This window comes from Sus scrofa, chromosome 9, assembly GCF_054392235.1.
Source record: "Sus scrofa isolate SSC_HxYL_T2T_F1_AM1 chromosome 9, Sscrofa_HxYL_maternal_Yorkshire_Landrace_v2.0, whole genome shotgun sequence".
NCBI lineage: Eukaryota > Metazoa > Chordata > Mammalia > Artiodactyla > Suidae > Sus > Sus scrofa.
The window spans coordinates 70,723,138-70,839,230 of NC_139391.1; the positions used below are offsets into that span (position 1 = coordinate 70,723,138).

General features: G+C 50.0%; 2 protein-coding genes and 1 non-coding gene across 8 annotated transcripts; all 3 read right to left on the reverse strand.

Annotated features, from left to right (window-relative positions):
• Window positions 1–730: 730 nt before the first annotated feature.
• LEMD1 (LEM domain containing 1) lies at window positions 731–31,107 on the reverse strand. The gene is made up of 6 exons (XM_003357393.4): window positions 31,066–31,107; window positions 29,550–29,669; window positions 28,414–28,536; window positions 24,266–24,336; window positions 2,286–2,362; window positions 731–1,175 (listed from the first exon to the last, which is right to left on the reverse strand). Exons 1-6 carry the CDS (start codon window positions 31,067–31,069, stop codon window positions 977–979), a joined length of 594 nt encoding a protein of 197 aa, XP_003357441.2. The 5' UTR covers window positions 31,070–31,107; the 3' UTR covers window positions 731–976.
• A 15,022-nt stretch (window positions 31,108–46,129) lies between these two features.
• BLACAT1 (BLACAT1 overlapping LEMD1 locus) lies at window positions 46,130–69,138 on the reverse strand. 6 transcript variants are annotated; one of them, XR_014815647.1, is made up of 4 exons: window positions 62,349–62,432; window positions 61,649–61,782; window positions 51,187–52,886; window positions 46,130–48,830 (listed from the first exon to the last, which is right to left on the reverse strand). XR_014815647.1 is itself a non-coding variant. In XM_084976852.1 (2 exons), the coding sequence occupies exon 2, from the start codon at window positions 52,845–52,847 to the stop codon at window positions 52,746–52,748; it is 102 nt and encodes a 33-aa protein (XP_084832978.1). In that variant the 5' UTR covers window positions 52,848–52,886; window positions 68,965–69,138; the 3' UTR covers window positions 52,611–52,745. The 6 variants fall into 6 exon arrangements, 2 of the variants coding, with proteins under 2 accessions (XP_084832978.1, XP_084832977.1); XR_014815645.1 differs by lacking the exons at window positions 61,649–61,782; window positions 62,349–62,432 and adding an exon at window positions 68,965–69,138 and having other exon boundaries at window positions 46,130–48,838; window positions 49,433–52,886; XR_014815646.1 differs by lacking the exon at window positions 61,649–61,782.
• A 14,489-nt stretch (window positions 69,139–83,627) lies between these two features.
• LOC146399967 (U6 spliceosomal RNA) lies at window positions 83,628–83,732 on the reverse strand. The gene has a single exon (XR_014817007.1). It is a non-coding gene; the product is annotated as a U6 spliceosomal RNA (small nuclear RNA).
• Between the last annotated feature and the right edge of the window lie 32,361 nt (window positions 83,733–116,093).

Genomic DNA, 116,093 nt, shown 5'->3' on the forward strand with positions numbered 1-116,093 from the left:
AGCAACACCATATCCAAGCCAAGTCTGCAACCTACACACAGCTCACAGTAATGCCGGATCCTTAACCCACTGAGAAAGGCCAAGGATCGAATCCGCAACCTCATGGATCCTCGTTGGATTCGTTTCTGCTGCACTATGATGGGAACTCCCCTTTTTCATTTTTGTTGTTTGTTTTTTTAGTAATTTTTTTATTAATGATTTTTTTTCCATTATAGTTGGTTTACAATGTTCTGTCAATTTCTACTGTACAGCCAAGTGACCCAGTCACACATATATGTACATTCTTTTTCTCACATTATCCTCTATCACAAGTGACTCCTTTTTTGTTAGTTACCTCTTGTGGCCTTTCCCTTGGCTGACTACATAATTTGAAGAGTGAATAAAATGTGGAAGTTCCCGTTGTGGTGCAGTGGTTAATGAATCCAACTAGGAACCATGAGGTTGCAGGTTCCGTCCCTGGCCTCGCTCAGTGGATTAAGGATCTAGCGTTGCCGTGGGCTGCGGTGTAGGTTGAAGACTCGGCTTGGATCCCATGTTGCTGTGGCTGTGGCGTAGGCTGGCGGCTACAGCTCCAATTCAACCCCTAGCCTGGGAACCTCCAAATGCCGCATGTGTGGCCTTAGAAAAGGCAAAAAGACCGAAAAAAAAAAAAAAAAAAAAAAAAGGGGACTCATGGCTTATCACCACAGTTAAAAAGAAAAACACCAGGCCAGTTTCCTTTTTTAGAGGACTGCACAAACGTGAAATTACCTTTAATGCTGGCCACTCAGGGAATTTTCTACTCTCAAGCTCTTTGACCCAAGTGCTGGGTTCTCTCCCTCAGTCCTTCCACCCGGCTGAGCCCAGATCCTTTCGAGCAGCACAGCACAAGGGCGGAGGCCGGGCCAAGCGGCTGGGCCTCCCCCTTAGGCGCCGCCTCTTTTCTGTCCTGAAGCAGGAGAGCAGGGAGCAGCACTCATCGCTGCTTCCAAGGCACTTAACCAAAGAGCGGCTTCCTTTCCACAGTTATGTAGACGAATATCACAATGATGAAGATGCCAAACACAGCCAGTTTCAGGCCCACTGGAAATGTTTCCAGGTTCTTGCTCCCAGCTCTCCTGTTGATCATGCAGAGGGCTCTCTCTCTGATGTTGCTGCATGCTTTGAGTCTGATGCTTGATGGTCTTGCAGCATACCTGTGAAAACAGCAGTGGCTCTTAGGGTTGTGTGTAACTGCTATCTGAGCACTCCCTTAAAATGTGTGGGACTTTGGGGCCAAGGGAGCTATCACAGTGGGGCTTTAGGGAGCGGGCCTCTACTCATTTAAAACCTAAGCTAATTTTGTCGAGTAATATTAACAAGGTACCACCAGGGAGTTCCTGTCATGGCCCAGCGGAAATGAATCTGACTAGGAACGATGAGATTGAGGGTTCGATCCCTGGCCTCACTCAGTGGGTTAAGGATCCGGCATTGCTGTGGCTGTGGTGTAGGTCGCAGACATGGCTAGGATATGATGTTGCTGTGGCTGTGATGTAGGCCAGTGGCCATAGCTCTGATTGGACCTCTAGCCTGGGCCACAGGTGCGGCCCTAAAAAGCCAAAAAAAAAAAAAAAAAAAAAAAAAGTACCACCAGGATGTGTGATTGCTAAAGTCCCACAGAGTATTTATTCATGACCTACTTGTGTAACATCTTTCAGTGTTGGTTCAAGGCCACTTCAGGGACTTACAGACCCTCAGGTCTCCACTGGGGATGCATATAAGTCGATAGGGGCATCAGTACATGAACTTTCTCCTTTCTCTCTTCACAAATAAAAGCACTGCCTTTCAGGGTGGAGATGGGAACTACTTTTTTTTTTTTTTTTGTCTTTTTAGGGCTGCACTAGCTGCATATGGAGGTTCCCAGGCTAGGGACCAATCAGAGATACAGCTGCCAGTCTACACCTCGGCCACAGCAACACCAGATCCGAGCCGCATCTGCAACCTACACCACAGCTCACGGCAATGCCAGATCCTTAAACTGCTGAGTGAAGCCAGGGATCGAACCCCCAACCTCATGGCTCCTAGGCGGATTCATTTCCACTGCGCCACAATGAGAACTCCCCTGTTTCCTTATCTCTAAACAGGAGCAGTGAAATAGAGCATATAAAGCCCCTCCGGCTTTGAAATTGTGAGCCACGCCAATCTTTCTTCTTTCTCAACACATTCTTTTCAGACTCAAATCCTTCACGGAAATCTGAATAATAAATGTTTTTTTCCCCAGGAATTATCTAAAACAATATCTCCTCATATGCTAAGAAAGGCCTTACCTTCTTCCCTCGGGACGTTTACAATCCAGGCAGGAGATATCTAGGGCTTTTGGTTTACCGGTGGAAGCCTCGGGTCTCTAATGAAGAGAAAAAAATATATCAAGAATTTACTCTTTCTAATGTTTTGTACAAAGAAACCCCGCCCCCTTTTCTTGGCTGTGCCCACAGCATACAAGAGTTCCCGAGCCAGGGATCCAGCCCAAGCCACAGCAGCAACCTGAGCCACAGCAGTGGCAGCACTGGATCCTTCACCACTAGGCCACCAAGGAACTTCAGAACCTTATTATTATTATTATTATTATTGTATTTTTAGGGCCGCACCTGCAGCATACGGAGCTCCCACGCTAGGGGTCAAATTGGCGCTGCAGCCGCCGGCTTACACCGCAGCCACGGCAACACTGGATTCGAGCTGCGTCTGCAATCTACACTGCTGCTCATGGCAATGCCAGATCTTTAACCCACTGAGCGAGGCCAGGGATCGAACCTGCATCCTCATGGATACTAGAAGAGATTCATTTCCGCTGAGCCGCGGTGGGAACTCCCAGAACCTTATTTTTCACTCTAGAAAGTGTCATAAGACCTGAGGACTGGTACATTTTGGTAAATCAAGTAGATTAGTACTTCATAACACAAACTTTAAGTTTGACTTTATAATTAGCAAAAACATCCAAGTTCAGAGGAGGACTATGTACGTCAGTGACTCACACACACACACAATAGACACACCAGTAACAAGGGTCCCATGAGGCCAGCAGCATTCTGTTCTTAAGTATCAACTCTTTCTTGCACTCTCATATTTGCACTTTTTTTTTTTTTTTTTTTTTTTTTTTGGTTGGAAGCTTTTTTTTTATGAGTCCGTGTCATCTTTAGACAAAGAATAAAGTTAGTTTAAAAAGCAAGTGGGCGATGAACAACGACTGGAAAATAATTTAGGAAAATGAAAAGGTCCTGAAAGACGGATAGAAGGAGAGACAATTGCAGGGCTTTTCTCTCTTTTTTTCTTTCCCCCAAATTTCTTTCACGCTGGTATTTTTTTTTCAATAAAGTGAAAAGGCATGTCTCTTTAGGCCTTTGTTGCCTCCCTGTGAAATAGAATTGTAAAGATTAAGTGATTTAATACATGCAAAGTGATGACATTTCCTGGCACATGGTAAGCATTCAATAAACATTAGACATAATCGTTGTGATAACAATACTTTTCTTTTAATTTTTAAATTTTGGCTGCACCTGTGCATGAAGAATTTCCCAGGCTGGGGGGGGAACCTGTACCACAGCAGTGACCAGAGCCACAGAGGTGACAATGCCAGATCCTTAACCTGCTAAGCCACCAGGGAGTGCCACGGTAATTATTAATTTCATGTTGCTGTTTCTCTTCATGTGTCTGGTACTCCTCATACGTCTGGTTCTCCATGATTATCTATTCATATTTAAGATTCAGGCCTTAAGGAGTTCCCGTTGTGGCGCAATGGTTAACGAATCTAACTAGGAACCATGAGGTTGCGGGTTTGATCCCTGGCCTTGCTCAGTGGGTTAAGGATCTGGAGTTGCCGTGAGCTGTGGTGTGGGTCACAGACGCGGCTCGGATCCTGCGTTGCTGTGGCTCTGGTGTAGGCCAGAGGCTACAGCTCCGATTAGACCCTTGCTTGGCCTGGGAACCTCCACATGCCGTGGGAAGCGGCCCTAGAAAAAGGCAAAAAGACAAAAAAAAAAAAGATTCAGGCCTTAATATCCTCAAATATCTGCAAAGTCCAGGCGGGGGACCTAGGAACGTGAAATGTGAAAATATGGAGTCAGATGATAGTGCCAACTGCCATTTATCAAGTTCCTGGTCCCATTTCCCATGGACTCACGGAGGCCTCCTAGACCTCCTTGCCTTCATCTAGTAGGCACTATCTTTGTTTCATTTTGGAGATAAGTTTGAGGCACAGAAAGGTTAGGTAACTAATCTAAGGTCACACAGTATTATCAATGGAACTCCATGCTGGAACCACTGACACTAGACTCCTCTCTACCCTTCAATTTCTTTCTTCCTTCTTTTCTTCCTTCCTTCCTCTCTCTCTCTTTCTTTTTCTTAGGCAATCAAATACTCCCTCCCTTCTCATTTCTCCTGCTGGCCTATACCACAGCCACAGCAGTGCGGGATCTGAGCCGTGTCTGCAACCTACACCACAGCTCACAGCAACGCAGGATCCTTAACCCACTGATCGAGGCCAGGGATCGAACCTGCATCCTCATGGATGCTAGTCAGATTCGTTTCCGCTGAGCCACAATGGGAACTCCCCTCCCTCCCTTCCTTTCTTCCTTCCTTCCTCCCCCTCCCTCTTCCTTCCTTTCTGTGGAGTTCCCAGGTCACAAATCAGATCCAAGCTGCCCTTGTGACCTGGAGCCAGGAATTGAACCTGTGTCCTAGTGCTCCAGAGATGCTGCAGATCTCACTGCACCACAGCAGGAACTCCTCTGCACCTCCCCCCCACCACCTTCTTAAAGAAGATGTTCTTTTTTTTTTTTTTTTTTTTTTTTTTTTTGTCTTTTGTCTTTTTTGTTGTTGTTGTTGCTATTTCTTGGGCCGCTCCCGCGGCATATGGAGGTTCCCAGGCTAGGGGTTGAATCGGAGCTGTAGCCACCGGCCTACGCCAGAGCCACAGCAACGCGGGATCCGAGCCGCGTCTGCAACCTACACCACAGCTCACGGCAACGCCGGATTGTTAACCCACTGAGCAAGGGCAGGGATCGAACCCGCAACCTCATGGTTCCTAGTCGGATTCGTTAACCACTGCGCCACGACGGGAACTCCTAAAGAGGATGTTCTCAACAGTGATTTAGTGATACCTGGGCAGGGTCTCTGTAGACAGCAGATGGTGGGAGCACCGTTTCTAATGTGGACGCTGCGGTATATATACTACATCACTGTCCTGGGAGAAGGATGCAAAGGCTCCTGAGAAAGAGGGACTTTGAAAATTCTCTCCAGGGGGCCCCCCCCGTGCTTGGCCCTGGGGGGTCTGTTCACCAAGAGACACTTCAAACTATTTCCAAGGGTGTTAGGAACCTCTTTTATAAGCACATTCTTTTCCTTAAAACTTTTTAATTACGGAAAGTTTCAAACATACACAAAAGTAGACAATAGTATAAAGAACCTCCATGTACCCATCACATGCAACTTCTTTTTAATTCTCCTTAAATTTAAAAATAGATACGTTAAGTAAAGCACTGGGGTGGAAATCTGTTGCCAAATCAAATTATAGGATTTCACAGCTCGTAGGCAATCAAATCCTCCCTCCCTTCTCATTCCTCCTGCCACGAGGAGGTTTAGGGATTTGATTTTCTTTTCATCTATAACTTATTGCCTTCACTAGCATTTGCAGAGTTCTCCTACCGTATATAAAGGTGGACATTTTGATTTTCAAAAAAGGAGTAATTACGGCCTATCGATCTGCCTATCAGCCATCAGTAAAAATAATAATCACCAAGGCTGTATAATAGGGAAAAGGGCCATCGGTTAACACAGTAAACAGTATAAAAGTGTGCGTACACGGTGATTGCAACTATAAACGCAGGCTGCATTTGCACATAAACAAAACCTTGAAGGAAATTGAAAAATTGAAATCCGTTTTGGCGTCAGGTGGCATGTTCGTATTTGATTTACTTCTCATCTTTAAAAAATCCCTTTAATGCTGCGGTAATATGATTTTCACTATAAACACCAGTTACAATGGAACTGAAAAATATTGCTGTTCATTAAAGCAATGGTTTAGTGAGGGGAAACGGCACCCATGGGGAAATGGAATTTCTCTGCTCCTTTCTCCCTATGCCCAGGGCTAGAATCTGCCAAGACAGCTGTTTTTGCAAAGCATTCACCACTGAGAACCAGGGAATGCGTGGCCTCCTCCACTGCTCTGCTCTCCTGGCATTCAAATCAGAAAATCACACCCATCCACATATTACTGATCAGTTGTAGTTCTAAATGCAACGGTTCTGAGGTATAGCAACACGTAATGAGGGTTTCATCGTAACACTAGCTAACTTACATAGCATTTCCTGTATGTTAGGCCCTGCTCTAAGCACTTTCCATAAATTCATTGAGTCCTACAACCTGATAAGAAAGATGCTTTTATTTTTTATTTTTTGTCTTTTTGTCCTTTTTAGGGCCGCACCTGCAGCATATGGAGGTTCCCAGGCTAGGGGTCGAATCAGAGCTGTAGCCGCCGGCCTACGCCAGAGCCACAGCAACTCGGGATCCGAGCCACATCTGCAACCTACACCACAGCTCACAGCAACGCTGGGTCCTTTACCCACTGAGCGAGGCCAGGGATCGAACCCTCAACCTCATGGTACTTAGTCGGATTCGTTAACCACTGAGCCACGACGGGAACTCCGCTTTTATTTTTTAATTTTTAATTTTTATTTATCTGTTTACTTTGCTTTTTAGAGCTGCACCCGTGGCATATGGAGGTTTCCAGGCTGGGGGTCCAATCGGAGCTGAACCTGCTGGCCTACACCAGAGCCTCAGCAAGGCCGGATCCGAGCCGTGTCTGTGACCAACACCACAGCTCATGGCAATGCCAGATCCTTAACCCACTGAGCGAGGAAGATGCTTTTATAATCCCCATTCTGCCGATGAGAAAATTGAGGCCTGGAGAGTTTAAGCAGCATGCCCATGGTCACAGAGCTGGGGAGACAGTGGAGCCAGGAATCAGCCCAGGCAGGAGTCTTAGAGTCACTCCTCCTTACCATGCTGTACCGCTTAAAGATGCTGCTGCTGGAGTTCCCGTCGTGGCGCAGTGGTTAACGAATCCGACTAGGAACCATGAGGTTGCGGGTTCGGTCCCTGCCCTTGCTCAGTGGGTTAAGGATTCGGTGTTGCCGTGAGCTGTGGTGTAGGTTGCAGACGTGGCTCGGATCCTGCGTTGCTGTGGCTCTGGCGTAGGCCGGCGGCTACAGCTCCAATTCGACCCCTAGCCTGGGAACCTCCATATGCCTCGGGAGCGGCCCAAAGAAATAGCAAAAAAAAAAAAGAAGACCAAGATGCTGCTGCTTTACTAGAAGGGAATTAGAAATACCATGTCTGAATGTTTAATTTCTTGGGCATTGAACTTGCCTCTATGCATTTAATCTTCTAATGACTCTGAGATAAACATGGTCACTACTTTATGGATGAGGAAATAGAGATTTATGGAGCTAAATTATTTGCCTCAGATTACACAATTAGTGAAAGGAATACCTGTAATTTAAATCCAGACCTTCTGGCTTCAATGTCTATGTGTTTTGGGTTTTGTTTTGGAAATTTTCTCTTGGAGAAACTCACCATTACAAATATATCAAAACAGGAGTTCCTGCTGTGGCACAATGGGATCAGTGGCATCTCTGCAGCGCCAGGATTCCGGTTTGATCCCCAGTTAGACACAGTGGATTAAGGATCTGGAACTGCAGCTCAGATCTGATCCCTAGCCCAGAAACTCCATATGTCTTGTGGCCCCCCACCCCCCAAAAAAACACCACAAATATATCAAAACATATCTTTAGGAGTACCCTCTGTGGTACAGTGGGTTACTGATCTGGCTTGTCTCTGTGGCATGGCTTGTCTCTGTGGCATGGCTTGTCCCTGGCCCCGCAGTGGTGGGTTGTGGGATCTGGCGTTACCACAGGTGGGCCTCAGATTCCATCCTTGGTCTGGGAACTTCCATATGCCACAGGTGTGGCAGAAAAAGAAACAAAACAAAACAAAACCAGAAAACACATTTCTGAAAACTGTTTCCATTATTTGATAAATTATCCAATTATCAATTAATTTCCTGTGGAAGTAACACCTGTAGCCATCAAGTCTCTTCTTAAATATTTCAGATGAGTTGGCTTTTGAATAAGATTCTTCCAGGTGTACTATTTTGTGCTGATTCCGGCCTACTTATGCATATCATATTGAATCTGAAAGTGGATTATGTATGAGCTATTATGTCTTACTGTATTATGGTTAACTACAAAACACTAGGCTAACATCCAGAGCCGGAAAGGATGATAATCATTTTGTATTCTCATTAACTCATTACTCATCCAGGGAGTTCCCGTCGGGGCTCAGTGGTTAATGAATCTGACTAGGAACCATGAGGTTGCGGGTTTGGTCCCTGGCCTTGCTCAGTGGGTTAAGGATCCGGCGTTGCCCTGAGCTGTGGTGTAGGTGGCAGATGCAGCTCGGATCCCACGTGGCTGTGGCTCTGGTGTAGGCTGGCGGCTACAGCTCTGATTCGACCCCTAGCCTGGAAACCTCTATATGCATGCCGCAGGAGCGCCTAAGAAATGGCAAAAAGGGAGTTCCCGTCGTGGCGCAGTGGTTAACGAATCCGACTAGGAACCATGAGGTTGCGGGTTCAATCCCTGCCCTTGCTCAGTGGGTTAACCGATCCAGCGTTGCTGTGAGCTGTGGTGTAGGTTGCAGACGAGGCTCGGATCCCGCGTTGCTGTGGCTCTGGCGTCGGCCAGGGGCTACAGCTCCGATTCGACCCCTCGCCTGGGAACCTCCATATGCCGTGGGAGCGGCCCAAAGAAATAGCAAAAAAAAAAAAAAAAAGAAAAAAAAAAAAGAAAGAAATGGCAAAAAGACAAAAAAACAAAAAACATTACTCCTCCAAAAGTGCATTTGGTTTTTGAAAAATGATCTACCTTGACTAAAGCCATTCATATTTACCTATAAAAAAATACAAGTTTGTTTGCATTTCCACAAGAAGCATATTTTGCAGTGTAGCCCCAAACCTAGCAAGAAAAGTCATAGGCTGATACCTACAATTACAGGCAAAGAAGGGGTGCTGCATGCTGTGTTTCTCACCCTTCTTTTTTTCTTATTCTTCCATGATTTCTCCCCCCCAGTGGCTGTACCCATGGCATATGGAATTTCCCAGGCTAGGGGTTGAATCAGAGCTTCAGCTGCCAGCCTACGCCACAGCCACAGCCACAACAACATAGGATCTGAGCCACCTCTGTGACCTACACCATAGGTCATGGCAATGCTGGATCCTTAATGCACTGAACAGGGCCAGGGATCGAACTGGCATCCTCACAGAGACAATGTCAGGTCTTTAACCTGCTGAGCCACAAAGGGAACACCCCTTCCATGACCTCTTACTGTTGGACTCAGGAGAGTCGGGAGTCAGTGAAGCTCCTGGAGGTGGGGATGAAATTCTCTCCCAACTAAAATGTGCTAAATTTTCCAATCACTCTAATTCATGAAAGCAATTTTTTGGGAAAGGTCTATATGTAGAACCAGACATTTTTACCAACGACTTGGCAAACTGGCCATTGCAACCCTGCTTACAGGAAGAAAAAACCTTTTGATTTAGAGCTATTTAAAATTGAATTAGCCCAAATCCTTTTATTGACTAAAATGATCAAGTTAATAAAAGATTTTACAATAATTTCAGACTCTTACTTCATCGTTTTTAATCTCAACTCTGATTTAATAAAGCTTTTGTCTAAAACATTGTGTTCTTTTAACCTAAGTAATGATTTTGAATTAATTTAAAGCCTTTAAAAATAATCTGCATCGCATTAACAAAATAAAGGTTAGGGAGTTCCCTGGTGGCCTAGTGGGTTAAGAATCCAGCATTGTCGCTGCTGTGACTTGGGTTCGACCCCTATCTGGGAACGTCCACATTGCCCAGTCAAGGCCAAAAAAAGTAAGGTTAAAAACCTTGTGATCATCTCCATTCCTATTTTTTTTTAAAAATTCTCTAGCAAACCAGGAATAGAATGAGAACTTCCTTAATTTGATGAAAGATGTCTTCTACCACCTACACCAAAAATATACTCATAGGGAAAATGTTAAAAGCATTTTCTTTAGAATCAGAACCAAGGAAAGAATTCCTACGATTGTCTCTCTGATTAATACTGTAATAAAGAGGTTCTTAGCCATAAAATAAAAAATTAAAGGTAGTCAAACTGGACTAAAAAGAATATAATAAAAATTATGATCATTGCAAAGAATTTACTGTTAGAAAATCCATATGCAAAAGTCAACTGCGTTTCTATCTACCAACAACAAACCATTTAGAATATAATTTTAAAAAGATACTATTCCCAATAGCAACCTACCTAATGAAGCTACCGAATAAAGCTCACAAAAGACAAGTCTGACCCTCACTGAGAAAATAATAAAATTTCACTGAGGGACATTAAGGAAAATTTTAATACATGTAAAGAATATGAACAGGACGACTCAACAGAGTGAAGATCTAGTTCTTTCCAAATTAAGTTATAAAGTCCATAACATTTCAATCAAAATTCCAATCTGAGTTTTTCGTGGAACTTGACAAATTTACTCTAAAGTTTATATGGAAAAACAAAGGGACAAGTAAAATAAAGACACCATTTAAAAACAAAAACCAGGTGGGGGAAGGGCTTGCCATGGGAATTAAGACATCCTGTTCTAGGCTCAGGCTAGACAAATTGATCAGGATAGAGGCCCCATTGTATTATTTTCTGATAAAACAAAAGATTTAAATAAGATCTGGAGTCTTGTAAATCAAGTGAGAAAAAATAGTAACAGATGCTAACACTGAGCGAACACAAATATTGAAATTATCTGATGAGATTTTAGAGCAGCCATCACAAAATGTTTCAAGGAACAATATGAGACATGTTTGAAACAAGTGAAAAAATATTCTCTGCAGATAGCACACTATATCAAGAAAAAAAAAGGGTAAATTTTAGAATTGAAGAAATTCAACAACCAAAATAAAAAACTGATGTAGGGAGTTCCCGTCGTGGCGCAGTGGTTAACGAATCCGACTAGGAACCACGAGGTTGCGGGTTCGGTCCATGCCCTTGCTCAGTGGGTTAAGGATCCGGCGTTGCCTTGAGCTGTGGTGTAGGTTGCAGACTCAGCTCGGATCCCATGTTGCTGTGGCTCTGGTGTAGGCCGGCAGCTACAGCTCCGATTAGACCCCTAGCCTGGGAACCTCCATATGCCGCGGGGGCGGCCCAAGAAAAGGCAAAAAGACAAAAAACAAACAAACAAACAAACAAAAACTGATGTAGATGGGCTTGATAGCAGAATGGAGAAGATGGAGAAAACAATCAATGTACTTGGAGATAGAAGTATATAAATCATCCAACACAAATAATAGAGAGAAAATAGACCAACCAACCAACAAACAACCAGAGTCTCAAGGCCTTATTGGATTAGGATATAGAGGATATAACATGTGTTGATAACATTTGTTGTCATCAGAATCCCTAAAGCAGCAGAGGATGAGGTCAAGCTAAAAAAGTTATTTGAAGAAATAATGTCTGAAAATATCCCAAATTTGGCAAAAGGCACAAATCTACATATTCAAGAAACTGAATGAATTCCAAACAGGGTAAACCCAAAGAAATCTATGCCAAGACACATCATAATCAAATTTCTGAAAACTTTTGTGTATCAAAGGACATCATCAAGAAAGTGAAAAGGCAGCCCACAGAATGGGAAAAATACTGGCAAGTCATATACTTGATAAGAGTCTAGTATTCAGAATATATAGAGAACTTTTACAACTCAACAACAAAAAGACAAAATACCTGGTTAAAATAAAGGCAAATGTCTTGAATAGACATTTCTCCAAAGAAGATGTACAAATGGGCAATAAGCACATGAAAAGATGCTCAAATCATTGGTCATTAAGGAAAAGCAAATCAAACCCACAATGAGATAGATACTACTTTACACCCACCAAGATGGTTATTATAAAAAAGTTGGGGTGGGATGAGAAGGGTTGGCAAGGATATAGAGAAGTTGGAACCCTCACAAATAGGTAATAGGAATGTAAAATGCTGCAGCCACTGTGGAAAATGCTAGCCATTACTTAAAAAGTTAAATACAGAATTGCTGTATGACTCAGCAATTCCACTCCTAGGTACATATCCTAAAGAACTGAACACAGGTACTCAAATGCTTATACATGAATATTCATTCTCAATATCGAAGAGGTTGGAAGAATCCAATTGTGCATCAATGCATGAATGAATAAACAAATTGTGGTATATCCATATAGTGGAATACTATTCAGTTATAAAAAAAGATACAATACATCTTGGATGAACCTTGAAAACTTTATGCTAAGTGAAAGAAGCCAATCACAAAACAGCATATACTGAATGATTCCACTTATATCTAGAAGTAAATTCATTGACACAGAAAGCAGATTCGTATTTGCCAGGAGGGGGTTTGAGGAATAGCTGCTTGATGGGCACTGAGTTCATTTTGGGGAGATGAAAATGTTTGGAAACTAAATAGAGGGAATGGTTTCAAAACATTATGAATGTCCTAAATGCCACTGAATTGTTCATTTTAAAAGAGTAAATTTTACGTTATGTGAATTAACCTCAATTTAAAAGAAAAGTCTGATTCCTATCATTGTACTGTGAATGTCCTTATGTTTTTAGTCTAAGGAAATACACACTGAAGTTTTGGGGAGGGAGTGATGGAGGATGTCTATAATTTAGTTTGAGAAAAAAAATAGATAAAATTATAAGACAATTGTGATAAAACATGAAGACTTGGTAAATCTAGGTGAAGGCCACGGAAAAATTCTTTGTTGGAAACTTTTTGTAAGTTTGAAATTCTTTTTTAAAATTACATTTTAGGAGTTCCCATCATGGCTTGGGGGAATGAACCTCACTAGTATCCGTGAGGAAGCAGGTTCAATCCCTGGCCTCACTCAGTGGGTTAAGGGTCTGGTGTTGCTGTGAGCAGTGGTGTAGATTGAAAACGAAGCTCAGATCTGGCATGGTATAGGCTGGCAGCTACAGCATTCAGCTCCTAGCCTGGAAACTTCCAAGTGCTGTGGGTGTGGCCCTAAAGAGACCAAAAAAAAAAAAAAAAAAAAAAGTACACTTTAAAAAAGACACCTAGAAAAGAGTGAAAAAGACAAGCCTGCTGGTGGAGAATGTTAGTAATGAGAGAGGCTATCATATGTGGAAGCAAGGGTTATGCAGGAAATCTCTGAACCCCCCTCTTAATTTCTCTGTGAACCTTAAACTATTGCAAAAAAAAAAATTGTCTCAAAAAAAAGATAATTCCAAACTACTGGAAGATATGTTCTACACTTATGACTGACAAAGGATTAGTATCCAAAATATATAAAGAGCTCTTATACATTAACAAGAGAAAAAGTAAACAATCTAACAGAAAAATGGGCAAGAGACATGAACAGGCATTTCACATATGAGAAAACACAAATGACTAACAAACATGGGGAAAGATGCTCAACTTATTAGTAATAAGAAAAATACAATCACAGTGAAATAACACCATAGTGAAATACCATCTTTTCCCTACTACATTGACAAAAATTAAATCTGGTAATACTAAATTTTGAAGATGATTTAGAACAATGGTGCTCTTAATATATTGCTGGAAGGGACAGAAAATGGTACAGCTACTTTGTAGAGCCATTTAACATGCTCTCCCTGGTTGAAGAGAGACCCACCCTTTGATTCTGCTACTAGCGGAGCAGATCTATTCCTAGGTATATTCATCCAATCAGAAAAATAATTCTTGTACATGAACACAATGTTTGTGGCAGCATTGCCTGTATTAGAAAAACTTGGAAACAATCCAAATGTCCAATAAAGAAATGGATATATTTTTGTAATAACTACATAACAGTAAAAACGAATGAATTAAAGCTACAAATATTGGATGAAGCTCACAACATAATACTGAATGACAAAGGGAAGTAACAGAAGAATACTTATATTATATAATTCAAATAAAACCCATAATCATGAGAAACGAAACCAAAGTTTGTGGATACTGTAAAGAAAAGGAAAACAATGAAAAGTAGAAAATTCAGGAGTTCACGCTGTGACACACAGGGTTAAGGACCTGGTGGCAGTGGTTGCAGCTGTGGCTTGGATTCAGACCCTGGCCAGGGAACTTCCATATGCTGCAGGTACAGTGAACATTCAGGTTGGTGGTTACCTTGGGGGAAAGGAAAGAAGAGAATATAATCAGGGAGGGAGGCAATGGGGTCTTCAACTGAATTAGCAATGATATTTTAAATCTCTGGAGGGGGAATCTAATTGCTCATTATGTGGTTTTTTTATACCTTTTATGATGCATAAGTTATAATAAAATCTCAAAAAAAATTTTTTTTAGGTTTGAAATTTTCTTTTGCCCACTTGGGAAAATTCCAGGTACCCTTATGCTATATATGCCAGCCCATTCTAACCCATTCTAACTCTGCTGATTTCTGCAGCATAGGAAATCAGCAGGTTTAATGTGTGAATGAAAAGGTCACCAACAAGTGCCTACCAGGGATCCTCATTACAAAGCAGTCATCGGAAGTCTTTGCTTCCGGAGTTCCCGTTGTGGCTCAGTGGTTAACGAAATGACTGGGAACCATGAGGTTGCGGGTTCGATCCCTGGCCTTGCTCAGTGGGTTGAGGATCCGGCATTGCCGTGAGCTGTGGTGTAGGTTGCAGACGCGGCTCGGATCCTGCGTTGCTGTGGCTCTGGCGTAGGCCGGTGGCTACAGCTCCAATTCAACCCCTTGCCTGGGAACCTCCATATGCCGCGGGAGTGGCCCTAGAAAAGGCAAAAAGACAAAAAAAAAAAGAGAAGCCTTTGATTCCATAGTGAACAAAGTTTCTAGAGTCCTTTGGCAATACCAAAAAAAAAAAAAAAAAAAAAAAAAAAAGACACTGGGGGGAGCTGTTTCACTACTCAGATCCCTGGTTGTTTTTTGTCCCCTTTGGTAACTTGATATCATGGAAAGGGCAACGGAATATAAAAATTGGGAGATGGCATTCTATGCTAGTTTTTCTTCTAACTCTGTGTGGTCCATCCCCTCTCTGCTTGTTTCCTCATCTGTAAGGTGAACCATATAGCCTCCTCCAAGAAGCCTCTTGGATAGGAAATTCCACAATCAATAATTACCTAGAGTAAATCACGCCTGGACTCATGAATTGTGATGATAGCGCTTGGTGCACATGAAACAAGTCCCAGGGGATTAAAATAACTCTGGGGTCCCAAGAGGTAAAACAGGAGACTCCTCTCCCCAAATAAATACATATGTCTATACTCAGAATGCAAATTCTCAATTAGCTAAAGGCGGTATGGTTCTAGTCCTAGCTGAAAGGGAAAGGAAAGGTGGGTTTCCTAAACAAATTCATATTTTTCCTACAGAAAGACCACCATTGCTCATAATTCACTTTTGTGAAAATAAATCAATTTGCCTTTATTATCATCTTAGAATCATTGTAATCAGAGTTTGGTTTCACTATCTCTTCCTGCTGCTTTCGTATTTTAAAAAAACTGGATTCTATTACACAGGAAGAAGCAGCATGCAATCAATCAGATAAAGATACACTGATCATTAAGCATATTTAAGTATATCTACCAGGAGGTCAGTATTTTTACAAGAAGAAGGTTAAATTACATTCTTTGTAAGGATGGCATTTAGCTCCCATTAGCAAATGTCATAGGTAAGAACAAAGGGCTTATTAAGTAGTTATAGAATACGTAATTTACTCTTCACTTTGACCCAACTGGAATATAAAACTACTGCTGGGAATAAGGATGTTTTTCAATTAATTACAAAACTATAGGGAGCTCCTGTTGTGGCTCAGCAGAAACGAATCTAACTAGCATCCATGAGGACGCAGGTTCCATCCCTGGCCTTGCTCAGTGGGTTAAGGATCTGGCGTTGCTGTGGCTGTGGTGTAGGCCTGCGGCTACAGCTCCAATTGGACCCCTCGCCTGGGAACCTCCATATGCTGCAGGTGCGGCCCTAAAAAGAAAAAAAAAAAAAAAAAGAAGAAGAAGGAAAAGAAGAAACTACTGTAGAGCTATTTAATACTGGGTCTCCTAAAAATCTTTACATGCTACTGAAACCACACACTTAATGGTGATCCTTTACTGTATATCTCCTTGGTACACTGGACTTTCCGATTGCAGCACTTGGTAGGCCCTGCACATGCCAATGATACAGGCCTACAAAATATCAGCAACAATAGCAATTGAGACACAAAGAGTAAAAATCCTATTAAAGTCCTGGCACAAAGACATTGAAACAGACCTCAGAATTGGAAACAAAAAAGAGACGTGAAACTTTCTTGCCTTTGTTTTCCTTTCCTGGATGGGCAGTGTGTCCTGCAGTGTGGAGCAGAGGGGATATGGTCAGCATGCCTGGAGACCAGTGTAATGGAGTGGGGACTGTGTATATGGAGGGGACATTGGGGGTGCTTGGTGGTTGAAGGACAGGACCAGTAGGAGAGGGAACAGCATGGAGGCTTATTGTACCTTGTGTCCAAGGAATAGAGACAATTGAGAGGAGGGCCACATGGAGATGGTGGCATGTCCAGTGGCCAAAGAAATGATGATGGGGGTTATGCAGACAAGGGGCTGGCTATCATGACTGAGAGAATGGTTACACCGAGAAAATTAGAAAATTGAGCGAAAGGTAAATATACTGAAGATAATGGAAGTCAAGTTTCTCATTGTCAGAGAAGTGACTTACACCTTACAGAAAGGTGTACAAGTTAGAAAGAACACTGCAGTGTTGGTTTGCAATTGGAGATCAATAAGAACTGATGGTTTTACAATGTATACAGGGAGTTCCCTGGCGGCCTGATGGGTTAAGGACTTGGCATTGTCACTGCTGTGGCTCAGGTCACTGCCATGGCACGGGTTCGATCTCTGGCCTGGGAACTTCCTCATGACTCAGATGTGGCCCCCAAATAGGTATACATAGAGAGAGAGAAAAAGAGTGATAGATGCATATGTGCTCATACACACATTTATTTTCTGGCTCTGTCCACTAGAGGGCCTGGAAGCAATGACTCTTCAGTTGCAATGAGCTTATTGAAAACCTTCGTCTTGGGTTGTTTTTTTTTGTTGTTGTTGTTTTTGTCTTTTTTTGGTAACCTGTGCAGCAACTTGTGTAGAATCTCAGTGCCCAGACCAGGGATTGAACTCTGCGGCCACAGAGATGGATGCACCAAGTCCTAACCACTAGACCCCCAAGGGGACGCCCTAGATCTTGATTTCTGAATATCATGCTACAGTAAAAGGAACCAGCACTCTAGAGGGCAGGAAAAGTACAAGATGGGTCTGAAACATCTTGTGCCAGAAATTGAGGACATGCTCAAGGAATAAGGAGGACACGTCCAAAGGACAGCATCTCTAACTCGAAGGGGTCCCACTGACCAAATCTGGGACAATTTGCGCATTAAAACAAATACTATCAACAGATACAATCACTGAAGAGGCAGTGGCTTCATACGCCTATGGGTGCATGATGAAAGGAATGAAGCAACCGACCAATAAATAAATAAATAAATGAGGGAGAAGGGAAAGTCTTCCTTACAGTAGAATACTAACTGATAAATTAAGAAGAAATAATAGCAATAGTCAGTCTCAATGGGCCATCTGATAACGGAAGAAAGTGGATGGATGGGCTACCATTTGTGGGTATGAAGCTAATGGATGAGGTGTGATGGGGCCTGCTATGTTGGTGTCATTTCATAATATTTCTCCACAAAGCACTACTCAGCTCCAAAGGGGAAAACAAGATGGGTTTGGGGGGTAACACGGAGAGACAGCAACTTTTCCGGGTGATGAAGGCGAGCTTTACCAGCTGCGGAACAGAAGGACCTTGTTCCCTGATGTGACGCGGAAGAACACGGCATCCTTTCTGAGATACTCTTGCCAGATGCACGGCCTCTCTGAGAGTCAAAAGAAAACTCGTTCTGCAGAATGTAAGGCTTGTACTCTTTAAAATGAACAAGGGCATCTGACAGGAAAAGACTGAGGCACTGTTGCTCCAGATTGAAGGAGGTGGAAGAGACCCGATGACTAAAGGTGACAGGTGTTCCTGGACTGGCCATGGACCAGAACGCAAAAGACAGTATTGGACCTGCTGGTGAAATCTGAATGGGGACGGACTATTGGAGGGTAGCATTGAATCAATGTGCATTTCCTAACTTGGAGTGTTTCACAGTGGTTACGTGGGGAGGTCTCCTTTGGGGGTAGGCAGAATACATGCTGGAGAGCTGAGGGGCTGCATGTCTATGGTTTGCTCTTGGTGATTCAGAAAGACACGATGGTAGGGTAGGGTATGTGTGCTCATTCAACACACAGCTCTTACAGAGAAGAAGCTTTCATTACATCTGTATGTTTAACAATATAAAAGCATCTCTGAGTCACATTCTATAGCACCTAGGAGTCCAATACTAAATATTCAGTTCTCATTATACTATTTTTCACTAAGTATATTGTTTTGTATGACAGAATATCATGCTGTTTACATAATAATGGTAATGATAAGAATAGTTTTTATTTGTACTTAGATAACTCACACACACACACACACACACACACACACACACACACGCATACACAACAAGACCCTACTGTAGAGCACAGGGAACTATACGTCAGTATTTTGTGTTAACTTATAAGAATAAAGAATCTGAAAAAAAATCACATATATATATCTATATAACTGAAAGGCTATGCTGTGCACCTGAAACTGACGCAACATTGTAAATCAACTATATTTCAATTTAAAAATGCGTGGCAAAAAATAATCATTGGGTTATCTGGGATATGGGGATTCTATGTACTTCTCTTACAACTTTCCCTAAGTTTGAAATTAACAAATAGATTTTTCAAACAATTTTTAAAGAGGCAGGGGATGGATTTAAACATAATGTTGAGAAGATGGAACCCTATATGCTGAGAGGGCATATATGACCTTTTTTGGCTGTGCCCGTGGCATATGAAAATTCCCAGACCAGGGATTGAATCCAAGCCACAGCAGTGACACCGCCAAATCCTTAACTGTGAGGCCTCTAGAGAATGCCTGACTTTTTAAAAAAAGGTTTGTCTGCCTCATTCAACACTCAGCTCTTGTAGAGAAGAATCTTTAAATACGTCTGTATATTTAATAATATAAACATATCTGTAGGCACCTATGAGTCATATTCTATTGCACCTAGGAGCCCAATACTAAATATTCAGTTCTCATTATACTGTTTTTCACTAAGTATATTGTTTTGTATGACAGAATATCAGTGCTTTTTATATAATAATAGTAATGGTAAGAATAGTTTGGGTTTTTTTTAATTCTTTTTTTTTTTTTTTTGTCTTTTCTTGGGCCGCTCCAGCAGCATATGGAGGTTCCCAGGCTAGAGGTCCAATTGGAGCTGCAGCCACCGGCCTACACCAGAGCCACAGCAAGGCAAGATCCAAGCCTCGTCTGCAACCTACACCACAGCTCACGGCAACACCGAATCCTTAACCCACTGAGCAAGGGCAGGGATCGAACCCGCAACCTCATGGTTCCTAGTCGGATTTGTTAACCACTGCGCCACGACGGGAACTCCTAAGAATAGTTCTTATTTGTGCTTAGGTAACTCTTACTCTATTTTACATACTTCAACTTAATCCTCACAAGACTCTATGTAGTCGAGACTATTATTATCCTTATTTATGGATGAGAAAACTAGGACACAGAGATGGCAAGGGTCTTAAGTTTGTAGAAGAACTGGTATTTGAACCCAGGCAGTCTGACTCTAGAGACTTTTTTTTTTTTTTTTGGTCTTTTTTTTTTGGTCTTTTTAACACCATACTCGCAGCACATAGAGGTTCCCAGGCTAGGGGTCGAATCAGAGCTCTAGCTGCCAGCCTATGCCACAGCCACAGCAACTCAGGATCTGAGCCATGTCTGTGACCTACACCACAGCTCATGGCAATGCCAGATCCTTAACTCACTGAGCGAGGTCAGGGATCGAACCTGCATCCTCATGGATGCTAGTTAGGTTCACTAACTGCTGAGCCACGACGGGAATGCCTAGAGCTTATTTTTGATGCACATGTTCTTTGTTTCCAGAGCTCTGTTTAGGTTTCTACAAGACAGAAACTTGGTACCGTGATAAACAGTTGTTAACTCACAGGCTAAGACCCAGGGATGGAAGCTCTGTTGCAACCATTCCCAGGATGGTCATTAATTCACTAGGACCTAAGCATCGTCTCTCAAGAGAAGGCATTAAGGTCTGTCCAGGAGATGGATCAGACTAGGAAGTCAGAACACAAGATCATCAGCATCAGTGTAGAACAAAACCTCCTTTCCATTCAGACAACGGGACTGAGTAATCCATCCCCACCTCCCTTATCCCTGGCATTGAGTTTAAACACAGGGGATTCCGACAAAGGTTTTTTGTGGGTTTTTTTTTTTCCCCGGCCTTTTTAGGGCTGTACCCTCAGCATATGGAAGTTCCCAGGTTAGGGGTCAAATTGAAGCTGCAGCAGCCAGCCTACACCACAGCCACAGCAATGCCAGATCCCAGCCACATCTGTGACCTACACCACAGCTCATGGCAACGCCGGATTCTTAATCCACTGAGCGAGGCCAGGGATCGAACCTGCAACCTCATGGATACTAGTTGGATTCTTAACCCCCTGAGCCACGAACAGGAACTGCATCCTTGAGACTGTAGACTATTTTGTTTCCATACTGCCCACCAATCCCATTTTTCCCTCTTTAGCAGAAAGGGTCTTACAACCTAAGTTAAATACATTGGCTCAACTCCATCCTTCATCAGTGGAAGCATAAACTGTGTCCAGAGTCTCTCTAATGAAAAAAACATTGACGTGGCTTTCTCGGTGGTCGTAATCACCAAATCAAATGGGCTGCGTATGTGAGGTGATGAAACACACACATCACAGTATTAAATAGTGCCCCCAAATCAACATAATCCAATCTCAAACTGGTTTGTATTCCACTAGAACCCTACTAAAATGAGAGGAAAATGTGTATTCATTGTTGTTTCAAAGAAATGCTAATTCTACCTTTGCAGATTCTTATATAGGACTGTTAGGTACAGACCAGTGCTCTTACATAATTAAAGTCTATGGTCTTAGACAAACGTTTCAATAAACACATTTTCTACCACCTTTTACATGGAAATGTAAGTGCTTATTTACATTTACGTTCAGATTTAAAAAGGAACAGATGTCTTGGGGCTCCTCTGAGAAGCAAAATGGCTTATATATATATATCCTTCAGATCAAAACATTTTATGCCATCACAAACTTTCTATTTAATTCTATGGCCAATTCAAAATATTGATGTGGTTTTACTGGGAGTTCACGTAAAGCAAAGGCTGAAGGGCACTGGTCCTACCTGATGCATTTTAAACACTCAGGCTGCTGATTCTCCCCGTCAGTGTCTTTGCAGGAATTACAGAGGTGTAGTGGATGGCAAGGAATCCTTTAATGAGCCATGGGGAAGATTGAAAAAATCTTTTTAGAAAATTCGATATCAGAATTCCTTCATCAAATTTGAATTATGTTTAAATGGGAAGCTAGGGCTGCAGTGTACGGCAAGAATGTTTATTCGGGGGTTTCTTTTCATTTGGTATTTAAACCCAATAGCTTAAATCTAGACCATAATTGTAAACTTACCTCTTTGTCATTAGAGCTGTTTGGTAGATGTGATGAGGTGCGTTTTGAGCCCCTACTATGTGCCAAAGCCTGTGACAGCCACTGAAGGGGATAAAAGGCAATTGTAAGGGATGCACAGGATCGGCCTTTGAGACTTTCCTTACGTGATCCCAGGACTTTAACAGCAGGAAAAATGGGGAGGAGGATGGGAAAGTGAAAGGAATTCCAGGCATAAAGAACAGTTGAGAGAGTTCCCGTGGTGGCCCAGTGGTTAACGGATCCGACTAGGAACCATGAGGTTGCGGGTTCGATCCCTGCCCTTGCTCAGTGGGTTAAGGATTCGGTGTTGCCGTGAGCTGTGGTGTAGGTCGCAGACGCGGCTCGGATCCTGTGTTGCTGTGGCTCTGGCATAGGCCAAGACTACAGCTCAGATTAGACCCCTAGCTTGGGAACCTTCATGTGCCTCGGGTGCAGCCCTAGAAAATGCAAAAAAAGTAATAAATAAAAAATAAAGAACAGTTGAGACAAAGGCACACGGGAAGTTAAAGTGTGAGAGGGACAGAAACAAATAATTATCTTTTGGGCCAGATGACAAGGGAGGTAAAGTGACAGGAGACACTGGCGTCGCCTCACATTGTAAGGATCTTGTTCTAAAGTCTCCAGTCAGGACTTCCCATCGTGACTCAGTGGTATTGAACCTGACTAGGATCCAAGAGGATGCGGGTTCGATCCCTGGCCTCGCTCAGTGGGTTAAAGATCCAGCGTTGCCATGAGCTGTGGTGTAGGTCCCAGACGTGGCTTGGATGCCACATTGCTGTGGCTGTGGCGTAGGCCGGCAGCTGCAGCTCTGATTCAACCCCTAGCCTGGCAAGGTCCAGGGTGTGGCCCTGAAAAGACAAAAAATAAAAATAAATAAATAAAGACTCCAGGTGATTTAATAATGTGATTCGATCTCTGCTAGTAGATCTGAACCTGAATTGGGAAAACTTGGAGGCAGAGGCCAGTTAGGGAGATTTTGCAACTGTTCAAATTTTTTTTTTTTTTTAAAGTATACGGATGCAAGCTAGGACAGCAGTGGTGGGAAGAGAAGGAAGGGTAGTTTTTTAAAATGCATAATCCTAAACCACAGGACTTGGCACCTGTTTATATGTGAGCAACTGTGGGGAGTGGGCATTTCAGGATAACGCTTGAAGCTCTGACCCTGGACAGTGGAAGGTGGTGTAAGAAGCAGAATTGAACAGGAGCCACAAATGCAGATTGGGGGTGAGGGAAAATGAGCTTAGTCTTGGATCCCCTGAGTGTGCAGGGAGAAATATAAATACATTTGACTAACCCCATCCTTATAAGCACTTGTTGGGTGAATGCAGGAAGGAGGGAAAGAAGGAAGGGGAAGAGGGGAAGGAAGGAAGGGAAGGGGAGAAGGAAGGAGCCCCTCCGGGACACTGGAGGCAGTTGGATACCCAGGCTTAAGCCTCGGAGAGGAAGCCTGTACAGAGATTCGAGGCGGAGTCATGACAGAAAGGCAGGAAGCAAGGGAAACGATGCAGAGCAGGAAGGGAAGGGGCTGAAGACAGACCTCAGGCCCCAGTTCATTTAGGGGCCCAAAGACAGAGCCAGCTCCGAACAGGCAGAGGGGCAGAACCAAGAATGGAGAGAGCATGGAGTTGCCATAGTTCAAGGTGGCAGGTGTCTCTACATGAGGAGGGACAGTGGTCCACAGACCTCGAAGGGGTCTCTAGAGCTGGGGACTTGGAGTTCATTATGGGAGCTAGTGATGCACCTGTTCCTAGGCTGAGACCTTTACCTGCCTCTCTCTTCCCAGCCGCCCTGTGCAGGCGCCGCTGTGAAACCACATGAAGGGAGGCCTAGATCTGTTAAAGTTGCACAACTAGCAAGGGGAAGGGTGGGGGCACTTAGTCAGCTGGGCCTCACCCCAAACCTGTTACTCTTACACAGCAGGCTGCGTGCTGCAAAGGCGATGTGGGTGGAGACCAGACTTCAGGGTGTGTGTGTGTGTTTATGGGAGAGAGAGAGAGAGAAAGGGAATAGGAACTCCCATTTTTTCCACCCTCACCATAGGTTTATATGCAACCACGGGTGGCAAAAGGAGAGAGGATGACAGCTGGAGGAGAGAGAGGGTGGCTGCTCTTTTAGGGACAGGCAGGAGGACACAGCTCCTCTGTTACTTGATGACTCCGGGTCCTGAGCTAGGACGTAGAAATGGTTTCAGGAAACAAGAGACCTGCATTAAAATGAACTTTTTTTTTTTTTTTTCCTTTTAGGGCCGCACCCACGGCATATGGAGGTTCCCAGGCTAGGGGTCTCATCGGAGGTACAGCTGCAGGCCTACACCACAGCCACAGCCACGCCGGATCCTTAACCCACGCCAGGGATCGAATCCACAACCTCATGGTTCCTAGTCAGATTCGTTTCTGCTGCGCCACGACGGGAACTCCCAAATCAGCTTATTTAAACTAGGATTTTACCTTTCTTAATACAGATGAAAAGTTCTATTTCCTATATTTAATATATGGGTAAAAGTATTCATCAGTAGAATTGTACCTACTTTTTTGGGTCCCTTGTTTTTTTCTGGTGAGAGTATGATATTTCCTTTCAAAATGATAGTGGCATTAAGCTCTGGATCATGGGAAAACAAAAGGAAAATAGGCCATGAGAACATACGAGCTAGCACAGGGAGCACACAACAATTGTAGGAATGAATTCTCTCAGTCACAGGGCAAAAGATTTTTGGAAGGGGAAGAAAATTCACTTGGCCCTTCTAAGGGAAAAAAGCATTTCTGCAGTGGTCTTTGTGGAACACACAGGCCTTCCCCCAGGAAAATGGGGAGGGCACCTTTCTGTATATTGTGGAGCCTGAGCTGGCTGCCTGTTTTTGTTTTTGTTTTATTTTATTTTTATTTTTATTTGCTTTTTAGGGCCGCACCTGCGGCATATGGAGGTTCCCAGGCTAGGGGTCAAATCAGAGCTATAGCTGCTGGTCTACACCACAGCCATAGCAACGCCAGATCCGAACGGCGTCTTTGACCTACACCACAGCTCACAGCAACACTGGATCCTTAACCCACTGAGTGAGGCCAGGGATCGAACCTAAAACCTCATGGTTCCTAGTTGGATTCATTTCCACTGTGCCACATGGGGTTTGCTTTTTAGGGCTGCACCCAAGGCATATGGAAGTTCCCAGGCTAGGGGTCGAATCAGAGCAGCAGCTGCCAGCCTATGCCACAACTACAGCAATGCCAGATCCTTGACCCACTGAGCAAGGCCAGGGACCAAACCCGCATCCTCATAGATACTAGTTAGGTTCCTTTCCGCTGTACCACAACAGGGATTCCTGGCTGCCTGTTTTTAGTCTAGTCATTCATCGCCCCTTCAAACCAGCTCTGAGTCTCATGCATCCCTAATTGTCAAGATAGGGCAGAGGGGATTTCTCTGTATTCAGAGAAGCATCTAGGGAAGGGAAGGCCAAATCTGGGCTAAAAGCCTTTAAAATCGGGGGAACAGCCAAGAGAAGGAAAGGTTGTCATTAACCAACTCTTGGCTTCAGCCATTGGAGAAGTATTCTGATAGTTGTTGCACATTCAGCAGAGGTTTTAGTCGAAGGGGTTTTGTTTATTTATTTATAGGGCCATACTTGTGGCCTACGGAAATTCCCAGGCTAGGGGTCAATTCAGAACTGTAGCTGCCAGCCTACACCACAGCCACAGCAATGCCAGATCCGAGCCATGTCTGTGACCTGCACCACAGCTCAAGGCAATACTGGATCCTTAATCCGCTGATCGAATGGATGGAACCCACATCCTCATGGATACTAGTCAGATTTGTTACCGCTGAGCCATGACAGGAACTCCTGGAGGGCGTTTTAAATGAGGTCCCCAAGTCAAATATATTGGGGAGGTTTGAAAAGAGGTTAGATCATTAAAGCTATGTCCGCCTAGGGCCAAAACAATGAATGAAAGTGAGAGAAATCAAATGCATCCATTGTTTGGAGGACATAATGCTCAGCCTCAGGTCTGGAACCGCCCTGCCCCCTCCACCACCACCCCACCTCAGGACTAGCTGTTTCTATTAAATGCCCAAGTCTGAAAGTCCACGAGACCCCTCCACTCCTATGGCACCAGGTCTATGAGGCTCCTCCAAGGAGCAAATTCAAATGTCCAATTCAGACCTGACCTTGAGAAGCAGGTTTTCTACTTGGACTAACCACTGGCCTTGGACTAACCACTGGCCTTGGACTAACCATTGACCTTGCAGAATTGCTTTACAAGAGTAGGACTGAACTTGGAGTTCCCTTCTTGGCACAGTGGTTAATGAATCTGACTAGGAACCATGAGGAGGTTGCAGGTTTGACCCCTGGCCTCACTCAATGGGTTAAGGATCCCATGTGGCTGTGGCTGTGGTGTAGTTCACAGACTAGGCTCGGATCCCGTGTTGCTGTGGCTCTGGCATAGGCCGGTGGCTACAAGCTCCAATTAGACTCCTAGCCTGGGAACCTCCATATGCCGCAGGAGTAGCCCTAGAAAAAGGCAAGACGACCAAAAAAAAAAAAAAAAAAAAAAAAAAAGAGTAGGACTGAACCAGAGCTTCCGCTAGCAGTTGGCTAGCATCAGTGGACTGTCTCAAGCAATAGCAAAGCTTGCAAATCAAAGGACCAGTTTTCTGCTAGCCCTAGCTCAAATGCACTGCTGTGGGAGGCTGCATGCTGAGAACAAGGATGGCCTGGCTTATGACCACAACAGCTTGCTTGTGCAGCGCTGACCTGCAGTCCTAGGCAGCCATAAGCCTTCCTCTCCAGAATCTTCTAGTCTGATACTGCAGAGGGCTGGTCTAGACCCTTTAGCTCCTGTCTCTGGCAGGGAACAGAGCAGCCCCAGGTCTGGGTCAAGATTCTGAACACCTCCCAGATGTAGACATTGCCTGGGGTAGCCCTTTGTCCTGAGGTACCCCCATGCTAACTGGTCAGCTCAGGGGCCAGTGGGGTCTGTCTCCAAACCCTGCTGCCCTTTCTAGAAGAGTCCAGCCATGCCAGACCCTAGGGGTAAAGTTCTCAGCACTTGTCCCACCTCCAATACCAGGCATTCCAGGGGATTTTTCAGCAGGCCCCAGGCACTTATGTTGTTTGTTGAACTATTTGTTTGTATTCTATGAAATTGCCTTTTTTTAAGTAGAGCAGATATGGTCAAAAATATCATGTACTCATCCTCATAGTAGAAATTATGGAGAAGTGTAGGGTATATGATAGAGAGAACACAGTTAGGACAGTCAGACCCAGGTTCAAATCTTAGTTCTGTCACTTTTTTGTCACAGTACATGCAACATATATGAATTCCTGCTATGTGCCTAGTGCTATTCTGGGACCTGGACACAGGGTGGTAACAAAGACAGACGGGCCTTCCTCTTCATGGTACATTCTACTGGATGCTTACCTCTTAGGGTAAATGAGATGATATATATTAGGCACGAAATGCATTGGTGACCTTTTTTTTTTTTTTTTTTTTTGTCTTTTTGCCATTTTCCTAGGCCGCTCCCATGGCATATGGAGGTTCCCAGGCTAGGGGTCAAATCAGAGCTGTAGCCACCGGCCTGAGCCAGAGCCACAGCAACACGGGATCCGAGCCGCGTCTGCAACCTACACCACAGCTCACAGCAACGCCAGATCCTTAACCCACTGAGCAAGGCCAGGGATTGAACCCACAACCTCATGGTTCCTAGTCGGATTCATTAACCACTGAGGCACGACGGGAACTCCTGCATCGGTGACTTCCAATAAATGTTAGTTTCTGTTTTTTACTGTAGCTCACATAGGACTCCTGATAAATATATATTGAATGAAAGAGCCTTGGAATGCATTGTGGGAGCCCAAACTAGAGACCCCTGCAGGAGAATAGTGTCCCTGGGGTGGGTGGGGGGCACTGAAAGTGACTCCAGAGGCCACTGCTCCCCAGCTGTGGTCAGCTCCCATTAAGTCAGGAAGGCAGTAGGCATAGGAGATGTTGAGTGAGTTACAATCTGGTTCTTCTTTCTTAATGGATGTGCCATCCCTTTATCCAAAGGAAATGATTGTCCAATGTATTGACTGAGGCAAAGCAGAGGTGGAGACCTCAAAGGAGACCTGGAAATGACCTGTAGGAACTTCTGGTTTTAGAAATCAAACACAGAAGCGGCTCTGGTTAGTAAGAGAATGTGCAAATTGACCAGTCCTTCCCCAGACTGTTCCCCCATTGAGTCCCTGGCAGGAAGACAGACATGGAGTCACAGATTCCTTTTGCAACCCAGGAGCCTGTTTTTCAGGCTCTGTGTGCAAACAGGCCACATGGATATTTCACAGGTCACCCTGCCTACCATTTAAACCTGCATACATCATGCTGGCCATGGTCTGAGTAAGAGCGCAGCAGCTACCTAGCAAAACAGCTTTTTTTTTTTTTTTGTCTTTTTGCCTTTTCTGGGGCCGCTCCCATGGCATATGGAGGTTCCCAGGCTAGGGGTCTAACCGGAGCTACAGCTGCCAGCCTACACCAGAGCTACAGCAACGCGGGGTCCAAGCCGCCTCCGCGACCTACACCACAGCTCACGGCAATGCCGGATCCTTAACCCACTGAGCCAGACCAGGGATCGAACCTGAAACCTCATGGTTCCTAGACAGATTCGTTAACCACTGAGCCACGACAGGAACTCCAGCACAACTTCTGATGATACCTTCACTGTCATCATAGTCCTGAGCGCTGTCCAGTTCTCTGGGTCCGTTCATCACAGGCGATGCACAGGGAGTGGAGACCAACAATTGCATTAACTTCTTTTCATACACTTTTCTGGTGGAAGCTGAGGAGGAATGTGGAGAGTCGTTTAGTTGCTCTGATTATGTATGTGATCTCACTGGATTTCAGATATTTCCCAACTCAGATCTGTATTCATGTCCCTTACACGGTTGGCTAATTATGGCTTTTACAATAAGGTGGACCCCACGACTACTCGACGTACCCCTTTCCTTCCGCAAACACTTAAGGGGAGGCCTCTATGAATTAGCCATGGGGTCAGGCATTGGATATGTCAGAAGACAAACTTGTACATCCTATACGGGAAATATGGACAGTAAATCCATAAATAGCACAGTGCACATAGGAGAAATGCAAAAGGAAGGGAGTTCCCTGGCAGTCTAGTGGTTAGGATTCAGTGCTTTCACGGCAGCAGCTCAGGTTCAACTGAGATCCTACATCAAGCCACTGCCTGCCACGGCCAAGAAAACAAAACAGAAATGCAACAAAACAAAACAAAAGCCCAAACAACCCAGGGTGATATAATCAAGAAGTCACAGGTTTTCACTATTGGAAAAAAACCAATCCTTTCTCCCTGGCACCATATTTACTAATCTGTGAGTTATTTATGGCCTCTTCCCTCTATGGTTTTCTCTTTTTTATTTTTATTTTTTGTTTGTTTTTTCTCTCTTTTAAGGGCCGCACCCACGGCATAATGGAGGTTCCCAGGCTAGAGGTTGAATCAGAGCTGCAGCCACTGGCCTACACCACCGCCACAGCTATGCCCAATCCAAGCCACATCTGCGACCTATACCACAGCTCATGGCAACACCAGATCCTTACCCCACTGAGTGAGGCCAGGGATCGAACCTGCCTCCTCATGAATCATAGTCAGATTCGTTTCCGCTGAGCCATGATGGGAACACCTCTATGGTTTTCTGTTTTTTAAAAAGGATTTTTCCTATTTCTATTTTAATGGTTTTCATTGCCTATGTTCCTTCCCTTGTAAAGAATTCTCCACCTTTGGAGACAGCTTATAAGCAAGAATCGACTAGTCTTTAATAGTTGCTGCATACATACGCAGGATTGGGCCAGGTGAAAAGCCAAGCTTGTCGAGTTCACTCTGCAATTCTTCATCACTCAGACACCTCACATCCACCATGGCGATCAAAGTCTGGTCTCTTTTCTGACAGTGGAATCCTTGAAAGAGCAAACCATGAAGTTCATTCAGACAGACTTAAGAGAACTCAAACTTTGCCAGTCCACAAACGTGTGGCCAACCCCAAGTCCCCAGTTTTGGGGTGCACAGGCAGTAAAGCAAAGATCTACCCCTCTCAGCTGTTTTTCTGTCATAAGTCTCTTCTGGGTTTAGTCGCCTTGATGCAAAGGTCTGAATGAGTGTCACTTTCCCCAGTGTCTTTGCAGTTCAATCATTGCTAACTTTTCTGCTCGACTCATGTGAGAAAAAGCTCCAGCACAAAGTGAACAAATATTTCCATTACTGCTTAGGAACCCTGCGTAAGAGCAAGCTCTGAAAAGATAAGAAGTTAATTAAATATGAAAGAGCTGAGAGAGATTTTTCTGTGAGTTAAATAAAAGTTATTTATCCCTGCCCTCCTTTTGATGAGAGTACAGAGAGTACAGTGCATTCAGTTATGGCAAACAGTAGTCTTTTCACACTTGTAATTTAGCTCTGAACATAACGAGACGGTAGTTTTTAATTAACCGCCAGCAGACTTTGTAATTGCTGAATTGGCATTTGAAAAAAGTCAGCTATTCATTCTCTGGCACACAAATTGATTTATATAGATTTACACAAGTCTTGATACGGCTTTCCAAATCTGCACAGCTTCAGGTTCAATCAGTTTTATTCCGTTCATCCCTTTATCCCCCCAAACTGACCCTTCCACCTACTTAACAAAATCCTGGAAAGACAGACGCGTTCGTCAAACCTTTTAACAGAGATTTTTAATTTAGGAGTTTATTTATTGTACCTCATTTCGATCATGTTTCCAGTCTTTTTAATATTGCAGTAAGAAAATGACTGCAAGGCAATTACTCAGCATAGGAGGATCTGGACCAATTTTAAGTAATGACTTTGCTTTTATTGGTGATCAATCAATGTCCAATTAGGAAGAATATTGTATACAGGCTAGAAAAAGCTGCAAATTGTCATGTAGAACAGGGTTGTTCAAGAAAGCCTAGCTTACCAGTCTTCCACCTTAAAGCTGTATTTGGACCAGAGTCACACTCTGGCACATAGTAGGTGCTTAGTAACTATAAGTTTCCTTCTCTCCTATGTGGTCGGGAAGCTGAATTGACACTTTCTGGCCACTAGCAAACAACCTAATGCTATGAAGAAAAATGACAGTGCGCCTCAGAATTTTTTTTTTAAACTGGATTTTTTTTTTTTCTAACTCAGGAAGATCCTATGACACTTGTTCCTGAGAGCAGCTGTTGTCTCACCACCTTCCCAAAAATAACCTCCTAAAGAGCCCTCATCAATTTCAAGTGACACTAGACAATTACTTAAAGGAATACACATGTGGAAGAAATACACTCCAAAGGAATCCAACTGAATGATTAATCCACTTACCCATTTACATGGTTGTCTAAAGTCTATGCAGTTGGGTTGGTTACTAAACCCTTGAGTTTCACCCAAGGGTTTCTACTAGCAACCAATCCCTTTTTGCCTGTTAGGTGTTATGGTAATCATAATGCTGACAGTGTGACATCAGAAACCCCCCTGGCAACAGAATGATGTGAAAGTCGGATGTTTAATTTAACCTGAGTTCAAACAGAAGGCGGCGCTGGTCGACTTCATAGGCAGACGGCCAGGACAACCTGTCAAGAGATGCAGAGACGTTATCGTTGCGCACAGGCAGTTCGAAGGAGCTGCTACCAAACCAAGTGGTGCCAAGAAACTGGGAAGATACAGGAGAAATCAAACAGATTCAAGTGTCTAGGCTGTCATCAAAAGACTCACAGTGGTAGATGGGTAATTTGGCCGTATATTCTAGGGAAAATGAGAAAGCGGAAGAAACATATATATGAACTTGTTAAGAAACTGCTCATTTAGGAATACGAATCGGTTCAGAGTACAGATAAATAATAATACATTGCAGAACGTTGACAGTTTGGGCCTTTTCGCAGCACTCTCATATCATCTCATTTCATCCTCTGAGTGTTCCTGTAAGACCTCTGGCACATACATTATTAACCATATTGCAGAAGGCTAGTTGTTGTTGCTTTATTTTGTTTAAGATCCCTCGGACCATGAGCTTGGGTATTGCAAAAAAGGCTGCTGAGACTTTTAAAAACAATTATGCCATGGAGTTCCCATTGTGGCACAGTGGTTAACGAATCCGACGAGGAACCATGAGGTTGCGGGTTCGATCCCTGCCCTTGCTCAGTGGGTTAAGGATCCTGTGCTGCCGTGAGCTGTGGTGTAGGTGGTTTCAATTGCAGACGCGGCTCTAGCGCAGGCAGGCAGCTACAGCTCCGATTAGACCCCTAGCCTGGGAACCTCCATATGCCGCAGGAGCGGCCCTAAAAAAGGCAAAAAGACAAAAAAAAAAAAAAAAAAAAAAAAAGAACAAAACAAAAAACAATTATGCCAGATGAAATGTAACTTTGTGAAAACACAATGACTTAATTACATGCCAGGCGTGGGGGTGAGAAGATCATTGGAAGGAGTTAAGGGGACCGTGGGGCCAGCCTGCCTCAAGTCAAATCCCAGCTCTATCTCTTACCAGCTGGGTGACGTTGGGTGGGTAAGTTACCAACATCACTGTCACTGTCTGCTTTTCTTGTTCTCTAGTAGGAATGACAATGGGACCTACCACACAAGGCTTCGGTGTGGATTCACTTAGTTATAATACACATTAAGTGCTTGGCACGTCATTAAGTACTATATAAATGTTGTCCACTATTCTAATTTTTCATGAGCTCTACATTCAGAACAAGTCTACCTTCCGTCTCTTCCTCAGGAGGCTCTATCCCATTTACACTTACCCCTGGGATGCTATTATTTCAACACTTTGCAGATTCTGGGAAAGGACAGAGCCTCTTTGCTTGCAAGTCAGGGAGTCTCACTGAGTCATCCCAGGCTGTGGTTCCAAGCGCCATGGCTCCAGAGTTTCTGAATAGAGCATCAGTTTCCAAATAAACACGTAATGCAAACATTTGCCAACATCTAAACACTGGATTCACCAAACAAAGAATTTGAAAATTGACACATTTGTTTCAGTCAAAGCAAATAAATGATAGGCTTGGGTTATTAGGATGCACAAGCATTTTATTTACATTTCCCAGAATTGCTTTCAACAGAAAGGCAGCCAGCAGGTGGAACTGCTTCCATTTAAGCAGACTATCAGGATGAAACTGGCATTTCTAAAATACTTTCTTGGTCAGACCTCTGGGGCTGAAGACAAGCTGGGCTGACAAAGGATTCAATCAGATGATCTGATCGGGTTGAGCCCCCTATTATGTGTAAACCATTCTGTCTGAAGTTATTCTCTGAAGATCCCACCAGCGCATTCATGATTCTATTCTTAACGTTATTCTGTTGACGAATTCCTGTATTCTGCGGTATCCTGATCCTGAAATACTTGGTTTTCAGGTTTACAGAAACCATTCCCTTGGTTTTATCTGTGAGATCCTGGTCATTAGCTTGTTTTTTCTTTTATTCTCTCCATGGCTGCAAAGATATTTTATTCCATTTCTCCAGGGAAACAAGTTTTAATTGCCAATCGACTAGGTATTCAACATGATAAGGTATCTAAACCCTGAGAGCTTCCTCCTTTCATTAAAATGTAGATCCAATTTCTTTTCCCTTAATGCCACATGCTGTTATTAAACTGAAATAACGGAAATAGTAAAAGCCAGATGTCACTTCAGTCTCAGGTTTGACGTGGGGCACAATTTCCTCTGCTCAAGTTTAATCTGCTGTTATTTACTAACCCCATCCTTTGGAAGAATGCACAATTTAAATGTAAATGCAATTTACATAGGGGAGCAGATAGTAGATTTGTGGTTTCAATTGCCAATAACATTTGCAAAGGGGGAAATCAACTAAAGCAACGATCAGCAGCTGTCAGGCTAAGGTCTGCATCACTTGCCATTCTTCTACAACTTTCTTCTGAAGCCACCTGCTCAGAGCCTCAGCGAGGCAGGTACAAGCAAGGGGAGAACTGAAGCATTTTCGTAGATATTTCAGGCGGCACCTACTGCTGACGGGGGGAGAAAGGAGGAAGTTTGAGTTTCGATGAGCTAATCTGGTTGACATCATTGTTGAAATCATTAACCAATTTCTTTCAACAAATATTTATTGATTTCTTCTTATGGGACAGACTCTAAGCTTGGCCTAAATTAGGAAGAGAGAGAGAAGAGAATAAATACAAAGATGCAAGAGCTAAGGAGGTCTCTTGTGGCGCAGTGGGTTAAGGATCCGGCATTGTCACTGCAGCAGCTTGGGTTGCTAAAAAAAGAGAGAGAGAGATAACAAAAGCTGTCCTTCTCCCCTGCCCCTCTCCTGCCCCCGCTCCTCCCCCTTCCTTCTCCTTCTTCTTCTCCTCCCCTCCCCCCGCTTCCTCTTCCTCTTCCTCTCCTTCTCCTCCTCCTCCTTCTTCTTTTGGCCACACTTGTGGCCTGTGGAAGTTCCCGGGCCAAGGGCTGAACTCAGGCCATAGCAGTGACAATGCCAGATCCCTGACCTGCTGAGCCACCAGGGAACTCAGCTACAGTCCTTCTTTGAAGGAGCTCATCCCCTTAAAAGAAAGCAAATAATCATAAGAAAATTAGATAAGCTGTTCACAGTGTGTTATAGGAGCCCAGCTTGGGGTGGTTCTAAGGGTTGGAAGTTTTATTTGGGCTGAGATTTCTAGAATGAGCAATAGTTTGCCCTATTACAAGGGGGCTGGGAAAAGCCATCCTAGGAATGGGGTGAGTGAGAAGGAAATGAGCCAGGTGGATGAGTGGGGCCAACTTAGAAAGAATTCTGTGGGCTATGCTTAAGGAGCTTATCCCTAGACACATGTGGCCATTTGTAAGTGGCACATGGCATGACAAAATTTATGTTTGGACATTAGGTGGAGGAGGGTGTATTTGTGTATTTGATAGAATGTTGGTTTGATTCTGAGTGGAGAATGAGTTAGCAGGGCAGGGTCTGAGGCTACTTGGGGGAGCTGTTACAACAGTCCAGAAAAGAGTTGACTCAGTTTCCACTATGGCACAATGGGTTAAGAATCTGATGGCAGTGGCTTGGGTTGGTACAGAGGCTCGGCTTCCATTCCCCAGCTCCAGTGTTGCTGCAGCTATGTCGTAGACTGCAGCTGCATCTTGGATTCAATCCCTGGTCCAGGAACTTCCAATATGGAGCAAGTGCAGCCATAAAAAATAGAGTCAACTCAGACTTGGACCAGGCCAGTTTGTGGGAGGACTAGAGAGGAAGACATATGATTTGTGAATGATTTAGGAGCTGGACCAGCCCAGATAGTGTGTCTGACCAGATCTTTCCTCTTTGTTTCACTTGTTTAGGCACCACCTCAGTCTAAATCCCTTGTCTCAGCCTTGCGCTTGCTTCACAAGGAACCATCTGGAGTTTGGTCTACGCAGCACCAACACTTAAAAAATTATTCTGGGAGTTCCTGTCAGGGCGCAGTGGTTAATGAATCCGACTAGGAACCGTGAGGTTGCGGGTTCCGTCCCTGCCCTTGCTCAGTGGGTTAACGATCTGGCGTTGCCGTGAGCTGTGGTGTAGGTTGCAGACGCGGCTTGGATCCCACGTTGCTGTGGCTCTGGCGTAGGCCAGCGGCTATAGCTCCGATTTGACCCCTAGCCTGGGAACCTCCATATGCCACGGGAGTGGCCCAAGAAATGGCAAAAAGACAAAAAAAAAAAATTATTCTGTATCCATCTAGTCAACCCTGGATTCTCCACACTAGTTGAAGGCAGCAGCAATGCAGATAATCCTTCGCTCTCTTCTCTTTGGCTTTGGAATTAATTACACTTTTAAGAGCAAATTTGCCTTCCTAATTAATTTTTCTTAGGCTAATATTAAAATTAACTAATATTCTCAGACCCCATGACAGTTGGGCAAGGGAAGTGGGAGTAGGGGAGGGGAGCAGGAGAGGGGAGCTGCTCAGACTCAGGCTGAGCAGCCAGAGAAAACCATGCCACACTAAGATTTTGCGTGGATCGTGCATGGAGGCCAGAAGATGGGCCTGGCTCCCAACGTGTAACCAAAGACTCAGCTCCCTTGGGAGTTCAGTTACTCAGCACCCACGACACACTGGGTGCCCTGCTCAGACTGAAGATAAGCAGATGTATAAAACAGAGCGCTTTCAAGGAGCCACCTGTTTCCTGGGGACAACGGAGGAGTGAACGGATTGTTTAATCACATGCAGTGAGGGCTCTGGCAGAAGAATCTTCTCCCCAGGAGAATAAGGCATGAACAAGGGTAATGAAAAAAAGCCCAAACCAAATTTGTGTGAAACAAAGAGAAGAAAGTCTTTTAATTGCCATTTTAGAAACACAATAGCAAATAGGCTTTCAATAAGATGAGTGCATATACTTTCTTCTTTCAGCAACGCCCAAATTAGTAAATGCTGCTTATGTGAAGTAACGCATGTTCTTCCCAGCAGGTTTTTTTTTTTTTTTTTTTTGGCCATGCCCAAGGCATGCAAAAATTTCCTGGGCCAGGGATCAAACCCGTGCCACAGCAGTGACAACACGGGATCCTCAACTCACCCAGCCACCAGGGAACTCCCTTTCCCAGCTATAATACTCCAGCCCCAAGATTTGCTCTGAGCTGCCATGGAGGGATGGGGGCACAGAGTAGCCCCACTCCAGGGCAACCAAAGCAGCTCAACTCCCACCAGCTTTACATACTGGGCTCCTATGAGAATTGCCTTTAACGGCAGAATTTTCACTGCTACTCAAAAGTTAGGAAACTACCCACCTGCCCCTTTCTCTGTGCTGCTTCTTAAAACCAAAGTGGATCTATCGTCTAGTCCTGTTATGAAGACAAACCAAACCTCCTATGCTGACCAATTATTACCTTGAGGGCTCCCTTCCTGGTGTCCTGAATACATGTGCATAATACATGTGCAAGAAATGCTGGACAGACTGTGGACAGTAGAAAGACAACATGAGGTTTTTGTCTTCAAAGGGATTCCACTCTAGATGGAGATACAAACCCAAAACACATAAAAGGTAAGAAGTCAAATTCATAAGCAGTTACCAACATAGTACCCATAAATGCTGCAGAAGTTCAGAAGCGGAGAAGAAAAAAAAATCACCATTGGTTAGGGGCGGGAAGTGTTCAGGGAGCACTTCCTGGAGGAGGTGGAACTTAGAGAGGGACCTATTGAACAAGTAAGAGGAGAGGCAGGAAGCAGGAGAATGGGCATTCTAGGAAGGACGGATGCAGCATGAACAAAGTCTTAGAGCAGGAATGGGGATCGGAAGAGTCCAGCTTCAGCCAAAGAAGCTACACAGAGGTGCTTTATATAAGTGGATGGACATGGTTGAGCCAGAGAGCTCTAGGATTTCCTACTAAGGTGTAGGACCTCAGGTCCCTACTCCTGCAGGATCCTTCCATTCTGGGGCCCTCTGATGCCAATGACGGGGTATGTCTGGAGACCTCTGACAGATGCTCAGTGATGATAGCGTGGTTCACTGATAGATTTGTCAGAAAGACTAAGCTGACAGCACAGGGCAGGAGGCCCTGCAGGAGAAGAGATGCCAGTTGGGAGGGAGATGTCTGGGGGCTGGGGCAGGGGGCTTTGTCCTAGTCTCCCCATAAATGATAATGAACAGTAGCGGAGGGAATGTGGGAGTTGCAACCAGGAACTCAGGACCCTCCAGAGGATCTTAGAAGCAAATGCAAAATGGTCAGGAGCAGACTCTGGGGTCAGACGCCCTCCCTTTGCATCCTGGACCTGCCACTTACTATAAACTCGGTTACCTGTCAACTCAATTTACAGGCTTTCACATCTGTAAAAAGGAAATATAGTAATAGTCCATTCTTCGGGGAATGATTGAGGACTGAGTTAATGGACCGCCTGTGTTTAAAACACTCTTTTCAGTCGTGCCCATGGTAAGAGCTCAGAAATGTGAGTGAACTCTGCCAGGATACCAGGGTCCTATCCCAGGGGTCTGGTGGGAAGGGGACACGGGTGTGAGAGGGCATCTCTTGACCTCATTTGGTATCATAGTCCCCCGCCCCTTTCCCTGGGAACGTGGGGAAACTGAAAGTAGCTTGTCCTCCTATAATGACCAGTCAGGGATCCGCTTTTCCTCTAAGGGACATTGGAGAGAGAAAGAGAACACAGTGGAGGGAACACGCGTACATGGCAGTAAGTGCTGTTCAGCATAAGGAACAACCCGCTAAAGAGCAGCCAGATTTAATAAAAGACTAGACACGCCAAGATGGAGAGGGCATGGTGGAACATCCATCCTGGCTCTTAAACCCCAGGAGAGGTGCATTCCCATGGCTTAAAGAAGACTCTGTACCAGCAAGGGCTTGAAGACAAGCACAGAAAGATAATCAAGGTAGAAGCAAAAGAAGAACAAGCAGGAGCATAAAATGGAGCCAAGAGGGAGGCTAAGTTGCAAACCCTAATGGCTGAAATATACATTTACTGTACTTGCAGGAGGCGCTCCAAGTTGACTCAGCTTTCCAGCAACCAGACACACACAAATCTATAATTCGAGACTCAGAAAATGAAAACAGCTGTTCCAGAGAATTTTAACTGTTGCTGGTGCTAAGAAGTGTGGACGTTTCACGAGGATCCTCTGGGTGTGCAAAGCAATGGGGTGACTCACAAGGGGTCAGGCTGGAAGACTGGCAGGGGCCAGTGGGTGAAGGGCCTCAGAGGCACGAGAAGAAGGAGCCCCAAAGCATCACCCTAAGGACAGTGGGAGCCGCTGAAGGTTTTATGATGGCTTTTTGCTTCCACAGGTTTCAAACTCAATTTGTTTTAAACAGTTTCAAACAGAAGTAAATTACAAGCAAGTCAAGTGAAAGTATAATGACATCCCCATCACCCTTCACTCTGCTTCAACAGTTGCCAACATTTTGCCTGTCACCAAAGGGCTTTGAGCAGGGAAGTGACATGATGACATCTTTGTTTGAGGAAGATGCCTCTGGATGCAATGGAGAGAATGACAGGCATGGAGCAGGGACAGGAGACCATGAGATTGCAGCAAACTATTTATTCATGTACTCACTCTCTCCCTCAACAAATACTTCCTAAGTCCCACTATGTGCCCTGCACCGTTCTGGGTGCTGTGCATTTAAGGGTCAATAAAGCAGATGGGCATTATGGTTGTGGCGCAGTGGTTAACAAATCCGACGAGGAACCGTGAGGTTGCGGTTCGGTCCCTGGCCTTGCTCAGTGGGTTAAGGATCCGGCGTTGCCGTGAGCTGTGGTATAGGTTGCAGATACGGCTCAGATCCCAAGTTGCTGTGGCTCTGGCGTAGGCTGGCAGCTCCATCTAGACCCCTAGCCTGGGAACCTCCATATGCCGCGGATGCAGCCCAAGAAAATGGCAAAAAGACAAAAAAAAAAGCAGATGGGGTTCTTGTCCTCTTCGAGATGTGCCCTTGGAGGGGAAAGCAGATAAACAAACAGATGAAGTGAACAAGGAAAATTCAGAGTGTGATAATGAGACAGATGTAACGGAGAAGGACCTGGGAAGGAGGGGTCTACTATTTAGAATAGGTGGTCAGGGAGGGTCATGCCTTTGAACCTGGAATAGCAAGAAAGTCAGGGTGGCAGGAGCAGCATGCTGAGGGTGTGGAAGAGATGGGATCAGATGGCAACGTGAGAAGAGATGATGGCTTGGATTAAGGTGGCGGCCATGGAGATAAGGGTAAGTAGATCTGAGGAAGATTTAGGAGGGAGAGCCACTAGGATATTAGGACGGATTGAGTATAGGGTGGGGACTGGGGGTGTCAGGATCACTTCTGGCTTGAATTCAATTGGATGTGTTCTGGCTCGAGTATCTAGTGGACAGAAGTGCCCTTCACTGAGTCAGGGAAGAGGAATAATGGGAAGAGTCCAGACTCCCAGCCTTTTAAAGTGAGGGCCTGGCAAATCGAAGCCACATCTACCACTAGCCCCAGTCCAGAAACAAACTATCCATGCAACTTCTGTTTTTCTGGCAGCACCCACAGCATGCAGAAGTTCCCGAGCCAGGGATCAAATCCCAGCCAGAGCAGTGACCTGAGCTACAGCAGTGACAACGTCAGATCCTTAACCAGGGAACTCCCCATGCAACTTTTGGATGAGACAGTTCCTCAGGCGATTCCAAGTGGTCACCACTACCACTTCCGACTGCCCAAAGCAGGGCCAGCCCACTTCCACCTCCAACACACAGGCAGTATGGCAGGACACTTCTGAGTCCAGCTTAACTTGCTTGGCCAGTCGGGGAGACAAAGATGCCCACAGCCTCAGGGCAGGGGAACACTGAGCCCACCCAGAGGAACAGAGTAACCACGGTGATGATTTGATCATGATAGCAGAGGCCCTCTGAAGCCATGTCAGTGTCCCATGCCATTTGGGGATTGGCTCATCTCAATGCCCCTTGTTGCAGGCAGCTATGAGGGCTGAGCTTTCAAGGGAGCAGGATTTTGCTGGGAGGCCATACACAGGCCTGGCTAGAGGGAAATCTGGAATTAGAACAGTGTTATACCCTCATCCTGTGACTTCTGCCTGGTGCACAGATGCCTTAGAAAGAACATAAAAGGGGGCCTATGAAGACAGCTGGGTGGGGGAGGGGAAGATCTTAAAATGCAATCTAGAGAGGAGACCACAGCAGTTAGGGCAGGTGTCTGTTTCTGGAAATGACTCTTCTGCTCTCTTTTGTCTGATTTTTAGCCATTATCTGTCCTTGCTGCACCTTGCCCTAGAAGGGTATTTTTTCCAGCTGTCTCTTGGGGGAGGGGGCCAGCAGGGACGGTCATTTGGGGTCATCGTCTGGGAATGAATCCTGGACAGCAGGAGGCTGCTTGCTCTCACTCCTCATCCCTGTCATCTGTCACCCAGCGAGGGTGGCGGCAGCCAGGCTGCGGACTGCCTAATGAAGACAGAGAGGTGGCTCCGGCTGTGCACAGGTGCCGCTTCCCCATTAACAGAGGTGACATTCCCAAACACCACTCATTACCGAGCAGACATCGGACAGGGCTGGAACACATATTGATGGCAGCAGAGCCAGCCAGCGTCTGTCTCAAATCCCACTGCCCCTGAGGGAGCGAGTGAGCGAGCCAGAAAGAAGCGTCACGAGTGTCAAACCCGCAGGCCCTTCACTTTGCAGAGAAAAATGAATTCTTGCCATTCCTGACATTTAAGGCTAAGTCATTCTCACCGCTGCCTGCAGACCCAAGGGGGGGGCCTTAGCTTCTGGCCCACCCAAATGTCGACCAGCTCCTGATGAACGTCTCAGTCGCTTTCTTCCTGGGAAGGGCGGTGGCGTGGATGGCCACGTGGGGATGGGGGCGCTGGTCCTCAAAACAGGAGACCTGGATCTGGAGCCCATGAGGTCTATACTTTAGAGTTGGAACGGGCCTATTGTGTAGCTAGAAGGGCTGATGGTCAGCCATGGAGAAGAACTTCCAGGCTGAGGGTTATTACAGACTGGGGCAGGTGGACAAAGCCATTGAACCGCCTGTTCAGTGGACGGGGAGAACAGGACGGATCCCCATCTTGGCTAGAATGAGATGTGTGTTTCTCTCGAGACAGGGGAAGCCTTCCCACTAGGTCTGGAAAGCCAGGAATGGCAGATCACCGACGGTTTCTGTAGCTCCCAAAGCTGGGTGTGCAAAGTGGCGAAAGGAAGAGGCTGCACCCACGCGCGCAGAGCCGCAAGTACACGCATCGCCAGGGAGCCCCCGCGCGGGAGCAGCTCTGAGCAGGCGCGTTAAGCCTGGTGCGCCCGCCCCCACCCCCACCGCTCCCCAGCAGGGCGCCCCCGCCCCCGCCCTGCTCGATTTGAAACCCGCAGCAGACGGAACTCGACTTAAAAATAACTATTTTGACAGTTCAGATGTAAATATGTGAGCGACGCGTGGGGCTGTTTTTCCTTCACACTTTCCCTCGCCCCTCGCTTCCTACCCCAGCCCCAACTCCGCTGAGGCTGAGATGATGGGAGAGCGCCGCCTGCAGGATGCTCCCCAAAATGCGGCAGAGGGAAGTGACTTGCGCGAGATGCCTCAGCGAGTTGCGGGGGCAGGAGGGTGAGGAGTGGAGAGACTCAGAAATTACAGGAACCCCAGCTGACCTTCAGCACACCGCAGCACCATGCCAGAGGCGGTACAATGTGTGAGCGGTGCAAAATCTCCTGCCATTTTTAATTTTCAACCAGTCCATTCAATTAACTTGTGTGGAACTCCTGGTCTGTGCCAGGCACGGAGGAGGGTAAGCACTTGAGTATATGCTATCTTGTTGTGAGCCACACGGGAAGTCCAATAGTATATGCTATCTTATTTGATCCTCAAAAACATGTGTGAGGTGGAGTACCTGCTGTGGCACAATCGTGTTATGAATCTGACTGGGGTGGCTTGGGTCGCTGGTCGCTGAGGAGGCAGGGGTTTGATCCCTGTGCCCCAGGTGTGACCATAAAAATAATTTTGAGTTCCCGTCCTGGCGCAGTGGTTAACGAATCTGACTAGGAACCGTGAGGTTGCGGTTGGGTCCCTGCCCTTGCTCAGTGGGTTGAGGATCCGGTGTTGCTGTGAGCTGTGGTGTAGGTCGCAGACACAGCTCGGATCCAGCGTTGCTACAGCTCCAATTTGACCCCTAGCCTGGGAACCTCCATATGCCACGGGAGCGGCCTTAGAAAAGGCAAAAAGACAAATAATAATAATAATAATAATAATTTTAAAAAGTAATGGGGCGGGCATTATTATCTGCATTTTACATATGGAAAACAGAGGTTTGGGGAGAATGAGTTCTCAAGATCAGAATGCAGAGGCTGTCTGTCTGTCCATCTGGCTTTCTTTCTTTCTTGTCAGTCCCAGGACATGCAGATGTTCCCAGACTAGGGATCAAACCGGCACCAGAGCAGTGGTGTCACTAGAGCCATAACAGTGACAATGCCAGATCTGTAACCCACTGAGCCACCACGGAACTCGAGAATCCAGGTCTTGTGCCACCACCCCCCACCACCCGTGTACCAGCCAGTTGAGAAGAGGGAAGGTGGAGGCAGAGATTCACCCATTCTGTAAGTAGGGAAACTGGGGCCCGGACAAAGTCAGGTGTCTGTCTGGCCATCAACAAGCATCTTAGCTGGTGCAGAGTCAGGGCAAAAACACAGCAGCAGTTGGAGTTCCCATTGTGGCTCAGGGATTAAGAACCTGACACAGTGTTCATGAGGATGCAGGTTCAATCCCTGGCCTTGATCCATGGGGTTCATGATCCAGCATTGCTGTGACTGTGGCGTAGGCCGGCAGCTGTAGCTCCAATTCAACTCCTAGCCTGGGAACTTCCATATGCTGCAGGTGCAACCTTAAAAAGGAGAAAAAAAAAAAAAAAACCCAGCAGCTTTGGGACAGCCAGCCCATGCCTTTCTCCCCAGTCTTCTGGACCTAGGCAGAGGGCTGGGACATGATGGGACATCCTTTGGAAAGAGGTAGTACTTGGAGAGCTGCAGGAAGAGAAAGAGAAAAGGAGGGAGGAGGTCTAGAGAGGGCAGGAGCTTAAGAATGCATGGACTGCAGACCTGGCTGGGCAAAGCTGTATGATAGGAGAAGTTCATTGTCAGGGCTCCCAGCTACCCCTGCCTTTGCCCCCTTTCCCCTATCAGGTGCCCACGCTCACTGCATCCTCACTGGCTGGGGGCCCAATGCTCACTGATGCTCTTGTGCTTTCCCCTCGTCTGAATGAAACCTGCTCCTAATGAAATCTGCTCCAGGAGGGACTCGGATGTATTCACTGATGCTGTGGGGCAAATGCCTGATAACTTCCTTGAGTTCACCTCTCTCCTGGATGACAAGCCCCAGGGAATCAAAGCCTGATGGAAAAGGGCTACTGGAATGTCAGGTGTCAGACTCCTGGAGAGGAAAGGAATTTGGGAGCAACAGGGCCCAGCCAGCCTCATCGTGCCCCAAGCTACATCATACCTTACAGGATGCTGGCTTTGGGCTTAGACCTGATGGCTCTAGTTCTCTGGCCCCCTCAGGGCTCCTTGCTTCAGTGATAATTTAGAAATCACAGGCCCTCCAATCAAAGTGGAGTTAGGATACAATAATTCTTTTAAAAAATAGTTGTACTGATATTTGTTCTGCTGATAGTTGTACTGCTTGCAAGGTCACTGCTGGCTCTGGATGTGCATATAGGCAAATGTGGGCCAATGTCTGTAGATGTTGGCCAAGAAAAGAGAGGGGTCCTGAGATCTGTGAACATACTTTCCTCTCCATCCTTCTAGTCTCAGCTCAGGAATTCCTGGTGGCTCAGAGGATTAGGGATCTGGCCTTGTCATTGCTATGGCTCCGGTCACTGCTGTGGCACAGGGTAGAACCCTGGTACAGATACTTCTGCATGCCGAAGGTGCAGCCAAAAAAAAAAAAAAAGTCTCAGCTCCGATTCCACCTCCACTGTGATGCCTCCCGTGATCCCTCTAAACTCCAAATAGTGATGCTCTCAGGCCCCCGAAGCCTCATAGCCACTTTGCTTGTATTCTGTATCTTGCATCTTGCATCCTTTAAGCCTCAGCATGTTGCTTTTTTTTTTTTCCTGTCTTTTTGCCATTTCTTGGGCCGCTCCCTCGGCATATGGAAGTTCCCAGGCTAGGGGTCTAATTGGAGCTGAAGCCGCTGGCCTACACCAGGGCCACAGCAACACTGGATCCGAGCCGCGTCTGCAACCTACACCACAGCTCATGGCAACGCCGGATCGTTAACCCACTGAGCAAGGGCAGGGACCGAACCCGCAACCTCATGGTTGCTAGTCGGATTCGTTAACCACTGTGCCACGATGGGAACTCCCTGCTTTTTTTTAAAATTATGAGTAACTCGAGGGGCAGGGCAATGTCTGATTTCCCTGTGTGTCTCCTACGGTTCCTCCCAGAGGGCTGTGCATGGTCAGGAATTGATATTGATGGGACGGATTGAATTGACGGCAGAGCACAGCACGCTCTTCTCCACACCAGGGGGTAAGGACTAGGGGACTAGGGGACTGAGAGCAGAAGGGCCAGGCACCCCAGCTAACTCCTGAAGACTCCTGAAAGGTGTGGGGGTACTGAGTTGTCCCAGACCATTTAGTGACCGCTGCTGAGTGCTTTAGTGCCAGCTGGCACAGTGGTGGCTGCACCAGGAGAAGGGGCAGCCCTTTTCCGGAACAGTCAACCTGCTGAACTAAACCATGGAGCAGCGTGTGACACTTCAGCCTCATTGTGCCCCAAGCCACATCATACCTTACAGGATGCTGGCTTTGGGCTTAGACCTGATGGCTCTAGTTCTCTGGCCCCCTCAGGGCTTCTTGCTTCAGTGATAATTTAGAAATCACCAGCCCTACAATCAAAGTGGAGTTAGGATATAATAATTCTTTTAAAAATTAGTTGTATTGGGAGAGTTCCCATTGTGGCGCAGTGGTTAATGAATCCGACTAGGAACCATGAGGTTGCGGGTTCGGTCCCTGTCCTTGCTCAGTGGGTTAACGATCCAGCGTTGCCGTGAGCTGTGGTGTGGGTCGCAGACGCGGCTCGGATCCAGCATTGCTGTGGCTCTGGCGTAGGCTGGCGGCTACAGCTCCGATTTGACCCCTAGCCTGGGAGCCTCCCATATGCCGTGGGAGAGGCCCAAGAAATGGCAAAAAGACAGACAAAAAAAAAAAAAAAATAGTTGTACTGATATGTTCATATCAAATGATAATCATTCTTTATGTTTAAACATAAATTTTTAAAATTTTATTTCCCTTTTTTCTTTTTACGGCTGCACCTGCAGCCTATGGAAGTTCCCAGGCCAGGGGTCAAATCAGAGCTGCAGCCACCGGCCTACGCCACAGTCACAGCAAGGCCAGATCAGAGCTGCATCTTTGACCTATGCTGCAGCTTGCAGCAATTCAGGGGTCCTTAACCCACTGAGTGAGACCAGGGATGGAGCCCACATCCTCATGGGTACCAGTTGGGTTCTTAACCTACCGAGCCACAGTGGGAACTCCTGAAAGAATCATTCTTGCTCCTAATGGTATGTCATCTTCTAGCATCTTTCCTTGTCAGTCTGAAAATTCCTATTTGTTCTTTCAGAAGTCCTGAAAGGTTCAAGTAAAGGTATTTATTCTCCTATAAAAAAATAAAAGCACCTTTATGTCTATGTGAGCATACTGTAGTCCCAAACCACCCTGCCTGCTCCTCACCCCATGTCCTCTAGCCAGCTTGATCCCACTGTTTCTCTGAGATGCCAAGAAGCAGGAGACCTGTGTTCCTTCAGTTTCTAGATAGCACACAGCCCCAGGCGCCCAGTGTGCCTCCCGAAGCCTCCTCCCAGGCCCCATCACCTCGCTTTATGTCCCTTTTCCTCTTCCTCCCAGTCTCCCTTCGCCCCAGCAGAGTTGCTGGGAATAAATGTTTCAGCTTCTGCTGCCGGCGTATATCACCGTGTGAAATAAACACGGATGCCCCATCTCCCCTGACAACATAATTCATTTACTGCAAAGGGATATAATAAAGTCTGTTTATTACAGCAATTAACAGAGCAGCATTTGCTTACTCCAGGTGCATAGATTTGGGAAACCATGCATCTTGAGCCAAAATGAAACCAATTAGAGCCTTGGTAAATAGGTCCCAGCCACCCTCGAAAAATTAGCCATCCAGGAGTCAGTTCATCTGCAGCAGAACCTCAGGGCCAGAGCCCAACAGAATGTGATCTCGCCTTTCTAGGGTTAAGGCCTGCACCTGTCTGCGGGGTCATGGTCCAGCAGCTGGGCTCAAATCTCACTGACCATCAGAGCGTAGAGGTGGGGAAGGTTAGCACCATTGGCTCTCAGGGGGACTTGCCACCGGGGTGGGTGGGGCACAGGGAGAGGACCAGAGCCTGGGCCAGGGAGGAGGGACTAAGACATCCTTCCCTCCAACCCTGCCTTCAAGCGTGTCACCAAAGTTTAAGACCTCATGCCCCTGGAGAGAAGCACGGAGGGAAAGAGAGGAACCCAGGAGGCTGCTTTTTCGCCTCGAGACGACATGCTAACTAGCTTTGGGCATCAAGACTGGATGAGGGCATGAAGCCCAAATGCCCCAGTTCTCTGGTGGAGGGGCAGAGAAAAGCGAGGTGCTGGTTTAGGCTCTCCAGCGATGTGAAGTCTATCTGATGGCTCATTTACCAAACTTAGCTAGATCTCTAGCCTCTTCCAAAGGTCGGAGGTAGACTTTGATCAACGGGACCTTCTTCAGAACCAGGTCTGAGTTTCCCAAGAAGGGCAGCAGCCCCAGCCTCGTAGCTGTGTGGGGTAAACATCGCAAGTAGTCGCTCTTCCTTTTTTCTCCAGAACAGCCTCTCAGGGAGACCATGGGGAGTTTTGATCTTGTTGAAAACCTAAAACTGAGCGCCTAAGCCAGCTAGAACACCGAGGGCTCAGGAGGGCAGAGACAAACCAGTGTCAGACAGTTCCCCTGGTTGAGGGGTGACCTAGTGAGTTCCTGTTTTCCTCCGTTACTCTCGTCCCCTTTCAGGCCTCTGGGAGAAGATACTGAATTGAAGGATGAGGGCAGAAGCCAGCCTTGGCCTCTCTGGAACAGAGAAAGTCAGAGCTTTGAGCATCATGAACAATTGGGATAAAAATAGCAGTGTTGCCATGGCAACGAAGGCTGGGAGCGTCCTGAGGATCTCTGGGTCCTGCCATCTCCCCCTCCAGCCTTCCTCCCGCCTCTCGAATGGAACACGGGAATGAGTTCAGGGAGAAGGGAAGCCTGCCCAATGGGGGCGGGAGACAGACCAGTAGCCCACTAGGAAACCCTCAAACCCCAAAGCCTGAGGTTTCTGCCAGAGCCTGGGTGGCCCTGTTGGGGGGCTCCTCGCTTTTGGAATTTCTTCCTCATGTTCATCCAGGGATGTCCAGGGTGGCCCCCATACTTCACCCTCCTGTGGATGGGTTCCCCTGTGAACAGCCAAGGTTTCTTGTTTCGTCTTCAGTGTCTGCGGTTCTGATCCCAGGCTACTGGCCACAGCAGCCCACCACAGTGGGCACTGATCTGGGGAGACCCCGACCCCCGCTTCCTCTCTTGTTCAGCGACTTGGCCTTAGGGAGCTGTTTGCATTGGGAACAGGGTTATGGCAGGATAGCTGCCTCTAGCTCTTGCTTTTGTGTCTGAAGGATGACACATTCATTCTTTGGGATCAGATGCTGGTTCTTAGTTCGGGTGGCGGTGTCAGCCTCCTCACCTGCCAGACACAGCTGCCACCACTTCAGGGTGAGCATCACTGTTTCTGGACCAGCCTGCAAGGAGCCCACCAAACCCAGGGGTCTGAGATTTCCTTCTCTGGCGAAAGCCCATCTTCGTGATTGTGAACCAAGTGTCCCCAGACATTCAAGCCACACTCAGACACATCCAATGCAATGTACTCTTGCAATGCTTGCCTTCCTGTGAGGTAGGGAGGAAATGGGTCTCACCGCCACTTCATATAGAGGCTGGGAGAGAGGAAGCAAGTTGCTGAGGTCAGGAGTCAGCAGGGGCAGAGTGCAGGGAGACTGAGGGCTGCAACTCTTCATCCAAAGGCGGTCACCAGCCCATCCCGCCACTGGCACATCCCAAACCATGGGGTGAAATGCGCATTCAGTCTGTAGACAGCAGATTGCAGCCTGAGGCACTTCCTCTTGCAGAAGGCAAGGTAATGAGGGGGGTGGTCAGTCAGCTTGGGGATGGGCTCATTAGCAGCTGTGCAAAGAGTTGCATAAACGGGACAGGGATGAGTCCTTGAGATCCACTTGCAAGCTGTGTATGGCGATCAGAGAGAGAGTGCCCAAAAAGTGGTGCATGGCCCAGTCAGGGCTGGGAGTTGGAGTCCTGGAAGGGAGGGAAGGGAGGAAGGGAGAAGGACTGCAGGGCGTCCTGGCTCTCCGGGGCAGGGAGTGCTGGGGAGGATGCTGGTGGGAGAAAGCAAGCTCTATGTCTTGGCTTTCCCTCTCACTCCTCCCACCTTTTCATAGATCTACGGTGTCACTCCTCTCCACCCTCCCTATGCACTTACTGCACACACAAAGCACAGAAGCTGGGGAGTTCCCGTCTTGGCACAGTGGAAACGAATCCAACTAGGAGCCATGAGGTTGTAGGTTCAATCCCTGGCCTTGCTCAGCGGGTTGAGGATCTGGCGTTGCCGTGTCTGTGCCGTAGGCCGGCAGCTGTAGCTCTGATTCCACCCCTAGCCTGGGAACCTCCATATACCGCGGGTATGGCCGTAAAAAGACCAAAAAAAAAAAAAGCACAGCAGCTGGGCACAGGAAACCTGCAACCTTCTGGTTCCACGGCCCTGAGCCCCACTGATGTTCAACTTCCCAGGGTCCACGGAGCCCTGGACCCTGGAGGGGACTTAGAGGATGTTAGTGCAAGTCCCTTCTTTTAGAGTTGAGGAAAACGAATCCCAGAAATAGGACATCATTAACCTAATATGTCGCACCATCATTGGTGTCCAAGCAGGGCTAGAACCCAGGAAACCTGGTTCTGGGCTCAGTGCTCTTTGCATCCCGCTGTGCTACTTCATGCATGTTTCGGTTAGTTGAATTATTGCTTTTTTTTCCCCCCCTAAGAATAACAATCTCCCTGGAGTTCCCGTCGTGGCACAGTGGTTAACGAATCTGACTAGGAACCATGAGATTGCGGGTTCGATCCCTGGCCTTCCTCAGTGGGTTAAGGATCCAGCGTTGCCGTGAGCTGTGGTGTAGGTCACAGACGTGGCTCGGATCCTGAACTGCTGTGGCTCTGGCATCGGCCGGTGGCTACATCTCCAATTAGACCCCTAGCTTGGGAACTTCCATATGCCAGGGAAGTGGCCCTGGAAAAGGCAAAAAGACAAAAAAAAAAAAAGAATAACAATCTCCCTATATATTCCCATTGATCCATATGCTACATTCAAAAAGCCCTTCTCTGAGACTGGAGAAGAAAACTACATTCTAATTTTAAAAGGACTTCAACCTGAGACCAGAGCCCCTCGGGGGTCCCTAGGGCCAGGGTCCCAGGTAACAGTCAAGTCACAAGAGCCTCAATCACCCTTCATATCTCTTTACCCGCCCCCCAGCAGCCCACATCACAGGAGGGGAAATGGGTTTAGGCAGCTCTCCCTGTTACAGATGGGAAAACCGAGGCCTCTCACCCCTCTGTAATGACTCAGTGCCTTGCAGCAAGACCTGCAGCAGCCCCTCCCCATCCCCCACCTCAGTCCTGGAGCTCCTGGCCCCCACCTCAAGGACGGTGTCTGGAAGAGAACTTTGGAGGTGAGGGAGTTAGAAACAGCGAGGATCAAAGAGTCCAACCTGAGCTCTGGGAAGGAGTGAGACTCAGGGCAGGAAGCAAGGCGGCCACACCCCCCAACACCACATCCGAAAGGAACAGAAGCCTGGAGCACATAGTCTGGGGATGCTGCGGTTCCTTCTGCCTTTGGGGATTAAACCCCCGGGCTTACTTTCCAGCTGCTGAGAGGAATCAAGTCCCCATTTTCCTGAGAAGGAAACTGAGGGACATTAGCTTGTGGGGTGAGTCTGGCTAAGAAGCTGCTGCCGCCTCCTTCTTAGCTGCAGGGTTGACCTCAACCTCAGCCCTGGATGAAAAGGGGGCCACAGCTTGGAGGCTAAGGGCAGTTGTCTGCAGGGATGGCTGGGCCCTTGACCTTGGGACCTCTCCATGTTTCCACAGCAGGGTCTCAAGGTACCCAGTATCCCTCCAAAGCTGATGGAGTCCTCCCCCCCACCCCCGGAGGGGGGGCAGCTCTCTGGACCGGCTCAGGGCCAACCCCCTGCAACTGAGATCCCGGGAGAGCGCAGTGGGGGAGATCTGGTTTGCCATCCCCTCCTACATATGTCTCCCACCCTTCTGACCTTTTCTCTGGGGGAGCCCCTGTGGTCAGGACAGAACACGCAACACCTCTGTCTCCAGGGGTACAATTTCCGCTTCCACCACAGGAGTAACTTCGCTGGGGCTGCAGCCTCCCAGGCAACCGCTAGGGATGCACCTGCCCTAGAGGTGGGGACCGTTGAAAGCTTTTCCGCCATCTCTTTGCCCAGGCCTCTACTGTCCAAGAGGCTGAAGAAGCAGGGAGTTTTTCCTCTGTCCATTGTGACCCTGTTGGCCTATTTACTGCTCCTTCCTTGGGGGAAGGACTTCTGTTTATAATTCTTTGGATATAAAGGGAAATAACAGATTGTGGAAGGCTGGGGCTGGGCCGTGGAGGCAAAGCAGGATGGGAGGAGAAAAATCTTTCGCTGCGCTCTAGCTTCACAAAGAGGCCCTGGATGCCACCCAATCTGCCAGAAGCCCAGGAAATGCCCCTGAGTGTGGGCCATGAGTGGTACAGGCAGAGGCTGCTAGGATATAGAACGCACCCTGAAGTTCCTGTTGTGGCACAGCGGAAACGAATCCGACTAGGAACCATGAGGTTGCGGGTTCAATACCTGGCCTCGCTCAGTGGGTTAAGGATCTGGCGTTGCCGTGAGCTGTGGTGTAGGTCGCACACTCGGCTCGGATCTGGTGTTGCTGTGGCTGTGGCTACAGCTCCGATTCGACCCCTAGCCTGGGAACCTCCACATGCTACGGGTGTGGCCCTAAAAAGACAAAAAAATAAAATAAAATAAAAAATAAAGAACACACCCTGGCTTCTGGATGAGCCAGCAGAGGAGGTCAAGAGAGGTCCGCGTTCCAAGGAAAGGGGTCCACAGCCCCTCCTCTCCGGGGACCCTGACTTCCTCTACCCAGATCACTTGCTGTTATGGGTCCAAAAGGTTATCCTGTCCCTGAGGCCAGAGGGGAATCTGACTTTATTCCTGGCCTGACTTGTTCCCGGGATGAAGTAGAGGGCAGACGTGCTAAAGCTCCAGAAGCTGCCTCATGTCTCTGCGGCTGGCACTGCTGTGTGTGTGACCCTCTAGCCCCTGAGAGGTCCAGGCACAGTGACAGAAGGCTGAGTTATGCCTAAATGGAAGCGGGGAGGAAGGCAGGAAGGCGCGGAAGGAGAAGGTTTTTCGTTTGCTTCCTACCTCCTGGAAATAGGCTGGGAGTGAGATGAGGGGAAAAGTCGAGGGGAGTCTTAGAAGGCCCCTCCCCCCAGTGTCCCCCAAAGGCACCACATGCAAGCAATGCCCTCTTATGGCTTCTGAGAAGGGGGGCAGGTGAGGGAAGCAAAGAGACAGGAGAGTAAAGGGGGGCTGGGGCTGGTCCAGGAGAGGGGTCCCTCAGCCTGGCTCCCCAAGACAGTCCCTGAGGAGGGGAGTCAGGCCTGGCGAAGAGCCCCCCATCCCCACCCCACCCCACCCCATCTGTGCTGCTGCTGGGTCAGAGGAGGCATAGTGGAGGTGTGTGAGCAGAGAGGCCAGGCTGGAGGGAAGGAAGGCTGCCTTCTGGGGTGTGGAGGAGCCACAGAGCTGGCTTCCTACTGCGAGTTGAGGCCTCTCAGGGTCCCTACTCATGGCCACACTACTCACAACCAGGTGGCCTCCCTCAGGCTTGGCCCAAGGGGGATGCTGGGAGGGGATGGGTGGGACTGGGGGTGGGTGGGTAAAGCCTCTCCCAGCCACACTCTGTAGACCTGGCTCAAGCCCTGAGCTCTGCGGAGCCTCCTGCCTCAGATCCTGGAGAGGCTCCATCCTGGGGGGGCTGGGAGGTGAGGAGGGAGGTGGCTCACACCTCCACCTGCCTGAGGCCTCCCCAGGGTCCAGGCTGCTGGGAGTTTGTCTGGCAGAGCAGTCAGTTTCCTATTTAGCAACAGCTCTCCAGGAAGTGGTTACCCCAAGCAGAGTCCCTGGGGCCCTCAGGGCAGGAAGAAGCTGTTTCGGGGCCTCCCCAGGGCGCCTCCATCCCTGGAAGGCACACAGCAGGTCCTGGGCTGCCCCTGGTGTGATGGGGGCCTCTCTCCAGGGAGGTCGTAGGGGTTGGAAACTCAGGGGCAGGGGGAGGCCGGGGCACATGGTTGGGGGGGCTGATGCCCTCAGGTTAGATGGAGTCAGGTGGTCAGGTGGCCTGAGAAGAGCCCTGGCCAGGGCCAGCCGGAGACGTCCTGCTAGAGCCTCAGCCGGAAGTGGGTGCCTCAGGCCTGGGACCTGCTGGGGGGTGCTGAAGGAGGGGCCCTGGTTCTGCTCACACCGCCGTTTCCCGCTCTCTGTGAACTTCCTCCTTCTTCCTCTTCATCTTGCAGAAACCGTGGAGGCCACAGAAGCAAGCGAAAGTGAACTGGGGCATGCCCTAGGCCAGGCTGGGGGGCTGCTCACCAGAGAAGATCTGCGGGGAGAGGCAGAGGAGGAAGGGGGGCAGGAGGAAGGCAGGAGAGAGAAGCAAGCTGGGTTAACATCCTGGAGCCCCCTCCAGGTCTGGCGAGTCCCTGCCACTCCCCGAGGCTGCCCCCGGGGCCAGACCTGTGCTGGGGGCAGGGGGTGCGCTGCCAAACAACAGCCTCTTTGAAACCTCACTGTTTCCTGGTCTGTGTGGAGCTGACGTCATTCCTCAAGCGGGAGCCTGAGTGAATCCAGGGTTAGGGAAGAGAAGGCCCCAGCCATGGCCGCCTTGGCTCCCCTCCCGCCCCTTGGCCTCACCTGTCACCATACCTGTGGCGGGGAACAGGCAGCAAGTCAGCTCAAAATAAACTCTGGCTTGTGCCACCTTACACAGGTTGGAGGTGGAGGTTTTCCCTGGCTTCTGGACTTCACACAGTCCAGTGATCCAAGAGCAGGACTTTGGGGACCTTGGAGAAACTCCCTCATCCAGCAGAGCCTCTCCCCAGACACCTGGCACTGAGTCTCAGACTCTCCCTTCCCTACCCAGCCCCGATTTGTCTGAAATCCTTAGAGAAATCTGCAGGGAGGAGTTCCTGTTGTGGCGCAGTGGTTAACGAATCCGACTAGGAACCATGAGGATCCCTGGCCTCGCTTGGTGGGTTTAAGGATCTGGCATTACCGTGAGCTGTGGTGGAGGTTGCAGATGTAGCTCGGATCTGGCATTGCTGTGGCTCTGGTGGAGGCCGGCGGCTACAGCACTGATTCGACCCCTAGCCTGGGAACTTCTATATGCTGCAGGAGCGGCTCTAGAACAGGCAAAAAGACGGCGGAAAAAAAAAAAAAAAGGAACTCTATAGGGAACAGAAAGTACTTCCTTGGACCGCTCTGGGCAACACAAATCCCCATGCTCCTCAGGAGAGAACAGACAGCAGAGAGTTTCTTTTCACCAATAAGCTATTTTATTGAGCACCTATGCTGAGCGAAGGGGCTGGGAGGTAAGCATGGATGGGTAGGGCTATATTTTCTTCTCTGGCACACAAGTCAGTCTGAGGTTGAGGCTGAGGCTGGATTTACCCCAGGCTGGTGGCTGAGCTGACACAGCCCAGGGAAAAGGGGGGTGGGGGAGGGAGGAGGGGTATCTGTGGCTGTCCGGCTGGGGCACGGGAGGGGGCGTCAGATGATCAGCTCTCAGTCTGTGACAGGTTCCCTTTCTCCCAACATCCGTTAGGTCTCCCCAGCCTCCAGCTGACTCCTCTGCCCTTCCTCTGGGGCTGGGCCTGCCCTGGAGGGGGCAGTTCATTCCCATCAGTTCCAGCAGAGCAGCCCGGGACAAAAGCAAGCACCGTGTGTGGAGGTCAGGCTTGCATCCCGGGCCTGGCGGGAAGCACTTCTCTCCCTGAGAAGGACATGAGGGCAGCCCAGATACCTAGAGGAAGGGGTCCGTGGGAGGCAAGCATGAGCCATGCCCTAGCCCCTCTTGCAAAAGAGATCGCACAGGATGGCCCGGGCGCCCAGGGTTAGGCACCCCTGCAAAGGGTTTCCATTGTTGTTGAGAGAACCTGGCAGAGCCCAGGTGGTGACTCCTGGCCAGCTTTGGACAAACTTCCTCCGTGTTCCCCCAGGCAGAGCAGAGAGCCCGGCTGGCGGGCAGGCCCTCACCAAGCGCAGTGCCTACAGTGGAGTGGGTCTTGTCAGGATTTCTTCCCTCCCTTCCCTCTCAGTGTCCTGGTAATACGGCTAATGACTGTAATTAATAGGCGCAATGCATTTCCAATGGCCAGCTGGGTGGGCACGAAGCCCAGCTTGAGTCAGCATGGGTAGGTAGACTGCTTATTTAATCACCCGCTTTCCAGCACCATCCACATACCGGCTCTGCCGGAATATATATAGAGAGCAGAGAGCAATCTCCAGGATATATATATAGACAGAGCTGAGACACAACTACTATATTTCTAGATCTCTCCAACGCAGCTATCTCCGGATCCCTCCCGTGACGAACCTAGAGAGAGACAGGGATCTTAACTGGGGCTTAGGTGGCCTGGGTTCTATTCCTGGCTCTGACGCTGGCACCGCTGTGTCGCCCTAGGCGAGTGACTGTCCCTCTCTGGGCCTTCATTTCCTCATCTCAGTGCTCCAGGAAGTAAATCAAAGTTTACCACTTATAGTTCAAAGCTAAAGGGCTGAAAGGGCACTCGGAAGCCTGGCCTGACTAGGAAGAAAGGAGGGAGGGAGAGCGTGGGTTTCCTTGTAATCAGTAATTGCAATGCAGACACTTCTTTGCTGCAGGAGGTGGGGCTCTATCAAAGGGTCTCCCGACAAAGCATCAAGCATCGGGGAGGAATCGGGCGGGGACGACCGATCTGATCTGGAGAAGGCACTCACGACTAAAACAAGCCCTGCAAGTAGCTTTGACCATCACTCCCCTGCCCCCACCCTCGAGGTCTCAGGTCCCAAGGTGCAAAGATCCTCTTCCCTTCCTCTCCTACGCCTGCCTGCGGTTAAAACCAGCAAAAAAAGTACCTCCTAAAGTGACTGTGCCTCCCTGGGGTCTTCGGGGAAAGATGAGAACATGCTGACTTTTTGTGCTCCCGGTAAGGGGGTTGGGGGAGGAAAGGAAGGTTGAATTAAGGCACTCAGAGCTGGGTTACGGGCTGCAGCCTGGCTCCCAAGAGGTGTCTGAAAGCCAACTGCCTCACTGGCAGGCAGTGCCAGGTCCTTGTTTTTCAGGGCAGAGAGTATAGCAAGCGGAGCCTGGCTATTCTGCTCGGGTCTTTAAAGATGCAAAGTGCCTGGGTGTCCTCCCTGTCTCGGCCAGGGCCCAGCAGGGTCTTTACTGCAAGGTGACTGACTCCAAGCCCTGGAGGCAGCCTGGGCTCTGTCCATGGCACACAGGTCCCTGGGCCAGTGGAGAGACCTGGGGCAGAGAGTCCCATCCTGTGTCATTGTCCCTCCCGCTGTGGGTCACCCTCCTCCCCTGCAGATTCCCTCTGTTCAGACAGCAGGAACTTGGGGACCCCTTTTGCCCAGGCTGTGGTCTCTACTCTGAGCGTGCATACACACACGCACACACACACACACACACCTGCCTTCATCTCCCATCTCTTCTCACTGAGCTGGGGAGCTCCCTGGAGAAGCCAGGTTCTTGATCTGATGAACCTTCTCTGGCTGTTTCTACCCGAGGGGAAAGGGGTCTGAATGGCTGAAATGGACAGAGTCCAGAGGACTCAGTGAAGCCAGTAGACCAGCACCTGGGGGCTCCCCACTCATCTGTGCTCACTATGGAGACTTCACCTCCCACTCTGCGGCTTTCCCCTCCAACCCAATTGCCATGCCTGTAGCCCAGGAGGCGCTAAGGATTTGAGAAAGGGCCCCCATAACCCAGAAGAGGAAGGAAAAGGAGGGGGACGTGGGACCAAGTCTGCTCTCCCACGGTTGGCTGCATTTAATTGCAAGCTGTTGGCCCCGATTTCTCTCCCATCCTCCTCTCTGGCCTCTTCCCAGCTCAGGTCCAAGACAGTATGGGGCCGCAGAGGATCCTCAGCTTTGTGGGGGCCGTGCAGAAGCGCTACCAACCCTTAGAGCAGCATCCGCAGCCACAGGGAGCTGCCCCAAACTCTCTTCTGACCTACTTCTCTCTTGGAGGACCCCACCGACACCCTCCAGGGTCCTCCAGTCTAGCATCTTCAGCAAAAATGGGGCAGCGGGTCATCGACGGTGTGAATGGTGGAAGAACCAAGAGGAAAACGGGATGCAGAGCTGGCTAGAAGCAAAGATGGGGACAGGGCTCCAGGCTTGCAGATCCCAAACTCCTAGGTGTCTCAAATTCTGGCTGTGTCCTTCATCGAAGTGGGGCGGCAGTGGGGGTGGGAAGGGTAGGGAGATATTTGCAAGTGTTGAGACAAGCCTGGAATTCTCTGACAAACAAAAAGGATATATTCCCTCCCCTGTTCTTTCTCCCCACCTCCCACCCATCCCGTCCCCTCACCTCCCAAAGCCGAGTAGCTTCCAGCAAGGCACTCCCGTCTGCACCCCGCCCCACCCCCACCTCAGGTAAAGGGCCAAAAGAGAAATGACCCAGAGAGGAGGGGTGCCCTCAGCCTGGAGAACAATGCTAGCCCCCACACCCCCTCCCCAGCTCCCCTTAGCACCGCGCCTCAGTAATTAAAATATGAATTCACCTTCCCTCCCCGAGCCATTCATCACAGCGAAGGGAAGCAGCTGCGGCTTAGGAGACCGGATTTGGGGGATTAGCTCGGGCGGTGGAGCAGACACACCAGGAGAAAGAATTAAAAAGGGAGTGAATTGGGTTTTCTCTCCCCACCTCTTCCCCTCTCCCTCTCCCTGCAGCCGCCTTAGAGCCTCACACCCCACCCCTTCTCCCCAAGCCTGGCCTCGGCAGGTTTCTGGGAACTGTAGTCTCCAGCACTGTGTTGATAAACAGGCGGGCCAAGGGTGGGTGGTGACACAAACTACAGATCCCAGGCCTTCTTCCCGGAGTTGGCAGCTGCAAAGCTGGGCACAGGCCTCTAGTCTGGAAGAAGCCCAGTTCTCCTTGGAGATTAACTCCTTCTTGGCCTGCAGGAGATTGAGTTCCACCCTCTGGCTTACTAAGTGCCTGGAATCTGGAGCCAAGGTCCTCTCTGCCTTCGAGGGCTTGCCCAGTCAGCCCCCCTGGTATCCTGCTTGCCCATCAATGGAGAAAGAGGGGAGGCTCCCCCGCCTTTCAAAACTACAGGGGCCACCTCGCATTTACCAATGGTTCTGAGGCACTTGAGGGTCACGGGCACTCAAGGGGTCGAAGTACTAATAGTCTTTTTTTTTTTTTTTTTTTTTGCTTTTTAGGGCTGCACCTGTCCTGCGGAGGTTCCCAGGCTAGGAGTCTCATCGGAGCTACAGCCACAGCCATGCTAGATCCGAGCCGCGTCTGCGACCTACACCACAGCTCATGGCAACATCGGATCGTTAACCCACTGAATGAGGCCAGGGATCGAACCCACAACCTCATGGTTCCTAGTCGGATTTGTTTCCGCCGTGCCACAACGGGAACTCCAAAGCACTAATAGTCTTGAAATGTCTTTATGCCCTGCCTTCCAGTGTCTTCCAGGACTGTTTGGCTGAGGCTGGCCCACCCCAAGGGTCATCAGCTTGACATGGTGATGTGATGGTCCCAACTGTCAGTGTCAGAAGGGCCCCCCAAAGTCAGACTTTAGCACCATCCCCTTCTAAAGATGGGACAGAGATTTTTTTTTTTTCTTTTTCTGATCGTCTTTGCATTTAAAAAGCAGATTTTACCGACTTGTGGTTGCCAAGGGGGTGGGGGAGGCAGTGGGATGGACTGGGAATTCGGGGTTAATAGATGCAAACTATTGCCTTTGGAATGGATAAGCAATGACATCCTGCTGTAGAGCACTGGGACTCTATCTAGTCACTTGTGATGGAGCATGATAATGTGAGAAAAAAGACTGTATGTATGTATGTGCGACTGGGTCACCTTGCTGTACCGTAGAAAACTGACAGAACACTGTAAACCGGCTGTGATGGAAAAATTAAAAATCCTTAAAAAATTTTTTTTAAAAAAGCAGCATTTTAGCAGCCCAACTCCATTTCCACTAAAAATGGGACAAACAGAGCCAGAGAGACTCACTTGGATCTCAGCGTTGTTAAACACGGGCCACTCTCCCAAGGGAGGCCTGATGCTGGGTATCTCTGAAGACTGTGAAAAAGACTTCGATTGCTCAGAATATTTTAGGTTTCAGCTGTCTGCAGGCAGGGGACAGGATAGACACGGCTCTCTGATCTGTAAATCCTCGGGGAGAGGGCATGAGGCCAGCTTGCCTATTCAATTCAGTTCAACAATTGTGTGCAATATATGATTGCGTAGCTCCTCCAGGCCTGCCCCGCTGGCAGCGGCCAAGAGACAAAGAGGAAAAAGGAGCTGCAACTTTGCAACCCTTGAAGCACCCCAGGCCCAGGTCCAGGCAAGGTGGGACCATTTCAATGAGTCGCTGCTGCGTTGTGGGCTTCTTGGCACCTGCCTGCGGCAACTGACTGCTTTGTCACCCCATCCCCCTGCTCTCCCAGTTCACCATTTATTCAACAAACATTTACCCAGCAACCCCTATCGAGAGCCTGGCCTTGCTGGAGCTTTATACAGAGGCACAATAATCACTGAAGAGGGCATCGGTCCCCTTCTTCCCAGGCCCAGCCCAGGGGCAGGGCTTTCCTTGGCAAAGGGTGTAAGAGGATTCTTGGGAGGGACTCGGCTGGAGGCAGAAAAGGATGCTCCGCTTCAACCTGACTTTTCAGTTAGGAGAGGGGGAGCTACGGGAAGAAAGACAGGTGCCTGGATGAGCCTCAGACCTAGGGACTAGAGAGGCTCATTCTGAGCAGGAGGCAGCTGGACAAGGAGGGAGGTTGGGGGAAGGCGCTAGCCACCTCTGATCTCTGGGCAACAGAACCCAGAGGGAAAGCGGGAAACCCTGGCAAATTCGCATCCCTATTCTTGCACCATCTAAGCCGGGCCGAGAGGGGAAGTGGCTTGGATGAGCCCCAGCAAAAACCCAGCTGGCTCAGGCTTTCTCTTTTCTCCTCCTATTGTGTTGATTTTCCCCCTTCTGCTCCTGCTGGAAAAGGAAAACCTGTGACGGACAAAGGATGATTAGAGTTGGACCACGGGGCCCCTTGTGGACGTACATCCAATAGACACCGGGTGAGAAGCAGCCCTGGTGTGAGGACAGCACTTTCCCAAGCTTGCTTGTTGGCTCCCCCAACACCCAGCATGATGTGGCAAGAACACAGGTTTGAATCCCACCCCTGCCCCTTTCTAATCGTATGAACTTGGGTCCAGTTTCTGAGTGCCTGTGTGCCTCCGATGTCTCATCCGCAAAATGGGATAATAATGCTATCTTTTTCATAGGGTCGTTTGCAGGGTTAAATGAGTTATATAGGTAAAATGGATAGGATGATGCCTGGTACCCAGCAGGGACCAAGTCCATGTTGGTGGGGGAAATGAAGGGCTTGGAGACATTATAAGTAACTCGCCCTCTTCTTCTTCTTCTTCTTTTTTTTTTTTTGTCTTTTTTAGGGCCGTACCCGTGGCATATGGAGGTTCCCAGGAGAGGGGTCTAATCAGAGCTACAGCTGCTGGCCTACACCACAGCCACAGCCACAACAACGCAGGATCTGAGCCTCGTCTGCAACCTACACTATAGCTCACGGCAAGGCCAGATCCTTAACCCACTGTGTGAGGCCAGGGATCGAACCCACAACCTCATGGTTCCTAGTCAGATTCGTTTCTGCTGCGCCACGATGGGAACTCCTAAGCAGATTTAAATGTGAGAGTAGAAATAGGCATGGGGAGCTAGACAAGATGAATGACAGGCAGGAGGGAAGACGGAGAGCAGGTACCATTCACAGACCCAGAAGGAGGGAGGCAAAGGCCTGGATCAGGCAGCCGACCTGCAGCGGGATGCTGGGCTCTACCTTTCAGCCCACGAGGAGCGGCTGGCTTCCTAGTGTCACTCTGTTGAACCTCCTCTCCCCAAGTGGCCTGCCTGAGCTCTCTCATTTCAGTCCCCAGGTCTCTCAAACACAGAAAAAGGCTGAGGATTCTGAGCTGACCACAGAGAAGCGAGGCCAAGAAGCAGAGGCTGTCCTGGAGGCACTGTGCCAAGGCCGAGCACTGTGTGGCCCAGAGCCCCCGCATCTCTGAGCACAAATCAAGCCTCAGTAACTTGGCCAAGAGAAAGGAACTGACTCAGAGACCCCAGCCTCCTGGGGTGTTCCCCTCCATCCTCAGAGGGACTCTCCCTCTGGATTCACTCAGCCAGCCTCTTCATTTCAGGGTGAGAGACCAGGTCCAGAGAGGGGAAGTGACCTGGCCAAGGTCCCACGGCCTGGCCCGCAGACCCTAGGTTTCCGGATTCACCCACCTGCCAGCCCCCGAGCCGAGCCCTCCCTTCTGGTGCCCTCTTTGTGGCTGCCTCCTAGCCTGGTCCTGGGGCGGGGGAGAGATGCAGGTGCTGCAGGAGAAGGAGCACGCCCCTCACTGTAGCCCATGGCTTTTAGCCCTACATGAGTTTGGAACAGTAATCACATAGGAATGAAAAGCCATAGGCCACAGCAGAGCTGAGGGGGTCCAGCGGCAGGAATCTCAGAGAAGGCAGGGAGCTGGGGGTACCCGGGGAGCCCTCACACACTTTCCCACCAACCCCACTGGCACATCACTCAGTCTCCCTGGAAGTCCTGGGCCCCCCAGGTTACATTCCCTCACCATCCCCCACCACCTGCCCAGGGGCCCCAGAAGCAGTAAAGCCATCCCAGTAATGAGTTTCCAGTTCTTGCCCTACAAAGGCCCCACACAATGGGCTGCACTCAGGGCTATGAGGAGGGGTGGCTTCCTGGCCATAAAGGACCTCCTCGGATTCCTTTAATTAGCCTCCAGCCCCCTGCCCAGGGTCCTTAACCACCTCCTCCTCTAGAGAATAAGGCCTGATCTTTTCAATGCTACTGTTGCCCAGTGCCCAGGATCAGCCCCAGCCCTTGCTCCTTGCAAAGCTTAACCCTTTCCAGTCCAGCCACAGGAAGCAGAGAGGGCAGACGAGGGCCTGCCTTTTCTTGAGAGAGCTGAACACGTTCCCTGAGCGCCCCCAAGGCTGGGGGCTGGCCCACACTTCCTGGACCAGTCCAACCTGCATCCCTTGGTACAAGAAAGGGAGGAGTGGAATCTCTGTCTTCGGACCTGAGTGGAGGCAGGAAAAGGGCCCTGACCTTGAAATCCCCACCAGCGGGAGGGCAGCCAGCCTCCCGGGCGACCCCTAGGGGCTGGGGTCCGTGGTGCTCTGCCTCTCTCATTGGCAGGATACAGCGGTTGGCACGGGCATCTCTAGGACCAGGTGAAGAAGCTGTATGGAGGTGAATTCAGGTCTCAGGACCCTGAAGATGTGCTCTCAACACCAGTATGCTCTCTCTACTCCCTCTCCCGTGATGGGTCAGTGGTGGGCATGCCTCAGCCTTGGAAGAGAGGAGTTCAGAGAATTCCAGGTTCACAGAAGCCCCAGGGGTTTCAGGTCCCTGAGCCTGGCCTTGACTTCTCTCAGGGACCCTCAAGAGATCAGGCCCTGTCTCTGCCAGGGAGCAGCTGCAACCCCCACCTCAGGGGCAGGCTCCCTGGCTCTCTGCAGGACCTTGGCCAGAATGACCTCCTCCGACGGGTACCCCCCTCATTATTCCCCGATAACACCCCACAGCGCACCCGAGTCTTGCCCAGCCTCAGGGCCAAACTTCCCACCTGAACTTCGGGTCTTGGGCCCCAACCCCAGAAGCCTCTGCTTTTCCTTCCCTTCCTCTCCCAGGGGCCTCCCGGTCCCAGACTCAGGACCTGCCCAAATACGGAGGGCTCCAAGCAAACAACCCCAATCCCCTCCCCAGGGCCCCTGGGTTGCGGGCTGGGGTCCCAGGGGCTGCTCACCTGCTGGGCCCAGCGAGGACCCCCCTCTCTCTCGCTGCCTCCCTCACGGTCCTGCAGAGCCACTTCCTGCCTTCCAGGCAAGCCACTCACTCCTCCACTTACCCCCAGAAGCTCCAGGCCCAGCCCCTCCCTCTTCCCGCCCACCGCTGGCCGGGTCTGAGCTGCGCCCAACTCCACTTGACTCACGAGTGAGACCGGACCGCCCCTCCCCCCGCCTTGGGAGGATGTGGGGGGAAGGATGGGGGGGTTCAGGTACTCCTTCAACCCTGACGTGGGTCTGGGTAACAAAGGTCTCATTGAGCCTCCGGCTGTCTGGTCGGTGAAGCACAAACCTCTTGTATCTACTCGCTTTTGATCTCCCTGCCTCTGAACCAGCCATGTATTACTCACATCCCCCTGCCGGGCTATTGGTGCGGAGGGGCTGTTTTGTCTCCTCCCTCCCTCCCTAGCTCCTTTCTCTCCTTCCTTCCCCTGCTGCTCCCTCCAGCTTTTTTATGGTTTAATTTTTGGCAGGAGACCTGAGGCGGCTCCCTGGAGGCTCCCTCTCCTGCCTGCTCACCCCTCCCCATCTCTGCAGCCCTAGCGCCTCTCTAGACTCATCCCACACCCCCCCATTTGGCGGCCCTCCTCATCCTCTGTCCTTCGAAGAGCCTCAGACCACCTCAGGGCTGGCCTCTCGCCCGCCCACCGTCACCTGGTCCTTCGTTCGGTTTCCCGGCCACATGTGGGATGCAATCCTGCTTCCCGGCCCTAAGCACGGGACTGCCGGCCAGCCCCAGCCCACCGGACAAGCCCCAAGTAAGCTCCCAAAGGGGGCCGTCTCTCTTCACCGTGTTTCTGGGGCCAGAAGGACTGGAGGGTGATGGGCAAGAACAGCTATCGAGTTTCAGGGTATGGCATTCCCCTTGTGGCTCAGTGGTAATGAACTGGACTTGGATCCATGAGGATGCGGGTTCGATCCCCGGCTTCACTCAGTGGGTTAAGGATCTGGCATTGCCGTGAGCCGTGGTGTAGGTCACAGACGAGGCTCCGATCCCGCATTGCTGTGGATGTGGTGTAGGCCGGCAGCTATAGCTCCGATGAGACCCCTAGCCTGGGAACCTCCATAGGCCGAGGGTACAGCCCTAAAAAGGAAAAAAAAAAAAAAGTCTCAGGGTGGTGGCCTGCCCACACCTCCTCAGAATGTGGAAGGGAAAGAGGTCACAAAGCCTCACCTCCTTTTCTGCTTCCTCCAGTCCTGAGAATCTGCTTTCTAGTGAAAGGCCACCACTTGCTGAGAACACCAAAGGTCCACCCTCCTCAAGCTAGGGCAACCCCCTCTAGTCCTGTGTCCTCGGTGGATGCCCCCAAACCTTCTGCAGCTCTGCTGGGGGTGAGGACTGGGTGCGGCCCAGGCAGCTTAAGGAGCAGTAGGCACAAGCCATCCCCCAGTCACTGGGATGTCCTCTCTCTCTGGCTTCCCTGGCCCCGCTCCCCAAGACAGGCCACTCCAAGAAAAAAGAGGTCACCTTTGAGGTCTGAGTGCCCCCCAGAAATGCCAGCAGATGCTAAGAATTCTCATGCAAACAATGCCAATGTCCCCGCCAGTCCCTCCTTGCCTGCCACCTGTGGCTGCTCCTCCACTGTCACCTCGAGGTGGCCGTCCCCCCCTGGCCCCCAGGTACTTGCATTCAGCTGAGCTGAGGATTTGGGAAAAACCACTCCTGCCCTGACAGAGGCCCCATTCTTCCTGCCGCTGCCTCTCATTGTCCCTCATGACTCCACACATTCTTGGGCCTCTAATGAGAAGCCAAGACAGCCACCCGCCCTCCCAGCTCTGCTCTTATTGTCCACCCAGCCTGGGCCCAGCCACCAGCCTGTGGCAGGAATTGGGGGAAGGAGGAGGGTGGAAATAAGAGGGAGTAAGAGGAGGCTGGAGACAGAACAGAGGCGGGGAGGAGACGGAACTGGAAGAGACAGAACAGAGACACTGGGAGAAATGGTGAAAGCGGAAAGGAGGTGCTAGAAGATGGACATGTGAGAGAAGTGACATTGGGGAAAAGGCGAAAGGAACTAGTACTTTATCGAGTAAAAACCACGTGTCATGCACGTGCCTGGCCCCTGTTAATTACAGTCATTCGGGTAAGGCAAACATTATTAGTAGTATTCCCATCTGGTAGATGAGAAAACTGAGGCCGGCCGAAGCTGGCTGGGCATTTTTGCTCTTAAAGAAGAGGGCATGGCATTCCCATTGTGGCTCAGGGGAGGCAAACCTGACTAATATCCATGAGGATGTGGGTTCGATCCCCTGGCCCCGCTTGGGGGGTTAAGAATCTGGCGTTGCTGGGGCTGTGGTTATGGGTTCGATCCCCTGGCCCCGCTCAGTGGGTTAAGAATCTGGTGTTGGTATAGGCGGGCAACTGCGGCTCTGCTTTGACCCCTAGCCTGAGAACTTCCATATGCCACAGGTGTGGCTCTAAAAAGCAAAAAAAGAAAAAAAAAAAAGAGGGGCGGAGAAGGCTGAGAGAGGGAAAGCAGAGAGATGGAGAAGGAAGAATGCTGACGCGAGGAAAGTGGCGGGCTGCAGTGGCAAACAGGCAGGTCAGGAGGAAGCAGAGGGACCCAGAGTAGATGTGGGGTGTCCTTGACCTCCAGCTGTTCTCCTCAGGGTCACTTCCCTTCAGGGTCATCTTCCTGACCTGAGGGCAGCCACTCTCACCCTGCAGGTGTGCCGTGCCCCCTCCAGTAAGGAGTCCTTGATGCCTACATGTGACAGAGAACAGAGGTCCAGCCTGGAAACTGGAGCCTGTTTCACTGGGGACAGGTGGCAGCAGCTCCCTTTCTGGGAGCCCCCCAATCCCCCCATTCCTTTTGAGGCCACACGGTCACCCTGAACCTCAGCCTACATCGGGACACTGGGGCTGGAGATGGTTCCAGCTGAAGAGACACCAGATTGGGGGTCAGAGTGTTTTGCAAGGGGGGGGGGCGGGGCTAGTGAGCCATTCGCCCTCCAGAGAGAGAGCCACAGAATGACGAGGCTGAGGGGCACAGACCAGGCTCAGCCCAGAAAGGACTGACACTCTAGAACTGCTCCGATGGGGGCCAGTGTGCTCCCTGCCACCAGAAGAAGCCAAACACCAGGTGTATGACCACCTCTCAGGCTGCGGCCAGGCACACAGTAGGTGCTCCGGAAACAGTATGCTAGTGTGGAAAGAGTTTCCTGCTCCCGAAAGGAAGTTAGATAGAGCAAACCGAAGGTCCCTTCAACTCCAAGACCATGAATCTACATTGGAGCTGACTTCTCTCCGTTTTTCATAGACTTTTGTACTTTGGGGGAGGTGGGGGGCTTGGAGCCCAGCAGCCCTGCCTCTTTACCTGTGCCGGCAGCAAAGTGGCACATTAGGATGGTATATTAGCAGGCACGCACTCTCACCACCCCACACAGTCTCACCTAGAGAAGAGTACACTGGAAGCATATCCATGATGCTAAGGATGTTGGCTGAATGATACAGGTATGGATTCATTGAATGAATGAAGGAAGCCTGGAAACAAGGGCAAGTGATACAGGTTGTCCCATATTTCAGGCTCGGTGTGTGCCTGCACTCTCTGGGAGAGCCCTTGTGCTGAAACAGGTAGTGTGTGGGGAACACAGCCTGGCATCTGACTCCACCCACCGCGGGGGCGGGGGGGATGAGTAGTACTGCTGAAACTTCAGAGGAACCTCAGGGATTTGATCTTGCTGCCTCTGCTCCAAACTGGCTTCCAGATTTGGAGCTGCAATTGGGATGAGTCTGTGGGTGCAGTCCCCAACCCAAGACTGGCCCAGAGGAAGACTAGTCCCAGAAGGACCGGGCAGTCTCCCATATATTGTCCTCCAGACCTGAGCCAGACCAGCGGTGTACTTGCTACTAAAAGCAGGATGATCTTCCTCTTTCTAAACCCCTAGGTAGTAGCCATCCTCATGGCTCAAATTCCCTCTGTCCCCTGGCTCCATCTCTACTCCAGAGTTTGATCAGCTCAGGTTCCCTCTCAGTTGTTGGCTTGGGAGCCCTCTAAGGGGGAGGGTGCTGCTCCACTGAGCAAGAAAGCAGAGAGGTCAAGCAGGAATTTTCTTTTTCCCAAGGGCTTTCTCTAGTTGTCTCAGAAGCCTCAGTTCTGAGCCAAACAGAGAAGGCAGATCCCACCTGGCAGGGTCCCTGGGCTATTAGGCAAGGAGAAGGGAGACCTGGTAATAGCCTTGCACAATCAAGGCAGAGAGAGACTATGGACAGAACTGGGGTGGGGGGGTGGGGGGAAGAGGGACAGTTCTCTACAGGCCCGACACTTCCAGCCCCTGCCTCTGATCTCTTCGAAGCTCCAGGGTTGGGCTTGCAGAAAGAAGAACACAGAGATATGTTTGCGTCACCAGAATCCAGCCTCCCCAAGTACAGGACCCAGGCCACAATACTGCCTCTCAGAGCAGCCGGTGTTAAAGAAAAATGCAATACCTGGCAAACACACACGCATTTCAACCTGAGCAGTACATGGACATCGAAAGGTCCTAACGCTCTGCTCAGGCCCTATTCCTCCCCCACTCCTTTCCTCATACAGGGTGGGGTGCCCTCCCCGCAAACTCATGCAGGGTGATGGTGGTCCAGACTAAAGAATTACTCAGCTATGGGAGTTCCCGTTGTAGCACAGTGGTTAACGAATCCGACTAGGAACCATGAGGTTGCGGGTTCGGTCCCTGGCCTTGCTCAGTGGGTTAAGGATCTGGTGTTGCCGTGAGCTGTGGTGTAGGTCGCAGGCGTGGCTTGGATCCCGAGTTGCTGTGGCTCTGGCGTAGGCCGGTGGCTACAGCTCTGATTAGACCCCTCGCCTGGGAACCTCCATATGCCACGGGAGTGGCCTTAGAAAAGGCAAAAAGACAAAAAAAAAAAGAAAAAGAATTACTCAGCTGGGTGCTCCCAAGCCCCTGTGGAGCACCTCTCAGAGGAGGAGGTAGTCAGAGAGGAAGGATGACGAGAAGGTCTGCGGGCATGTGGCAGTGAGCACACAGAACTGCACAGACACTGTGCTGGGCACTGGGAAACAGCGCTCACAAAGGCATGGCCACCAAGCAAGCAGCTAAATAGGAAGAGAGACTCAGATGCGTGTGCATATTATTGCGTTCAGAGCAGCCCTACTGCCCTGCTCCTGACCTCCCCCACTACCCAGAGTCTTCATCCTGCCTTTTTGGCCCTTAAACTGAACTTGGCCTTCTCTCTTTGATGGCCAGTCCTTCTTCTTCGTGCCTTTAGGAGGGTGGCCTCAGCCGAATATTCTATGGGGTGTGTGTGTGTGTGTGTGTGTATGTGTGTGTGTGTGTAAGGGAGATCTTCCTCTTTCTCCTGATTGTGACAGGCCCCATGGGGTGATGGGGAACTGGAAGTCAGTGATGGAGACAGAAGCTGTTCCCAGCCCCACGCCCCAGCTGTGTCCTCCTGGAAGATGTAAGCAGGGTTTGCAGGCCACCAAAGCTGCTCCCCTGGGGGGCTTTCTCAGCGCACAATCGATTCAGAGCTCCCTCTCCTGGGGCCCCCATCTCAGCCTCAAAAGAGCCGAATTTCTCTCCAAAGTTAAGAGCTTAAGGCTTAAGTTGGGCTAAGGTGTTCCCTGGCAGATGAAGGTACATTGAAAAACCACCAGGAAAAAGTACAATCGAACCTGAAGCAGAATTTGTTAATGAGGGTTGAGAGGAGGAAGCCAGGATACCGATGCTTCCAAAGGCAGGCTGTGGAATGTCGATCAGGAAGGAGGGCTCTCCCTGGGGCCCCCAGGCGCCCTCTTCTGACTGGTTCGGTAGAGGCTGGGGCTGGTGGCCAGCTGGGTTCCCTAGGGGCACCCTGTCATGGACCCGAACTCAAGAAAGAGAGCAGCTATCTTCTATACAGCTGCCCCCACCCCCGCCTCCCCGGGCCAGCTTTCCTGCTCCCTGGCCCACCTTCAGCTCCAGCCCCTCTTAGGCTGCAAGGGCCCTAGGGTTGAGGCCCTAGGGTTGAGGAGGGAGGTGGGAGGAAGATCCAGGGCCAAGAGTTGGCGGTTTTGCCCAAGGAAATGGCTCCTCCAGCCCCCCAAGCTGGCTGCAGAGGACTTCTGCCCCCAGGGTACCTCTGCTTTTCCCATCTTAGTGCCAAACGAATTCACAGGTGTCACAAAGTCCTGATCTTTGCGTCCTGCATAGCCCCTTCCCCATCCCGCCCCAGACCGCGGGATAAAGGAAAGCAAAGTGGGGAGGCATCCAAAGCTGGTTTCTCGCAGTCGGGAGAGGGAGACTCGGCTACCTCCTGAATCAGGGCCCTAGCTCCCTCTCACACTCCCCCCTAAATCCCACCAGCAGCAAAAACCTTTACAGGGAACAAAGACAATGGGGGAGGAGTGGGGGGGTTTCCCTTTGGCGGACCCGAGGCGGTGGGTTGACGCAGCCCGCAGCTGGTCAGCGCAGGCTTTCAGGTGAGTACCTGAACCCGCATCCTGGAGTCCGCCCAAGCCTCAAGGACCCTTCATCGCCCAGCCAAATCCTCCGGCGAGGAGGAGGGTCCTCCTCAGCCGCTCGGCCCTCAACCCGGCCCAGGGCTTTGCAGCACTTTCTGCCTATTTGTTTTCGCACAGTACTCACAGTTCGGATGCTAAGCCGGCTCCTCTCTCGCACTCACTTCCTTTGTCTCTTTCTCTCCCTTTCCCTCGCTCCCTCTCCAGTCTCTTTCTCTCTTCACTCCTTGTCTGATTCTCTGCTGTAGCATCCAGTGGAGAAAAATAATTATTCTTCTCAATGGGTTCGCACGGGGCGCACGCACACACGCGCGCGCGCACGCACACACACACACACACACACACACACACACCCCGCCGTGGTACCCAATCAATGCACAAATCTTCGGGGTCCCTTTAACCTCTGCAGATGCTCCTGGAGTTAATTATGAAGCCTATTTCGGCGCAGCATAAATATGCATTAAGGTATGAAATGACAACCGATGCGCTGAACTTCAGGGAATTGGCATTTAGACAGACTTCGTCTCGCCGCCCCTCCTTCCCTCCACAGCCCCATGAGCCACCTCCGCAGCCTCGCGCCTTCCCTGGGCTCGCAGTGGTCATGGCGAGCCCCCATCCAGGGGCCAGGGGGCATCGTAGCCGCATCAGCGCCGCAATCGGAGCCAGCAGACCCTCACCGCCGCCTTGTGCGCCCCCTGCGGTCAGGGCAGATCCTCTGTGGAAGGTTCCTTCCCCACAAACCACCGCAGGCCGGGCCCAGGTCGGCGCGCTCCCCAGCCCAGTGCCGGTCTGTGAACAAACTCCGAGCTCAGAAGCTGGACGGCTACCTGCTCGCGCGCCCGAGTGCCGGGCAGAGCGAAAAAGCCCCCGGACGCAATTCAAGTCCCCTTCGAGCAAAGCCGCCTGGCGCCCTCGGGTCCCGCCTTCCCGGCCGGTCCCGACCGGCACACGCAGGCACGCGTTTGCACACGCGCGCGCACACAGGCACGCACACATAGATGCACACACTCGCGCACAGACACTCCCGCGCGCGCTCACGCCCGTACACACTCAGGGTTATAACAAAGGAAGAGCGGGCAGCGCTGCCTTACTTTTCTTTCTCTTCTCCTCTCTTTAGCAGCACCCCAGCCCCGGGGCCGGCGTGTCTGTCCCCCCACCCCCAGCCCTCCGCGCCCCTCGACGGCAGCTGGCGGCCGGCATTCCGGAGCAGCGCGTCCGAGCCGCAACTTCGCGCCCAAGCGCCCGCGCCTTGCAGCCCGGCGGGCGGGAGACAAAAGCTGCGGCGCCGCCGGAGGCAGCGCGGCCAAGGTGTGCTCGCTAATTGTCAGGAAATGTGTGTGTGCGCGCCGGGAGCCGGGAGCCGGCAGGGGTGGGGAGGGGGCGGCCTGCGGGAGGGGGAGAGAAGAAGACAACCCCCCCACCCCAGCTCTGCCACTCGCCAGCGCCCGGCACCCCAACCGGGATTAGAGAATAAATTATCTGCTCTCTTCTCATTGGGCTGTGGCTGAGGACGCCGTCGGCGGCGCTGGGCTGGGAGCTCGCCCAGCTCTTTGCATTCACCGCACAGCTCCGGCTCGCCTCGCTTCGCGGGGGCCGAGAGCCCGGGGCCTTGGCTCCAGACGCCAGAGGACACCAGCCGGCTGGCCGTGCCGCCCCTCCCCCGCCGCCCGGCTAGGCCCGACCTCTTTCCTCTCCCCATTCTGGCTGGTGTCTAGGGGACAGAGAGGCAGTGGGGAAGAAGCTCAGCGGGTGGCATCTGAGTCCGTCCCCCCCCCTTCACTCCCTCCCCAAGGAGAAAGGTGAAGAAGGCAGCCAGCGGGGGAGGGGGTGGGGGTGGGTGGGGGTGGTGGCGTACGCCAGTCACCTGATCCCAGCCCACCCCAGTGAGAGAAGGCTTTGGGAGCCCTCGTAGGGCTCGGCTCGGTGACCAAGGACCCTCTTTTGGGGTCAACTCCTGCGCTCCACGCGGCAGCATCGCATCGACACAGAGGAGACGGCCCTCAGGCTCTTTGCTTTCTCTTCTCTGCGACCCCATCAGCTTCTGCCTAATCCTGTTCCCCACTTCCAGGGCCTTCCAGTTGGCCCGCCTGGGAAAACAGCCCAGTAACTGCTGCAAAGGAAATGCCCTCTGGTTCGAAGCAGCTCCTTGCCAAGAATTCACTGATTCATTCATTCAGCAAACAAGCTCTGTGCAGGACCACCGGTGCCATGGCGGGGGCTAAGCACCAGAAATACAAAGGGAAAAGATTCAGATGAGACCTTCATGTAAAAAGAATAGAGCTATTAACTGGGTGAGAAGTGCTATACGGAGATGTAGGCAAGTCTTGAACTCAAAGGTAGGAGTGCCTAACTTCGGACATTCATTCAGCAAAGAATTCAGCATGTCTTAAGTGCTAGGCTCTGTGCCTGGCACTGGGGATACACAGGTGAACAGATGGGCTTGGTGCCCGCTCCCCTGGAGCTGACAGTCTGGTGGACAAGATGGATACTGACTGGGGTGGTATGAGCTAATCAGGAGACACTGGGGGTGGGGTGTGGGTGGTGAATAGCCGGGCTCTTAATCTGCTCTGGGGAGTCCAGAAAGGCTTCTTGGAGGAAATGAATTCTAAGTGGAGGCCTCAAGGATTAAAAGAGAGAGCTCGGTGGAGATGGGATGAGAGGGGCAATAGAAGGAACTTGTAGAAAGGCCCTTGATCTGCTACTAACAGGCCCTTTAGAAGGCAGGTCAATGGCCACAGTGCAGAGAGGGAGGTGGGCCTGGGAAGGCTCAGCCCCTCCGGGCTACTGTGTTGGAAGAGGCTTACTTGCAAGTTGTTCTTTCTCTTTCTAGACCAACCCCCCCCAACCCCATTTTACATCTAGTCACTGTTGCAACGGGACCGACTCTATGCCTGCTAAAGACAACCCTGCAATAAAGAACTAAGATGAAGCGTTCCCATTGTGGCGCAGCGGAAACGAATCTGACTAGCATCCGTGAGGATGCAGGTTTGATCCCTGGCCTTGCTCAGTGGGTTAAGGATCCAGCATTGGCGTGAGCTGTGGTGTAGGTTGCAGACATGGCTCGGATCTGGTGTGGCTGTGGCTCCGGCGTGGGCCGGCGGCTACAGCTCTGATTCAACCCCTAGCCTTCGAACCTCCATATGCTGTGGGTTGGGCCCTTAAAAGCCAAAAAAAAAAAAAAAGAAGAATGAAGATGATGTTATCTCTGCTTTAAGCTTATCACTTCCCAGCCTCTTCCCACACTGGTTACTTCATCAGTCAGAGACCCTTGGCCCTCACAACCCTCTAGACTCCTTCCCATGTGCTGGGATTGTATGTTTTCTAGGAACTTCTGCATTTATTATCTCTAGATTCTCACAACAGCCCTCTGAGTTAAGTATATCAAACGGTTATGCTTACCCCCATTGGACGGATAGGAAAACTGACAGTCAGAACGGGAGAGTGGCCTGCCTACGTACCACGTACAGATTCTGTGGCCACGCAGTGTTTGTGAGTTTCTGTTAAGCGTCAGGTATTTGCCTGTGTCCCCAGCTCCTTGGTGAGCCCCATGAGGGGTAGGGGCTAAAGGGATCCCTTGCCACCACAAGAGCCTTCAGCACCTAGGACAGGGCCCTGCACATGCAGGCTCTCAAGCCAACCCTGCAGAGTGAGTGGCTGTCCTGGAAGGGAAGGACAGGATGAAAGGGCAGATAGGGAACATGTTACAGCAGAAACTCTGTGGGCTTTTACGCACACATACGTCGAGTGGAACTGCCACCAAAGACACTCTGTGTAACTTACTTAGCCTTTCAGAGCCACAGTTTCCTAATCTTTCAAAGGGGATTCACGGCACCACCTGAGAAGGCTGTTGTGAAGATTAAGTGAAATTAGGTATGAAAGGAATATCCACAGAAAAATACATAAGACACTGGTCGGAGTTCCCGTCGTGGCACAGAGGAAATGAATCTGAGTAGGAACCATGAGGTTGCAGGTTCGATCCCCAGCCTCGCTCAGTGGGTTAAGGATCTGGTGTTGCGATGAGCTGTGGTGTAGGTCACAGACTTGGCTTGGAGCTGGCGTTGCTTCGGCTGTGGTGTAGGCCAGCAGCTGTAGCTCTGATTGGACTCCAGCCTGGGAACCTCCATATGCCGTAAGTGTGGCCCCAAAAAGAAAAAAAAAAGATGCTTGTGACAGCAGTCACTTCTGAGAAGGGAGTCTGAGTGGATGAGGCACAGGAGTAAGTAGAGAAATTTGCTTTTCATGTTTTACTATCCAGTAGTTGTGATATTGTACCTTGTGTGTGCATTACCTATCCAAAATGAATAATGAAATATCTTAAAGAGATAATACATGAAGCAGGATAACAACGATGATAAAATAGGCACTCTGTCCACATTGTTGAACTGAATTGAGTTTTGCAGTTTGAAACACCAGGATGTGTTATCAAGGAAAACCACAAGGTCTCTTTTAGAAAGTGAGTCCAGCTTGAAGGTTTTGCATGCTGTCGTGTCTACAGGCAAAGGTGAAGATGTCTCACCAGGTCAGATGTTTTCCGGCCCAGAAATTCTGGAGTTCAAACCCTCAGTCACAGAGGGAAACAGCGTCCCAGCAGGCTCATCGTCCTATTGAGAGACAAAATCCCTGGCAGAAACAGGAGATGGATAGAAATGGAGCAGGGATGATGGGGAGGAGATGGGTCCAGGCAGCCTCTCAGCAGGCCCCATTCTGTCCAGAGAGGGTAGGGCAGGAAGGAATCCTGGACCTGCTTCCTGGTGTTGCTCTTCTAAGACTCAGCGAGTGAGCTGTCTGCCCAGGCACCCTCTGGCCTCCGAGGAAAGCTGAGAGCAGCAGGTGCAGAGCCTAAGTAGGGGAGGGGGCTTTCTCCTGTTACCTTCCAGGTATTGAGGTCCCGGACAGGACAGGGCAGCCATTCATCAGCCAGCACAAAGAGACACTCTCTCAGCCACACGGAGACCAGGCCAGGTCACCTCAGACACTGGGGCATAACATCAGCGGGAACCTTAGAGGCCTCTTCGAAAAAGCCTTGGACTCACAGCTAGTGGTGTTCCGGGGGGGAGGAGTTGGAACAGAAGGGAGGCATTTTGTAGGATATTCTCGAGAAGCAAAGACAGAGGTAGTAGCCCCAGCCTCGAGGAAACAAAGAGGAGGCAAACAGGGTCAGAAAGGCTAGAAAATAGGAGTCAGAAGAAATAGAAATCACTTATTCCGGAGGAACAGCAGCTAAGGGGGTAAGGAAGGCAAGTCGAAGGCCCAGGGCTGGAATGGCCATCTTCACTTTAAGGGGAGGGTGAGGCTGCTCTTTTTTTAACGGAGTTTCCAGAGAAGGATCTGCAGTGAGAGTGCTGGGTTTTAGTCTGGGGCGGGGACTGAGGGACAGGGATGTCCCGCAACTCCAACCTTGGACAGGTCACCTTCCTACTCCACCTTGGCCTCCTGTCCACACCTTGCTAATTAAGGCAGAACACAACATTCCGGCCCCTGGTCAATCTTTTTTTTTTTAATGAGATTCACAATGTTTATTTCAGGTTCTCTCTTGTTTTTGTTTTTGTTTTTCTTTTTTGCCACACAGGCAGTATGTGGAAATTCCTGGGCCAGGGATCGAACCTACACCACACAGAAGCAACCAGGGCCACAGTGGTGAGAACACAGGAGCCTTGACCTGCTAGGCCATCAGAGAACTGTACCCTGGTCAATCTTGAGTACAGAAATGACTTTCATTGGAAGGGACAATGTGCAAACTATTTTCGTATTAAGTAATCAAAGATACTTAGAGATTATCACCCTCCACAGGGTCCTATTGTGTGCTGTGCTCTGAATTATGGCCTGCTCCTATTATAGTCACCAGAGCAGCACATATATGCAGTTTTAATCGATGAATATGCCACGTGCCTGGCACAGCACAGGATATTTCAGGGATACAAGTATTCGTTTCATTCATCCTTTTCTTTGTTTTTGGGGGGTGGCTTTTTAGGGCCACACCCGTGGCACATGGAGGTTCCCAGGCTAGGGGTCTATTCGGAGCTGTAGCTGCCAGCCTTCTCCACAGCCACAGCAACACCAGACCCAAGCCATGTATGCGACCTACACCACAGCTCACAGCAAAGCCGGATCCTTAACCCACTAAGCGAGGTCAGGGATCAAACCCACAAGGTCGGATTCGTTAACCACGTTAACCACTGAGCCACGACGGGAACTTCCATGATCTCTCTCTTACAAACACCCTCGTCTTCCTTGCCTGTCTTTGCTCAGAAACGCCATTGTACTTACCTGGCAAAACTTCAGTCCTTTGCTTATACCCAAGCAGTGCCACATTCCTGAAGAAAATCACAAGCGTGCTTATTGACTGTTGCACTCTAAACTTAGAACTTTCAAACGAGCGAGCGCTCAGATCTACCCAGCAACCTTCTACGTTTCCAAGGCAGATTCATCTTTCCTTCCTCTCAAAGGACTGGCTCATACCGCCACTTTCTCCTCACTCTCTTCAAAACTGCAGCACAAGGCCTTCAATAAGACTCTGCTCTGGGGTTCCCGTCATGGTTAACGAACCCGACTAGGATCCATGAGGAGGCGGGTTCGATCCCTGGCCTCGCTCAGTGGATTAATGATCCGGCGTTTTCATGAGCTGTGGTGTAGGTCGCAGATGTGGCTTGGATCTGGCGTGGCTGTGGCTGTGAGGTAGGCCAGCAGCTACAGCTCTGATTCGACCCCTCGCCTGGGAACCTCCATATGCCCTTTAAAATACCAACCAACCAACCAAACAAAAAAAGACAGTTCTCTGTAATTACTCTAGACCTCATATTTACATTCTCTCCTTAACTTACTCCAGCTTGGCCTCATCTCCATTACCTGCTGACATTTCTCTTGTCAAGGTCACCTGCCTTGCTCTATTATCATCCTCATCATCAACCTCTCTTTTACCAAACCCAAAGGTCAAACAAAGCCAGTCTGACTAACCTATCATCAGGCTTTGATAAAATTGACTATTCTCTCCTCCTAGAAACACTCTCTTTGCCTGAAACTCCTCCACAGGCACCACCACTCCTGCCCCCACCTCACAGGCCACGGCCTCATCCCTCCAAGGCCTCTCTTCTCTCAACTCTCTCTGGTTCATTCTCAAGATGATCTCATCTTGTCCTATACCTTTAAAAACCAGTCTCTCCCCTGAGCCCCGGGTCTGTACATCCATAGGCCCGCTTGACCTCTGCACTGGGAAGCTGTATTAGTTGCCCAGGGCTGCTATAACAAAGTGCCACAAGCTGGGTGACTTAACAGAAATGTATTGTCTGACAGTTCTGGAGGCTACAAGTCCAAAATTGAGGTGTCATCAGGGCCATGCTCCCTAGAAACCCTCTAGGGGCGGGTCTTTCTTCGCCACTTCCAGATTCTGGTAGCCCCAGACATTCCTTGACTTAAAGCAGCCTCTCTCGATTCTCTGCCTCCATCTTCACATAACCCCGTGTTCCCTTGGAATCTGTGTCTTTCACATAGTGTTCTAGTGTGTGTGTGTGTGTGTGTGTGTGTGTGTGTGTGTGTCTCCCATATTTTCTCCTCTTAAAAGGACACTTGTTATATTGGATCAGGGTTGCCCTTAAGATTCAGACCTTAACTTGTATCTGCAAAGACCCTATTCCCAAATAAGATCACATTCATGGGTACTGGGGACTAGGATTTCAACATATTTTTGGGGAGACTCACGAGTCAGTTCATAACAGACGTCTACTAGGCATTTCACACTTAACATGTCCGCATGTCAAAGTTCCCTGGCGGGGGATCGAACCCACCCCGCAGCAGTGATCCAAGTCACAGCAGTAACAATGTCAGATCCTAAACCTGCTAGGCCACCAGGGAACTCCCGGAATTCTTGATTTCTATACCTCTTGCCCCCAACTTGTTCCTCTTCCACTTTTCCCATCTCAGTTAAAGCGCCATCAGTTCTGTTCAAAAACCTAGACAACATCCTTGATTCCTCTCTTTTCCTCACCCTCTACATCTAATCCATCAGCAAGACCCACTGCCCAAACCCAACCCCTCTCCCCATCTCCCCTGCTACCACTTGAGTCTGGTAATCACCCTTTCTGGAGTTCCCGTTGTGGCTCGGCAAAAACGAATCTGACTAGCATCTATGAGGACACAGGTTCGATCCCTGGCCTAGGTCAGTGGGTTAAGGATCCAGTGTTGCTGTGAGCTGTGGTGTAAGCTGGTGGCTGCAGCTCTGATTGGATACCTAGCCTGGGAACCAGCATATGCCATGAGTGGGGCCCTGAAAAGACACACAAAAAAAAAAATTTAGTGATCGCCTTTCTCCTGGACCACTGCCCCAGTCTCTTGCCGGCTCTCCCTGCTTCCCCTCCTCCTTCCTACCTTGGTCTGCTTTCCATCTAAATGCCAGAGCGATTGTTTTAAAACATAAATCAGATCACATCCCTCCCGCTGCTTAAAACCTTCCAAAGACTTCTTACTGGAATTAGAATAAAATCTGAGCTTCTTAACTTGGCTTAAGAGGTTTTCTATGATCTGACCCTTCTCCCCTCATTGCCTACAGCTTTTCCCCAACGCTGCGTCCTTTCAACTGCGCAGACCTCCTTCTGTCTCTCTTGAATGCTCCGAGCTCATTCCTGCCTCAGGGCTTTGCACTTGCTGTTCCTTTTGCCTGGAAGACCCTTCTGCCCTCTGGGCCTGAACAGCTTTTCCTCTCATTCTAGTCACAGCTCAGATGTCGCCTCCTGAGAGAAGGTCCCCACTGCAACAGACCCTCGCTATCTCTTTTATTCTGTTTTTAAAAATTCGTAACTTTATTACCATCTGAGATTATTCTATTTGCTGGTGTGTGTGTTTTCTCTGATTCTCTTATTGCACTGCCAAGGTCATAAGGGCAGGGGTTTAATCTGCCTTTGTCACTGCTAAATTCCCAGTGCCTACAACATAGCCAGCACCCAGTAGGTGCTGCATATTTACTGAATAAATAAATGCACTGCTGTGTGCCAGGCGCTGTACTAGAGGCTGGGTAGTCAGTAATGAGTGAAAAACAAAATCTGTTCTTGTTCCGTGAACTGGACATGACTGTTCCCTGAGGAGCATATTGCAGAGACAATCAGCCCTTTTTTGTTTGTTTGTTTGTTTTTTTTTGGTCTTTTTATCTTCTTAGGGCCTCACCTGAGGTATATGGAGGTTCCCAGGTTATGGGTCGAATCAGAACTGTAGCCGCCTGGCCTACACCACAGCCACAGCAATGCCAGATCCAAGCCATATCTGCGACCTACACCACAGCTCATGGCAATGACGGATCCCCAACCCACTGAGCAAGGCCAGGGATCGAACCCAGAACCTCATGATTCCTAGTCAGATTCGTTTCCACTGCGCCATGACAGGAGCTCTGACAATCAGCTCTTGACCAGCTTCTTAGCAACATGATCTCTGAGGATGGGAACGCTCCCTCTCTCTAGCCAAAGAAGCTTCTCCAAACCTACACCACTCCTGACACTTCACTTGGCCTCCTTATCTCAGTAAAGGACTTTGTTTTCTATTTCACTGAGAAAATTGAAACCTAGACTAGGAACTCCTGTATCTACCTTCTGTTTTCCACCTGCCCTTCTGGAAAGAGTGTGGCTTTGCATTCAAGCAGGCATGGGTGCCAGCCCCGGGTCTGTGAGAGCTGGGGCAAATGACGAGTCTCAGCTTCCTCATCTATAAAATGGTCACAATGACACCGTTCCCATTAGCTTGTCCTGAGAACTAAATGACACCCTGGGTCACATGCCTGTCTCTTCATAGATGCTCAGAAAATGTTTCATTCCCTTCCCGGCGCTGCTTTCCCACCACCCTATGAGGTAAGCACGATCCTTCCCGTCTGACAGATGGAGACACTGGAGCCAAGTCTACCGATGTCCAAGTGTGCTGGTTCATTTACCCAAAGTCACATCCTGCTACATGGCAGATCCCTGGTGAAATCCCAGACCTCCAAATCCAGGCCTAGGGCATCCTGGCCTGCTGCAAGAAGCAAACATAAAGACTGTCTTGTGACTTTTTAATTAAGGCCAAATAAATTCCATCCAAAGACTTGTCCTTTGGTCTGACATGTTGTCCTCTCCCCGTCTCTCTCCTTTAGTCTTAGAATGTCCTTCATCTTCAGAAATGATTGTTGGCGTTCTCATTGTGTCTCAGTGGGTTAAGAACCCGACTAGTATCGGTGTGAATGAGGGTTCGATCCCTGGCCTTGCTCAGTGGGTTAAGGATCCGGCATTGCCATGAGCTGTGGTGTAGGTCACAGATGTGGCTCGGATCTGGCGTGGCTGTGGCTGTGGTGTAGGCTGGCAGGTGCAGCTCTGATTCGGCCCCTAGCCTGGGAACCTCCATATGCCGTAAGTGCGGCCCTAAACAAAAAAACAAAAGAGAAAAAAAGACATGATCGTTGTAATTTTTTCCTCCCTAAAGGAAGCCAGTCACCCACCATCCAATCTCACTGCTACAAAACAGCCTCACCTATGCCACTGAGGCTACTCCTCACTCCCCTCTGGCAGAGGCATTCAGCGGGGCCAATGGTGATAGCTTGGTTGGAAAGAAGAGGCTTAGAAATTGAGTTCAAGCTGGCCGCTCTTAACTTTGGTGGGGAAAGATTAGTGGACATTTCAGAGAAATTGGAGTCCCAACCCAGCCACCCTCTGTGACTGCAGTGTCCTGGTGCACAGGCAGACTCTCCTGAGGAGAAACACCAGGCTCTTGGACATGCCGAACCCCCTCTGCTGTCTTCCTTCCCTGGCTGGACCTAGAACAGTCTCTACCTTTTTTTCTTCTGAATATTTTCCAGCATGACCCATGGGGGCAATTTTGGAGTTGAGTGAGGAGCACAAAAATGTAGTCAGCATATTGGCCCTGGTATTTAATTTTATTTTTTCTGAATAACCAACCCCCCGGAGTTGACTGATAAGTTGGGCCAAGTGCACTGAAAGCCCTGTCTCTGTGCACCCATAACTCCTGAGCCACACAGACCCCTAAGGACCCTGCAAGACAGCCGCGAGCCATAAATCCAGCGAGCTGGAGGCTGGGAGCTCACTGATTGCACTGGGGAAAAAGCAGCCCTATCTGATTGCTACGTGAGCTGGCGAGAAAAAAGGTGGTTACTCGAGTGCTAGAAATACAACCACTTTGGAAGAAAATGAAGCAACAGAGGGATGGCAGGAGGGACTGTGGTTTTTTTCATCTGTATAACAAAGGGGCTGGATGAGACTGCATCTAAGGCCCTTTCATCATAGAAATTCTGGGTTCTCTTTTGTAACTAAGGTCAAACGTGATCAAGCAGATGTGGGCGAGGTCAGGGCGAGAAAGCAGGATTGGGGGACTCAAGAGAGGCCAGAAGGAACAAGGAGGACGAGGAGACATTTATTAACCAATGACAATCACATTTAATCCCCCAAACAGCAAGAAAGTTAGATATAATTGCCTCCATTTTATAGGGAAGAACACTGAGGCACAGAGGCTAAATTCCTTTTTCAAGGTCATGTTGCCAAGGGCTCAGGCTGGGATACTAGCCCAGCTGGTCTGACCCAGCCAGAGCATCCCTTCTTGGCCACGGAGCTGTCTTGCCTGCGCATGTAGTGTGGCTGGTGAACTGGAGGAAGCATGTCACCACTCCTGCTTCCCTGCTCCGAGAAAGGGGAATGGAACTCAGTTACCAAGGAGTGGACTGTCCAAAAGGTATGCTTGTCTTCCAGAGAGAAGGAGTGTGTGTGTGTGTGTGTGTCTGTAGAGATGTGGCAGACAGAACCTCAAAACACATAGGTGAGGAGCTCCCCTTGTGGCACAGTGGAAATGAATCCGACTACAATCCATGAGGATGCGGGTTTGATCCCTGGCCTCACTTAGGGGGTTAAGGATCTCGAATTGCCAAGAGCTATGATGTAGTTTGTAGACGTGGCTTGGATCCCGCATTGCCATGGCTGTGGCTTAGGCTAGCAGCAATAGCTCTGATTCAACCCCTAGCCTGAAAACTTCCACATGCCAAGGGTACAGCCCTAAAAAGCAAAACAAACAAACAAACAAAAAGGGAGTTCCCATCGTGGCGCAGCAGAAACGAATCCGACTAGGAACCGTGAGGTTGCAGGTCCGATCCCTGGCCTTGGTCAGTGGGTTAAGGGTCCAGCGATGCTGTGAACTGTGGTGTAGGTTGCAGACACGTCTCAGATCTGGTGTTGCTGTGGCTGTGACGTAGGCCAGTGGCTACAGCTCTGATTTGACCCCTAGCCCAGGGACCTCCATATGCTGAGGGAGCGCCCTAGAAAAGGCAAAAAGACAAAAACAAACAAAACAAAACAAAACAAAACAACCAACCAAACAAAAAAAAAAACCCCAAAAACCTCAACGGCCTGTTCTTCATGGCCTGGTCTCGTGAGCCGTCAGGGTGATCAGAGCAGAGAGGTGTCTAGGGAGCAGTGCTTCCCTCCTTCCCAGCGGGCTGCTTGGGTGGGCAGGGCAATGGGATGGGGGGTGCTGGGAGCAGCGGGGACCCGGTGATGCCAGGATCTACGTGCACCTCCTGCTTGTCCACTCAACCCTTCCCTCCCTGGTCTCCCCCCATCCCCAGCCCACTGTCCCCTGCCCTCCCTGCTTCCTTGCTGGGAGCAGGGACAATGATGCTGGTTTCCTCTTTGGCTGTTCCACGGAGCCCTGGCTGAGCTTCAGTTGCCGACACTGGCAAGTGCAAGGCACATGGTCCACTCATAACAACTAGGAAGATGGAGCCTGGATGCTTCGAAGATGGAGATGAACGTCAGGAGTGGAAAGCACCTGCGGGAAGGACCACCTTATTTAATCCTTAGTCTGGGAGCTTTGCTAATTTTGCCAAGCATAGAATTACTTGTGAGTATTGATAGAATGCAGATTCCCCCACCCGCCCCCACCTACGGAAATGCAGTCTCTTGGGTGGCTCCCTGGGAATGTCATTTGTAACCAGCTCCGGCAGGAAGTAGTCCATGCAGGTGGGGAAACCACAGAAGCTACAAAGGGCAGCATCCTCAAACTGTTCACAGGCCAGCTGGGTAAAGAAGACATTCACAGGAGCCATCAGTGCTGAGGTCCTGCTGCCTGGCGCATGCTGTGAAAACGGAAAGGAAGAAGGTTTGAGTTGGGGGAGGACAATCAGGCACCGTTTTCTTCCCCAAGCAGCTCGGATGTGTTCTACCGAGAAGGTATTCAGCCAGACACACTCATGAATTCTGCATGTCTGACCTCCATCCACCGCCACCTGCTGCCCTTCAGATGGAGCCCTCTGCTCCCTGGGACATAATTGCAATATCTGGCCTGTTTTTTTTGTTTTTTGTTTTTTGTCTTTTTAGGGCTGCGTCTGCGGCATATGGAAGTTCCCAGACTAGGGGTCAAATCAGAGCTGCAGCTGCCGGCCTACATCACAGTTCATGGCAATGTGGGATCCTTAACCCATAGAGCGAGGCCAGGAATGGAACCTGAATCCTCATGGATACTAGTCAGGTTTTCGTAACTCACTGAGCCATGATGGGAACTTCCTGGCCTGTTTTAACAAAGGCAAACTATTCGGTGTTGGTACAAGTGCTGGAGAGGATTAGCGAGGGCAGGGCGGGTAGGCGTTTCTCTGGGAGAATGAAATAACCTCACCTCACACTTCATCAAGCATCTCCATTCACTAGGCCTGTTCGCATATATTTTCTCATCCTCTCCTCCACCCTATCATTGTGGCCATGCATTTTATTTTTTTATTGTGAATTTTATTGAAGTGTAGTTGATTTACAAGGTTGTTTTGGCCATGCATTTTAGAACCATTTGTGCCAGCAGTGTGTGCTCACATGGTTTTTACAATGATGTTGACGTTATGTCAGTTGCAGTAGATCAGTTATTTTTCTATTTCAATCAACTCTTTTAGTTGTAAGTTCACATACCAGGATGGGGGTTAGCTCACATGATCCCACCATCAAAAATATTTCACTGGGCTGGAGTTCTCTGTGTGGCTCAGCAGGTTAAGAACCTGACACAGGGTCCATGAGGATTCGGGTTTGATCCCTGACCTCACTCAGTGAGTTAAGGATCCAGCATTGCCACAAGCTGAGGCACAGGTCGCAGACGTGGCTTGGATCCCGCATTGCTGTGGCTGAAGTGTAGGCTGGAAGCTGCAGCTCTGATTTGACCCCTAGCCCGAGAACTTCCATATGTCGTAGGTGTGGCCCTAAAAAGAAAAAAAAATTCATTGAAGGATCAGTTTTTATTTCTCTCATTGTTCACAGTAATATTCACAAACCTTTGCCTAGCTTACTACACAAATGTTGGACCATTAATTGTAATTAAACACTATTCTTTTACAAACCACTTGGAAAATAGAAAGCTTTGACAATTACTATACAACCACTGGTTGTGACTCATGTCGATATCAAAGATACTAAAATGTGAAAAATAATATATGTTAAAACTAGTGAAATGGAATGAATGACAGAGAACACAACAGTATATATCAGTCCAGTAGCCTTGACACAAAGATCTTTTATTTATTTATATTTTTTTGCTTTTTAGGGCCGCACTTTTGGCTTATGGAAGTTCCCAGGCTAGGGGTCTAATCGGAGCTGCAGCCGCCAGCCTGCACCACAGCCACAGCAATTCAGGATCCGAGCCGCATCTTCGACCTACACCGGCTCATGGCAACGCCGGATCCTTAACACACTGATTGAAGCCAGGGATCCAACCTGCGTCCTCATGGATACTAGTTGTGTTTGTTAATCACTGAGCCACAATGGGAACTCCTATCCCAATTTCTTTTTCTTTTCTTTTCTTTTTTTTTTTTTTTAATATGACACAAATTTGCGTGTCATCCTTGCTAGGGGCCATGCTAATCTTCTCTGATCATTCCAATTTCAGTATATGTGCTGCTGAAGTGAGCACCTATCCTAATTTCAATAGCAAGTGGGTAGAGGGTACAGGAAAAGAGAGGTGAGAGGCAGCTTCGAATTTTTCAAGCTAGAGGACTATAGCTTATTTATCTTATCCCCTGAAAGGGCATGAGAGGCTCAGTTTTTACAGTTCCATTTTACAGGTGAAATCATCAAGGCCCAAAGACATCACATGACTGCTTAAGGCCACACAGGTAGAAGTGGTGTGGAACTGGTTTTGAGAGACTCTGTTTCAAAATTCAGTGCCTAAACAAACAAAGTGTCCATCAGCCATGAGCAGATAAAGAAAATGTAGTATAACCAGCCAGTGGAATATTATTCAGCCCCAAAAAGAATGAGGTCCCGGTACATGCTACAACAGGAATGTACCTTAAAACATTCTGCTAAGTCAAAGAAGCCAGAAATAAAGGGCCCACATTGCAGGATTCCCTTCATATGAAATGTCAGGAATAGCAAATCTATAGACACTGAAAGCAGATTACTGGTTGCCAGGGGCTGGGGGAGGGAGGAGAGACAGTTAATGAGAATGGGGTTTCCTCTGGGGTTGATGAAATGTTCCATAACTAAATAACAGGATGGTATACAATCTTGAGAAAGCTGCTAAATATCTCTAATGATAAAATGTTACATTGTGTGTATTTTACCACATTAAGAAAGAGAGGGAGTTCCCATTGTGGCTCAGTGGGTTAAGAACCCCGACTAGTATCCCCGAGGATTCGAGTTTGACCTCTAGCCTCACTCTGTGGATTAAGGATCCAGTGTAGGTTGCAGACGTGGCTGGGATCCAGCTTTGCTGTGGCTGTGCTGTAGGCTACGGCTATGAGAAAGAAAGAGGGAGAAAGAAAGAGGAAGAAAGAAGGTAGGAAAGAAAAAGAAAGAGAGAAAGAAAGAGATACGACCAGGCAAAACAAAATCCATTCTCTTTTCTCCCTGGAATTGCTGTGGCCACAGTCCACAGGCTGGCATGGCCTGGCCCTGGCACATAGCAGGCACTCAGTAAATTGTTGATAGAGTAGGAAGGGGGTAGCTGCTCTTTAGAGGGTTGCCAGGGGCTGGAAACCCCTGAGAGAGGACTGTAGGCTGCTCTGGAGGCCAGAGTCAGGGAGGCTGGGGTGGAGGGGGCAAAGACAGAGAGAAGGGAGAGTTGTGGAGAGATGGGCAAAGGGAGCAACAGGGAAGAGAGAGGACAGAAAAGTGGAGAAAGGGGGAGTTCCCATTGTGGCGCAGCGGAAATAAATCTGACTAGGAACCATGAGGTTGCGGGTTCGATCCCTGGCCTCGCTCAGTGGGTTGGGGATCCGGCGTGGCTGTGAGCTGTGGTGTAGGTCACAGACGTGGCTTGGATCTGGAGTGGCTGTGGCTGTGGCTGTGGCTATGACGTAGGCGGGCAGCTGTAGTTCTGATTTGACCCCCTAGCCTGGGAACCTCCATAAGCTGCAGGTGCGGCCCCCAAAAGACAAAAAAAAAAGTGGAGAAAGGGGAAAGGGACTCATCCCAAGAGAAAGCAGAACAGAAAGGAGATGAGGGAGGATTAAGGGGAGGGGAGGGGAGGGGAGGGGGCCGGGTGGGGTAGGGGTGGCAGGGGAGAAGGAGAGAGGGTGGGGATGCCGGGGGTGCTGGTGAGCCACAGTGCCAGAGCAGAGGGCACTGGGCACTTGGCAGGCCCCCCACCCCCACCGGCTGTGATGCTCCCTCCTGCAGCGGGAAGATGAGCAGAGCTGGCCGGGGATCATCTATCTTCATTACACCATCCCCACCAGCTCCGTCACTTCTTGCCAGAAAGCTCATCAATATTCCCCCGTGGCTTGGCAGACTCAGCCCCCCCCCTCCCTCCCCTGCCCCCATCCTGGCTCCTCCTCCTCCTCCTCCTCCTCCTCCTCCTCCTCCTCCCAGGCTGTGTGCCTGGACCAGCTGAGGAGCACACCCTAGTCCTCCACGCTGGGGTCCCTCTGCCTCTTTGGAGCTCCAGCTGCAGAGTCCCTGGATGCATTCCCTGGAGGCGGGGAGGGGGCTTCCGGGAGCCAGCCAGGCTGAGAGTGAGGTCTTAGTGCAGTCTGCCCCCCACCCCCGTGAGAAGCCATCTTGACCCTTCTATTTGAAATGTAGACGCCCTGCACTCTGCACTGTTTGTGTCCATTTCGTTTTTCTGGAGTCTAAAGCCTTGATCTTTTTCTGATGAGTTATATGTTTATAACGCACCATGCATCGTTATGTTGTCAACTTGTCTCCTTCTACTAGAATGTATACTCCCTGAGGGCAGGGTTTAGGGCAGAGGTGGTCACTGCTGCACAGTCAGCGCCTAGACCAGGGGGGGCCTGGAATTAGGAGGTGGAATGAATGAATATTTGGGGCCTGGAGTTGGATGTCCGGTGGTAAGGTGTTAGCTCCTTTGGGAGCCTAACGGGCTCACTAAAAGTTGGGTTCGGGGGTTTCTATACTTCTGGAACCCAGGGACCTGAGAACAAGAAACAAAAGTGTAAATTACATCAGAAATTCCCCTGCTCTTACCCATCAGGTGGTCTCCATTTACCCTTATGACAAAATCCCAAAGTATTTCCCAGCTTGGCCCCTGGATGTATTTCTGGTCTTTCCTTTTGCTGTCTGCCTCGTTCATGCTGAAGCTCCTGCCGTTCCTCCTGAGACAGAAGTTATTCCTGGCTCAGTGTCTGCGCATTTGCTGATCCCACAGCCCAGATTCCAACACTGTGTCCTTAAGACATTTCGCTGGCCTTCAGAGAGCCTGGCTCTGGCTTCACTCAGGTGTCAGCTAAAATCTCACCTCCTCTGAGATGCCCACCCTGACGACCTGAGCTGACACAGTACTTATCTCCCTCCACCCCCTTGCCCTGCTTTATTTTCCCTGTGGTGCTTCCGGACTAGCTACTCGACATCTTCGTTGCTATCGCTCTCATTGAAGGGTAAGCACCGTGAGGGCAGGAAGTTTGGTTCACCCAAGGTAGCAGGCACCGTAGGTACCCGTCTCGCCTCCTCTTCCCCACCAGAGGCTTTGGACAGCAGGCTGGATGCCAGCAGCCAGCACCTGCATCTCTTTGCCTGCGGGCTTTCTCCTGCTGCGCTTGCTTTTCTTGCTTCTGCCTCAAGCGAAAAGGAATTGACAGGAAATTCACACACACAAGCACTCAACCCAGGCTGTTGGGAAGTGGTGGATACACACCCCTGCCCCTTGCTCCTCAGGTGGGATAACTCTGCCATGCTGGTTCTGTACTGACTCCCAGAGTTACTTAAAATGGCCTTAAGCTCCAATTACACTCCCTGGTAATTTGCTTGATAATGATCCTTTATTGGCTGCCTTCCCTGCTCTTTCTGCCATCCCTGTTTTCCTACTGGTGTTTCCTGGGATCGCTTTCCAAATAAAATCTTATCTCAGGTTGGAGTGCTCATGCATTGCTGGTGGGGATGTAAAAGGGTCCAGCTGCTGTAGAATCAGTTTGGCAGAGTCCCCGTTGTGGCTCAGTGGGTTAAGAACCCAACTAGTATCCATGAGGATGCGGGTTTGATCCCTGGCCTTGATCAGTGGGTTAAGGAGCCCACAGTGATAGGGTGGAGGAGTGGATGAGAAAAATATATGTGGACAGGCCTGGTGAGTGGAGATGCTTGATGAAGTGTGGAGAGGTCATCTCATGCTCCCAAAGAACTGCCTCCCCCCGCTCTGCCCTCTCAAATCCTCTCCAGCACAGAAGCCACATACAAATCCTGAATAGTTTGTTTTCATTAAAACAAGCCAGGAGTTCCTGTCGTGGCACAGTGGTTAACGAATCCGACTAGGAACCATAAGGTTGTGGGTTCAGTCCCTGCCCTTGCTCAGTGGGTTAACGATCTGGCATTGCCGTAAGCTGTGGTGTAGGTTGCAGACGCGGCTCGGATCCTGCGTTGCTGTGGCTCTGGAGTAGGCTGGTGGCTACAGCTCTGATTAGACCCCTAGCCTGGGAATCTCCATATGCCGCAGAAGTGGCCCAAGAAATAGCAAAAAAAAAAAAAAAAAAAAAAAAACCAAGCCAGGGAGTTCCTGTTCTGTCACAGTGTTGCAGCGAGTTGTGGTGTGGGTCACAGATGCGGTTCGGATCCTACGTTGCTGTGGCTGTGGCGTAGGCTGACAGCTGCAGCTCTGATTAGAACCCTAGTCTGGGCACTTCCATATGCTATGGGTGTGGCCATGAAAAGAAAGAAAGAAGGGAAAGAAAGAAAGGAAGGAAGGAAGGAAGGAAGAAAGGAATAAAAGAAAAAGAGAAAGAAAACAGTTTGGGAGTTCCTGCTGTGGTGCAATGGGTTCAGTGGCATCTTGGGAGCACTGGGATGTAGGTTCAATCCCTGGCTCAGCACAGTGGGTTAAGGATCTGGCGTTGCTGCAGGTGCAGCTCAGGTTGCAACAGATCCCTGGCTTGGGAACTCCATCTGCCACAGGATGGCCAAAAAAAAAAAAAAAAAGAAAAGAAAAGAAAGAAAGAAAACAGTTTGGAAGTTTCTCAGAATGTTTACTGTGGAGTTACCATAGGACCCAGCAATTCCACTCCTTAGGTATATACTGAAAAGAACTGAGAACATATGTCCACACAAAGACATGCACAGAGATGTTCACAACAGCATATTTTATAATAGCCAAAAAGTGGAAACAACATAAATGCCCATCAGCTGATGAATGGACAAGCGAAATGTGGTATAGCCACACAACGGAATAGGATTCAGCCATAAAAAGGAATGAAATTCTGACACCTGCTACAACATGGTGAACCTTGAAAACATTCTGCTAAGTGAAAGAAGCCAGTCTCAAAAGACCACACACTGGTATGATTCCATTTACGCGAAGTATCCAGAATAGGTAAATCTATAGACAAAAGAAGTAGATGCATGGCTGTAAGGGTGCAGGAGAAGAGGAAAATGGGGAATGGCTGCCAGTGGGTAGAGGGTTACTTTATGGGGTGGTGAAAATGTTCTAAAATTGATTGTGGGGTTGGTTGCACAACTCTATGAATACGCTAAAAATCACCAAATTTTACCCTTTAAATGGGTGCATTGTATGGTATGTTAATGATATCTCAATAAAGGTTTTTTAAACATTTTTAAAGCCGCAATCTCAAGATCCATCTCTTGGAAAACCCAAACTCAGGTCCCCAGGACCCAGAATTGTACCTACCACATAGTAGGCGTATAGTCGGAATGGAAATACATATTGAACGACTAAATGAATGGCATAAATGCAGGCTGGATGAGAGTCACACAAACAACTTCGCACAGAACTTCAACCACAATCCCCTCCAGCTTGTCCTTAGCCATCACCTCATTCCCCACTGGAAGCAAACTCAGATCCCACAGGCATGTTTGGAATTGTCTTTGCATGTGAAGGGGCAGAGCAGGTGTGTGTGTGTGGTGGGGTGAGGGTGAGAAAGGGGTGTGTGTGCCTGCATATTTGCATTTGTGTGTGTGCGTGGGGGTCCATGCATGCGTGTGCATGTGCTACTGTGTAAGTGTGTGTGTGTGTGCATTACGGTGGGGGAGTTACATGTGTGCACCCGTGTGCATGCAGGTGTGTGGTGACGAAAGAGTCATCATTACAGGGGAGGAGTCACCACCAGAACCACAGATGGGGGTGAGGGAGGCTCTCTGAGCAGCAGGAGACAAATCTTGACCTCCTAGAGCCACCCAGCACCCTTCCAGCCCTTTTCTGTCTCCCTCTGACCCATGAAGCACCTCCATTGGAGTCCCTGCCTGACCTACGGGGGTCTGGGCAGCAGGTCACTGTCACTTCTGAGGTTGTCCCCATTCAAGCAGGGACTTGGCCAATATTCCCAGCTGTTCATTGCTTGGCTGGTCCCATCACAGGGGTTCAGAGGAGAAAAAGGAGCCCAACCTGGAGCAGGTTTAGAGAGCAGATTTCTGAGCACACCCTCATCATCTAACATTCTGGATGTTTTCTTGTCCCTGAGTGAAAAGACTAGATCTTACTCACTTTAGAACATAATCCCCACTTGAATGTGCTTCCGATTATCTGTGACTTATCATCCCTGTCCCCCCTCCCCGCCCCCCGCCCAGGGCTCTGTTAAGCTTGGAGGGCTGAGGTCCAAGCAGCCCACGTGTGGAAGGTGGGGCGCACACTGGTGACCAGAATGTGAGCCCTGGGAGGTAGGAGCAGGCCCCAGGTTCCCTACAGTGTGGTCAGGGCATCTGCTGACATTCTGTCCGACCCAGGATAGCTCTCCCCTCTGTCTTAGGGGCCACCAGAATCACCCCATCTTTCCTCACACCCGTAGTTATTCTGGGGGTGCCTGATCAGCTGCCCCCAGCTTCCTGCAGGGCCACGTGGATTCCTTCCAGCTGTCCCCGGTCCAGGAGCTCAGAGGCAGAAGAGTAAATCCTCTAGGCTGGCTCTAGACTCCCTGGTCACCTGCCCTACCCGCCCTCGGCAGATGGCCACAGTGCCCTCGGGAGCTGGGAGCAGGAAGAGGAGCACGGCATCCGGACCAGGCGTCCCCTGACAACGTCCCTCAGACCCCTCCCCAAGCAGAAAGCCCCATCGCCTCCAGGCAGTGTCAACTCCCTACCCAGCCCGTCCCGCACTCCCATGGACCGTTGAGTCAATCATCACTCAACAAATATTTTTGGCCTGTCTGCTCTGAGCCAGGCACTGTGCCAGAGCCTGGGGATACAAAGATGACTGAGAAAATTGGTCCCCGCCCTTAAGGATCTCTAGAGAGGCAGACACGTAGCATATGACACATCATTGTAAAAGCAAGGGTAGTGCTCATAAAACAGAGTTTACCATGTGCAATTACTTTGTGTTTCTGTGTGATTACTGTTTTAAACGTTTAAAATATATTAAGTCATGTAAGCAACAGCTCCGTGATGTGGGTGTTACAAATATGGAAGCTGAGGTTCAGAGAGGTTAGGTAACTAACTGGTCCAAGGTCACCCAGCTAGTTGTAAACGGGGTGAGGAGGGATTCAAATCCAGGCTGTTCAGCTCTAGCATGGAGCTTTTTTTCTTTTTCTTTTTGGGCCACACCCTTAGCATATGGAGGTTCCCAGGCTAGGGATCAAATTGGAGCTACAGCTGCCAACCTACATCACAGCCACAGCAACACCAGATCTGAGCCTCGTCTGTGACCTACACCACAGCTCACAGCAACACTGGATCCTTAATCCACTGAGCCAGGCCAGGGATCGAACCCATAACCTTATGTGTTCTTGTCCACTATAGAGTAGTGGACAGGTGCCTGGGGGAGGGACATGGATACTGATGTGTATTTTTGGGACCATGGTGACAAAATCCTCCAACGGGAGCACCTCCACTGTGATGAAGACCCAAACCCAACACTCTCAGAGCAAACATTTCATTCATTCATTCAGTCAACGCATCTTCCTTGAGGCACACTGTGGGCCATGCAAAGTTCTAGGCAGCTGAGACTCAGGCCTGCCCTCATGGGGCGCTCAGTCTAGCGGGGGAGACAGATGAGAAATCAGGCAGTCACAAGGCAGCCAGACAAGCAGCAAGCAGAGTGGGTGCTCTGAGGAGGGGAAGAGGAGCTTACCTCTCTGAAGGGCCCAAACATGGAGAGATGAGAAATAGCACAACTGGCAGGCAAGAGTCTTGTAATTCTTAGAGTTCCCTCTGTGGTGCAGTGGTTAAAGAATGACCAGGAACCATGAGGTTCCCAGTTTGATCCCTGACCTTGCTCAGTGGGTTAAGGATCCGGCGTTGCCATGAACTGTGCTGTGGGTCGCAGATGTGGCTCGGATCCCTCGTTGCTGTGGCTGTGGTGTAGGCTGGTGGCTACAGCTCCGATTAGACCCCTAGCCTCAGAACCTCCATATGCCGCAGGAAGCGGCCCTAGAAAAGGCAAAAAAACAAACAAAACAAAACAAAACAAAACAAAAAAAGAGTCTTGTAAATCTTTTTTTTTTTTTTTTTTCGGTCTTTTTGCTATTTCTTTGGGCCGCTCCCGCGGCATATGGAGGTTCCCAGGCTAGGGGTCTAACCGGAGCTGTAGCCACTGGCCTACGCCAGAGGCACAGCAATGCAGGATCCGAGCCACGTCTGCAACCTACACCACAGCTCACGGCAACGCCGGATCGTCAACCCACTGAGCAAGGGCAGGGACCGAACCCGCAACCTCATGGTTCCTAGTCGGATTCGTTAACCACTGCGCCACGATGGGAACTCCTGTAAATCTTTTAATTCTACAAGAAGAGCCCAGCTGCTGAAGCAAATGTGTGAGGAGGGAGGGGCAGGGAGGAAGGTGGAGGAGGAGGTGGTAACAAGCCCAGTTCCAACTGCTTTGCACAGAAAAACTCTTTTTAAATTTTTTAAAAATTTAAAAATTTTTTACTGACGCACTCACACCATATGGAGGTTCCCAGGCTAGGGGGCAAATCGGAGCTGCAGCTGCCAGCCTACGCCACAGCCACAGCAACGCCAGATCAAAGCCACATCTGCGATATACACCGCAGCTCACAGCTGGATCCTTAACCCAATGAGTGAGGCTAGGGATTGAACTTGAATCCTCATGGATACTAGCTGGGATTCTTAACCTGCTAAGCCACAATAGGAACTCCAGCAAAAGTCTTAATCTTCATGAGTCTTTGAGGCAGGCACTCTTAACATTCTGATTTCATAGAGAAGGAACACATGGAAAAGTTGGTGCAGAGAAGTTTAGTAACTTGCTGGGCCACACAGCTAGAAAGTAGCAGGTGGGGTTTGAACCCAGGAAGTCAGCCTCTAGCAGCTGTGCATCTTTTTGTGTGTGTGTGTGTGTCTTTTTGCCATTTCTTGGGCGGCTCCTGCAGCATATGGAGGTTCCCAGGCTAGGGGTCCAATCGGAGCCATAGCCACTGACCTACACCACAGCCACAGCAATGCAGGATCTGAGCCTCGTCTGCAACCTACACCACAGCTCACGGCAACGCCGGATCCTTAACCCACTGAGCAAGGCCAGGGATCGAACCCACAACCTCATGGTCCCTAGTCAGATTCGTTAACCACTGAGCCACGACGGGAACTCCTACCAGCTGTGTTTCTGATCACACACGGCACTGCTTTGGCAAGAGAGAGTCAAACCATCTCGGTCCTTTTAAGTCATGTTAAAGGGCCCAAAATGATCCCCTGGGCAATGGGGGGACCATGAAGCCTTCAGTGGAAAAACTTCTCAGACTGGCTCTTTAGAGGACAAATGTGGAGGCCACAACAGAAGATGGATTTTAGGGACAAGGCAGAAAGAGTGGCTAGGAGACTGTTCATTTGACCAGGTGAGAGGAGGGCAAAAGGGGCTGGTGAGAGATCACAGGTGGGGGTAGGGGGTGGGGGGGTGTAAGAGGTGGGGGGAGGGGGTTGTTTTGAGAAAAACTGAGAAGGTAAACTCGGCAAGATGTGGGAACTGGCAAGAGATAAAGAATGAAGTGGAAGGAGGGAGGTGTGAGCTCCTGATTTCTGGCTGGATGCCTGGGGCGGTGCTTCACCTGCCAGGATCCAGAGTCCAGCAGAAAGTATGTCGATGGTGGGTAGGGGGGTGACGCATTAGGGATGGGACGTGTTACTTTTGAGGTGCCTGTGGGACGCCCAGCTAGAGATGCCCAGCCATTGCGAAAGAGCTCTTCAGCCCTGCCGGCTGGGGTCCCACTTCCTCCCACCCTCCCTCTCCCCCAGCCACCCACTGCCCAGCCCCGCCTTCCACAACCACCCAGAGCCCCGGGCTGGTTGGAAAGCCCCTGTGCTCACTCTGGATTCCAAGGGCCCATGGTTTCCAGGGCCCCCTCCCAGCCGATAGCGGTAGCCTCCCAGTGGATGGGGTGACACAGACCCTCTCCCCTTTCCGGAAGGGACTTTTCCACTCTGTTTTCCCCTGGCAGCTGTGAAGGTTCCCTCCCTCCCTCCCTGAGACAGACCGCTCCGTCTGTGACTCCACCCGCCTCAGACTGAGAAGAACCCCCCCGCCCCCCACCCTTTTCCCGCCAGTCCGCACCCAGGAGCTGCCAGTCACCCATCAGCATTCCCAGGAGGCAGCCCCCAGGTCTGCGGTGAGAGATGGAGAACCCAGCGCGACGGGGCAATGCTGGGGATGGGCGGGTCCCAAGGTGCCCCGCAGTGACCGCGGACCAGGGGTCAGGACACCGGGTTGCTATTCCTGGCCCTGCCGCAGACCTGCCACGTGACCCTGGGCTACTGACTCACTTGCACTTGTTCCTCTGCAAAAGTGCAAGCTGTCACCTATGCACTTTAGCTTTCACCCTCGCAAGGGCCGCCTCTCCCATCTCTAGGAGGAGAAAGGCCTGGGGCCCCCAGGCCGCAGAGTGTGGGTCTGGAGCGCGGAGGGGCGCTGGCAGAAAACTCCGCAAGGTGTAGCAACAAACAGGACAATGGAGCGGCTTACCGCCGGGAGCTTATGCTGCTTATTTTCCCTTCTGTGTGTCAGGACATGCCAGGGCTGGGTGTCTACATTTCTGTAAGCCTCTCGTTACAATAGCATTCTCTGCAGCTCCAGTCACTTAGACCGCAGTGTAATCCGCTCAGGAAGCGTCTGGCCCTGCTGCTATAGCCCCACAGCCAGTGTGTTTGGAGCAGGGCGACCTCCTACCTCTGCAGCGACTCCTACTGCCTGCCTTCCCTCTCCCCTTGCCCCTTGTGTCACCCTCAGATGCCTTACAAATGCACCAACAAGCCTGGTCAGTGGGAGCACTTTCTCAATGAAAGGAAGTGAGTGAGACACTAGGAAGCAGTGGCCAGTGCTGGGGTGGTTCAGTTGAGCGCAACGTGGTCTCTCTTTGTTGCAAGAGAGTTTTAAAAATACAAGCTATTTTCTGGTCTGAGATAGAAGTTAGATGAATGCAGGTCTGGCATGAGGTTAGGGAGCTGGCCATTCAGCCTCCAGAAGCTTCTGGAAAGGAGATGAATGGGAGCTGGGAGGACTACATCAAAGATGTGGGTGGGGAAGGCCTCCCAGAAATAGCCCTCCTTTCCCCTTTGAGGTAATGAATTTGACTGTGGATCCTAAGTCCTGGGTGTGGGTCTGACTATAGGAACCTCTCTGACCTGCTAGTTCCTCATCATACAATTTGTGGTCGCAAAACCTCTCCGACCTGACACTCCCAGTGTTTGATACTATTCACTTCTCCCTCTAGGCTGAAATCGTCTCCTTCCTTAATTGCCAAATGTGACATTTTTCAGCTTCTCCTCTTTACTTGGTGCGAGTTAGGAATCTTCCATTCGCAAGAAATAGAAAACAAGACCTAACGGGCTTAAAGAAAAAAGGGCAGTTATTGATTCCTGATGGTTCAGGCAGGGCCTGATGGAGCAACTTGGGGATGTCACCCTGGGCTGCTTCGTTCCCTCCCCACCTCTGTCTTCCTCAGCCTAAGACTGGCTTCCCTCGGGGACCCAGAAACAGCCTTCTTCTTCATATACGGATGGAAAGAGCTTCTTTGTCCATCACATCCATCGAAAGTGCTGAAACTCGGAAGTTCCCTTGTGGCACGGTGTTAAGGCTCCCGTGTTGCCACAGCTGTGGGGCAGGTTGCAACTGCGATGCAGGTTTGCAGGTCCAATCCCTGGCTCATCAACTTCTATATACCAAAGGCTCAGCCAAAACAAACCAACCAACCCCCAAAACCCTGTAATTTTCTGATTGGCCTGACGTGGGACAAATGCCGCTCCCTCAACAGCCAATCATGGTTGCTAGAAGGGTGCATGCGCCCCACCCTGGGATGGGAGGGGGTGGCTCCAACACTCACCCATCCCCTGAGCTTCTCCCTCTAGGTCCTCTCTCTCCAGCTGCTCAGCCCCTCCCCACCTGCTCCCCTGGCACCCGGACTCCCTCTCTCGGCTTCAGAGATCAGGTCCATGAAACCGATTCCTTTCTTGTCTATGTCTTGAGCCCTGACTCTCTTCTAATATTCTACCCTGCATCCTGATGTGCTCACAGGGCTTTTCTACTCAAATTCATCCACATAGAAAAAGAATTAACCATCTTTTCCCTCCATCGCCCACTCACACGTACACGCTGGACTCTCCAGCTAATCCCGTCAGGGGCTAGTTCTTCTCCTTCAGCCTCCCCATCACATCAAGCTCAGCACCCTGGTGGTTCTTCTGGAATCCAAGCCCTTTCCACTGTATCTAATTATCTTAAGCCTGGACGTTAGAAACATCCTCCTCTATTTTCTTTCCAAGGCACCCAGTCTCCTCATCACTTTCTTTCTTTCTTTTTTTTTTTTTTTTCTTGGTTGGCCACCCCATGGTGTATGGAATTGCTGGATCAGGGGTCAGATCCCAGCCACAGCTTTAACCCAAGCTGCAGCTGTGGCCACACTAGATCCTTAACCCTCTGGGCCGGGCCAGGGATCCAGCCTGCATCCCAGCGCTCCCAAAATGCTGCCAGTCTGGTGGCACCACAGCAGGAGCTCCTCCTCATCACTGTCATATCAGCCTTCCTGGGACACCATTGCTTCCTACCCACCTCCCTCAAAAGCCTTCCATGTCTCGCCATTGCCCACATGACCAGAGTCATTCCCCTGAGCCTGGTACTCAAGGTTTTTGGGGAAGCATCCTCTTCCAACTTTAGGGGCTTACACTCTGCTGTCTGGTTCACTGTGCACCCTGAAAGATGTGCACACTCCTGCCTCTTTGCTCTCCTTCCTGATGCTTCCCAAAGGCCATCTGCCCAGCAACCTCTCTGTCACTGTCCCCTGCCAAGACACATCTGGGGGTGGATGTGCCTGTGTGCCCTTGCGTTCCCAACTGCATCAAAGCCCTCGGACAAAACAGTCCCACTGCTGCCCCCAATCCCCCTGGGGGAGCCTGTCCTGGGTAGAAGTGAGCTCATGTGTGTGGAAGCACTTGGTGGAGGTGTGGCTTGATGCTTCACCAGCCTGGAGGGCAGGGGCAGGGACACTAGAAGAAGCTGTAGGAGGTGGTACCTCAGAGAGAGTGTGGTCACTAAGGACAGTCTGTTGACCCAGGGAGAACTGCCCCTGGCACTGGCAGAGGTGACACGGGCTACAGTCCCAGCCATCCTGCTAACGAGCTGGGGGACCCCAGGCACGTCACCTCACCTGTCAGAGCTTCAGTTTGCTCACTGAATGAGGAGCGTTATTCCTCTGTTGTCATTGGAGGATGACATGAGGTGATATATAATAGACCAGAGAGGAAGTGTTTATCCAGTGACCTGGCCTCAGCCTGGGCTGCCTCTGGGGAACAGAGAAAGGGCAAGAAGGAAGCCCCGCCCACCCCCTGCGGGAAGCTCTGCACCCGTCTGACCCTCAGCAGGCTGTGAGGAGGACATGAGGAGATCAAAGGCCAAGGTTGTAAACAGCAGGGCCTGCCCTTCTCTGCAGGCAGGAAACCTGCAGATCAACTCCATCTGACACCCTCCCCGCCGCCAGCAGGGCCTTCCTGCCCTCTAGTGGACACAGTGAGGTGGTGCATGCACTTCAGTAGCAGAACTGCAGGCAGTTGCCTGCCCTTAACAGCAACAAGGTCTTCAGAAAGTCACTGTGCATTGTGCTATCAGTTTTGTCATCATACAGAATTCTCAATGGTCCTTCAGGAGCTTCCTTATCATACCCATCTTACAGATGGAGATCCTGAGGCTTAGAGGTCATGGAATTGCATGAGCCCACACATTTCATAAGAGTGATCTCAGCTCTCTAGCACCCCCGCCTCTGGGGAGAGCTGACTTGGGGTTAGGAAGATGTAGGTTCATTGTGGGGGAGCTTTGTCATGGGAAAATCAGGCTCTGCAAAGGCCTCCGAGGGCCCACCCCTCCTTCTGCTCCTTGGCTGCCCCTCTCAGCCTGAACTTCCCCCGGGCAGCTTCCTTTCCAATAGAGGGAGTGGATCTTGTGGCCCAGGGCCCTTTTCCTCTAAGGTAGGGCTCCACAGACTTTTCTGTAAAGGGCCAAGGAGTATTTGAGGAGTTCCCACACGACTCGGAGGGTTAAGGATCTGACATTGTCACTGCTGTGGTTTGGGTCACCTATATGAGCGAAGCTTTGATCCCTGGCCTGGGAACATCTGCATGCCAGGAGTGGGAAATAAGTATTTTAAGCTTCATGGGACTTGTGATCTCTGTTGCAATCCACTATGCTATTGTAACAGAATGCAGTCATAGATGATACATAAGTGAGCCTGGCTATGTCCCAATAAAACTTTATCCATAGACATTGAGGTTTGAATTTCACATAATTTTTTTTTTTCTTTTGGGCCAAACCCATGACATATGGAAGTTCCCGGCTAGGGGTCAAATCGAAGCTGCAGCTGCCAGCTAGGGGTCAAATTCAAGCTGTAGCAGCCATAGCAACGCAGGATCTGAGCCTCGTCCACAATCTACTCTACAGCTCATGGCAATGCCAGATCCTTAGCCCACTGATCGAGGCCAGGGATCAAAGCCGCCACCTCAAGGATGCTAGACGGGTTCGTTAACGTTGAGCCACAATGGGAACTCTCTCATGTGATTTTCAAGTGTCATGAAATAGTATTCTTCTTTTGAATCTTTTTTTTCTTTTTTCTTTTGTCTTTTGTCTTTTTAGGGCCGCACCTGCAGCATATAGAAGTTCCCAGGCTAGGGGTCTAATTGGAACGTTGCTGCCAGGCTACATACACCACAGCCGCAGCAACATGGGATCCAAGCCTCATCTTTGACCTACACCACAGCTCATGGCAACGTAGATCCTTAACCCACTAAGCGAGGCCTGGGATTGAACCCGCAACCTCATGGTTCCTAGTTGAATTTGTTTCCGCCGCGCCACTACGGGAACTCCTGAATCTATTCAACTATTTAAAAATGCAAAAAATATTTTTTTCTTACCTTGCAGGCTGTACAAGACCAGGCAGCAGGGCTGACCCCGGCTCTAAGATCTAAGATGTGAGGGTCTGTCTCTAAAGCATTCAGACTTAACACCTCTGACTGTTCCTTCTCGGCCCATTGTGCTATTTCTCCTTCCAATCCCTCAACAAGGCCAGAACCCAGGAGCCCATCCCCTGCCCTCTGCTCTCCTCTCCCTCCTCTCCCCGTGGATCTTCATTCTTGGCATCTCTATCTCCTGAGTCCAGGGCAGGGTCCACCCCCTTTCCACCACTTCTCAGCCACAAAGGCTTTGTCTGACCTCCTCAGGGCTCACCCTTTAACTTGCCTTGCACTTCCTTATCTATACCTTTTAGAAGGCTTTGCCCATCTCCAAACCCCCAGCACTGACGTGGCACCCTCTAAAACACCCACCAGTATCGCCACCGCCCTGACATGAGTGGGAAATCTGACCCTGGCACCAGCCAGCATGTAGCTTTTGTCTTGTCCTTCTCTGGGCCCTCCTTTTGGTCATGTTTTCTGCCCCCTTGTTGGAAAAGCAGTGTGGTGCTGAGATATGAGAACTGAGTCAGGAGCCAGGACCCCCAGGTTCTAGTGCCAGCTCGGAGCTTAGGGTCATTATAGGGTGTTGGGGTGCAAGAGCCACACACATCAGGACACAGAGATCTGGATCTCAGAGGAAAGAAAAATTGGGGCAGAGAGGTCTCACCTCCAAAATAATTAAAAATTAGGAGTTCCTGTTGTGGCTCAGAAGGTTAAGAACCTAACTAGTATCCATGAGGACGTGGATTTGATCCTTGGCCCTGCTCAGTAGGTTAAGGATCCAGTGTGGCTGGGAGCTGTGGTGTAGGTTGCAGACATGACTCAGATTCTGCGTTGCTGTGGCTGTGGTGAAAGCCGGCAGTAGCAGCTCTGATTTGACCCCTAGCCTGGCAGCCTCCATATATTGCAGGTGTAGTGTAAAAAGGAAAAGCAAAGCTAAATCAATCAATTGATCAATCAATCAATCAATAACTATATAAAGTGATGGTTGTGTTAACTAAAGGTACTGTAGTGAGCATTCAGAATATGTACCTGTATCAAAATCATCACATGGGAGTTCCCATTGTGACTTGTCAGGTTAAGGACCCGATGTTGTCTCTGTGAGGATATGGGTTCAATTCTTGACCTCCATCAGTGGGTTAAGGATCCGGCGCTGCCACAAGCTGCGACATAGGTCGAAGATGTGGTCCCGATCTGGTATTGCCAAGGCTGTGTCCTAGCCAGGCAGCTGCAGCTCCAATTCTACTCCTAGCCTGGAAACTTCCATATATCACAGGTGCAACTGTAGAATAAAAATAAGAAAAAAGGAGGAGTTCCCGTTGTGGCGCAGTGGTTAACGAATCCGACTAGGAACATGAGGTTGCAGATTCGATCCCTGGCCTTGCTCAGTGGGTTAAGGATCCGGCGTTGCTGTGAGCTGTGGTGTAGGTTGCAGATGCGGCTCGGATCCCGCATTGCTGTGGCTCTGGCGTAAGCCTGCGGCTACAGCTCTGATTAGACCCCTAGCCTGGGAACCTCCATATGCCCTGGGAAGCGGCCCTAGAAAAGGCAAAAAGACAAAAACAAAAAACAAAAAACAAAAAGACAAATAAAAAAGGAAAAAAATGATCTCATTGTACATCTTAAACTTACACAATGTCTTTCTTTACATGTATAACTGAATCACTTTGCTGTACACCTGAAACATGTTAAATCAACTATATGTCAATTAAAAAATGGAAAAAAAAAAAACCGATGTTGACCAGGATTTCTAGATCGTTTCAAGCTATGTTATGATTCAGTTAAAAAAAACCACCAGTCTTTAAAAAAAGAGCACACAATATTAAGTCAGTTCCATCTCAATAAAACTTAAAAAAATCTGGAATAACAAAAAAGTATATATTTGGGAATCAACAGTCACATAAATCTGAGAGACAATGACGTCACTGAGACAGGGAACGTGAAAGGGAAGATTCCTGAAAAATACCCACAGAGCTTGTCTTAACCCTCTGTAGCCAGGAGGTGGCAGCACAAGCCGTTAGGGTATGCTCTCAGGGGCAGGAAAGAGGGGCTCTGCAGAAAGAAGGAGCGGCGCGTTCCCCCCGCCCCACAACTTCAAATTTGCTTCCTGGTTGAGCAAAGGTGCCTGGCGCCCAAGGGAGGGAGGAAAGGGGAGTTGAATCAGAGGGTGTACGTATAAGTGAGTAGAAATATACATAGCTTTTTCCAACTAAAACCCTTCTGGATGGGGATCAAGTGCCTAGAACACTGAACTGGGAATCATCTGAGTAGTGATGGAAGAGCACAGGCTACCCACTCCCAGGCTGCCTACATTCAAATCCCAGCTCTACTGCTTACTAGTCTGTGATCTTGGGCAATTGACTTAATTTCTCTGTTTCAGGTTTTTTGTTTGTTTGTTTTTTGTTTTTTAGGGCCACACTCACAGTATATGGAGGTTCTCAGGCTGGGGTCTAATCAGAGCTACAGCTGCCAGCCACAGCCACAGCCACAGCAATGCCAGATCCGAGCCGCATCTGCGACCTACACCACAACTCACAGCAATGCTGGATCCTTAACCCACTGAGTGAAGCCAGGGATCGAACCCGCAACCTCATGGTTCCTAGTTGGTTTTGTTTCCACTGCGCCATGATGAGAACTCCCTCTGTTTCAGTTTTTTCAACTTTAAAATAGGACAATGACAGTATCCTTCTCCATGGGATGGTGTAAGTATTAGATGAATTGATACATGAAAAGCTCTTAGAACAGTGTTGACACATAGAAAATGCTTAATATATATTAGCAGTTATGTCATTACCTTTTTAAGACCCACACTGACTGAAAAACTTTCCAGGTCCCTCTTTCCTAGGAAGAAGCCCCAGGATCTCAGCCTGAGAGCTCACAAAGGTAGCAACCATGCCAGATCAGCCACGAGAGAAGGGTCCTGGCACAAGTATAGCATACCAGGCCAGCCTGGCAGCCTCGGATTCCAGAGGCCTTGCCAAGGTTACAGTCAGAGGGCACACACCCCCTTACCCTAAAGCCCTTTTTACCTGACCAGGATTTAGCACCTCCCTCTACCAGTCTCCAGGAGGAATTAGTGTGGATTGTGTGAATACAGAGTTTGTTGGTGGTGATGGGTTCTCTTTTTCCTTCACTAACCCAGTTTGTCTCTGATGCTGAACTCAAATGATGGAAAGATTTGATGGAAAGAGCTCTGGGCTGGGCATTAGGAGACCCAGGTCCTAGTCCTTGCTGTGTGACTTTGGGTGACATAATTTCCCTCTCTGATCCCTTCTGGCTCTGATATTTCATGGTGTTTGAGTGGACCTTTTTTTTTTTTTTTTTTTTTTGCTTTTTAGGGCCACACCTGCAACATATCAAGGTTCTCAGGTTGGGGACTGAATCAGATTTGCAGCTGCTGGCCTACACCACAGCCACAGCCACAGCCACATGGGATCCAAGCTGCATCTGCCACTTGCACCACAGTTCACGGCAACCCTGGATCCTTAACCCACTGAGTGAGGCCAGGAATTGAACCTGCGTCGTCATGGATTTAGTCGGGTTTGTTACCACTGAGCACAAAGGGACCTCCCCAAGTGGGTTCATGAGTCCTCTCCGTGGTCCTGCAGCTGCATGCCAGACTCCTCTTCTGTTCTCTTCTCCCTCATCCTCCCTCGCCCCACGCCAGCATCCTTGTAAAAGGCTCCTAGACCTAGAAATGAGGTATGTCTTTGGAGAGCAAAGGAGAGAAGACAGACAGCCTCCCTGCCTATCAGTTTCCATTTCCCTGGCAGGATGCTTCTCAGAGTTCAGTAGGTGGGCCCAGACAGCCGAATTAGCAAAAGGCTGGGCCCCTGGGAACTAGAGCTAAAAACAGCTAAGGGTCAGACGCAATGCCGAGGAGGTCAGAAGCCTCGGAGAATCTGCACTGAGGGAGGGCGGCCTCTGGTTCCGCCTTGGCTTCCAGTCCTGGGACCTGCCCTGGCCATCATTTCCCGACCTTGCTGCTCAGAGCTCTGTCTCTGCCCTGGCCTGCAGCCCTTACCCCACAAAGGCAACAATAAAGCACTAAACTTAGTGTGGAGCCTCCTGAGTGTGGGGCCTTCTGAGCACTGGACCCTGGGTGACACATGATCACGTGCCCAAGAAGCCAGCCCTGACAGGAACTAACATGCATTAAGCACCTACTATGTGCTAGATGCTTCATATGCAGTATCTCATTTAATTCTCACATAGCTCTATGAGGTAGGTATGACTAGGACCTGTTTTGTTTTTTTGTAAGTGTTGCACCCGTGGCATATGGAAGTTCTTTGGCTAGGGACTGAATCAGAGCTACAGCTGCCAGCCTGCACCACAGCCACAGCAACACCAGATCTGTGCCACATCTGCGACCTACACCACAGCTCGCAGCAATGCCGGATCCCCAACCCACTGAGCGAGGCCAGGGTTTGAACCTGCATCCTGAAGGATACTAGTCAGATTCATTTCCACTGCGCCACAACAGAAACTCCCTGATTTTGTTTTAGAAGTTCCTGGGCCAGGGGTTGAATCTGAGCCACAGCTGCAACCTACACCGCAGCTGAGGCAATGCCAGATCCTTTAACCCATTGTGCAGGGATGGGGATCAAACTTGAGTCTCTGCAGCAATCCGAGCTGCTGCAGTCGGATTTTTAACCCACTGCACCACAGCAGGAACTCCGAGGTCCTCTTCGCTGGAATGAGCAAAGTTAGGCTCAGAGAAATTAAGCCATTTGCCCCAGGTCACATAGGCTAGCGAATGGTATCTGAATCCAGATTTTTCTGAGGCCAGAGTCTGTGTTCTTCTCTTGAGTGGTGCTGCCTCTGATGTGCAGTCTCTGGGGGCTGCCAGGAACAGGACATCTGAGTGTGGGCACCCTGAGGTTGTGGCAGAGACCCCCTCCCCCTGTCTGACCTGGCCCATACTGGACTAAGGTGTGGAACCTGGCTTGAGCATCCAGCCATTGCAGAAGGCACATGTGCTGTGGTCTCAGACAGACCTGAGCTGCGTTCAGCTCTGCCTCTCACTAGATGACCAAGAAAGTCACTTGAGGAGTTCCCGTCGTGGCTCAGTGGTTAACAAACCTGACTGGCGTCTGTGAGGACACAGGTTCGATCCCTGGCCTCACTCAGTGGGTTATGGATCCTGCGTTGCCATGAGCTCTGGTGTAGGTTGCAGATGCGGCTCGGATTCCGAGTTGCTGTGATTCTGGCGTAGGCCAGCAGCTGCAGCTCCAATTGGACCCCTAGCCTGGGGAGCTCCATATGCCACGGGTGTGGCCCTAAAAAGAGAGAAAGACAAAAAAAAAAAAAAGTACTGGACCACTTACAAGCCTTGGTTTCCTCATCTGTAAGATGAGATAACAATATCTACTTCCTATTATCATGAGGATAACTCTGATCTATATATGGTACCTGAAATAACAGGCATCCAGTAAATTCCCATCAGGAAACCACACTGGCAGCCACCTCAGCCCCCACCTTCTCTCTCTTGAGCGAGCCTCGCTCCCTCCTCACCTGCCTCCCTTCCTTAAAGCAGCCTCAATTCACTCTGTCTCTGGAACAGGAGAACCCCAGGGCCAGCTGGCAAGGGAGCTCCCTCAGCTGCCTCTGCCTTAAAGAACCTGGCAGGGTACATGGCGTTTCAAGGTTTATTGCTAATCGCACCAGGGAGAATAACAATGCCTAATGGAGACATCACCAAGTGTCTGGATCCTTAGAGCATCTAGGTGGGTCTGACTCCTTTCTGCAGTGGCAGCCCCCGGCCCTGATGCTCAGGTACCATTCCCCAGTGGGGGCTAACCCCCGTCCCCTCTTTCCTCTTCCCCATCACCTTTCAGGGGAAAGCAGGCTGAACACTTCCTGCAGAGAAGCCACCTTCCCCTTCTAGCCACCCTCTGGGTCCTGGGCAGGACCCGGGGGAGTCTGGGTTCTGACAGCTCCTGGCTAAGGGCCCTCATCTACTCAACTTTCACTCCTCTCAGGGACAGTTTCCTGGGGACAAAGTTCCCTTCCAGTCCCTCCAGGCCCATGCCAGGAAGAGGCGGGGATGGGGGCATGAGGGCACACCTGGAATCTGAGAGACCCTCTGGTACCCAAGGACAGAGGGCACATCCTCCCTCCCCACCCCCACCCCCGCCCCCACGAACCCAGCCAACTTCCGCTTCAGGCTGCCTGGGGTGACGCCTGCCCCTTTGCCCTCTCTCCGGGAGTAAATACTGGATCAGGTTCAGTCACCATCTGTCGAACTAAGAGCAGAGTCGTGGGTTCATAAATGGCTGGGATCTTAGGGAAGAAACGCTGAGCCGTATTAACACCCTGGAGGGACCAGGATCGAGCCCCTGGGGCCAGCAGCAGGCCTGGGAGGCCAGACTCTGTTCACAATCCCTTCCTTCCCTGGCTACACCAGGTACTGCCAGATACCAACCGGTGAGGCTGGGCTGTCACCTAGAGTGGCTGGTTCCCTGGAATAGGTCTTTCTTGCCAGGACATTTGGCACTCGGATCTGATTCGGCTTGTGCCTGGTCATACACGTTGACTCAGACTTACCACCACTGCCAGGCCACTCAGGTGCATTTTGACATGGTAGCATCCGCCACGTTCAGATTTTTTTTTTTTTTTTTTTTTGCCTTTTTGTCTTTTTAGGGCTGTGCCTGCGGCATATGGAGGTTCCCAGGCTAAGGGTCCAATCGGAGTTGTAGCCACCAGCCTACGCCACAGCCACAGCAGTGAGGGATCCGAGCCACATCTACAACCTACATCACAGCTCATGGCAATGCCAGATCCTTAACCCACTGAGCGAGGCCAGGGATCGAACCCACATCCTCATGGATGCTAGTCGGGTTCGTTAACTGCTGAGCCACGATGGGAACTCCTCAGGTGTATTTTGATCAGACATACCTGCTCACTGCAGATCATTCAGGTGTATCAGAGCGGGCCTGGGATCTGCTGCATCTCTCAGACAGCATGTGCTCCGGGGAGACCCCTGGTGATCCACACCGTTCTGGTCATGGAGTTACCCCAGGAAAGAAGGGGTTGTGAGCCTCGCCCCCTAATTCTTCCATAATTACTCCTCCACATGTGCCCCCCACCCTGGGTCTGTCCAGGTTACTGCTGGTTCCTGACTCCTGCTGACCCCTCCCCATCTGCCTGGTCCCCCTCCCACCCCCTCAGGCCACACCTGGCTGCTCTGGAGCCCCAGCCCCTCCCAGGCTGCAGGAAAAAGGGGAAGCTGGCCTGGGAGGAGCCCCCAGGAAAATGAGCCTTGGCTCCAGGGAACAATGGTCCCCGGGCTGGGTTCACAAGGTGTGGTGGCCATGGGCTCCCAGCTGGTTCCAGCAGGATAGGCTGGGCCAGGAGACTTGGCTCCTCCAGGCTGGGGTGGGAAGTGAGATGGCTGCCCCAAGCCTGGCACAGGGCTGCTGGGGAGTTGGGATTCTGAGAAGGGGTGAAAGGAGCCTGCCCTGGCATTTCTCCGGGCTCCGCCAACCTCAGAAGCCAGCACCGTGAATCACCACTGCAAAGCTGTCCTCAGCCTCCTGCCCTCCCCAGACTGGGGAGGCTGGAGGGGCAGCAGCTGGGCCCAGGGCCAAATCCGAGCCAGGATAAGCACGGGGGAAGGGCAGGGCTGGGCTTCTATGTGCGCTCCGACTCTCAGCCAGTCCCCTGGGCTCTAGCCGGGCGTTGGCCACCAACCCAGCCGCCCAGTTTAACATAAAATGCCTGCCGAATGGCATCCACATCTATCCACGCCCCACTTTCAGCCGCTCTGGCCTCTGGGTCTCCCTGTCTCTGGCCCCAGAGAACTGGCCTTCTTGCCTACGTGACTGGTTTTTCCTCCATGGTGCTGTACTTCCCCATCACAGTCCAGCTGCCGGAGCCGCAGCTTGGAACATCCTGCAGTGGTCACACCTTCCAGACCCAAGCCACTCAGGCAGGGGGAGGAGGAAGGACACAAGAGAGCTCTAGGGGGCGTGGTGCTCCCCTCCCCAGGCCCCAGGCGACTGCCTTCTCTCCCACCTCCTCTCTCCTGCTCTTACTGTGGGCCCTGGGGAGAGGTTTAGGGGTGAGGGGTTGCGGAGAGAGAAGGGCTGCAGTCTTCTCTATCCCTCTTCCTTCAGCTGGAGTCCTGGGTGGCTGGAGATGTGCCGGCATCCAGGGCAGGCCAGTGACCTGGTACCTCTTCATGAGGATGTCTCTTCAGTGTTCAAAGTGGATTCAGGAGTTCCCGTTGTGGCTCAGTGGTTAACGAATCCGACTAGGAACCATGAGGTTGCGGGTTCGATCCCTGCCCTTGCTCAGGGGGTTAAGGATCTGGCGTTGCCGTGAGCTGTGGTGTAGGTTTCAGATGCAGCTTGGATCCCGTGTTGCTGTGGCTCTGGCGTAGGCCGGTGGCTACAGCTCCGATTGGACCCCTAGCCTGGGAACCTCCATATGTCACAGGTGCAGCCCTAAAAAGACAAAAAAAAAAAAAAAATACAAAGTGGATTCAGAAGAGAGGCCAGGGGCTTGTCAGGGTGGACAGAGAACTGGTGGGACCAGACCTGGTCCTCTTGCCTTCCTGGTTGGTCCCCGTGCCCCACACGGCAAAGCAAAAACTCTGGTGTTTAGCCAACCCCACTCTCTTCTCCATAGAGCATCCCTTTTTTTTTCTTCTTTCTTTTTCTTTTTAGGGCCACGCCCTCAGCATATGGCGGTTCCTAGGCTACGGGTCCAATCAGAGCTACAGCTGCTGGCCTACACCACAGCCACAGCAATTTGGGATCTGAGCTGCGTCTGTGACCTACACCGAAGTTCATGGCGATGCCAGATCCTTAACCCACGGAGCAAGGCCAGGGCTTGAACCCGCAACCTCACAGATACTAGTTGGATTCATTTCCACTGCGCCACAACGGGACCTCCCCATAGAGCATTCTTGACCTCGAGCAGAGCTTACCTCTGCCCTAAGAGGTTTGTCCAGTGATTTCTCCTACACATGTCTCGTTACATTTCCAGTATTCTAGGCATCTGCCTGCTGGCCCAGCCCTTACTACAGTTCTGGCTACAAGGGCCTCTGGGGGCAATGCTGTCCCACCCCGAGACCTCCCCCTGCCCCAGACACCATGCCCATCAGCCCCCTCTGACTGAGGACCCGTGGGGGGGCTGTGTGTATGTGGCGTGTGTGTCACGTTGGGGTGTCTGTGGTGGGTGGGGTGCCTGAATGTTCTCAGACAAACCTGGAGCAAAGACTCCATACACACCCCACCCCCCCTTGCCCGGACTTCACTTCTGAGGCCAGCTCAGAGTCACCTGCGCAGCCAGTCTGGCCCATTTGCTCTTTGCTCTTGGTCCCCGGATGCCCTGGGTGACCAGGCAGGGAGAAGGTGGGGTCCTTCCCCCGTTCCCTGCCCTTTCACTTCCTTCCCTGAGGACTTCCTATATCTCCTCCCTCCCAAGGTCATGGGAGGGCCAGGGACTCCCCACTCACAACTCAGACCCCTCTAATTTCCCATCCCCTGACTCCCCCCGCCTCCCCCCAGAGCAGGGCCCATAGCCAGGCCTTGCCCTGCCCCTGCCTGCTGCCCCCCTACCCGCCGGGAGGGGCGGGCGGGTGCCTTGAAGAGACCAGGATTTTGTGTTTAATTACGGAGCAGGCGCTTGGCAATGAGGCGGCTCCCGGCAGGGCGTGCAGCGTCTCTGGCACCCTGGCTAATGAGACAGTGCCGAGCCAGCTGACAGAGGCAGGCAGGCTCTGTAATTTACGGGTGCCTAATTGCTATGGAGGCTATTGCTTTTTAATGCGATCAGGAGCAAAGGGCTTCTTCGTCCTCTTCTTCTTTTTTTTCCCCCTTTAATCTGTCCATCTAGGAGAAATAGGGTTCTGGTCTCTCCTAATAAGTTGCCCAAGGGACACACTACTCAGTGGCCACGGGGGTCCATTCAAACCGTCTTTATTCCTGAGCAGTTTGTTTGTAGAGTAGGTTCCTGAGCTGCTTGGTGCTTGGCAGATGCAAAGAGGAAGTTCAAGGTGCCCCGACTCTCCCTCAGCCTCAGATTAATGCCGCTTTAGCACCTGTCACAGCCCCGTGGTAGGCATACAGGTCATTCCACCAGTGGACCATGGGCTCTTGGTCTTTTCTGGATCATAGAATCCTCTGAGAGGCTCACAAAAGTTTCCCTCACTCTCTCTCTCTCCAAAAGAATAAGAGCCAAGGAGTTCCCGTCATGGCTCAGTGGTTAACGAACCCGACTAGAATCCATGAGGATGCGGGGGTTCGATCCCTGGCCTTGCTCGGTGGTTAAGGATCCGGCATTGCCATGAACTGTGGTGTAGGTCATAGATGAGGCTCAGATCCTACTGTGGCTGTGGTGTAGGCTGGCAGCTACAGCTCCGATTAGACCCCTAGCCTGGGAACCTCCATATGCCGTGGGTGTGGCCCTAGAAAAGACAAAAAAAAAAAAAAAAAAAGAATAAGAGCTAACACTAACTGTCCTCTTAGTATGTTCCAAGCACTGTGCTAAGTTATTTACATACATTTCCCATTGAACCCTCACTCTGACCCTATGAGAAGGGTGCTATATTATCCCCACTTCACAGATTAGGAAATTGAGGTACAGAGTGGAAAATACTTTGCCGTGTCAAACAGATAAGACTTGAATCCAGATTGACTCCACTTGAATATGTCCATTTGTAGAGTCTCTATCTTTAGAACCTCTGTCTCTGTCTCTGTCTCTCCCCCGCACCCCACCCCCCACACACGCAGAAGTCAATATCAGCATATAACAATGAGTTTTCATAGACTCACTGAAGCCCTCCACTGCTCCAGGGTATAAAATTCCCCACCTTCAGAAGACCTGAACCCAGGCTACAAGATACCTGAGGGCTGGAACTGTCCCCAGCATTGTGGCCATTGGATAGATAGCACTTCATTCATGTTTATAGAAGGAAGGAAAGGGGGAGGCGAGGGAGGAAGAGAAGGAGGACAAATCCCTACCTTCGAGAAGCTCATGGAGTTCCCATTGTGGTGCAGTGGTTAACAAATCCGACTAGGAACCATGAGGTTTCGGGTTCGATCTCTGGCCTTGCTCAGTGGGTTAAGGATCTGGTGTTGCCATGAGCTGTGGTGTAGGTGGCAGATGCGGCTCGGATCCCACGTTGCTGTGGCTCTGGCATAGGCCAGTGGCTACAGCTCCGATCGACCCCTAGCCTGGGAATCTCCATATGCCGCAGGAGCAGCCCAAGAAATGGTAAAAAGACAAAAAGACAAAAAAAAAAAAAAAAGAAGAAGCTCAGGATCTAATTAGTTGGGCACTATACACAAATTCAAAGAAGACTTTTATTTATGTATTTATGTATTTATTTTGGCTGTACCCTGGACCAGGGATCGAACCAGTGCCATAGCAGTGAACCAGAGCCACACCAGCCATTTAACCCACTGAGACACTAGGGAACTCCAAAGAAGACTTTGGAATAATAACTCAAAAGGAGCGAAGAGCCCAACCAGTCCAGGCAGGATTCACTGTGATCACTGGACAAAATACACAGACAGACACTGAGGATGGGAGGCCACTGATGCTGCGGGGATTGGGGTGGTGGGAGGACCTGTTGGGTGACGGAGGTGGCAGGCTTGGAGCCCTTTAGGAAGAAGTCAGCCAGATGCCCATGGTGGTCCTGATGCCAGCTTTGTTTGCTTTCTCTGCTGAGTGGTGTGGCCAAGAGAGCTCCTGCCTGCTCTCCCCTCCCAGCACCACCTAACAGCTCAGCGGTACCCCAGCTCCCTCCACCACCTTCCAGGCACCCCTCAGTCCCCCGCATCAGGCTCCTGCCCACCTCCACCCTGGAGTTGCCTTTGTCAAGCTCACCAATGGTGGGGGACCAACCATCTCCATTTGCCCAGGACTTTTCATTTTTTTGCTTGTTATCGTTTTTTGTTTGTTTGTTTGTTTGCACCTGCGGCACGTGGAACCTCCCCAGCAAGGGATCGAGCCTGTGCGGCAGTTCCACACAGCCACAGCAACGCCAGATCCTTAACCCTCGAAGCCATAAGGGAACTTCCCGCCCGGGACTTTTCATTCTAGAGCTAGAAGAGTCTCAGGAAAACTGAGACCGCTGGCTTTCCAGTTGCCAAACTCAGTGATGCCTTCAGTCCTTAACCACCTTGACCTCCTGGCTCCTCCTGATGCCTCTTTCCTTTTTGATGCTCTCTCTGCTCCTGGTTCCTGGCTCATTCTCCACCTCCTTTGATGGCTCCATTTCCTCTGCCAATTCAGTTCCACCGTTTTGGTTCTCCAGACCTATTATATGCCAGGTACTGGGAATACAGAGGCTAAAGATGTGGTCTCTGGGAGTTCCTATCATGGCTCAGTGGTTAGTGAACCCGACTAGCATCCATGAGGACTTGGGTTCGATCCCTGGCCCTGCTCAGTGAGGTTAAGGATCCAGCATTGCCATGAGCTGTGGTGCAGGTTGCAGACTCAGCTCAGATCTCGTGTTGCTGTGGACGTAGTGTAGGCCGGCAGCTACAGCTTAGATTCAGCCCCTAGTCTGGGAACCTCCATAAGCTGCAGGTGCGGCCCTAAAAAGAAAAAAACAAAAGATGTGGTCTCTGGCGTCAGGAAGCTCACAGCCCAGTAAAGAAGACAGAGTCAGAGCCCCTGTGTGTTAGGAGGGACTTTGCAAGAGGTGTGCTTCAGACTGCAGAGTGATTAATCCTGTCTGGACAGCATCGAGGGTCCCGCCAAGGAGGTGGTAACTCCTGAGGAGGCCTTTGAAGAATGAATAGGAGTTGACTAGGTACCAGGTGAAGAAGGAAGTCTCTCTGGTTGGTGGGAGCAACATATGCAAAGTCATGGAGCAGAGAAACACAGCAGGTGTGCAAGAGAAGCATGAACTGTTTGAAGGGGCCAAGCATATACCAATGAGGGAAGCAGAGGCCAAGTCACAAGGGGCCTCATATGCCATCAAGTGAGTCTATGCATGAGCTTAAAGAGGCCCAGAGCTCCCCAAAACAAATGAAATATATGGTGCGTATGTGTTTGATTCTAGGAAGGGAGTTCCTCAGCTTTTGTCAGATTCTGAAGGTCTTGGGGACTCAAAGCCCACTCTTGGGGAGCTATCAAATGTGGCTGAAGTCTATTATCAGCTTTTCATTTTTATTTTATTTTGCCTTTTAGGGCTGCACCCATGGCATGTGGAGGTTCCCAGGCTAGGGGTCTAATTGGAGCTACAGCTTCCTAGTCCGATTGCTTTCTGCTGCGCCATGCTGCGAAATCTGCGCTTTTCTTTTTTTTTTTCTTTTTTTTTTTTTTTTTTGTCTATTTTTTGCCATTTCTTGGGCCGCTCCCACAGCATACGGAGGTTCCCAGGCTCAGAACTGTAGCCACTGGCCTACGCCAGAACCACAGCAACTCGGGATCTGAGCTGTGTCTGCGACCTACACCACAGCTCATGGCAACACCGGATCGTTAACCCACTGAGCAAGGCCAGGGATCAAACCTGAAACCTCTTGGTTCCTAGTCGGATTTGTTAACCACTGCGCCATGACGGGAACTCCTTATTTTTAATTAATATAGCTCTGGGGCATTCCCATTGTGGCTCAGTGTGTTAAGAACTCGACTAGTGTCCACGAAGATGTGGGTTCCATCCCTGGCCTTGCTCAGTGGGTTAAGGATCTGGTGTTGCCGTAAGCTGTGGTGTAGGTGGCAGATGTGGCTTGGATCTGGCATTGCTGTGGTTGTGGTGTAGGCTGGCAGCTGCAGCTCCGATTCCACCCCTAGCCTGGAAACTTCCATATGCCACAGGTGTGGCTCTAAAAAGCAAAATAAATAAATAAATAAACAAATTAATTAATTAATTAATTAATTAATAAAAATGTTAACTCTGGCGTAAACTGAAGGGAGGATTCTGAGGTATGGATCCGAGAAGCCAGGTTAGCAGTGGGGCACACAGGGTCCAGCCTCAGCTTTCTCATTGGACCTGAGCAGCATCTCCCTAAGGCAGTCTGCCATCCCCACTGCAACCTGCCTCCAGACCCACCCAGCGGGTCTCCTGACATTTCCAGACATCTCCACCAGGGTGCTCTGCAGGCCCCTCAAAGTCCACCTGGTCACAGGCACAATTGGCATCTGCACCTGGCAAATGGTAGATACCAAGTAAATGTTTTCGAGTTGAGCTGAGTTCCAACTCTACAATGAACTCATGAGCTGGAATTTAGGGTTTGATTTTAGGTCTTTCTAAGGACCAATCAACTCTCTTTTCTACCCAGAAGTCTCCAAATTCTTCAGGTTTTCTGAAAAGAAAAATCAGTAGTTTCCTTAATTAATTCATTATTTAGTGTTGTTAGCCATGCCTGCAGCAAGTGGAAGTTCCTGGGCCAGGGATCGAACCCGCACCCCAGCAGTGAGTGGATCCAATGTAGTGACAACACTGGATCCTTAACCTGCTGTGCCACCTGGGAAATCCCCATCCTTATTAATTTTCGTTGAAAAGTAACTACATTCTCTTAAGACATACTAGAATGAAAGTAGGATGCTTTGAGCCCATCTATAGATGAGCAAATTGAGGCCCACAACTAAAAAAAGGACTCAGAAAGCCCAGGTGAACCAGCTTTCTCTCCTCCCCCATTCTGCATGGGGATCCTGCTTAATGACCGAACCTCAGCCAGTATGGTCTGTGTCCTCACCTCCAGTGACTGGTCCAGTCTCAATGCTAAGGGCCACTTTACCATTTTCTAAGCTCTGTGCGGTGGTTTTGTTGCCGTGGCAATGCAGCAACCTGAAGGCTGTGTGTGTGTGTGTGTGTGTGTGTGTGTGTGTGTGTGTGTGGTATGTTTGGGAGGCACTGCTGGATACAGGGGTAGGGTTCTAATTGGCTTGATGGTTGCTAGGGTCAACAGGGCTGTGATTGGCTGACTCTGTTTCTGTGCCCACCCTGTCCTAGAACCCTCTGGGGATGCAGCTGTTGCCCCATCCCAAGTCTGGAGTGGTTGCACATGGCCTGTGTGTGCGTCTGTGTGTGCACATGTGTACACAAATACACAAAATTACATGCACAAATACACACAGGCCTGTCTGTACATTTGGCACAAACAGTGAGGAGAGGGTGTGAGGCTTGGTATAGTGTTAAAGTGGAAACTCCCAGGCTCTCTGCTAGAATCACAACGGAACCATGTAAAGGACATTTTTCTCCTACTTATCCCCACTCTCCACAAATCACTGGAAAACAACAGCCTGGGTTTATGCAGAGGAGGAGCAGGAATCGGCTGAGTCCAGTCACATCCTGCTTTCCCACCTGACTAGGACACCCTAAGGAACTAGGTCACAGGGGATCGGGGCATGGGCTCAGGTCTCTGCTGCCACCCTCCCTTCTTTCTGCCAAGGACATACATGCCCTTGAGGAGAGCTTCTCTCTGCTCTTAGTTTCTCATTTCTCTTGTTTTCACTTGTCTCCTTGAATTCTAAAGAGGGCTCTTTGGCCAAACACTGATCTCACACACATGCACGTCTTATGGTTTGCAAAGCACTTTCGCATTCACACTCTCATTGAATCCTCCCGAGCGGCAGGCATTTAAGTTACTCCCATTTTACAGAGGAGGAAAACGGAGGCTAAGATAAAGGCAACGACTCCTGCACCTTAGTGTCAGAGTCAGGTCTCTGGGCCTCCCAAGGGTTCCTGGGCTGCTTCTGGAGACCGTGCCTGTGTGGCTGTGGGTGGGGCAGAAAGGAGGGGAGCTGCAGCAGTGGCATTGCGGCAAGGAGATTTTCTGCTGGCTGAACTCTCCCTGCCTGGATGCTGCGCCTCCCAGGAGAAAGCGGGGTGGAACTTGAACTTTGGTTTTTCAGAAGCTATTCGAATGTGCTGCCCACACAGTCTGTGAGGGAGAGCTGTTTCCAGCTTCCCTACTCAGCCCTCAGGCACCCAGGGACGCCTGTCCTATCTGCAGAGCAGTGGCCTGTCACTGGCAGTGGGAGGAGAGACAGGATCAGGATGGAGCGAGGAGTGGGCTCGGGGGTGCTCCTGGGGCCCCCATGGTCATGCTGCTCAGGCCTGCCAGCACATTGTGCTAGAGTCCTCGGGGCCTCCCAGGAATGCCACAGACCCTTTAGGCAGCAGAGGGGAGGGGCCAGCAGGGCCTGCCTGGGAAAGACCCCAGGGGCCAGGGTACCAGGAGGAACCGCCAGCTGAGAGTGTCTTGGCTGACCCTCAGCAGGGAGGCAGCTATGGGGCTGCAGAGAAAGGAAACAAGCATTGATTGGGTGCAGAGTTTCCATCTCATTGAAACCTCACAACAGCCTCGTGAAAGAGAGACAATTACCTTCTCCATGATACACAGGACAAACTGGAGCCGTGAAAAACTGTCCAAGGTTGCACGGTCTATGTGGCTTGAAAGCCTGAGGTCTTGCTTGGAGGGGCAGCAGGGTGCAAGTCCCTCTTTAGTGGATGAGCCAGGTAGAGCTGCCTCTATGAGGCTAGGAAGAGATGCCAGGGAAGAAAACTGGCACGGGAGAAGGGTAGGGGACACCAAAGGATTTGGAGGCAATTTTCGCAAGGGCAGAGAGGGAGCAGAAAAATTAGGATGAGCCAAAGTGTGCTCGCAAAGGCACATGTGCGCGCGCACACACACACACACACACACACACACAGAGGCTCTTTATCCAGCTAGTAAGCTCTGCCCACACGCCCATGGTCGCTCTTACGTGGTTCCCCCTTCCACCTGCCCCTATGCTCATGCCCTTCCCAAGGCTGCCAAGGCTCCATCTGCCATACAGATGCCACAGAGACACCCATCTGCAGCCCAGCCCCATCCCTCAACCCCAAGGAGCAAGGCATTGGCTTCAAAACGGAAGATTTCAGATTTTGAAATGCAATCCCGTGTCAGTGGCTGGGGGTGGGGGGTGGGGGTGGGCAGTGATGTGATAGTCTCCAAGCAGGTAGTTGCCCCTACATCATTTAAGCTGTCACTTCCGCTCTGTGAAATTGTTCTTGTTTCTCTTGGGCACCATTAAAGGATTCCTCCTGGGGCCCCAGCCCATATTGCCTCACGAGGTAACAGTTCTCTCTCCGCCTGGATGCTGACCTGCATGAGAATGGGGACGGAGTCTTAAATCCCAAGGATCCAGTACAGACGCTGGCACACAGCAGGTGCTCAATACATGTTGAATGGACAAAAATGGTAATTATATCTACTACTTACACAGTGCCTGTTATGTGCCAAGCCATGTGCCTTGGCATATGTAATCTTTAATACGCACGAGAACCACACAAATCGATTTTAATACCTTTGTTTGTAGATTGCAAAACCAGGCTCCGAACGTTGAAGTCATTTGCCTGAGGGCACACAGCCAACACAAGGAAGTTCTGGGAACCGGGGCATCACTAAGAAGCTCCCAGCTTGGCCCTTCACACCAGTGTTTCCATCCCTGACACCCTCTGCTCCCTTATCTTCTAGACTCAAATAGGCACAAAGTTCCATGACCCTGTCTCTTACCTATCTCTCCTCCTCTCTTCCCTGCTGCCTCTGCCTGCATGATTTTT

Excerpts from the sequence above, each read along its gene's own strand:
- BLACAT1 (XM_084976852.1), bottom strand. The coding sequence starts at position 52,847 with ATGCCCCAGTTCACTTTCGCTTGCTTCTGTGGCCTCCACGGTTTCTGC.
- LEMD1 (XM_003357393.4), bottom strand. Across the intron at positions 28,537-29,549 it reads TTCACCTGGCCCAATCCTGC|CTTCCACCAGAAAAGTGTAT; the intron begins GTATGTATGCAG and ends ATTCCTCCTCAG. Across the intron at positions 1,176-2,285 it reads AAACGTCCCGAGGGAAGAAG|GTATGCTGCAAGACCATCAA; the intron begins GTAAGGCCTTTC and ends CTGTTTTCACAG.